The sequence below is a fragment of the Heterocephalus glaber genome, unplaced genomic scaffold, assembly GCF_053883595.1.
Source record: "Heterocephalus glaber isolate CG9 unplaced genomic scaffold, H.glaber_assembly_v1.0 deba00000470, whole genome shotgun sequence".
Classification (NCBI taxonomy): Eukaryota; Metazoa; Chordata; class Mammalia; order Rodentia; family Bathyergidae; genus Heterocephalus; species Heterocephalus glaber.
Window position 1 is genome coordinate 9,788,565 of NW_028258145.1, and position 142,590 is coordinate 9,931,154.

A 142,590-nucleotide genomic window follows, 5' to 3' on the forward strand; every position below is an offset into this window, starting at 1 on the left:
CAGCTGCAGTACTGGGAGTGAATCAGAGCAAGCCCGGGCCAGGAGCACACAAAAGATGAACCATTCTTAAAACAAAAACAAAGAACAACAACAACAGGAAAAAAAAAAAAACCCAAAGTGCACATCAGAATAAAAACAAAGGGGCACATCTGGTTTGGGAATGTTGCTGTCAGAGGCTTGGAAGACAGCTCACCCCTTACAAGGAGGCAGAGAGGGCAGGTCAAAAATGTAAGGGCATCCAAATGAAAGGTCTCAGGTAAATGAAAAGATGGTAGAGTTTAGGACTTAGCAGAAAACTGGGTAGAGTAGGGACTGAGAACTGCCCACTGAGCTGTAGGATGTCATTGGCAACTGTACTGAAAATCAGAACAGGAAGAGAAGTGTGAGAACTATGATTCAAAGGAAGTTTACAAAGCACAGATGTAAAAAACTGGGTCAAAGAAGTTACACATTTGTGTGTGTGTGTGTGTGTGCGCGCGCGTACATATGTGTATGGGTGTGTGGTACTAGGATCGAACTAAGGGCCTTTGAACTGAGCTACACCCCCAGCCCTTTTTATTTTTAATGTTGAGATGGGTCTCACTAAGTCACTGTGCTACCCAGGCAAGGCTCGAACTTGGGATCCTCCTGCCTCAGCCTCCCAGAGTGCTGAGCTCACAGGCATACTCCACCATGCTCAGCTTGTTATACTTCTTTTGAATAAAATAACTTTAAATGGGGCCAGACTATAGATCAGGATCCTGTTTCCTTATTCTAAAGGTAGATATTATGAAGACAGGGTTTACACAAATGGATGAATGGAGGTCGCTTCTTTCCTAAGGTCAAAGTACAGAAGGAGGTGGACACACAGGTCTTCAACACACCCCTTCTCCTGACTCTCCTTCCACTTTCTGAGCCAGGAAGGGCCACCTTTTGCCCGGTGGTGCCAGGTACTTCACATAGGAGGTGGGCAATCAGCATCTCCTCATTTGATAAATTAAAGGAAGGCTGAGACTGTTCAAGGTCGCATGGTTCTGGAAGCCCCTAGCCCAATGCTTCACGGTCTGACTACAAAGCACACTGCGGTTATCCAAGACTTCCTTCGGGAAGCAGGCAGGGAAGAGTAATCCAATTAAGCTCCCTTGTTATCTTGGGTGAATTATTCCTGCCTTAATGATAAGGAGAAGCCAGGAGCCCAAGAAAGAATCTCACTAACAGGGACACAGGCAACCCCACCAGGAAATTAAGAACCATGTGAATATTCGGATTTCCTCTGGGAAACCGCAGGGGAGGAGAGTGAAGAAGAAACATCTGGATTTCTGTCTCTGTGAAAGGGAAAGGCATTTGTCTCCCTCCTCCGGGAGTGGGGGGCTTGGTTTTCCCAGTTAGTTCACAGGTTTGGTTTCTGCAGGCTGCATGCACACAGGGGTCCCATGCACCATCCTCAGGACTCTGAGCCCTCTCAGTCCCCGGGGTGCCAAGAACCCCAAGTCCCCACCCACAAGGCCCAGGAGCCCCCTAGGGCGGAGTCTAAATGTGTCTGGGTGGGAAAGTAAATAGATGCGAGGAAACACATAAAGATGCCCACAGCAGGCCGGGGGAGGAAGTGACATTTCTATGTCAGCCACTTTCCCGACCGACTCGAGGCCCGGGCCGCCGAGGGTGCCGTGGGAAAGCTTCCAGGCGGGGGCGGTCGCCCACGGCCCGAGCATCGCGATCCAAGCAAGCAGTGGGGACACAAAGAGGATGAGCGGGGTCTGGCACGCTGCCGGATGTAGCCGCCTTGTCCCCACCAGGGTCCCCGCCCTAGTCTCCACCCGGGTCCGCTTGCTCAGGTCTGGCGGGACTTCCCCACCGCGCAGGCGTCCCGGGCGCGCCCCCAGGTGGGTGAGGCGAGCACGAGCCCGGACGGGGCGGAGTCACGGGGGGAGGGGGGGCGGTGCCGCGCGGGGCGCAGGGGGAGGAGCCGGGGGGAGGCGCGGGTCGCGCCGCCGTGATCGCCAGGCCCAAGCTCTTCGTGGATCGCGGATCGCCTGGCGGAGCGCGGGGCTCGGGCGCTCGGGCCGGGTCGGCGGCCGAAGCATCCCCAGCGAAGCACCAGCGAGGACAAAGGCGGCGCTGCCCGGACCCGCGCTCCTGGTGTCTCCGCGCGGCCGAGGTGAGTGGGGCGCAAACTCGGGGCGCGCGGCCTGGGGTCCCCGCCAAACACTCGGGGCGGGGGGGCGCCAGTTCCTCCCCAGACCCCGATCCCCCACCCGGTACCTCACCCTAATCCTCTTTCTCGGATCCCCACCCAGGGCGCGGGGAAGCCCGGTGTGCGAGCCATCCGGGAGCTGGGCGGGCAGGCGTAGGGCTCACAGAGCTCGGGCGCGTGGCGAGGCCGGAACCGGAGAACTTGCTGTGCAGATAAAACTATTTACAATCGGGCCGAAGCTGCTGTCACCTCGCCTAAGGGAGGTCCTTGCCTCGGCCCAGACGCTTTTGTGCGGTTCTCAGCCATGTGCCCTGCCCGGATTTCCAAGACTCCAGCAACCGCCGCCGGAAGCAAAGTTTCTCCCTTGTCCCTGCCCTCTCGGTGCACGCAGGGCGACTCCACCGCCTGGTGGTTCTGGAGGAATCGGATGTGACTTTTCAGGCAGCGCCGGTAACTCCCTGGTGAGCGCGGCTCTCTTGGTATTGTGTGGAGGGGCTCTGTTTGCAAAAGCCCTCTTTTGTGGACAGGGAGGACTGGCCCTGAAGGTCTGCGGGGATGCCGACTGATGGACACAGGACACCTGACTTTCACTAGTATTGTCAGCAGCCTCAGGGACAAAGCCAGACCGCGCGTGGAGTTGGCTTCCGTCACTTCAGACCGTCGGGGCTGGTCTCCTTTATTTGGCTTTGTGTATTTTGCCAACAGGTTTGCGGCTCATTCTGCCAAGTTTGTACCCGTAATGGGATGAGTAGGCCCCAGTCTGGGCCAAAGGGGCTTCGGACATCTCAGGGCCTGCTTTTGTGTTGACCCAGAAAGATGGGAACCCAGAAGCCGGTGGGCGGGGCACCTGGGGACCCACAGGTAGGAACTAGTCTCTTCCTGGTCGTAGCCTGTCCGGGTTTCTGGAAAGGATTTTGTGTAGGAAGGAAACTCGATCTGGGTGTTTTCATGCGGCTGTGTTTGATCTGGTTATCAACAGTGGTTTTGAAGTCTTAAAAGTGAAAAAAATTAACCGAGGCTGCTTTAACTTATCAGAACAGATCTCCAGGCTGCCCGGAGCACTCCTGAAACTCACCCAGGCTTCCTAGATGAAATGGTTGAATTAATAGCAGGGGATGCAGGCGTGTGCAGGGTTTTGTGGAGAGAATGGTGGTGAGCACTCATGGGAGAGAGAGCGCTGAACCTAAGGCCGGCTCTAGAGCAGAGCTGAGGAAGCGTGCACGAGGGTGAATTTGGCAGCCATGGTCCTCTTCCTACAGTAGGCTAGATGTGGCTTTGATCAGGGAAGTGGCTGGGTCTGGGAGGCCTGGTAGCTGCCCGTGTCTGAAATTGGTGAACTTTGCACAGGGGCCAGGGAGTGGGGAGGCCCACTTCCTCTCTTCTCAGAGCTCTTGTGCTACATGGCAGTGGGACTGATCGTGACCTGGATGAGACTGGGGGCAGGTTGCAGCCTGGAGAGTTGGCCTCCATCATGCCTCTAACCAACTTGTATGGATGGGTGGCCTGCAGAAGTTGGGCCTAGGAGGGTCGCTGCAGTCTCCTTCTGGCTCTGAGTTTTGCTGTATCAAATGCTGGGGACTTAACACTTCTTCATGCCTGTTCCTCCGGACCATGTCATGTTCCCAGTCCCTGTCATTTGTGTTGGGCTTTACTGAACTTTTCCAGCAAGCAGCAGATCTTGTACACACAGCATTTGAGAACTGTGCTTTCATTCTTATCAAATTCACCAAAAATCTTCCTTGCCGGTGCACAAACTGAGTAAGCTTTTTAAAGATGCGCTGAGACCCCTTGATGGCACAGAATGACCTGGGATCCTTTTTTGATCACTTGTAGCTTAATTTGCCCTGGCTGAAGGCTGTGTGGCCTTCTGGGATGTGCATGTTGCTAGGTGCGCAGCCTGGCTTGCTGTGTCGCTAGTGGTGGCAAAGCCAGTGGAAATGGTATCCTGACATTCAAAAGGAGGCCTAAAGCTGCGGGTGGGGTGGCCTGCTGTGTTTGGGAAAACTGATCAGCTAACTTTTTTCACAAATGAACTGGAAACTCCCAGCAGCTCCCACAGAGGCTGAGAGAATTAGTTTTCCCATTCAGAGCCACTGCAAATGGCGCTTCCAAATTGTTTTTCTTTTCGAAAATGCGAGATGGAAACATTTCACTGTGTGTTTTCTAAGGGCTTGAGCTAAAATATGGTATCTTGTGTGTATTCAGTGCCAGAGTTTAGGCCACCGTGGAGGTCAGGGCGGCCCTTTGACGGCTTATCACAGGTACGCAGCTGCACTAAGTACTTTGTCTTTTCTTTAGGTTTCTGGTAGTGCAATTTAACAAATTAGACTTTTTCTTTTTCTGCATTTCACTTTGAAATATCCCAAGGTACATTTGTATCTGAAGGTAAAGCAACAGGAGCAAGTTACACCCCTTGCCCAGCGCATACACAGACACAAATGCATGGGTGCTCCTATGCATGCACACACACACACCCACACACACACACACTCGTACATTCTTACATCACAATTCACCTTCATTGAAGCCATGGAAATGAAAAGGCTCTTTTGGTTGATGTGGCACTGTCCCAGTGTTGTCCCGTCCCTGGCCAGCCTCTGGGTTTCGTCTGGGCTTCCTCACTCGGCCCCCTGGGTGTCTCAAGTTCTCATCCTTCCTTTTCTTCACCTTATCAACTCTTATGTAGAGGGGGTGACTTTGTCCTTGAACCTCCGCAGTGTTTTGTGTCACTGATTTGGCATTTGGGACACTCTGCCCAATGGCTTGTTTGTGTTGCACTTGCTCTAGTAGATTATACAGTTATTGTGCACCTGGCATTCACTAGATAGGTGGATTCGGTTCTCAGCCCGCAGGTTTTGGGGCACTAGGTTCCCGTGGGTGTCAGAGTAGTAAGAGAGCAGTGGGGTCCCGGGGCACAGCTCTGCCACACCATGGGCAGCCTGGCTCCAGGTGTTCTGACAGCGGGAGGATTTGATCTGAGTTCCTGTCTATTTGGTAACTTCGGTCAAATGGATCATTAGAGGTCTTGAAGCTAAACTTAAAGCAGAGTCACAGAATTCATTTATGTTTCATAGACACTTTATACACAAAGGCTGAAGGTAATTTTATGTCTTTTTTCTGTGCACTTGTGTTTTGACCGGAACGAACCAAAGTCACCTTTTGCATCGCCTCGCTGTGGGTGGGGTGGGGCTTGTACTCAGGGTAGCGGAGGGTGATCCTGTCCACCTCAGGTGGACAGACTGGGTGGGTCTTGCCAGTGGGCAACTTAATGAGCATCACCCGACTTCCTTGTGTTTTTTATTTTTAAAAAGTTTTAATTTTTTTATGGTAATGCTTTTAAGTAAAGAAACCTCAAGCATGCTCAGAATTTAAATACAGGTTGAGGAGCATGAATCTGAAAATCTGAACTGCTCTGAAATCTGAACCTTTCTGAGCAACTGCAGGAGGCCACAAGTGGAAAATTCCGCACCTGCCCTCATGAGGTGGTTGCAGTCACAGTGCAGGTGTGCTGAAAATGCTGTGTACAGTCACCTGCAGGCTGTGTGTGAAGGTGTGTGTGACACAGTGGATTCCTGAGGCTTGATTCTTAACTATGTAACTAAGGTACCAGCAGGATAACCAGAACTTGGCCAGAGTTTCCAGTCTAGGTGGATAGGGACACTTCCCATTATGCATGTACCCATGTACCTGTTCCAGAATCTGAAAAATCTAAAATATGAATCTGAAAAATCTAAAATCTGAAATACTTCTGGTGTCAAACTTTTTGGATAAAGGCTACTCAACATCTGTACCACAGTTTCTTCTTTTAAGTCAGTATTGAAGTTGGATGCAGTGGTGCACACCTGCAACCTAAGCATTCAGAAGGCTTAGGCAGGAGGATTGTGAATTAGAGGTCAGCCTGGACTACATAATGAGACCTGTTTCAAAAACAAATAGAAATAATAACAAATTATTTATTGATTTATAAATGAAAACAACCTAGTATTGGCAAATAGGATGCTTTTGCTGGGCCATTGTTAATGAAGATCTGCAGTGCACGATGAGATGAGAACGATGTGTCCTGACGCTTGTGTGGTGGTTTATAGTTTATAAAGCCCTCTCACAGGTGGCATCATATTCGATACTCTAAACAACATGGTGGAACAGGCTCCAGCCCATGTTCCTGGGGGAGGATGGTGGAGCCCCAGGACATAGAACTCAGTTCAGGGCCTTCCAAGGGGCCCTGTCCTGCTAGGCTGGTGGTGGTGGAAGACATCAGGGTCCTGCTAGGTGAGCAGGTGTAGTGGGCTGGGGGTGGTGTGGGCTGTGCCTGGTGGGTGGCAGCTGTGTCAGAGTCTTCGGGCCTTGGGCTGACCCCAAGGACAGCCATCCGAGGGTAGCTGACAGGGTGGGCTCAGGGCGCTGTTTGGGCCTCGTGGTCGCCCTAGGGAGGAGGAGGCCACAGGCGCCAGAGAGTGGGTTCCTGCTTGCTGCCTGTAGAACGTGGCTCCATGTCTCTTGTGGAGCTCCTTGGCCCAGGTCAAGCAGCAGCATTTACTTTCTCATGGTCCTGGAGACTGAAAGTTACAGGTCAAGTTGCAGCGGTGCTGGTGTCCGTGGGGTCCCTTCTGGGCCTGGTGCACTTCCTGCTTTGCCCTTGGTGGCCTTGCTTCTGTCCACACAGACTGATGTCTCTGGTGCTCTTCCTCTTCTTGTGAGGCCAGCAGTCCCTGTTGGTGGGATCTTGTTACCCACATTCCTGTCCTGTCTCAGGTGCACTCCAGGTGTCATTGGTGGGCTCTGCAGCCAGGGATTCATCAGCTGCAACATCCAAAATATTTGCAATTGTTTTTGTCTGTATGAGGTTTTTTTTGGTTATTATCCCTTCAGCAATACAATGATTCACACATCCTCTACATCTTGTTGTTGCTTACTTTTCTGAGACAGGGTTTCACTATGTAGCCCAGGCTGGCCTCAAACTCACGGTGATCCTCCTGCCTCAGCCCCTTGGGTGCTTGGATTACACGTGTGTGCCACCATACCTGGCTTGTGTGAGGTAATGTGAGTAATCTAGAAATGATCTAGACTATATGTAAGGATGTGTGCAGGCGATGCCAAGTGCTCAGTGCCATTTTACAGAGCGCCTCGAGTGTCTGAGGATGTGGGTCCCCTCGGGGTCCAGGGACCAGCCCAGCAGTCCACCATGGGACCCATGCATTGTCACCTGGGGACTAAGACTCTACATTTGCAGTCTGTGTCTGTGTTCTCAGTGAGGCTGGTGACTTCAGGACCTGGTGCTCCCTCGTCTAGACCTGTGGGCTCTGCCATCCGAGGTCACTGCCTGGGGCAGGTACAGCACAGTGAGAAGTTGAGTGGGATGGTCAGCTTGTTTGGGGCTCCTGGCAGAAGTGGTGTCAGGGAGGTGCCTGGATACTGGCTTCTCCATGCTGCTTGGGCCATGAGTGGAGTGGTTTAGGAGAGAAGTCTGGGATTATTCCACCTACAGATGCTTCCCTCCAGGTAAGCAGGGAGGTAGGCCCTGTGGCTTGTGTTTTCTTTATGGTGACCTCAATAAAATTTCAAAAATATGAGTAACAGCTGGACTCTGTAAGGGAAGGAAAGTGCTTCCCGGTCCAGAAGGTGAGCCAGGGGTGGGGGTGGCCCCCAGCCCTGCTCTGCTGTGACCTGCAGCCTGGGACACGACCAAGCTGGCCTGCTCTTGGGCCATGTGCTGACCCGCATTGGTGCCGTTCAGGGCCACTGCATGAGGCAGGGTGTCCCATCAGGCTGTGCACTCGCCAGCGCCAAATGCGTGTGTGCATCTGGCTTGTTCGTCTGTCCATTCATCCATCCATTCATAGGGGTTAACCAACTTCTCCCTGTTGTTTCCACCTAAACTCTTTGTGTCCCCAGCTGCCCCTTGCCTGCCCTCACTCTCCTTGCTCATCCAGGGCTCGGCTCCTTCGTCCTTGGTGCCTCTTTGCCCTCGCAGATCTGTTTTATCAGCTCTGCTGACTCTGCCTCCAGAAGAGGTCTCACTTCTCAGCCTTGCTCTGCTTCTTTGCTCTTCTGCTTGGACATCCAGGCACTGTTCTGACCATTCCTGGCCATTCATCTGCACCTCGTTGCCTGGCATTCAGTCTGGCCACCACCGCACCTGGCGGCTCTCCCTTGTCCTCAGCTCAAGGTCCCATGTGGCAGATGCAGGCCTGGCTCTACTGTAACTCAGGTCTCTGAATGCTGCACAACAGCCCTGAGCTACCAGGTTATCTGTGGCCACACACTGAGCAGCAGTTTGCTGGAAGTGATAGCAAAACAGCAAGGCTGTGGTCCGCTTGCATTTGCAGATTTTATTCTGTGGGGCTGGCTGAGGGCTGGCCCTTGTCACAGTGGCCTGGCTGCAGAGCTGTACTCGATGTGCACCATGCTGGGTCTCATGGGAGGAGAGATTGCAGGCAGAGAGTTGTGTGTGTGCGTATGTGTGTGCGTGTGTGTGTGTGTGACTTTAATGCAGAGTGTCTCCCCGCAAAAGCCACTTGAATGACCAACTGTCAGGATCAGTGCCCTCCCATCAAAATGCCATGCCAGCCACAAATGCCAGACTCAGTGTCATTTTAAATGTTGTGGTTGCCACATTAAAGATGTAAATAGAGACAAGTGATACTGTTATCATAGATCTCCTTTTCCCCATTATATATAAATATTTTTACTTCTGCATGTAATTAATATAAGAATTAATGGGAAGGTTCACATTCTTTTATTCGTGTGAAGCTTTTGAGTCTGTATGGTTGTGGCAGATCTCTGTTCCCTCCTGCTACATTTGGAGGGGTTGGTGGCCCTGGGCGAGGGGCTGCTGTGTGGGGAGTGGCAGGACCTTCTCGGGGTTCAAGCTTTTTGCATTCCATGGCTCCCGAAGTTGAGGCACTAAAAAGACACAATAGCAACAGTGTAGAGTAACAATAGAGGTAGCTATGGTTATACTTTATTGGGAAAGGTATAGCACATGTAGTTTTCCAAAAACAATGTAATATTTCATAAGTCACTTCTAAGTCAGTTTTAGAGTTCTAATATCAGAGCTGGTAAAAAGTGAACGTATAGGATACCTTGTACATTTTACAAATATTCTCAAATGTGTTTTGAGTTCTAGGAGTTAAATAGCCATTGTGAAACAACAGTTTTCGGAATGAGCAGTTAACGTGTTTCTGACGTGGTGAGTGCTTCACTGGTGAGGACAAAGCTAAAATCATACCTTTCCTCATGATCCCAGCTTCTGTCCTCACACAGACACACACCCTGCAGCCAGACATTGTAATTACCTCTCCAAGCGCTTCACACAGAGAACTCTTTGAGTCCTTGTCAGCATCGAAGATGGTTTATTTGGGGTTCATCTAGGGAAGGAGAGGGAGATCTAGGGGCTGCCTGGCCTTGGGCCCCTCAGCTAGTAAGTGTCATGTGTGGACTTTCACACTCTGACCCCATCACCCTCTGATCTGGGCTACCACCCTTCACCCAGCTGTGTCTGCCAATGCGTGGCACAGAACCATAAACTTTTATGGTGGAAGGAGGCTGGAGAGGCATGGGCCGAGATCACTGGTGGGGCATAGAGGCTGGGCTGGGTGCCCTCTGGGGCCTATTATCGGGCACTGCTGTGCAGGAGGCCCTAGGCGTGGAAGGAGGTGCAGAATAATTAACAGCTTCACAGGGGCTGTGGTGGGTAACTGTGAGAAGTCTCCAAGGGTGTGACTGGGTGCTTTGGTCTGGCTGCTCCTTAGCCCTAGTCCCCTCACTGTGTCTGGGAACCAGGTGGACGTCACAGTGCCCGCTCCAGCTCTGACATTCGTGCCACAGCCCCTTGAGGATGGTTCCTCCTGGAGTGCCCAGTGCCGAGGTCTGGGGTACCCGGGGCGTTTGATGTCTAACCAGTGCTCCAGACCAAGGTGGTGAGTGCTGGGATGGACACCACTGCTAGAGGCCCCACAGGTGCATGGGGCAGGTTTTGTATTGTCACACAGGCCGAGCATCCCCATCCTAGTGCTTGGGACTGGAAGTGCTGCAGATTTTGTATTTTTTGAAGTTTTGAACATTTGCATATATATGGTGGATGTCTTGGGGATGGGACCCAAGACCAACCTAGAGACTCACTGGTGTTTCATACATACCTTATCCAGCAGCCTGAAGGTCATTTTATGCACAGTTTTCCTTGCAGCTGCATTGATTGTGACAGTGACCGGTCGGCTGGCGTCAGGTGTGCAGTTTTCCACTTGTGGTCTCATCATTGCTCCCACAAAGATATCACACTTTGAGATGAGAGCTGCATGCCAACCAAGCTTGGCCTGCGTGTGGGCACCTTCGAGTGGGCTGTGAGATGTTGTTCTTCCTGGTGTACCGTCTCCACCCCCATGGGGACTAAGTGGATAGAGTGGTTTTCTCCTTCGCCCCGTCTGGGACAGTTGTCTTGTGGAGTTGTCGAGCTCCACACTGTCCTCCGGTCTGTATGTGAATATGGGTTGGTAGCTGCTTACTTCAGACACTTTAGCCTAACCCACCAAACCCTCTTCCTCTCCTGTGACACCTGAAGATCGTGAAGAATTTCACAGTGGCTTTGCTGTCCCCTTCTTGGGCCACGACAGGCTGGGTCAAGTCTCAGTCTGGATCTTGGAAGTGGCAGTACAGGGTCCCCAGGGAAGCTGAGGTGCTGGCAGCCTTTCCCAGGGAGTTTTGTGCCTACCAGATCACCCCACACCCACCCATCGAGGTCGGCAGGATCCCTTGGGCCCGCACAGGGCTGGGCAGCCTTCTCCACGAGCAGATGGGACTGAGCTACAGCCACGAACTGGTGACTGTTCGGGGCTGCTCCCTCGCATCCCAGGTCTCAGGAGGGCACAGCTCAGGCAGGGTCTCCCCATCCACAGGCTGACTTGCAGGCAGCCCAGTGCTGCAGGGATGCCTCCATCTGTGGCCCAATCCAGGAGGAGCAGCAGCAAAGATTGGTTTACTACCCAGGCTCAGCAGTTCCCCTGGCATTGTTGCAGTGAGTTAGAGGCCAGTGGGTCCTGGTCAAATGCCTAGAAAGGTGTCTGGGCCAGAGCAGAGTCTGCCCATCCTTTACGACTTTCCTTCATGGTCCTGTCTCAGTTTAATAGAGGATAAATTTGGGCTCGGTCTTTCAGGATGTGTGTAAGTCAAGGAGTGTTTTTTCATCGTGTCACTGAGGAGCCTGGCTCCACAAGAGAAGAGCCATTGCTGTCTTTTCTCTCTCTCTGTTGTCAGCTGTGTCCACTGAGGACAATCACTTTATAACCTGGTGTCCCTGTTTTCTGATGGTGTGGTGAGAATTAGCCATGACTGCTCTGAGTTATGGGAGCCACCTTGGGGACGTCACCGTAAACACCAACAGCTCCTGGAGGTGTTGTTAGACAACAGGAAGTATTCAGGGATTCACCAAGTTATTTTAGGGACAGTTTCCAGAAATTTAATAATGGTGAAGAGTGAATTTTCATCGAATGACTTGTTTTGTTTTAAGAAGCAAACCTAGCAGAATCTGGCAAGATAAAGAAAACCAGATTTTTCAGATAATGATAGTTTCAGAGAAACCACACTGAGTTTTTCTCTAAGAGATCTTCACTGGAGAGAAGTCTTAAGAACTGTACAGCAGGCGGAAAAAAGATGTCGCAAATGTAGAGTCTGAATTAAAAAGGAGTGGTGTATAAAGATAATGCCAACACGTAGGTAAAGCTTCAGCTAAATAAATATTGGTTACATAAATTAAAGCACAAAAGACAATCAGATTTTTCCTGCCATTCATTTCCATTTCTTCCCGTTTCTTTCTTTGCATGCGTTTGGTGTTTCTCCTCCATTTCCCCAATTGCGTTGTGTCGCTGTGGACTCTGTGCCCTGGGCTTGTGCCTTAAAGTTCCCCTATTAGGGTCTGGTCTGATCACCTACACTCAGTGTCTGTCTCTTCCGCATCCCTGACATCTTCTAGGGTGCTGGGCTTGGGTTTGGAAGGTTCCCATACCTGCAGGTTCTCCTCCCTGTCCCTTTCCATCCTTTCCTTAGGAGGTGTGTTGAGCAAGGTTCAGGAGCCCTGGCCCAGTGGTGGCCAAGAAGAAAGGATGACACTATCTTCTGAAAAATGAAGGAGAGGGTGTCACAGACTCTGCAGTTGTAATCTTCATTCTAAAGCTTTCCTGGGTGGAGGTAGAGCTCAGTGGAAGGATTGAGATGTCTCAGCACCTTGCTTCTTAAACCTGACTGTGCTTAATGCATCTCAGCCATCCTGGTCAGAGAACTCGAATTTGTGTTCCACAGAAGGAGACACTCACCTTTCATGAATGTTTGCAGCAGGCCAGGGTTTGTGGAAAACATGTTTTCCCCACACTGCACATTAATATGTGCAACTCCCCATTTATTTTTGGAGCTGATTAGGTGTTAGATTTGGGTTAGGAAAGGGAAGTAGCTCACATTTGCAAATCCACCAACACGTTTCTCAAGGTTAGTATTTTTAAAAACTTAATTGAAACTTGATCCTCCTTCACCCATGTACGTAAGTAATTGCTATTCCTCTACCGTGGTTCTGCCCTAGTGTACATTTGGCAGTGTCTGGAGACACTGTAAATTGTCCTGCCTAGCGGTGCCCCTGGCATTTAGTCGGTGTAGACTAGGGATGTTAGTAAATATCCTGTAGTGCATAAGACAGACCTATGACCAAGAATTAAGCAGCTGAAAATGTTAGTATTTAAGTATTTAAGCAACCTTGAGATAATGAATGCTGGTCTGCTTTGTTTAAATGTTTAAGTCAGTGACACATTGATCTTTCCGAGTTGCCTTTTGGAAATCAATTTCATTCTTCCTTTTCAATCAACACAGTGAAAAGTAATAGATCTAAACACAATGTATCTGTGCGATTAAAATGTAAAGAAGAAACTTGCTTTAGTGTAGTTGATGTAACAGTGGTTTTTCTTCACCTGTGATGATGTTGATGTTAAAGTATGGCACATGGAGAATTTGGAGGATTATTTGAACTTCTGTATTCTGTTGTTTCAAAAATATTTCAATATATATGCTAATTTGTTTCATATACTACTGACTTCTCTCAGTTCATTGAAAAGAAAGTTTTGTGCTATTATCTATTTCTTTTTTGTGAGAGAGTCTTGTTTGTCTGTGACTTGTATGCTGAGTAACATTTTGGCTTTTGTAAGATTATGGTACACAAGTGTATTAACTATTCGTATTCTCTAAATATTTTGTTATGAAATTTTATTTTAGGTTCTTTAAAAAAAATACAGCACAATGCTTTTTAAAAAACTTTCTGATTCATTATATTCATACCACATACATATGAAAAGCTGATTTTTGCAGGAAACATCTTGATGCCTGGCTGAGATGTGATTAAAGCCCATTCCTCTTACGGTGCCCACTGATGTAACCAAGGGGACCTTTGTCAGTTACTTTTAAAGTAATGGACTTGAAAAGTCAAATAATAAAAGACATCTTTTTTTTTCTCAGAAGCCTTACATTAGTAATTGTTTTCTAGAAAAAATGGTTTTATTATCACTAAAGTTCGTAAGATTCTGAGTTCAGCCTGATAGTTTCTGAGCTGGTCATCTAGCTTAGCTTTTGAATGCTTTATTTTCTTCTTTGTGTAGTTCTAAAACTCTTCAGGGGAGACAGAACAAAAATACCACAAATTAGACCTTACGAAGGAAAGGGAGAGGGAAAATTCTAATTTGGCTGTTAGTTGCTGACTCCCAGCATCTACAAAGCTACCTATTAGCTGGCCTAGAGTATGATGTTGCTGTCTGAATTTTTTTTCCTCCTTTATAAATAGACTTACTTGATCAAGTAAGAAAAGCCTAGAAATGCAGAGACCGGCCAATGAGAAGCTTCCTGGCCTTTATTGTCATCTGTTTTGTGTAAATTATTTCCTGTTCTGTTGCTCTTCCTTTTGACTTTGTTGTTTCTTATCGCCTCTTCCTGTTCTGTTACTAGGATAAACAGAGTCAGCACTCTGTAAATTTTTGAACTTCCCTTGGAGTGTAGCATTAAAAGTACAATCCATCTTTTATTTCTTCAATCACCCCATCTCATGTGGACTGAGAAAGATTCCTGAAAAATGAACAGTAATTCTTTGGACAGATTGGAGAGATCTGATTTACACGCTACAAAATGATATATGTATCTCTTTGTTACTTGGCACACTTTGTATCATTTGATTCTTCCAGCGTGGATGGGGGGAGGCCAGGGCTGTGAAGAGACTGTTTTGTAGAGGAGGAAAGCACAGGTCACCGGGATGGTGATGGCCGTGGGGATCCCATCAGAGTGGCTTCTGGGAGCCTTAACAGCACCTCTTGGCTGGGCTCTGGTTGGAATAGGGGGACCCAGCTCTAAGGCTGCAGACCCAGGACCCCATCCTCAATTTGATTGACTATTTCAGCCCCCTCCCTCTGCAATAAAACATCCGCCTTTTTGCGGAGACTTCTTGATTTTTTATTAAAATGGGAGCTGGATAGAAACTGTATCATTCCGAACTTGATTAATAGCTGGTCTAAATGTGAACTTCGAAATCTTGATTCATGAAAGGATCAGAGATACGGTCCTCTTTTTTTTTCTCCAGTACTGATTTGGCTAATGTAGCACAATCTCATTTCATGAGGGGTCGCTCCTAATGTTCTTTGAAACCTTTCGTCGCTCTGCCTGTCTCTCCCTTAAAGTTGAAATGGTACAGCTTCTTGGTTATTAAGATAGTTTTTCGCTTTTGTTTTTGTTTTGCCTTCAAAGGGACACTGGATGAGACAAAGGAACTCAAGTGGCAAGTGTGTGTTGCTGTTGCTTTTGTGTGCCTGTGTCCTGAGGGCTGGAAGAGGGGGTGCTGGAGACCGAGATGACTGCTGCCTTGCTGCTCCTGATCCCTACAGGCACAGAGGGTGCTGTCCACACTGTTTTTGCTGGATCGTGGTCTTATGAGGAACGCTTATCCATCCCCGCTCTGTGTGCAGGACCGTGGGAATCTTTGGGCACCCAGAGACCCGCCCACAGGGTGCCTGTAAACAACACAGAGATTTTACGAGTGGCTGATCAAGTCCCATATAGTTAATGAGTGTATAAAATGATGGTTGGATTCCGCTTGGTCTGAGATGGGGCTCTGGGAAGTCCTCACCCACCCAAGGCCAGGTAGGATGAAGGCCATGGACTTTGGAGGAGGATGGTATTCTCTCCAAGCTCCTCACCCTTTTCAGCGCACAGGCAGACCCTGGAGACTAGAATTGTGCCCTGAGCAGGGACAGTCCCAAGTGCCTGGTGGAAACCCGGTCTCTGCCACAGCTTGACAGCTGCCTGGTTTTCTCATCCCTGCCCCTGCTGCTCTAGCGAAGTCTGTTCACAAGTCATGATCGATGACCCTGGAAGTTTGGGCTGACCTGTCTGTACTTTTCAGATAATGTGAACTTGACTTATACATTATTTATTTGCTTTGAACCTTTAACTCTTAAATATTAGTAAAACTACTTATAAAATGCTCCTTTCAATGGAATGCTGGCATCAAGTAGTGCATTAATTCTTATTTCCTGTTTGATCAATAGTGGGATAAATGCATTTATGCCATCACATTTTAATCTAGAAAAGATTTGTTTAGTCAAATTACTACTTCTAGAGTAGTAAAGAGTATTGCAGATCAGTACTCTTTAGACATTTTGCAAGTTTGTTTTGGGTCCTACTGAGGGCCTGGTTAGGTATGTGTTTCCTTTGAAATTTATCTTAATCCATTGTAGGTGATTTTTGTTATTTAGTTACTTATTTGCTGGGGATTAAACTGAGGGCTGGGGATGTATCTTTTTTTTTTTTAATGAAGTGTTTCAAATGGCTGACTTCCATCAGTCTCATGTGGGGATCATAGGGCCATTTGACAGCAAGGCACTGGGAACCATTTTCCAGAGATGGGTAGATTTCAGGGATTAGCCTTGAGCTCTGATTAGTGTCTGAAAATAAATTAATGCTAGCTTTCAAAGCAAGTAGAATCATAATTATTGATTTCTCCTCTAGTTCATAGTGAACCAGTCTGCGTTTGCTTTAGCTTTTGATGGTGTGGATTAATGTGAAATAGTTTTTGTGAAATACTATAATTAATTAGTGATAGACTGTAATTAATGCTTAAGGTTTCTCATGAACTTAATTCGAAAACAGCAGAAGTTTAATCTGAAATGTAAGTTTGTGATGTGATTTTTAAAGGTAGAGGGAAGGCCTGAATTCCTGGTCTGAGGGGCTTTGGGAAGAGGAAGCTGAATGTGTGAGAAGTGATTAAGTCCGCCTTCATTCCGGGGACTGAAGATTCTGGGGCAGTCACTTTGGGCAGTGATTGGCGGTGGTTGACATCTCTGAGTACATAAAGGGTCGTAGCTAAACAGGCAGCTGCTCCTATTCCTGCCACACCGGCCATGACACCACTTAGCCCCACTCTTCCCAAACTGCAGGTGCAGAGGGAGATCTCACTCCAGTCTGTTCCCCAGGCACCTGCTGTGTGATGCATTTTCCTGTGGCAAATGACCTAACGCAGGCTGTGCGATGGCTTCTTTCACTGTAGTTTCCTTAGTCCATGTCTCTGTCTTACAGTATGGTTTGTGATTTCAATTTTGATCTGCAATTTCTGATGTTTTTAAAAAGAAAAATCTTGTCCTTTTCCAAACTTCCGTGTTGGCCAGGCTGAAGTGTTTTTGGTGGCTTTGGATAGAAGTGTCTCTTGGAGCACAGCTGTCACCACACCTCATTGTCACTGCAAGGCATCCTATGTTCTGAAAGGGGCCCAGTTGCCCCTGCAGCCTGAGTCTGGAGCCCAGGATTAGTTAAACCCCGTGGCCCAGGCTATGATGTAAGTCCTGAGTGGGTCCTTAAAGCCAGGGTCCTACACCCATGGCCTGGGGTTTGGGGCCACCTCACAGCCCAAGGACTTAGGGCAGAAAAGCTTACGCTTGTGTTCTCCCAGGCTTTGACTCACGTATAGCATGTCTTCCCATGTGCCTGTTGTGGCACAGTCATGGCCTCCACAGTCATCAAAGGAATGGCAGTGATTTCCCTGTCCCTCCCATCATGGTAGCCACAGGTGTGTGTAATTAGGGACCACCCTCCATGCCTTTCACACCAGGACTCTGTTTGTTTGGCTTTTAGTGAGACAGAGTCTCACTATGCTGTTCAGCCTAGCCTTGAACTCATTATGTAGTGCAGGCTGGCCTCAAACTCAGGGCAATCCTCTTGCCTCAGCCTCCCGAGCTCTGGGATCACAGGCATGTACCGCCATGTCTGGTGAGATGCTTGGAGTCTTTAAATTGGCTGCTATATCCTCTGGCAGTGTGCTCATAGAGATACACATGGATGATATATCTCAGATGGGTTTTTAAAAATAGTAGATTAATAACTTTTAATATTTAAGTTGCCTAAATGAAAGTCACTTATGAGCACCCTAGGAAGTAGTCCCCAAGTCACCAGTCTGCCTAGGTAGCAGGGATGAGATGCAGGAAGACAGGACCTGGCCAGGGACCAGATGTCATCCTGTCCTCTGATGACAGAGCTTCAAGACTCAGGCCACCGTGCAGGGATGTCCACACAGGCCTAGCGAGAAGTAACTTAATGTTGTGCCTACTAGAATGAAATCGTACCCAAGTAGACAGACTTGGCCTGTAAGAGGAACTCTAGAAAGAATTGTGTTTATATTGGGTAAAAGCCTAGTTATTGTTTCTATAAGTTTTAAATACATACATACATATTCAGTTTATTAGTTAAAAGAAATGCTCATTTAAAAGTGGTTCTGTGGTTATTGATGTTCCAGCAGTTGGGTTGGGTTGGGTTATAGGTCGGGAACTTCCAGCTTTGTAATGACTTCCAGTATCAGGAAAAAACATCAGTGACTTCAAAAAATCTCAAGCATATGAGTTTGACTCTGGTTCTTAGGGATCTTGTGGGAACATGGTCCTTGGAGTTTGGCCCCATGTTTGAAGAGGTATGGTGTAAAATAAATGCAGTCGGGAAAGGGAAAGGGAAGTGGCTCGTGTGTCACCTGGGTCACCTCTTCCCCATGTGTGGAACTGAGTGCGAGGTGTGTGGTGGGTTCCCTTCGACCCTGAGCTGCAGGAAGGTGCAAGCTCAAAGCCTCCCTGTGCAGCCCAGGAGCTTCTGTTTCCTGCTGTCTCCAGTGTGGCTGAGCATTTCATATGTGTAGCCCAGTCTGACTCTCCACAGCCCTCTGAGGCTGCTGTGATGCTGTGTGACTGCTGAAGTGGCTCCATGGGGAACCAAGCAGTTTATCCAAGTGCTGGCCTCAGTGGCTGCACCTAGGAGTGCTTTCACAGGGGTTGCACTTGGACACCTGTTCGGTGATGTCCATGTCAGACCTTCGGCTGGCTTTGCAGGTTAAGGGAAGATGGGCAGGGCAGATGTCTGTACCCTGTCCAGGTGCCCTGTGAGTGCAGCCGCCGCCTCTGTGGCTCCCAGGCCACTCTCACCCCCATCCCTGGGCTGCAGCTCTGCAGGAAATCCAGGGCCAGAGCTTTGGTGTGTTTGGAGTCTGGGGAGAGGGTGAGCCCAAGCTCCAGACCCACAGAGATGAAACAATAAACACCAGCAGCTGTCAGCTGCCACCTCTGTGGTGATTTGTTACCCAGCAGCAGGTGACTGATAGAGTCACCAGGAATACCCTCCTCCTGTCATTCCTTGGTTGGATTCACTTGCTGCTGGTCAGGGCTCCCTGAAATTGCCCTTCTTCTTTATTATGTTTTTATGACATATCTCATCATTGGCTCAAGATAGAGTAGAAATCACTTTGTCATGTTGCCTTTTAAAAGACTTGTAAAGGAAATGGAAGAATCGAGGCTGGATGGCATATTCAGGGACACTGGAAAAGTGGGTATCTTGAGCCACAGTGCCCAAAGCAGGGGCCATAAGGGGTGTGGGTGCCCCTCCCACCTCTGGAGCAACCGGGTGGGGGTGCCTGGTGCCCCTGGACTGGGTGAGAGAAGCTTGACCCATTTCTTTCCCTCTCTGCTTGACTCCAGTTTTCTTTTCTCTGTTCTGTACCCCCTGTTCCATCTACCATGCAGGTCAGTGGGCAGGACCTCTGGGTGCCTAGCCTGCCCAGCTGTGGTCTACCCTCAGTCTTTGTTCTGCTCCCCAGGCATACAGGAGGTTTGCTGGCTTCAAACCGGTTCCCCTTAGTGAGCGATGTTGGATTTGTGAATTTGTATGTTCAGGGTTTCCAGGCTGTATAGTCAAGGCTGGGAGCCTTCTCATCTGTTTTCCTGATGCTCATGTTGGGGAGTGGAGAGAGTTGAGGTGGAGTCCAGAAAGCACCTATGGAATTGGAGTGTAACCCGTCACCTGGGACATCTGTGTCATGCATGTGTATGCTGGCTGTGGTGCTGCTCCGATCCCTTCTTATTTTATTTTTGTCACATACTGTTGAACCAACTGCAATATACCTTTCACCCAACCCCTCCGGTGATAGGACCTGTGTGGCCTGCTTCACCTGATGTCCAGGGAGAGCCCAGAGCCCAGCAGTGAGTTTACTTGCAAAATTTTGCATTCCTCATCCACCCTTGTTAGGATTTTGTAAAAAGTGCCTCTTGTAGATGTCACCGTTTGTGCATGAGTGACAGAATCGTGACTCAGGAAATTGTTTCTCCATCAAGATGGAGAGCAGAGGGCCGGCTGAGGCCTGTGGGTCAGATCTGGCTCGCAGCCTGTTCCTTTGAACCATTTCACTGGAACATAGCAGGCCCATGCTCGCACATGTCAGCCGCAGCTGCTTCTGTGGCACAGTAGCCAAATGGTGGTGACCCTGTGGCCCGAAGGCCCTTGACACTGTGTTTATCAGTGATTTTCGGAAGAAGCCCATTGACCCTGGTGTGCAGGAAAGAGTGGTGTTGGAAGCTGCCAGGCACTCTATGTCCCTGCCAGGTCCCTGTTGGCGTGAGGTCTCTGTGCCCTTTTTTAGGGACAGGAAGAGGAGGATCCCCTTATCTGAGAGGGTCGTTAGGGTGACATTGTGCGAGATCCTGGCTGGTTCCTGGCTCGGAACAAGCACTTAACAAGTATGAAATCCTTCCCCTCTTTATGACTCATTTCCCTAGATTTGCTTGCTCTCTGTGTGTGAATTTTTTTTTCCGGCACCAGGGATTGAACTCAGGAGAAAGGAGTGCCGCCACTGAGCTAAATCCCCAGCCCCTTGTGTGTGACAGTTTTTGTGTGTGTGTGTGAAATTTTGAGATAAAGAAATGGTTTTGGTGCCTACATTTTCTGCAGTGAAAATATCTCCGAACATTATCCAGTAGCAATAGAACCCGGGCTCAAAGGTGAATAGGGTATGTAATTCTCAATTTCCTGGTAACCACATTCAAAAAGGGAAAAAGAAACATTAATTTTAATACTGTCTTCATTAGTCAGTCCAACCAAATGTCACACCGATGCACATTTCATGGTAAAAATTAGATTACCCCCTCTCTCTATTCCCCCTAAGCCTCCAGAGTCCTGTGTCCATGCCCTGTTGTAGGACACCTTGGGCTCCTGGTGTCTCCTGGATTCCGTGGCTGCTGCGGGACAGTCTCTGATCTCCCACACCAGGTAAGTGTCCTGCATTTCCATCCTGTGCAGCCCTTACAAGGGTTGGGGCTCAGTCCCATGAGACTGTCCCCACCAGGTCCTGGGAACCCTGTGTGTTTCTGACCAATCAGCTGTAAACTGGGGGTTCCCACAGCTTCCTTTTTCTGCTTGTAGTCTGCTCTGACAGCTGGGGAACTCAGGAAGCTCATCACTCCCTGATGTGGCTTACTTACAAGGGCTCAGCTTAGGACCAGGAGGATGGCTTGGGAGGGCTGCGGGAGTCTGGGCCTTCCCCAGAGGTGCTTCCCTCCAGCTCATTGCCCCGTTGCACTCTCCAGCCTGGAGACCCCCAGGTCCTTTGGTTTCCTGAGTTTTTATCCCAGTCTCCATTTCCTGCCCTCCTGGTGATGGGCTGGGGCTGAACGTCTCCACTTTATGATGACATGTTGGGACCTCCTGAGGCCTTTGGGACTTGTCTTGTGTCCCCTGGTGAACACAAACACACATATGAGTCACCTAGCCCGTTATGAACAGCAATACTCCTGTTGCTCGCTCAGGAAGTCCCAAAGGTTGTAGGAGCTCAGCACCAGCAACCAAAACCAGAGTCCAAACCCATTCTCGATGAGGAGGGCTCCAGCAGCCTGGGATATGGTAGCCCTGCCCTGCCCCAGCTGGCCGTGTGCTATTTAGAGCAAGGAGCAACTGAGACCCTTCTTATTTTACCTCCTTCTCTGCCCTCGTCTGACTGACTAATCATGACTCTGCCTGTGCTGGTAAAGCCCCAGTTTTTAGGTCCCAGGAAGCAAATGGAGGAAAAATATAGTAACATTTCTAGGGAAGCGCAGAGATACCACTGGTGTAAAGGGAACACACTAAGTGTGACTCTGAAGAACTCACGGAGGCACAGCTGGGCTGTGGGAGATAAGACTCTGCTGCAGGGTTTCTAAGAATTGGGTGTGGAATGAGCCCGCCCCTTTGGCTGCCCTCCGGAAACCCGGGTGGCTCCGCAGTGCTCTGCCTGTGGCCCTGGAGGGACACCCAGCTGTAGTCCAGGGCCACCTGTCCAAGCCTGACCAGTGTGGGCTCAGAGGGGGCCTTGGGAACGGAGTGTGTGCCGGGAGCAGTATTAGTAAGATTAGCGTGGGGGAAGCCAGAAAGACAGCAGGGACTTCCGGTTCTCAAAGCAGTCTTTGGCCTCTATTCCTTCGTTGTGTGAGGTTATGTTGTGTTTTGTTTTTCTTTCGGGGCTGGGATGAAATGCAGGGTCTCATGTGTGCTGGGCAGGTTCTTTACAGCCCAGCTTCAACCCCTGGCCTTGTTGTTTTAATGCTTGCTTTTTAGGTTTCTCTCTGGTTCTGGATCCAGATATCTTCAGCCCGAGCTCCTAGGTTCGGATTCCGGCTTCACCATTCCCTGTGTGACTTGGGTTGATTACATCCCTCTTGGTGCCCCCAGTTGACTTCACTGGAAAATGAGTTATCTGGATTAAAAAGTTAAAACTTGGCTAGGGTTGGGGGTACAGCTTGGGTGGGCGCCCACCTAGCACATGTGAGGCCCTGACTTCATCCCCAGCACTGCAAACAAACTGGGCCAAAACACAACCAAAAGCAAACACTGAGATAGCACCTGGCATGTGGCATTACTTAAGCATTTTTGCTTTTGTTTAATTTCATGGAGTAAAACACTGATAAGCGAAGAAGAGGAATATTTCGAAGTTCAAAGAGAATAGGAAAAAGAACCTTCTTGGAGCCATGTATGTGGGGCATGGGTGGAAGAGTTTCTAAGAATCAGAATCTTTAAAACTTTAATATCTGGATGTGGCTTTGTACAAAATGCTTTAAAGTTTGAGAGCATGATTGATTGGAATTTCCGTTAGAGCATGACTTCATTTAGAGGCATACTTGGTCGCTCTATCTCATGTGAAGATCTGTTTAAAGGCAGGTGTTGGCATCTGGCTTTTATCTTCCTGAGAGCCAAGATGCACATCTCTGAGAGAGTAGCATTTCTCAGTAACTAAGCCTGAAATTTAAGGTAAGATGTCTGTATGCGTGTGTTTGAAGAGATGAACATGTAAAATAGTTTATTTAGAAGGAGAAGGTTGCAGAATCCACCATTTTCAGAGTGTGTAGATTTGCCCTAGGAAGGCTTTTTTTGGTACTGGGAATCGAACTCGGTACCCTGCCCTTGCGAGGCAGGTGGCACCACTGAGCTAAATCCCCAGCTCTATAGGAAGACTTTTGATCTGTCAAGTGATCCCGTGTGATGCAGATGCTGAGTTACATGTGATGTTGTAGTGGGTGGTGGATGGTGCCAGAAGTGTGGACGTTGGTGACCAGTGATCTGAATTCATGTTTATTTTCAACTTGGAAATCTTGTAATGGGTTGAGAAAAACATTATTTTAGAAAGTGTATTTTTAGCCTTTTAAGATACTTTCAGATATCCAAGGAAGTCATTGTGGGTATTAAACTATGTTGTATTAAATAGTTTGGTGCTTTAGATTGCACACTTCAGTTTTTGCCGTTGGCAGTCATGTTAATATCATGATTTCTGATCTCCACATTTTTCATTCTGACTTTCTAGTAGAAAATGTGAGAATTTGAGCAGACATTTCAAGAGTAGTTCCCGTTCTTTTTTTTTTGGTGCCGGGGATCGAACTCGGGTCCTTGTGCTTGCGTCTCATCATGTTCTTACATAGAATCCAATGTGTTTTTTTCTTGGGAGTAAAAGACAATTTTTTTAAAAGCTGTGTTCCTCAAATACAGACTGTTGGGCTTGCTTTGAGACCATAAACCTTTCCCTCTTGTCTCCAGCCCTGCTTTCCTCTCTTCAGCCTGCCTGGTGTTCAGATCTTTGTTTTCCTTGCAGTTGACTGGGCAGCTTCCTGGAGCTGACTTTCCGTTCCCTCCCACCCTGCCCTTGATGAGGCATTGTGGCACTGTTGTCCGGGAGCACACAGCATCCTGGAGAGCTCTGGCTCCTTACCACTCCCTGCCTCCGACCCTGCTGGGGCCGAGCAGGGTCTCCAGGGTGGTGGAGACAGTGCCCTGGAGGGCACTGTGTGAGCAGTTTCAGCTGGTGCCTTCCAGGTGGCCACTCAAGGGTCCTTGGCACACTTAGATGTGGACTCAGCTCCACACTGGGCTTGCTTGGTCTCAAAGGAGACCTCACAGCCTAACAGAGAAGAGCACTGGGGCCCCAGCATGGCCTGTGTTTAGCCAGGATAGAGAGAGAGGAAGACAGAGTCCTTCCTTCCAAGGGAGCAGACGTCCTGGGTCTGGCTTTACCCTCTTGGCTTCCATCCTAGGGACAGCTGCCCAGGTCCCCAAGGGACCGGTCTGTCCTTCATCCACACCTACCCTCCTGGGACCGGCCTTAGGTTGTGGGTGCTCAGTTTACCACTGAGTCTGGACTGTGGGTCACCGTGGCTCACCATGTGGCTGTTATTGTAGGGGACAGGACAGGGGGAGCACGGGGCCTGCCCCAGGATGGTTCCCTTGGGAACTGGCTTCTTCTGTCTACACGTTGAGAATAGCTTCATACACCTTTTGAGCCCGAATCCTCTGCCCTGCTACCTGTCCCGGGCTCCAGTTCTGCATTATAGGCTTCCTGGTGGCCTCCTCGACATCCAGCAGGTCCTTCCCTCGGTCACGGCCCAGGGCTTTCCTCACACTGGCCATCTCCCTCCTTGCATGCTTGGACCCTCACTCGCTGGGGCCACCCCAGCCTCTGGTCTCCACTGTGCACTCTGAGCACCCACACACATGAAGATCCCTCAGCGCCAGCTCCTGCTCCTGCCTCTCCACACCAAGGGTCCCCTCCTTATTCCAGTCCCACCTCCTGGGCTGTGGCATCCATGCTGCACGTGGAGCCCACTGGGCAGGCAATTTCGGGTTAGGTAGAGACCCCCCCCACACACACAGCAGCGCTTCTCCAAACTTCGGAAAGCTGTCCTCTTTCCTCTCTGCATCCTCGACCCCCCCCCCCCCCGCCCCGGGCCTCCATGTCTCCAGAGCCAAAGCCTCTGCCTGTAAGGGTGATGTTGCTGCCACTGAGCCCGCGCTGGCAGTCTGTGCCCAGGAGCACACACAGGTTCTCTCACCCTTCATCTGAACAGCAGCGTAGCAGGTGGACGGAGCATGTACCCAGTGTCGGGTGCTGGGACTTGGGTGGAGGTGACCTCGTGCCTGGAAGGGTGTGTGTGAGTGCTGGGCCAACACTGCACAGCTGTGGGAAGGACTCAGGTGGAGCCCTGGGATCATGCCCCTGTGGGTATGGGGCTGTGTGTGGAGCTGCCTTTCTCTGCAAGTTGTGTGCTTAGTCTCGGGGACTTGCAGCCCCAGCAGGTTTTCCTGGGGCTCAGTTGGAAAAGTGCTTTCTAGGACTGATGCAGCTGAAGCCAGGTCAGCCCTGTTGTCTCAGGCCCTGTTTCTGATGTGAGTTCAGCCCAGTTTTGTGCAAAGTGGTGATAATGGCAGTGGCAGAGAGCAGTGCTCCTGTGATGGTCCTCTGCTAAGAACTGGCACTGTTGGTGGCCCTGGGTGCTGCTTCGAGGGGAATTTGCTTGTTTCCATGTGGAGTTTTAACTTTTTATAACCGAAGTTTCAAAATGCAAAGCATCCCAAGTCTTGGCATCCGTGTCACTGGCCAGCCAGTGCTGAGTCCTCCTGGCCTCCACTGCCTGCCCCTGCTCTGGTCATGTAAAGCAGATTCCAGACATAGGTGTTATGTAATTTCCTGACACTACTTTAAATTGGAATGTGAATCTTAAAGTTTAGTTTCAAATGGGTTTTGTTTGAACTTGATTATGTGTCCTCTGACTTATTCATTTTTTCCATTTGCCTTTGTAGCATTTTGATATGTTTTTTCTTATCTCCTTTTGGGATTAAATATTACATTATTATTATTGTTATTACTATTTTTGGTACTGGAGTTTGAACTCAAAGCCTTTGCGCTACCACTCCCTCTGCCTTTTTAAATTTTTTATTTTGAGACGAGGTCTTGCTAAGTTCTTAAGTTTCCCAGGCTGGGCTTGAACTTATGATCCTCCTTCGTCAGGTTCCCAGAGTGCAGGATTCATTATTTTTTATTTTGTGGCATAACTTTAGTAGCTTCTGCTGTAGAGAGAGGTGCAGTCTCTTCCATGCCGCTTTCCAAAGAAGCAGAATCAGCCAATTACAACAGTTTGGGGATTGGCTACCCCCCATCCCCCAGCCTGGTTTTCCTCCTCCTTCTTCTGTCCCCACAATGCCACAGGACCCCTGCCCGATCCCAGCTGGCTTTCCAGGCTGCCCCGAGTCTCATGGATCCTTCTGATGTGAATTTTTGTTCTCTGTGTACAGGAACCATGCTTAGGGTGCTCTCGTCAGTGAATGAGAGGGCTGGACTGGCTGGTTGTCAGGGTTCCCTTTTGCTTCCCCAAACCCAGTGTAAGGCCATCAGTCACCGAGGGGTCTTGGGAAGCACCTGAGGAACCACACCCCGGGGCTCTGGTTTGGGGCACTTGCATGTGGCAGGGCGCAGGGACAGCAGGTGTGGGCAGCCCAGTTCTGCCCTGCTGGTTCCAGGACACTGTGTTTTGTCCTGGGTGGGGACACTCAGCTTCTGCCCCAGCCTTGGCAGCCATGTACCCTGCATTTTCTAGAGCGTGCCCAGCTTCCTGCCTTCACCTGTCATTTCCACAGCTCCTGCATAGGTCTTGAAATTTCAGTGTCTTCTGGAAGCAGGCAGAGAAGGCTTGGGCAGGGTGAGATGGTGTCCCCAAGCCTGCCACGGCTCGGGGTGGTTGTCTTCCAGCCTGCCCCCTGGCCCCCAGGTGTGGGCTTAGCTGCTGCTTCCTGTGCAGAGCCACCTCCATGCTGGGCTGGGCTGTCCTTGGGCTCACCTGGGACTTCAGTGACAATTTGAACGTGACAAGAAGGAAGAACTTGTGAGTTTCTTCAGGGTCTGGCTGGTGACGGTTGACATGGCTGCCAGCTGCCCTCCTCCCCGGGCCGGCCTGGCTGGTTCCTCCTCTACTCACCCAGCTGCCCCGGCAGGGCTGGCTCTGCCCTGACCTGCAGGTGACTCTGAGGAAGACCACGGCCCTCGAGGCTCTGTTTTGACTCAACTGCAACATATCTTTCCTTTTGGGATGCGCTCTGCTTCCCCTGCCCACCTGTCTTGACCAACAGAAACCCTGGTGTATCATGTGAGGATGGGTCATGGGGCTATGAAGGACAGGAGGGGCAAAGATCAGCAACCAAGAAAGTAGTCACCTTTCCTAGGGCTGGCGATCAGGACCAGGATGTGGGCTTTCCCCTGGCAGGAAGCTGAGTCAGGGCAGTGCCCCTGGAGCCTTTCCTCCTGTAGCCACAGCAGAGATGGTGGGGTACCAGGTTGTCATCCTCCTGCTTTTCTGTGTTGCTCAGGCCTGTGACAAAAATCCTGCCTGCAGGGCCTGGAAAGTGGCTCCCCACTCTCAGCCCCTGGGCAGATGTCAGCCAGCCCTGCCTGGCACCGCCTGGCATGGCAGTATGGTCGAGGTAGCTCTGGGGGGGTGAGTGGAAGTGGGCCATGAAGAATATGCTGAGGCCAAGCCTCCCAGAGCTGCAGACACAGAGCTGAGTGTGACAGGGGAATGTGACAGGGGCACGGGAGCAGCAAGAGGGACCATGTCAGCAGGGAGGGACCCCACTTTACTCTCCCGCCAGGCACTGGGCAGAAGCACTGGGAGCCTCCCCCGCATCCCAGGGGTGCATGCTGTGGGTGGACGATGGGCTCCTCACTCTGTGTGGAGCAGGGAAACTCAGGACCTTGGCCTGCAGAGGTCCGTGTGAAGAGCAGGTTGCCCTGCAGTGCCCTGCAGATCCCAGTGATAGCAGAGCGGGCTCCTTAGGCAACTGCCTCTGCTTGTCCCCATGCTCTAAATGTTGAGTCTCTCCGGTGTCCTGCTTGTCGTCTTCGCCTATTCTCTCTTGTCTTCTCCAGCTGTGCCGCAAGGACCAAGAGTGCAGATTGGTCTTGGAAGCAGGAGTCCCGTCAAGGGGGTGCTGCAGGCCCTGGGCTGGGTCCAGGCTTGGGGATGTTGGGGACCCTCACCTCTCAATGCCCAGTCCTGCTTTGTGAGCTCTCCCCACAAGCAGCAGCCTCTGCACCACTGTGTGCTGTTGCTGGCCTTGGGGAGGGGTCTGTGTTGTGCTCGACCCGGAGCTGGAGCTGGCAGCCCAGTCCAAGAGAGCCATTGGTCTGGTCGGGACTTCTGGCCAAGCAGCTGCCCAGGTGACAGAATGTGGCCACTGTGTTAGTCCCTGAGCTGACCCCTGGGTCCTGCTTGGTCCTCCTCAGACCAGGAAGTTGCCCTCGGGCTGAACTCTATATGCTCGAGACCACAGTTTAAAAAGGCTTTCCGAGTGTACTGTAAGAATGAATTCTTTCAAACTCGAAAATTCAGTTTCCTTAAAGTATTTTCAATGAGAAGGCACTGAGAATAATTTTTATTAAGAACTAATAGTAAGCTGGGCGTGGTAGTGCATGCCTGTGATCCCAGCACTCAGGGAGGCTGAGGCAGGAGGATGGCAAGTTTGCGGCCAGTCTGGTCAACTTAGTGACTTGGTGAGACCTTGTACCGAATATAACATAAAGGGCTGGGGATGAAGCTCAGTGCAAAGACCCTGGGTTCAATCTCTACTACCAAAATAGCAATAACAATAACAGCAACAACAATAATGATTAGTAATAATAAATTGTGTTTATTAGAATTATTCCTGAAGAAAACAAAAAAGACTCAAGCTCAGGGCCCTGAATCTTTTTTGTATTAATATAATTAAATGGTACCTTGGTTGGTGCTCTGTGGCTGGTCACACAGGGTAAGCTATGAAGGAAAGAGGTGTATTCAGGCTCACAGTCCTGGAGGTCTGAGGTCCAGGGGTGGCATCTGCGGTGGGTCCTTGCCAGCCGGGTCCCAGGGGGTGGGAATATCACGAAGTGGTGTGTGACACATGAGAGTGCCTCTCTCTCCTGGTCTTCTTCCTTTTTCTTGTAAAGCCACCGATGCTCTGTCCTGTAGCGCCACCCTGATAACTAATCCCCCTCCTTCCTAAAGCAAGTGTCCACCCCCAGCACCACCCAGCGGAGCCTGAGTTCTACTGAGGAGCCCTTGGGGACCCTCAGACATATCCAGGTCAGAGAGCAGGACTCGCTTTGGGGCAAGGGCATCTGATGACCACTGAGAGATTCTTGTGTAATTTCTCAGTGCCTCACACCATTTGCAAAGCTGTAGCTACTGCATTCACAGGACAAGGCTTCCCAAGGCGTGGTGCGACCCAGGCCCTGGTCGAGGGGCCCCCAATGTGAATTGCACTGAGCTTGGGGTGCAGGTGGAAGGGGGAGCTGCTCCTCTCCTTCTGGTGGGTGTGGGTGGTGGGCAACAGCAAAGAGCACAGCTCCATTCCTGATGGTGTGGGTTGTGGTGGGCTCCCTCTCAGCCAGGCACACTTGTGCACAGCATGGAAATCCCCGAGAGGGCCCTGCTTCGTGCGTTCTGCTTCCTCAAGGATGGGGTTAATCTCCAGAGCTGCAGAAGACCAGGGACTGACCTGGGGAAAACACCAGGAGGGTCCCCCCGGCTACATGGACCTACAAGATGGCTACTCCCCCATGCTGACTCTGTGAACCCACACGCTTTGCAGTGGAGTGCATCTGGACTGTGTGTTTGTGCCCCTTGTTTTTAGTTCAGATCTACTCGTCATAAACCACTAGCTTCCGTCCGGACACTTTGGCCTTCTCCTCATCTCGTGTGATTTTCACCACACACATTTGGGCTGCATTTGAAATCAAGCATGGTTTTATTTTAATATTCTGGTTGCAAGATTCATCAAGAATAATAACTATTGTCGAATATTGGAATTTTATTTTTCTATACCAGGGATCAAACTTGGGACCTTGTGCTTTCAGGGCAGGTGGTGGCTGGAATGGTTAAGTGAATCTTCACTGTCAGAACCTTGACTTTTCATAGTGGCTAGCTGATGGGGCCTACTAGGATTCTTTAGATGCCCATCATGTGTGTTTTATTTCCATAATATGGTTCTCATATGTGTAAATTTATCCAAAGGGAGCACGTTTTCATTTGGTGGCTGGGTTTCAATTTTAATGTTCATCCTTAAATCCCTTTTCTCTTTTAAACTCTATATCATATCTAGCCTTTTTTTTTTTTTAAGAAGTGCTGGAGATTGAACCCAGGGCCCTCCCACTGAACTACATCCTTATCCCTTTTTCTACCTCTTATTTTGAGACAGGGTCTTACTAAATTTCCCAGGTTGGGCTTGGACTAGTGATCCTCCTGTCTCCGCCTCCCAGTGCTGCAATTACAGGTGTGTCCCACCACACCTCACTGTCTTGTGGGTGTTGAATAAGGGTTACCCACATTTTTGTTACCTATACTTGCACAACGCCGAGAACTGATGGGGATTGCACCCCAAAGTGCTGGCCTGAGAGGTGATGAGGTTGATAGTGTGGTGCCCTCATGTGGGTCAATGGCCTTACAAAGGGGCCCCAGGAGAGGCCGTTGCTCCCACCCCATAGGGACTTGGTGAGAAGGGGCTGTCCATGTTGCAGGAAGGGGTCTGTCTTTTCTTGTTCTGGGACGCAGTATCAGTCACTCACAACCGTTGAGGAGAGGTTTATTTTGATTCACAGTTTGCAGAGGTTTCAGCCAATAGTTGGTATAGCAGAACCAGGTGCTGCAGAAGGAAGCTATAGATTCTTCCCAGCCTGTTTGCCTCCTGCAGGAAGGAATGCTGGGAAGCAGGATGAACTTGCTCAGGGTTTGAAGCCTCCACTGTGGTTTTTCCTTAGAACAACCTGTGACTATTTAACAATGGAAAGGCACAGGCAGTGAGGCTTTTCTGTATGCTGTGTGGCCTAGCAGGAACCTCGTATCCCCACCTCCTGGGGAGCCTCTTGGGGTGTTGCTACAGAGGCTTCCTTTCCACCTGTGTGTTTGAAGGATAGGGAAGGTGGGTGGCATCAGTCAGCCCTGTACTACTGACTGGGCTGGGGTGCTTGGGCCACTGCCGGGATTTCCAGCAGGGCCTGTGCTAGTTTGCTTTCTGGCACTGTAACGAAGCAACTGAGGCTCAGTCCCTTGAGATCCTGCGGCTGTGGTGTGGGGCTGTGAGGAGGCCCTGGCGAGGACACAGGTTGGTGGTGCAACAGTAAGTGGGAGGGGCCAGGCTCGCTTTTTTATAACAACTCACTCTTGCGCAATAATCTGGGCATGGTGAAAATTGCTCCATCCCTTCGGAGGGAAGCACCCTCTGTGCCCACTCCCTTCCCCAGGCCACACCCCACCATATGGCCCTGTTGAGAGTGGAGCTTCCGGCACGGACTCCTGGGGATCCACTCAGACCCTAGCCAGGCTGAGGCCAGGTCCTTGGAAGAGTTTTGTGAGCAGAAGCCTGGTCTGGGCTTTCTTTGCAGGCTCAGCATCCTGCAGCATAGCCCCTGCCTTGAGCCCAGTGTTTTCATTCTCCTGCCTCCAGGGTGAGGGTGAGGATGGAGAGGGAGGGACCACACCAACCACACTCTCCTACTCTGGTGGGGCTGGGGCTGTGCAAGGCAGAATACAGCACGAGGGTCAGGACCTGTGGGATGTATTGGTTTTGCTTTAATCCTTACCATCTCTGGGTGGTGCTTGGGCTGTGGAAGATACTCTGTACATCATGTGCTTTCTGTCTGTTATGGGTACAAAGCTATGTGTATTCATCATTGTTACTGACGGTAATGATGTTACTCTTATTTTGACTATGTTGTGGTTTTTTTTTAACTGAAATTTTGGAAGGGTTTCAGACTCAGAAAAGTTGCATGGATAGCAATTCTACTTGCTTACTCCCCACTTCCACTGTCATCAGCATCTGCTATAACTTAAATCTTGAGCATTCCCTGAGACCCATGTATTCCCTGTGTGGACCCAGCTTGGCTCTGTTGGGAGGTGGTGGGCCCTTTAAGAGGCAGGGCCTGGTGGGAGGATGTTAGGTCATGGAGGTCACAAACTTGAAGGGGTGGAGGGACCTCAGGCCCTTCCTCTTCTTGTCACTTTCACTTCCTGGCCATGCTGTGCTCAGTGTCCAAAGAGCTCCGCCAACTGAGGGCTCCAGACTGAGCAGAGGTGGCCTTGTCTGAGTTGGTTGTCTCAGGTGTTTGTCACAGCAATGGGACATCATGTCTCAGGTAACCATGCTGTACCTGTCCTGATTAGGAAACCAGAGATGTTTATGTTTTTATGCACACTCGTCAGAGATGATCTTCTATTGATTTCTCTCTTCTAAAGCTTTCAATTTTATGTAAGTGACTGAGTCGGTTTTCTTATTTCTCCAGAGGACTTTGTTTTGTGGTCACTGAGCCTGTTGATAATTGCAGTCTTTCTTTCCCAGAGATGTAAAAAGCGCTCATCTGAGCGCAGGTGTTTGGATTTTGCGTTTACTCTCCCGGTAGAGACTTTGCCACCCTCCATGTGAGGCCTTGTCATTTTAAAAGCCCCCAAATTGTCAAAGTTTACAGGAAATTGATCCATTGTCCATCCCCAGTTTGGCTTCTGGATGCCTCACAGACCCTGGAAAGCTGCTGGGGGGTGCGGTGACAGCATCGCGGGTCAGAGTCTCCAAGGTTGGTTGCGGTCCTGCTTGGGAAGAGTCCTTGCAGTCCCAGAAGCCAACTGTATTTGTTTCCTAGGGCTGATGAAGCAAAGTGCCACAGCTGATTGGCTGGAGCCACAGACGTGCAGGAGGTTGAGAGGTCCTCCTGGCCTCCCCCAGCCTCTCCTGGCTGCTGTCATCATCCAGGCTTTGGGCTTGCAGCCCCATCACTCAGCTCTACCTTCATCGCCCCCTGGGTGGCTGTGTCCTCATGTGGCATCATCACCTCCTCTCCGTATAGGACTCCGGTCGCGTTGGAGAAGGACCCCTCTACTCCAGTGTGACCTCATCTTCGTAGTTATGTGGCCAGGATCCTGTTTCAAATTAAGGTCCCATTCTGGGGTGTTAGGACTTCGGCCTAGCTTTGTGGGAGGACGCAGTGCAGCCCGTCGCAGTCTGCCCTTGCTCCCCCACCAATTTCATGTCCTTCCCACATGCAAAATACACTTCCCCCACACCAGTGTTCTCCCCACATCTTAGCCCAGTCCAGCAGCAACTCGAAGTATAAAATCTTAACTCAGTCTCCTGTAACTCAGAAACAGGTGGGACTTGGAGTGTGGTCCATCCCTGGGCAGAGTTCCTCTCCATCTGTGAATAGTTTGGGGTGCTGGAAGTCTGAAGTCAGGACATCTTCAGGGCTGTACACACTCTAAGAGCAGGAGGGAGAGTCTTTTCCTTGTTTCTGGTGGTTTGCAGATGATCTTTGGGCTTCTCAGGGTCATCGTGCGTCTGTATTCATGTGGCCACTTCTTACAAAGTTACCAGCTATGTGGGAGCAAGGGACCAGCCATTGTCATCTGGCATTGATGGGCAGTGTTGGGAGGTGAAAAAGAAATGTAAATGTCTTTCTCAGAGGCCATCTTGGCCTGGCCTTGGCTCACCTATGAGGCCAGGTGCGAGTCTGTGGAAGGGGCTAGTTCACGTGCTCTGGGGCCGATAAACTTGGAAGAGGCCAGCGCTGTGCCAGCCGCTCCAGGTGGGCTGTGGGGTCTTGGTGAGGAAGATTAGTTGGTGTCAGAGTAGGTGTCGATTCCTTTACGTAGTGCCTTGTGTCAGCCTGGTCACTGCCACAGCTTTATGTAGACCTTGGTTACTGGCCATGTACTCAGAGGATCACCTATATTTGCATTTGGTCTTTAGAAAGTAACAGAAACAGATGTTCTTGTCCGTGCGTGAAAGAGCTGAAGACGTGTTCGTTACTTACAGTTTCTGAAGAGAGCAATTATGTGCGAGCTAGTGCTTTGGTAATTGATGGGTTGGGAAGAGTCAGACTGCCCTCTTAGAGAAAACATCTCTCAGACACAAGTGACGTCACAAGCTCCTGCCTATGAGGCTAATTGAGTGTGCCTCGGGCACATGTAGGGGCTCTCAGGGCCTTGGCATCAGTTCACTGGCGGCTTAGTATTCATTTTCAATTAGCGAGGGCTGTGTTTCCATTGCAGCAGTCGCCCAGATTGGGGCACAAGCTCCCAGCTAGGACATGGGGCCCCATGATTGTCATCTGCATGGTGCTTTGGCTTGGCTTGGCCTCCTCCTCCGCCTCCACCTGTTACTTCCTGCCTCTGTCCTTCCCCGTCCCTGTACTCTCTCCCTCCTGGCCTTTCTGGTCTACAGCTGACTTGTAGGTAGCTGTCAGTGGGCTGTGCCCTCTCTTCCTGCCACGATGCATGACCCGTCCACTCTACTGGACACGAAGGCATCCCTTGGGTGTCTATCCTTTCTCTTTGGCTGCTCCTGTTGCCCCTACCCTGAGTACCAGGCAGTCAGCCTGGCCAGGGTTTGACCCCAGCACTTGTCCTTTTCCATCAGGGCGACATTGTGGAAATGTCAGGTGCACATCCAAGTCTGCGAGGCCCTGGGAGGGTCTCCTCTCTCTGCTGGTGCAGCCATGATGACCACACTTACTGGGCTCAGGCAGGGTCCCCTTGATGCTCAGGACAGCTCCTGTGGAAGCTGGCCACTAGGCCAGTGATCTGTGACAGCTGGGGACACTGGCTGAGAATGGGTGTCCTCAGTTTGCCAGAGATGCCTGCTTCTCAAAAATGTGGGGTGCAGCTCCTAGATTTCTGAAGGAACAGGGGAGCCAGCAGAGGGTGTCTGCATGTGGGACCTGGTGTGGGCCTCCCTGTCACTGCTGCCACCATCTGCAGGGGCCAGGATTCAGAGGAGGTGTCTGGCTGGACGAGATGTGCAGAACCTCCTGGCTTCAGTGGGTGTCGTGGGCCAAGTGCCCTCCCATGAGAAGAGGGAGAAGGTGAGAGTTTTTGAAAGTCACTCTGGGACATGGGCTCCTGAGCCTGCTGGTGCCTCAGGTCAGCTTCCCCTGGATCTGGGGATAGAAGATGTTCAGCAAAACTTACATCTGCACTGAGCATGGGTGGTTTTCTTCTTAGTAGATGACAGAAGGGGATACCTATGTACACAGCAGTCACACTGTGCCAGGTGTGAGTCCTCTGGTGGGAGGACACCCATGGCTCTATGCAAATGCCACACCCTCATGCAGGGGACTGGGCCTCTGAAGTTCGGAACCTGTTCTCCAGGGTACCAGAGGATGACTGTGCAATCTCGGGGACTGGCTGTGCACACCGGTGGCTGCCATGAGTCCCTTCCCCATGTCTGTCCTGCTGAGGATGCCAGGCTGGGTGTTCTGTGATGCAGCCCCTGTCCAGTGGGGAAACAGTCACAGTGGGTTGGGCAGGGACTAATCAGCATGCTTTCTCAGGAGTGAGGCTTGCGGTCAGTGGGCATTTGGGGAGGATGCAGGGTGGGGAGATGAGAGAACGGCACGGGCGAGGGTGCCAGGCCCAGACTGTTCTCCTGCTGTCCTTGCACCCCGTCTCATGGCACAGCTGCCTCTGTGCTTGTCTTGGGGCTCAGCGATGAGGTAGACTCCAGGAAAGGAGGGGAAGGGTGACCCCAGAGATGTCTAGGAGGGGAGTGGGGATGCTTGGTGATGGGTGGGCAGGGGGCCAGACAGGAGGCAGCCAGGGAGGAAGTGGAGTTCTCCTGGGCTCTCCTGTAGGGACAGGATGGATCTGGGGAATACACCCACAGGGAAAGGCGGAGCTGGGGCCTGGAGCTCACGGGCAGGACAGTGCATATTTAGGGAAAGTCCTGCTTGGCCCAGGAGGCTCAGGCACATCCCTACCCATGCCATCCATGCTCACCTTTGGGGTGAGCTCTGCACCCTTATGCTGGCTGCTGTGTCACTGTGCCCCCATGGGCAGAGTGATGGGGAGGCTGTCTTAGTGGGCATGGTGGAGCCTTCTCTCTAGCTCATTCCCTGGAGGACTGGAAAACACTTTAGTGCCAAGGGACAGGTGACATGCCACAGAAGTATGTCCAGATGACATTTGTTTCTCCAGGAGAGGATTGAAGACCAAGCCCTCCCAGTTGTCAGGAGGGAAGTAGCATGTGGCCTGTTCTCGAACTATCCCACGATGTCCCTTGCTCGAAGCAAGTGGAGGCTCGCTCTTTTCCTGCCATTGTGTCTTGTATTAGGAATCTGCAGGACAGAGTGAAACACCATCTCCTGCAGAAGATAGAGCACCACTCTTTTCGGTTCACTCACATCTGTGCTTGGTGTTTGCCCATGATGCAGTTTGTGTTTCATCAAGAATGCATGAGCCGTGTTATTTTCGATGGAACTTGGCCATCCCTGGTCCACCCCAGTGGCATCCTGAGGGGCTGGGTACCCTCTGTTGAGTGGCCTGGGCATAGGAGGAGCCTGCTGACCAGGGACTGACCCCGCACACGGCCGGCTGTTTAACGTAGGCTCCAGTAGTGCTGGTGCTGGTTTTGTTGAAGCCAAGGGGCATGTTAAATTCTGGAAACATCTGTGCTTCTGGTGCAACTGAGAACTGTGCTTAGGGTGCACAGCGGAGTCCCCGATCACCCCAGCCTCCTTGTCCCTCTAGGGGAGGGCTTCGGGGTATCCGACCTAAAGAGGTGTTCAGGTCTGTGGTGTAGCTGAGACTAGAGGCCTCTTGATCGCTGTTGTTGCACCATGACTGCTGTCCCTGAGAGGGAGCCTGTCTGCAGGCCAGGCAGTTTCGGTGCTCTCCCGGGACTCTGCTCTGGTGGGTTGTGAACGAGGACAACATGTTCCGTCCAGCGCTGCTCCCCATGCGACACCAGGTCACTGTGTTTCTGATGTTTCCCACTTCAGCATTTCTTTTTACGTTTTCATTTTTATGATTCCGCACCCTTGGGACAGAGTGTTCGCATTTCTTGTGAGGAGTTGGTATGCATACAGAACACATCTTCATTCTTTTTAATGTCCCCTTCCCCTCTCTCCCTCCCCACTCCGTATCTTGGTCCCCTTCCCATTTGCAAAAGATCCATTTCCCTGTTTCCTGGTATCTGTCTTTTATTTCACTCTTCGATTTATTTACACTTTTGAGTTTCTCCTGTAAGAGACAAATCGTGTCTTCTGATTTATTTCATTTACAATTATGCTCTTGAGATGCAAGTGTACAGAAGCCGTGTGTCCCACACCTGACCCCAGGGCCCGTGGGCACAGGTAGGTGCAGCCAGGTGGCCTCACACCCAGTGTCTTCCGAAGCAGGCAGTTGTTCTTTGTAGTGTCACCTGGAGCCCGAGGTGGCTGTGGTATTTGTGTGCTTGTGCAGAGAGGACCGGAGGACAGAGGCCCTTGCCCTGCCTGCCTGGAAGGATGGTCGGAAGATGTCTTCCCCCAGACAGCTGAGGATGTGGGAGGGAATAGCTGTGCTGTTGTCCCGAGGGGTCGCCTGGGAGTGTCACTGCTGTCACTCAGGTGAAGCTGAGAGGAGTCCAGAGTGACCCACCTGAAGGGCACCTGGAAAACCACAGTCTCCAAGGCTTGCCAGCCCACACCGGTGTCCCCAGACTGGCTATGCTGCCTGGCACGGCTTGGCAGCTCTGTGACCTCCGAGCCACCAGATGTCTGGTCTGCTCCCTCGGTCCCTGACCCTGCATTTGTCCACACATGTTTGCCTTTCTGCTTTGTAAGCTGAGGACCAGGGCTTCTGTTGTACACAGTGTCGCTCTGAGTGTTTGTGGGAACCTGGCACATTAGCCGAGATTCCCAGTAAATATTGCCTGTTTCTCTGTTCTTATCTGGTGTTCAGATGAAATAAATAGTACAGCTGGCAGGGCGCTGTATTTTTGTTCCAGATGATGCTCGGGGGAGACACAAATAACCGGGCCACAGCTTTCTTTGCCTGTGTGTGTGAATGTGTGAGTGAGTGAGTGTGTGTGTGAGTGTGTGAGTGTGAGTGTGAGTGAGTGTATGTGTGTGAGTGTGTGTGCACGCGTGCTTTGCAGCTCCATGTAGGTGTGTGTGCCTGCTTTTGGCCTGCCTGGCAATTTTGCCATTTGCCTTCTGCCTCGTTTGCCGTGTCTTGCGTCCCTGTCCTGGGCACTGTGGTCTGGAGACTGGGCCTGGAGACAGAGTGGTCAATTGCAAACAGCCCTGGCCCCCAGCAGAGGAAAGGAAACGTGCACGGTGGCCCTGGTGACAGACCCCACCCAAGTCTGTGTGAGGACAGTAGTTGTCCCCGAGTCCTGGATGTTTCGCGGCAGCAGCAGGCGGGGTGGTGGGAAGGCTGGCTGGGCAGTGGGGTCTCTGGGGTGGTGTCAGTCTAGCCTGGAAGTTGAACCAGACTCCTCTGGGGTCTGTGCTGTCCCCACTTTGCCTCCTGCACATGGTGCCAGGCCAGCCCTTCGGCCCAGTTTGTCTGCACCTCCCGGCCACGGAGGGAAGAGGATCGGGTTGGGAGGGAAACAGAGTCCTTTAGGAAGGGCCCTAAGGTGCTGCCCAGGGAGGCTGGTCCGTGCCCAGCTGACCACAGTGCTGTCCCCTCTGCACACACACCCCCCTCCTGCCTCCTGCCCCTCCAGCCCTGTCCTTAGAAAGCTGAGGGCCTGATTCAGAGCCCTCATTCTGGTGGTGGTGGTGCCAGCTCAGTGCCCGTGGGGCTGTTTTCACTCCTGGCATGGTGCCTTCTGGACTATCCTGGCTGGGGACCGGCCCCTCCCTGCTGTCTCCTCCTCAACCCTGCTCCTAGTCCCTCGAGGCAGTGGTCTTGGGCAGCCACCAGCTGCTGCTGTTCTTGCCTCTCCCCTCGAGGTTGGCCCTCAGGCTGGCCCTGTGGTCTCTCTCTTTCTGGCCATCCCTCCTCACTCACATGAAGGAGCTTCAGGTCTGGACAGCAGAAGGGGGATCTGGGTAGGATCGAAGAAATAAAGCTAGGTAGAAGGGAAACCGGGAAAATCAGAATGTTAAAATTGGACTTTTAAGAAAAGCTGTACCTTTAGGACATAAAGTTACTCAAGCCTCTTTCCCTTCCAAGAAACTCACTAAAAAAAAAAGAAAAGAAAATCCTAAGTGTCTTACAGACACAATGAGCCTGTAAACTCAGCTCTGGGCATGTGCTTCCCCTGTAAATTACACTTCCTCCCTCCACCTCTGTCCCCAAGGAAGCAGCAATGAGAGTGGGCAGCAGATCTCAGCTGCAAACACGGATAACAGTTTGCATTCTGACAGCCACCTTGAAGACCCCCAAGCCCCATAAATACATCCGGCTCCAATCGCAGTGCCGTCTGTCTTGAAGGCCTGAACTCTATTTCTGAGTGTACTTTTAAATTTCTCCCTAATGAGTCCCTTTATGCTTCTACTGACATGTCCTGAAAACTCTTTTTCCACGACAGGAGTCAGCGAACCTGCAATTTGACCTCACTGGTCAGGTGGGCCTGGGAACCTCCTTTGCTGTCCAGTGACAGACCAGGCTCAGCTCTGACCCCTCTGCCAGCAAGAAGAGGACTGTGGCTGAGCATGTATGTCCACGTGGCAAAGCCCAGGGTGGCTGTGTTTGGAGCTGGGGTCCCAGAGGAAGAAGCTGGGGTTCGTTGATGGTTGGGCCCTCACAGTGGAGTTGGGCATGGGGAGAGCTCCCCAGACTCTGCGGCACCCAGTCTTGGTTTGAAGCCTCTTGACTGAGATGTCTGTTGTGTGAGCTACCTGGTGGTGGCACGAGTGAGCTGACCAGGGTGTAGGGCCTCACTGCACCCTGGCTGTGGAGGGGACTCTACCTGGCAAGTGTTGGCACTGGTGACCTGCTCTCATCCCCGCTAGGCCAGGCTCCTCAGGGCAGGGCACACGATCTACTCTTCCCTTGGTGACACTGACGCATGCCATCTTGTAAACAGAACTCATCCTGTGAGAACCACACAGGTCCTGGGCCTCTTAGAAGGACCAACTGGGCCTGCAACAAAGTCCTGCTGGTCATTCCTCTCAGTCCCTTCCCCAGCTCTGCCTGCCCCCTGCCTGTGACAAGGATGTGCATCTCTTCGCAGGTCAGACCTGCTGTGTCGGGCTGTGAGAAGGATGGCAGCCACGTTGAGAGAGCCTCCATTTTGACTTTCTTTTTACCTTGGTTTATGTAAATTCCTGGCAATGGTGAAGAGTGGGAGGTTGGGAGGAAAGAAGCCAATTTTAAATAAAGTTGGTCTGTTTGAGCACTTGTGTGAGAGTTGGAGATGAGAGTTAGGAAACCTAGTACCCTTGTTGTCATTGGTTTAAAGGGATCTATTTATCCTGGAGCCTCCCACACCCATACCACACCCTGAGGTGGCGTCACCATTGTGTTGAGGTAAAAGGGCAGGAGTTGTTTTCTTTGTTTTAGTCACCCTGTTCAGATCTGGGCTCCAGTCTTGTCCCTGTGTGCGGGTTTCTTTTTCCTCTGGTCTGTGTACAGATCCTCTTAGGTTTGTGATGGGGGATCATGTCCTGGGGAACTCCTCAAAGACATGGAGAGAGAAGCTGTGACTGGAGATGCTCCTAACTGACTACAGCACCCGGGCCTGAGACTGTCTCCTGCCACTCACAGTGGCGTAGCTGCCAAGATCAGCGGACACAGACTGTTCTGCTATCAAGTGCTGAGGATCCCCTGAGATCTATGACACCACTGCCTTGTGCTGGGGGTGAGATGCTTGTGCTGGGGGCCTGAGCCACTGCAGTATCATCAGAGGGAGTCCTTGCTGCCCTGCTGGCTCTGGGAAAGACCCGACGACAGTTCTGCTCTACACAGTTGCTTTCATGCCTTCCCAAATTAAAAAAAAAAAAGAAAGAAAAGAAAACGTTGAGTTGGTCCATTGTTAAGTTGGGCACCATCTATACTTGTGATCATTTATTTTATTTTTATTGTACATGTTTGCCAAACATAATGACCACACTCATCGTAGGGAGCTGGACATATATGTTACACCCCTTAATTCTTTTTACATCCCTCCTCCACTTCCTTCCCATTCTCCATCTCTTCGTCCCCTTCCCATGTGTAAAGATCTGGCTTCCTATTTTCTCCTATGTAGTTTTTATTTTTCTCTTTATTTATATGCTGGGTTCCTCATATAAGAGGAACCATGTGATATTTAAGCTTGTATGTCTGATTTATTTCACAACATTAGTCTCAGGATGAATCCATTCCTACAGATGACTCCAGATTATCCTTCTTTATGGCAGAGTAGTGCTTCGTTGTGTGTAGACGCCACATTTTCTTTGTCCACACATCTCTTGGTGGACATGTAGGCTGTCTCCCAAGTTTAGCTACTGTGAGTTGTGCTGCCATGAACGTGAGTGTGCATGGATCGCTGTAATGTATTTGTGATCATTAATAGGACAGATATTCTGAAGCGACAGTCACTGCGTCCAGCTCCTGTTGACTCTAATCGAGGTGGTGAAGGTTCTGAGTGGTCCTTTGTCCCACAGCTGCACTCTGCCGAGGTCACTGTGACTGTCCTGTCAGCTGATCTGTCCCCCATCAGACTCACTGTGGTCTTCGGGGCATTTCCTCCTCAGGCCTCCTGTTTTTTTTCTCATTTTTTTCAATGTTCCTTTTCCATGGACTTTTTCTCTAGTTTCCCTCCACTCCTTTTCCTCATTTTTCAGCAGCTTAAATCTACCACAGGGCACAATGGTTCTGTACTCTGCTTCAGCTCTGTTGGGTTTACAACCCAGGGTATGGTGGGCAGGGCAAAGGCAGGTCTGTGGGTCTCTGGCTTGCTGCTTTGAGTTGTTAAGCATCTATTCTAGTCACATACATCTTTTGGGAACTGTAAGTCGATACAGGAAAATTGTTATTTAAAATGCATTGTGACTTATCTGTGGAATTCTCAGTCCCTTCCCTGCACCTGGCTCCCTCCTGCCTCAGCCTGCTGCTGACTCCTGGCGACCTGGGGATGGAGGCCAAGGTCGCAGGTGTGTGTGCCGCTCAAGTGTACCTGCTGACACCTTTTACAGTGAGGAAAAACCTGTTTTTCCTGATCCAAACCAGACGTTCTTTCCAACTGAAGAACTGTTTGCCCGGGAGCCTGAGTGATTCTCTGATAGATAGGGTACTGGCAGGACAGGAGCACGTGCAGGAGTCACCTGCAAAGCTGTAGAGCATTTAAGTCCCTCGCATGTCCCCCATGGCTGCCTGGGATCTGCCCTGTGGTCTGAGATTCTCACACCCAGTTTGCTACAGATCACCAGGGGTGTGTCTGCTTCAGTCCTCATAGATCCAGTGGTTTGCATTTCTAAAACAGCCCTGGTGACAGTGGGGCCCCTGTGGAGTGGAAAGAACTGTTAACAAGCCCATAAGTGGCGTGGACATGGACACATCAGCACGAACCTGTGAGACGCAGTGTCAGTGTCTTGGGCACTTGGTGATGAGCTTAGCCTGACAGGCTCTGCCCTCGCTCCCTGCCTCTGTGGATCCTTCCCTCTGGCTGACACCAAGGGGGTGCTGTGGGGAGGGCCCTGGGCTGCAAGGGCTCAGGCTAGCAGTGCCCTGGTCTTGGTTGTCCTATGCCTTGGCCCTAGGAGAGGTGGCCTGCGTGTGCCCAGTCACCTGCCCTCCCCAGAGGACCACAGCTGCAGTCCCCCTGTCCCAGGTCTCTGAGATCTGCGCTGGGCTCTCTCCATGGCCAATCTGAACACCCTGCTGCCTTTGCCTCTGGTCATGGTCCCCGACATCAGGAACACCGGGGTGGGCTGGAGGCCCTGGCCCCAGCCTCTGTGTTGGCACAACTCGGGGGTGGTGTGCATGGGTGGGGCTCGTTGTCACAGGCTCCGCCTTTCTTCAGGGCCACCAGCAGGGTGTATTGTCTGCAGCCAAGGCATGGGGAACCCTGGGCAGAATGTGTGGCCTCCGAGTGGTGAGTGGTGCAGAGGCTGGGCCTGTCCCCATGGGGCTGTCCATGCGTGCCTTGCCCTGGGGCTGGCAAGACACCGGGCAGAAGCCAGGTGGCATCTTCTGTTCCCCACAGGCAGGACCTCAAGGAGGAGGGTGCTCTTGGTTGTAGAACTTGATAAGCAGGAGTTAGCACCACTTGGGGGCTGTGAGCCCGAGCTCATCAGTCTTCAGGGCCCTGGAAGTGCCCTTGAAGGAGCGGTGGGTACAGGAGGGGCCACCCTGGCACCACAAAGCCCGGGCAGCAGCCGTGTCTGCACCAATCAGTCATCTCATCTCTTGGAGCTGAGGGTTCTTAATCCTTCCCTGCAAGATGTAATTTCCAGTAACTTCTCAGAGAATGTTGATTTCATCTAGAGAAGTCTGGGGTGTGATGTAAAGTATAACCATGAAGATAAGAAACCTGGAGAGTGTTCATCCCTTTGCCCTTCTCTAGAGGAAGACCTGGAGGGAAGGAGGGCAGCCTGCTGGGGCCTGGGGACTGCCTTGCTTGGAGCAGGCAGGGGCCAGAGGCTGGCACAGGATGCGGGGGATTCACCTCACCTCTCCCAATCGTCATGGCCAGGGTATCCAGCCGCCCTGCCTTTGCTTCCTTTTATTCTGTGGTCTGAGTGCCGTTTACTGTGTGTTTGTATAGCACTCATGTGTTACATTGTTTCTTACATACACTTCTGTAGCTCAGGGGCATTTCAGATCAACTCCCTTAGAACCAGTCTCAGGGACCTTGATAAGTGCTTGGTTCGGGGTTTACCTTTTCTGCCTTGATAATTGAGGCAGGAATGACACACATTCTGCTCAGAGCCTGTGAGTGAACAGCTGTCGATGGCAGTGTTTGGGAAGGCCACTAAGCTTTTTCATATATGCCGTATATTTAACATCTGGACACATTCTCAAGACTTCCTGGAGTGATTCGGCATGGTGGTACATGCCTGTAATCCCAGCACTCAGGGAGGCTGAGCCAGGAGAATCGAAAGTTCACACCTAGCCCGGGCAACTTGATGAGTTAGTGAGAACGTATCTGAAAATAAAAAGTAAAAAGAGGACTGAGGATGTAGCTCCCTGCAAGGGCTCTGGGTTGAATCCCTGCTACTAAAAAAAATTAAAGTAAAAAAGACTTTGGAGTGAACTGATTATTATTTTCTGGGTGTGTAGAGTTCAAACTACCCCAAATCCTTTTTCTTCTTTTCTTTACTGGTGGGGGTTATGTCTGAAGGCAGGAGGGAGAGCCTCCGAGTCCTAGCTGGCTGGTTCTGAACTGCAGGCGGATGACTTCTGAATGGATTTGCCTGTGCCCACCCAGGCTCTGCCTGCACTCCATGGCCCCCTGGGGACTGGAGACAGGTGACGCTCCGGAAGCTCTGCTTCCCGCTGTCAGGCTCCTGTGCCCAGGGCGGGCGTTGCTCTCTCGTCCTCACCTAGCTGTTGTTTGTGGCCTGGTGGTTTCTGAAAGCCTCTCTAGCTGCCAGGTTTTACTGTGACCTTGATTCTTATCATAAGATGGAATTTTGGAGTTATCAGGATAATCAGATTTAGTTTTTTAAGAGTAGAATCGTAAAGTGAATCTTATCCTTAGCAGTTGCCAGTTGCCATCCTGTTTCATCTAAGCACCATATGATTATTTTTAAGGGAATCCCACACATCAATTCTTGTCAGCTGAAAATTTTATAGTATTTCAGTAACATAATTTGTTAATATTACCAAATATGCAGTTTTCTCATTTTCTCATCTGACTTCAAAAATGTTTATTTGTGGCTAATTCAAACAAATCCTAGTAAGTTCCATATATTGCAGTTAGATGATCTATTGATCTCCCTCTTTTTTTCTTCCTTTGTTCATTTTTTTTTTTTTTTTTTTTTGAGAAACCATATCTTCTTTCCTTTGAGCTTCTCAGTCTGCAGTTGCTGGCTGGAGTCCCTGCCCTTCCTGTAAGCTGAGCATTGGACCTGGAGCAGATCTAGTTTGATTTTGTGGTGAGACTCCTCCACCTTCCAGGGTGTGTGTCGTCCATGGGAGCAGCTGGGATGGTCTTGGCCACTGTCAGTAATTCACAGGGCTCAGGAACAGCGGTCTTCTGATTCCGCCATTCTCGAACATTCGGCGCCTACCCTAACTGCTGTCTACACAGTGGTCTTCCCTGGGTGTGAAGTTTGCAGAGTGAATAGTTCTGTTCCCCGGAGTCTTTCAAGAGCCTCCAGTGGGTGCATTTGTTGTTAAGGTCTCTACTTAGGATAGCTTGACCCTAGAGATTTTTACCTTAGGATGGTGGAAAGTGGGATGTGTTCAGTAGAAACTGTGCTTTGAATCTGGGATTGCATCTGTCAGGCTGGTGATTTGTAGTTGAGTGCTCTTTCTCTATGCTGGGCAGTGGCAGCCAATGCCGCTCCCACTCAGCCCCAGGATTGTGAGAGGAAACAGCTGGTGCTCTGCAGTGTGCTGGGTTGTGGGCCAAGGGTGTGCGGGAGGTCAGGTGAGTTCAGCCCACTTGTGACTTAGGTATTTTCAACCTCAGGGGGTTATTGGCCCACAACCTACCATAAAACTGGGAAAATCTGTTACTGTGAACTCATGGGCAAAGATACTTTCCATCTGTTTGATCTGTTGCCATCGCTCCCTTGTACCCGCTTAAAATGCCCCCTGAAGTCCCCTCCTTGTGTCACACCTGCGGCCAGGGTCCACATGTCAGGAACCATGGTCCCTTTGGAGCAAAAGAATGTGGGGACTAAAGCATGCATGACTGGTACTGATTGCTCCAGGGAATTTTTAGTGGACTGAGATTTTTTTCTTTTGGTTTGGTTTGTTTTAACATAATATAAATTCACAATTATGTTTCTAATTCAAAATTGGGATTATAAAATATTTACTCTTTTGATTTTTATATTTGTATTCATCTTCTTTTATGCTAGAAACCTTTGTCCCTAGGTATGTGTACGTAATTACTTAATTGCTTGATTATCCTGCTTATACACAACACAGTAATGTTTGAAATAACTCTGCCAGTTTTATTGATACTGAATGCAGCTGCAAATGTTTTGTCTGAGGGGAGGAAAATCCCTAGGGACATGGTCACATTACTGCATTTCAGATCTTCTCTGTGTGTATGCCACCGATTCAATAAGTATTTTAGTTTATTTCATTCTGTTTTTAGTTTTTGGACTTTAAAAAAGTCCAAAAACTAAACCACATGGTTCCAGAGAAGTGAAGTGTATTCACAGTCGCGTTTTGTATTGTTGCGGGCCGAATGTACCCCCTTTCCTGTCCCCAGACCCATCCAACCTCGGAGGGGATGTCACAGCTCAAGGGCCATGACAAGTGTCTGGATGCAGGACACACATGCTTTTCCCTGTCCTGATTGCCTAAGCAGTACAGAGTAAGGGTGATTTCCATAGTGTGTCCTCAGAATCCGGTCTCCTAGGTAACCGAGTGGTTGGTGTCCAGCAAATGGGAGCCTGCACACCATTTATCCGCATATGCTATGGGGACGTGAGCATCCCCTGGCCCCACGTGAAGGATGTGGCCTTGGTCACTGTTCACGGACCCGTGCTGACTGGTGAGTGAGTGTTACCTGCCGTCCATAGTTCATATCAGGGCCTATCCTGGGCCTGGACGTCCCATGGACTTGGACAGGTGTATAATAATATTTATTGCTTCTTAATGCCGGCAAATACACACAGCTATATATTGTTAGTGTTTGTCATTTAAGAAATAACCAGCCGCATGCTCCACACCTTTCTCCCAAGGTGGAGTTCTAAGACTGCCTCCTTATTATGCAGCAGATCGTAACTTAATCCTGACATCGAGTCACCTTGACGGTGCCTTTCCATCAGTTATTTTGGAAGGAGTAACTATAGCAACAGCTGCCTAAATATTTTAATCATATGCCAAAATAGTTAGAAAATGCATAAATATCCCTGCCTGTTTTTGGTGTTTGTGTGATTTAGGTTTGTTCTAGATCAGTGGGTAGTTTCATCCCACGAGGGCTCTCAGGCACTGTCTGGACTTCTGACTGTCCCCACTGGAGGGAGGGTGGGCACTGTGCTGACCTCCTGCAGTGCTGGGGCTCGGCGCCAGCTTGCCCTTGGGGTCCTCCTCCCCCAGCTCTCCCTTCCTCTGCTACTTCCCCTTTCTCAGTGAAGCTAGGTGTTTACATCCAAGACTTTAGGAAGACATCAGATATTAGAACAACGGTGCTCTTCACAAGGCTTGCAGAAAGGGAAGCAATAAAGTAGCACTCGAGCTCTGTGTCCTTCACTCTGTACAAATCCCATGTGCAGCCAGGTCTGTTTTGGAAAGTGAATTCTGCTTTAGTGAGGTCTTGGGAAAGCATCTTGTTGAATGCCCACTCATGGGCCACTGATCACGAGGTCTAGACTAGTGACTGACGTTGGTGGCCTTTCAGGCTGGCAGCCTTTTAAGAATTGGCTTCGGGGTGCCTGGACATCTCCCCATTCTTGGAAAGATGCTGTTGGACCATCCTCTTGGAGTTGCTTTGTTATTGATGGCACACAGGAGAAGGCTGGGTTAGTGTGGGGTTTATCATTGACTTCCAGTTGCTTCTCCTTACTGCCATAAGATACAGCCACCTACCACAGAAGGCCGTTTCAGCCAGCAGTGGACTGCGTGTGAGACGATAAGGCCATGAGATTGTACATCACGGTGCCTTTGGCCCTTTGTGTATGGACACTGTGATTTCACACAGTGATGAGATCACCCAGCTTCTCGTTTCTCAACTCCTGTCCTATGGCTAAGAGGCACATGACTGAACTGGATTTCACTTAAGCCAAAGGGTGACTCATTCGGCCTCTTGCCCTTCAGAGGGTCACGTGTGTAACACAGGTGAATGGGGCGTGTGCCTTTTTCTTGTGGGGGTTGGGTGGGTATTGTTGATGTGTGTGGTTGAAGAGAGAGGACCCTGGAGCATGTGCACCCATTGCAGGTGTCACGAGGGTGTGCCTGCTCTCCTTGGGAATCCAGATGGGAACAGCATGGAGTCCCTCGTGCATCTATCTGGTGAGGAGCAAGTGGACCTAGTAGTTGAGTGTTACCCCAGGGGTTCTCTTCCCCTCTTTCCTTGTACTCCCTGCAAGGAAGTACTTTGTCAGGGGAACTAAATGAACTGGGGGAGCAAAACTGACCTGCATGTCACTTTGACACCAGACAGTGTGATACAGATTTGATCCTACAGAGAGGAAATGCACAGAGTTAGAGGACTGACAGATGCTGATGGTGACAGCACCAGTCTGGCGCCCTCTCAGAGTTGGTTTCATGAATAAATGTATCAAGTGCTCGCCTTGAACCCTGGGCTCTGTGCTCCTCGTGGGGAGGGGATGTGTGCATTTACCTGGGTTACCAGGAATCTTTTGGGAGTAGATTTCGTCACCACAGTCCTCTTTGATTTAACTTTGTGTCTAAGATGCACAGATTTATTATCCTTCTTGAGCCTTCCACTCACAGCCATGCTACCGACCTTTTCCTTTTCCTGCAAGTGTCTTCCCTCATCCACAGGATTCTAGGCCTGATTTTAGGCTTTCCCATCTGGGTCTGGTCAAATTCAGGATGGTGGCAAAGAGTTGGCCCTGTTGTGTACTTTTTGAAGAAGCTTTTAAATATCGGCAGGGTGACTGATTCATCTTTCCTGCTGGAAATAAAAGCAGTTTGTGGGTGGTGAGTGTCCCAGACAAGTAGGGAACAGGGTCTTGCAGGACTCTGCACCCTGGGAAGGACAGCCCTGAATTGGACAGCGCTGTGGGTCCAGGTGCGGAGGGATGGGGCCTGGCCTTGCTGGCCACCCTGGGGCCTGGGAAACAGAGCAACATGGTTACCAGGAAGTTGTGGATTTGCAGAAGCCCTGGCCCAGTGGGACTTGGGATTCCCTGGAGTGAGGCCTGCAGAGCCCAGAAGTCTGCCCTGACCCTCATCAGGTCCGACACAGCACCCACACTGTGGCTGCCAGTCAGCAGTGAGATGGGGCTAGAAAAGAAAGCCAGTCTGGAAATTTCATTCCCAGAAACTCTCTGGGTAATTTGGCCTGCACTCTGTGTATTAATTTATGGCTTCACAACTTTTTTAAGCTCCCAGCACCACTACCTGCAGACATGTAAGCACTTTAATCATCCCAAGCATGGCCTGCTATAGAGTGACGGACGGGCTGTATTAATCTGATCCAGTTCATTTCCTAGGAGAACAAAATTATAACTACATTTTCATTAATCTACCATTTCATCCATCTCTTTCAGAGCCCATATTAAATTATCTCCTACCACCAGAAGATGGGTTTTTGAACAGAAATATCTTTGGGATTTAATATTCTATGAAAGCAGTATCAGCTCATATTTGCTTGTTGCAAGAATTGTGTTCTTCTATCTTCTGTGGTTATTTTGTTGAAAAGTATTTTTATTTGAAAGAGTAATGTATGGTTTTAAAAGAACAAAAGCAACCAAAACCATACTTAAGAGGAAACTCTGCTCCTGTCCCCACACCTGGATGGTCTGAGTAGAGCCAGGGTTGAGGGTTTCTTGTGTGTGTGTCCAGAATGTACTAGAAACATCTAGATATTTGGGTTACCCAAAGTCACTTTGTATTTTTTCAATGTTCTCCCTATTTATTTTTGTAAAAAAGACATATTAGTGCACCAAAGCCTGGCTTTTAAAAATAAGTGTAATTATTGATTTTCAAATGGCACTTTTTCAAATGACAGATGTCTACAGTATGGGAATTATACTTTAGGTTAATAAAATGTAAGCTTAGAGTTTGGGATCTGGTTTAGAGAGAAAAAATATATGTTTAAAATTTTTCATCTTTATCTGATCAGCTATGACTAGTGAGGCTCCCCTAATATCTGTGAGGCTTAGAGTTTAAAAAAAAATACTTGTGGATTAATTAGGGAAGCCTGGAGTGAACTGGGAAGGTTACAGTAATTAAATTTGAATGGGTAGTGAATCTCAGCATAATGAGAATAAACTGTGGGCATATACTTAAAAGCCGCTTACCCATGTAGCAGCATGGTAATGTTTCTTCATGAACAAATGCATTTAGGGAAATAAAACTAAATGTTTTTATCTTATTTTTCTGAATTAATAATATATCTTAGCAATCTCTCCTGCTTAGGGTTTAGGTGAATTCTTCCTGTTTCCTTGTGAATAGTATTTCAGTGTGTGGCTGTCACTTGTCTAACTGTTCACCTGCTTGTGGGCTATTTGGGCTGTTCTTGTTTCTCTCATTGCCCTGCCAGGCAGCTGTGGTTTTCTCTTCTGTCACTGAGTAGGAGACGGGCCTTCCACAGCCTTGACCTGCCACTTAGGACATTTTTTTAACCTTTAATTTTGAAATAAATTTAAACATACCATACTGGCCTTCTGGGTCTGTCTTGTTCTGTGTTCTTGGCTGTGGAGGGAGCATAAGGAAGCCTGGGAGAAACTTTGAAACTTTGAAAATCACTGATGATGTAACATTTTTTTAAAAGAGAGCAAAACACTACCTTTTGGGAACTGTGTAAGAATCCCCTGAGACTGCTTCTTTGGTAAGGTCAGCTTCAGTGGAAACACTGCTTCATGGAACATCCTTAGTTCCTTAGTTCTCTTTGTAGACAGAGTGTGTTGCTCTCCCCCATCGCATGTTCTGGGGACAGCTGTGGGCTGACCATGCTGTGTTTGTCATCTGGGCCTCCTTAGTCTCAGCTAGGCACCCAGGGCAGCAGGTACAAGGTGAGGCTGCAGACTCTTGAGTCTTGAGCTCCAAATTCTGACTTTAGGTTTGTTCTGTCTGCCCTGTGCTCATCACCTAAATTCTCCACCCCAAATAGGGATGATGAGATGCCTTCCTGTGGTAGGGCTGAGTGCCATCATGGGTGCCCCACGCTCAACGTCGTCTGTGACACCGAGGATGTGCTCAGTAAAGTATCCTCATTGCTGTTGATCTCTTTCTTCTCTTTAGTATATGAAACTCAGGATGCACGGTTCCTGAGCTTTGAACTGGAGTGTTGAAAGCAAATTAAAACAGGATATATGGTACAGCCCCTTTCTGCAGGGGATACATTCTAGGACCCTCAGAAGGTGCCCCAAACTGTGGCTAGCACCAAACCCTATGTGTGCTGTTTTTTCCTTTGTGTTCATATCTGTGTGTTCATTGGTAACTAGACACAGTGAGAGATTAAGAATAATAATTAATGGCTGGGGATTTAGCTCAGTGGTTCCACCGCCTCGCAAGCGCAAGGTCCTGAGTTCGATCCCCAGTACTAAAAAAAAGAATAACTAGTGATGAAATAGAGCAGTTATCTCTCTCTTGAAACAATCAAGGCACGTGTTGATGTTTGTTGCTGTGATCAGTCATGGGGAAATGACACAGGGCTGAGCAGGGCCACTGTGTTTAGGGTTCCCTGAGAGAGGGTGGCTGTACGTGAGAGACAGCACCCAGGAGCCCGAAGCCCAGCTGAGGTACAGTGAGCCAGAGGTCTGAGAAACAAAGTTCTTCCTGTTTTTGATCCATCTGAAGCAGATGGTTTGAGACGTGGCTGGGTGCTTGGCTCTGACATGAGCAGCTGCGGGAGGATGGTGGGTCAGCTTTCATGTGCATCTGGGTTTCTGTTGTTTTTGTCAGAAAGAATCATCTTCAAAGCAGAGCATGTAGAACAGACACAGTGAGAAGGAGAGGAAGTTGGCCATGGCAGGGAAGCCAGGAGGAGGGAGTCTGGCTGCTCTGCCACTGTCCCTGATACCCGTGGGGTTTCTTGGAGCAGCCACGAGGGACAGAAACAGAGCCAGAAGCCTGGAGCACTGCACTCGGTCCAGGTCCTCAAAGGAAAAGACAGTGGAGGCAGGAATAGGACCTTGATCGGATTATAAACCAGAGGGAAGCTGGGAGTGTTAAGGCTCAGGTTTCCACAGGGCACTTGGACAGGGCTGCATCCCTTCACAGTGTCCCTTCATCTGTAGAGGGAATGTGCCCACCCCTCCAGTCTGGCCACTTTCAGAGGCCTCCTGGGCCATCATTTCTTTGGGGACAAAGACCACCTGAGACAACCCCCTCTGTAGCTGTTGGAGGTCACTCAGGAAATGTTCCACCAGCCCCAGCTCAATGGCCTGTGCACTAGACTTACTCCTTTATCCATGTCACCGTGTGCATGTTTTTCCTTTTTCAGTTTTTTGTAACGTACTTATTTAAAAAGCAATGTACAGTATTGTTATGGCTTGTATCTAGATGTTCTTCCAAAACCTCATACACTCATAGGTAGGGCTTTTGGGAAGTGATAGGATCTAGGGTGTGTGATGCTGGGATTAAGGGTGTGTAATAACAGTCCTTTGACTAGTTTTAGCATAGTTCTGGGTGTGGATAATAAGAAGCCATACCTTGGGTGTGGGTGGTACCAACCAATAGGTTTATAGCCTGGATGGAATAAAAAGGGAGGCTTGTTGCTGCTGCTGTTGCACTACTTCTTGCCTGCCCTGCCATGGACTGTTTCTCCCCTGCCACCTCCTCTGCTGTGCCACCCTGCTTTGGAGCCAACTGACTATGGACTGAAATCTCTACTACAAACTGTGAGCTAAAATAAACTTCTCCTTCTTTAATTTGTTGGTGTGAGGTATTTTGTCCCAGCAGTAAAAAGTAACAAAGTCAAGCATTAACAGAAAAAGAACAAGACTGAGAGACAAAGCAGGGGAGAGACCTTTGTCACCCTGGCTGTAGCAGAGTAAAGGAAGGATGGTCCATGCTTGGAATGAGAAATGGGGATGGCAGGGATGCCCTGACCTCCACCCTGGGTCCCATTATCTCCCTGTGGTGGCATCCTCAGGGCTGGTGCTTGGCCTTCCTTGGAGGAGGGTGTCTCAGCTCGGTCCTCTGTGTAATGACAGGCATTTCTGTGTCTACTTGAGGAAACAAGGGAATGTATTCTTTGACTACACATCACCACACATGCTGTATTCATACACACAGCAAGTCAGTGAGCTGGGATATCCTTCCGTGTCCTCCATGTGACAGGTGACCTGAGAGTAAGTCACTCAGTGGTAAATGATGAGCTGGCATTTCAGCCCAAGGCTGGTATGCACAGTATCAGGTAGCAAGCAGTAGGATGTTAGGTGGCCTTGCCTGAAGGAGTCCTCCTTTGCTAGTTTGCTCCTCTTTGAAGGGGGTTTCAAGTGTGTCATGACCTTGGCCAAGATCTGAATGGCAGCTTGGGTGAAGGTGTGGAGACCTGTTCATGAGATTTGCAGGGGATGAAGAAGCAGAGAGCCAGGGTTCTCCATGAGAGACCCTGGAACCCGGACCTCTGAGAAACTAGATGAGGGACCAGAGCCAGTAGGTCAAAGTGGAGCCGGAAGGTGTGATACGTACATGCCCACTATTGCACTGGGAAAGTACATGCCTTTGTGTGGCACAGAGCCAGACCTGCCATGCACCCTTGCTCTGTAGGCCTTGAGCATGGCACTTCTGCACTTCAAGGGGGACATCCCCATGTGATTCCAGGTGTCACACAGGTGGTGGATGTGACCCAGAGCATCCCAAATTCTCCAGTTTTGGGTGCTTTGTGGATGTGAGGTGGGCGTCAGCCTTGGCAATCCTGTGTCTGATACCCACCCAAGGCTCGTGTGGGGGCTCAGTATTAATGCTCGCTGGATGAGCAAACTGGAAGTCTGTCTAGAAGAAAAACAGTGTTGGGATGGTGACATTCCATATGCCACTTGTCACATTGGGAAGATTTTGCTTTGGGAAGTAGACCTAGGAGATGTCAGAGTTTCTCTCACTTTGGAGGTCGGTCTCAAGAAAGTGACACCAGACTCTTCCATTCTGCCTTAGTTTAGTTTTTATCTAAAATGATGATTCAGGTATAGTCATTTTGGTTGTTCAGAATATTTTATTCTAAGGCTCATGTTTTGCAGGGCACATATCCCTGAGAAGCTACCATGTTTAGCTGATCTCTTCACAGTCACGTTTTCTTATAATGCATAAACTTGAGAAGCCCGGCGGTGTGTTTTCATACGCCGCTGACCTGTCTCCTTTAAGGGCGTCATCTGTGCTGTATCTTCTGATGCATAGAGCTTGCACTCAGCAAGTTCACAGTCATTTTCATTGAGCCAGGGTGACTTCCACTTAGTTGTGCCAACAGAGTGACTGACGCCAGCCCTGAGGAGACCTGGAAGTCTCCAAGGTTAAGTAGCAGCCTCAACACCACACATCAAGGAAGATGGAAACCGGCCTTTGCCCTGTGTCCTGTGTATCAGGGACAGAAGCAGTCACCTTCCCTGGGTTGGTCTCTGCTCAGGCAGCCTGTGTTGCCATTATGAGAACTTAGAGAACAGTTCCTTGAATTGTCCCCTCTCCATTCTCTGTTCTTTTCTCATGGTTCTTTTTTTTTTGTACTGGGAATCACACTTGGGTCCTTGCGCTTGCGCAGCAGGCAGTGAAACCACTAAGCTAAATCCCTGGCCCTTTCTCGTGGTTCTTAACAGAGATTGAGAGCTTTGGCAACTTGCAGATGCTTTAAATCTGCAGGTCTCAGGTCGAGAGGAACAGAGGGGCTGAGAACCTTTCTGATTTGGATGCTGGCTTTCAACTTGTGGAGTTTCTGCTATTGTCTGTCACCTGAAGATACCATTTTGTGAATCTGTGTCATGATTGCAAGACTGAGGAACAATTTAATGCCTCAGCTGAGTCTGTCCCATCCCTCTCCTTCTGCACGATGAGGTTTAGCCTCTGTGTGCACCTTTTATGGGCCACATTATACATGTGTGCATAGAGGCAGCGGTAAATTCTAAGAGCTACCAATTTTAAGGTTGTCCTCTAAAGCATTGGTTAAAATCATAAATTCAGAAAAGGCTTGAAATCACTTCTTTGAGCCTGTTTCCTTGGTGTCCAAAATCACATCATGGAACTGAACTCAGTTGTTCCCAAATGTGTGTCTGTGAATGGAGCATGCTCTTCACTAGTATGCATGGTGGATGAGGAGTCTCAGAGGCCTGGCTGGAGGAGGAAGTAGGCTTGGCTTCCTGCCCTGTGGCCCCTGAAATGTCATTTCTGTCTTTGTGTCCAGTTAAAATGCACGGCATCTAGATAGATGGTCATGCTCCTGTCTGGTTTTGTCTTTGGAAGTGCTTACACAGCTAATCTGGCATTTATGATTATTTCCACTTTGAGCTCAGTGGGTGGCTCTTTGGGGTTATTCAGACAAAAATGGCTTAATTGGATTTCAGCCCAGACACGGTGTTTGAATGGCTTTATGGATGGCATTAATTGGGCAGCTGCCATAGAGAGTCATATGTATGCTTTCGAGCTTTAGAATATAGAAAGCACTCTTTGATGCTGTCCCTCTAGTTGGCTCAGTGCGAATTTGTTTAATAAATGAAACACTTACGAAAAATAAATATAGAGCCCTGAAGTGAAGAAATATGGTTTGTAAGTGGAACTATCATTTGGTTTTGGCAAAGTTACATTGTTATCTATATTCAAGGCCCCATGTGGCTGTTCACAGGCTGGCTCGAAGCCACAGTTATAGAAGGATTCGAGGTCTCGGATTGGAATTTAGGAGAAAAGGATTTAGGGCTTCATGTGCCACTGACTTCTGTGGGGTATTGGGGAATTAAAACAGATCTTCAGATGTGATTATGGGAGCCATAGTTTATTGACTGCTACGTGTGTGGCCCGGGAGTTGTTCAGTCCGGAGCCTGCCGTGTGCCTGCTCATCTGAGTGCCAGCACAAGGAATGCTAAGGTCCCTTCCCGCAGCTCCTCCTACCTGCAGGGCTGTGTTCATGACAGCATGTGACCTTAAGGAATAGTGATTGCTCAGGAATAGAGGCCCAGCTCCCTAAAGAGAGCAGCTTTGTGCTGACTGGAGCCTGAGGAGTGGGGTGCAGCTGGAGCTTGGCCCAGAGAGGGTGGAGCACCAGCCGTGAAGGGGGCATTTGGGAAGGTGTGGGCAGATACCAGGACCTGCCAGGCTAAATATACTCAAAGTGCACAATGATGTTAAAATTTGGATTCCTTCGGAACAGTTATAAAGCTCTGTAAGTTTTTATAACTTTGAGCCTTTTAAAATTTTATTTTTAACTGAAATTTTGAGCCTTTTAAAATTTCATTTTTAACTGAAATTTTGCACCTGCGGACCCAAATCCCCTCATTTTCCCCACCCCAAGGTTCCCGGAAACCAGCTCTCTTCTCTCTGCACTGGCTTCTCCCCCCCACCCCACCCCTGGGTCCTCTGGTCTGCATCACAGCAGGGCCAGGAGGCCCTTCTTTGTTAGGACTGGGGCAGCTCACCTTGTCCTCATCCATCCATCCAGCCAGCCAGCCATGGACAAGCAGGTTGTCCCTGCATCTTTATCCTTTTTTAGAATGAGAGATTTTAAATTTCTTTTTCATTCTGCATTGTGTGGAACTTCATGGGGTGTCATAATGGGGCATCTCAAGGGCTACCCCTACTCAAGAATGGGCACTAGACCTAGTTGATCTGGTGCTCCTCAGAGGTGGGGGGGCAGTGGGCTGGGGGGGGGTTATTTTTCTAGTGTCTTAGATAGAAGAATATTCATCCTGTGGGAATTTCACAGTTGCCAGAAATTTTCTAAATAAAATTTAAAATATATACACCCTTCAGACAAAATCTCCCTGAGTCTTTGCTCCATAATTGAGTCATTCCCTGCTCCCCAGGGCTTCCCAGGGGCCAAATGCAGGGAGGGCACTGTCTTTTTGAGCCCTGCCTTTGTTGATTGCTATAGAAAACCTTATCTGCCTTCAGGGTGGGAGATCTCCGGTCTCTTGGTCTCTTAAAGACCAGGGTTAAACCAGCTTTCTGTTTCGGTAAAGCGCACTTGGGCCGTCAGCTCAAGAGAAGAGGTTCACATAGGTTCATGGTTTTGGAGATTTCCATCCACGGACAGGTGGCCTGTTGCCATGGGCCCATGGCAGCTCATTGTGGTGGGAGTGTGTGTCTAAGCAGACCAGGATACCAAAGAGGATGAGGCAGGGCCATAGCCCCAGTGACCTGCAGACCCCTGCTAGCTCTGCCTCTTAAAGGTCGTCAGAGCCTCCGTGGGGATTAAGTCCCTTACCCATCGGCCTTGGGAACACACAGGGTCCAGACCACAGCAGGGAGGAGGCGGAGTTGGAACACTCCAGTCCTGGAAACTGGAATCTGCATCAGCCCCTGTTCCTCATGCCAGGGCCTCAGCACCACACCTGGGAGAACCCAGCCCGATCAGATCCAGTCTCTGGATGACTCCTATGGGGTGCACATGTTCCTGAACAGCAGCTCTCACAGAGTGAGCACATCTTGCTGAAGTTAACCCGTGGCTGGAAGTGACACTACGCAGTCCACTTGAAGATGAAGGAAGGGAAGCTTACAAGTGAACCCTCAGATTGGTGAAACACGTGGAGAAAGAGATTCTTTAATGGTATACAGCTTGTGTCTGCTTGTTACTTGATGGAGTATAAAGGGTTGTAGAGCCGTGCTGCTTCCAGTCTGGTCTGATAGGGTTATAAAATGCCATCTTCCTAGGGTGGCTCGAGACCCTCATTTTTCAGTGATGCTCACCTCCCATTGGTCCCTTCACCCAGCAGCCTCTGTGCAGGCTCTTCTGCCCTGTGATGCTCACCCTCTTAAACTGTATTGCTAAACAGAGAGTGATGTGGGTGCGAAGGGTGCAGCTAAAGGGCCCGGTGAGCCAGCTCCTTGCCAAGGGCCCACATCTGAGGACAGAGCACCCTGACTCTTCAACATAGTGTCCTTGAAGTTACTCAGATTTAACACAACTCAGACATACAATAGACTGTAATTTATGGACATGATTTGGATCTGGATTCAAATAAATCAGTTCTAAGAAAGCATTTATGAGACTGCTGAGAAAATGGGGGTACTAACGAGGTACAAGGCTTACACCCAGGAATTAATAATGATTCTGAATGTGACGAGAGCCTCGTTCTCATCTCTGGGGCCTGGCACTGAAGTATTCAGGGCAGACTAGGTCTGTGGTTTGTGTTGAGCAACCTGGTGAGGGCTGGGGCATGTGTGCCCCTGTTGCAGTTGGGTGACAGTCTGTGTGTGGGTGCCATCTGCATTGTGTCTCCCTGTACAAATAGTCAAAGTCGACATTAGAGGGGGCAGGGCCCAGAGTCCGCACTCACACTGGCTTTGGAGGGTATACTGGGTTGCAACCGATTGTGTGTCCGTTCTCGAGTGCAGGAGGAGGGAGCTGGGAGGTCTCTGGTGTGGCTGGTTGCAGGGGTTGTGACATCGTCGTCCCTGACTTACTCATTCTTGTACGTGCTCAGGACAGACTTTAAAGTTCCTATTGCGTGTGCCTTGTGTCAGCAGACTTAGCCATGGTGGACAGTGTTATGAAAGGGTCTCACACAGCACACCTTCATCTGCTCACAGTTTCGAGGTTGGGGGGCTTGGCTGGAGATGAAATCGGGGTTGCTTCTGGTGGGACCTCCTTTGTGTGTGTGTACCTGGCATCTTTGCTTCTGCCTGGCTTAGGGTCCCACCTAACCTAGACACTTAAGCTCCTGTCCCAAATGTTGGAGGTGGTGCTTGCATGTGTGGGATTCAGTGTGGCACAGACTTCTGCACTGTTGAGCCATCTAAGCCACTCAGTGTCTGTCTGTCCATGCGGGCTCGCACTTGAGACAAAGAGGACACCAGGGCTGGACTTAAGCAAGGCGCTGTAGGACCTTGGTCACTTGGCTCAGTGTCTGAAACCTGAGTCTTCTGCTTGCATGGAGCCTCCCTCCATGTGGCTCAGAGCTGGGCCAGAAGTAGCTCTGGGGCGGTGACCCCGATGGCCCTGGCCCTGTGCTGTCCTGTGCAGGCTCTGACTCTCCTGGATTCATGTTGAGCTGGAGAGCCACTTGCAGGCCACTCCTGAGCTGGCCCATGGATGGGTGTTGAGTTGGAGAGGAAGTGGAGGGGTGAGAGGAGGCATTGAACACTAGAGGCCTGTAGTAATCATGCCTTTCCCCACTTTTAAAAGAGAAAAGGTGGTGACTTTAGCTTTACTGACTAGGGGTCTAACTTGAGTGTCCACGGGGACATCACAGGGAAATGTCAGATTTGAGGCTCTGATGGTGCCACACTCTGGAATAGTGATTTCTGCCTTCAAACATTCCTTCTCTGGACATGTTTTACATATACAGGTTGAACATTGCTCATCTGAAACCTGGAGTGTTCTGAAATCCAAAACACTTTGAAGCTGGTGCTCTGAAAGTTTCGGATTTTAGAGTATTTCAAATTTTGGGATCAGGAACGGTAAGCTGGTAAAGTCTATATGCAAATATTTCAAAATCTGAAAACCTCCGAAATCTGGGGCACTTCTAGTCCTAGTCATTTCGGCGCAGGACTGCTTACCCCCTGTATGGCTTGGATTTGGTACCCACCTGGGTCTCCAGGCAGGGGCACCACTTGACTCAGCCAGAGAGTGTTGCCAGACGAGTCTCTGGTGCACTGGCGTCTGAGACATAGAGCACTTTGACAATGCAGGTTGTGTGTGCCTTGTTCTGGGGCTTTTCTGGACAGCCTGTCAGGGCTCCTGCTTGATTTGAGAGGTTGAAGCCTTCCGGGGTGGCAGGTACTCCAGACAGATGGCAGCAACAGATGGTGTTTGCCAGCTCTTTCCCTTTCCTGTCTGTCTTTGCAAGGAGAAAGAGCCTGCGGGCTCTACAGTTGCACAGGCACATGTTCCTGTCTGTGTGGGACACCCTGAGTGGGAAGGGGACAGTTGTCTCCTAGCATTGCTGGGAAGCTCAAGGGGCAGTGGCAGTGAGTGTCGTCGCCCTGTGCATGCTGACCTCTCTGGTACCGCTGGTGTTGGGCAGGAGAAGCAGAGTGGGTCCCCTGGGCTCTGTGTAGAGTGACTTCAGCTGTCTAGACCAATGGGTCAGCTCTGAAGCGGGTAGAGTCATGGTGTTCAGCAGTTCCACACCCACAGGGCACGCATCCTTGGCTGGCAACAGATCAAGGCTCATGGCCCTCTTATTAACCCTGTGGGTTGTGCTGGAGTGAAGCGTGTTATTATGGTTGTCTGAATTGGACACCCATGTCAGACTCAGGCAGCGCAAGGCAGCCCAGGACCGCCCAGAAGGCATAACATAAGTTCCTGGACAGCTAGGCTGACCAGGACATCAGGGGGCTTAGTGATTCCAGCTCTGCATGGGGACAGGTCATGCTGTGGGGTGTGCAGGTGTGGGCTGAGGCCTGCAGGATGGAATTTGCCCTCAGAGATGAGGTCCGCTCCAGAGCCGAGACTGGGAAGCCCCAGGTCATAGCCTGACTGAGAAAAAGGAAATCACAGTGTTACAGAGGTGGAGACAGTCCCTTGGCTTTTGCAGTGGTAAAGCTTTGTATCATTAAGGGCTCAAATTAAAGCAAAGAAAATTACACGTGGTATCTGTGTTGAAATCTCTTTTTTACCTCTAGAAGGAGAAGCACATGGAGCTAGTGCAGAAGTGTGTTCAGAGAAGCACACGCACCCCTTTCATGTATTCCATCTGCTGAAGCCACTGTGCAGAAAATCCTTGAGTTAGTTCGTGGGCTAGAGCCTTCAGCCTGCAAGTGACCTTGTGTGTGATTGCATTTATCTTGCAGGCTGAGGTCTTTTGCATAAAGTACTGAAGGGTTGAGATCATGGTTTGTAATTTGGACCTGATTTGAACAGAAGCTTTGAGTAAGCTGATAGCCCATATTCAGCCCAGCAGTGGCCTGAATTTAAATCCATGGAGAGAGCTTTGACATGTATCTGTTTCCATGTCAGGTGCGTTCCAGTGCAATGCTTTTCTCAAGGAAAACGTTGCAGCCATCCTTTCTCACACTTGAGTCTAGGTGGCCCCTGGCACAGTGGTGTGGATTTTACATGGTTTTCCTTCTGCAGCAGCTGCTCTATTAGCTCAAGTCTTGCTCCAGTTGTGCTCACAGGTGCCATGCCATGACTGGTCTGAATATCAGGACTATATTCCCGCCCAATTTGCTGTTTTTTTGCTTGGGGCTAGTGAATAATCACTGACCTTTGGTTCCCTGTAGAAGCCTGAGCATTTCTTCTATATTCACCTTCAAAGGGATGGGGTGTGAAAAACCTATTGGACTTGGAGTTTTAAAGACCCGAACTTTCAAGCTTATGACAGGAAACCTTGAACCTCCCTGTTATGGTTTGGATCTTAAATGTCCCCAAAGAGCCATGTGCCAAAGACTTGGATGCCAGTCTGTGGTGATGCTGGGAAGTGGTAACCTTAAGAGGTAGGGCCTGCAGGAGAAAGTGACATCACTGGCAACATGCCCTGGGAGGGGACATGGAGACCCCAGCCCCTTTCTACTCCTTTTGCTTCCCTTCCACTGTTCTTGCTCCTCTTATGTGTTCCTTGCTCCTCTTATGCCGTTGTCTTGATGTTCTGCCTTGCCACAGACCAGCTGACCATGGACCAGCACCCTGAAACCCTGAGCCAAAATCTCAGGAATTGTGACACAGTTATAGGAAAGCTCCTTAATACAGTCCCTGAAAAAGTTAACACCATAGCCAGGTTCAGTATGGCAAATGCCTGTAATCTCAACACTGAGGGAAGCTGCAGCAGGAGGATCCCAAGTTCAAATCCTACGTGGGCAACTTAGCTAGACCCTGGCTCAAAACTAAAAATAAAAAGGGCTGGGGACATAGCTCAGTGGTCGAATGCCCCCTGGATTGATCTCTAGTACTATAAAAGAAAAGCAAACCTCTGTAAATGTGAGTATTGAGGTGTATCCTGGAAGGCCATTAGCAAGCTTAGTTGATCTCTCTCCTTTGTGCACAGTGTGGGCAGAAGGAGCTGTGTGTGGAGAATGCAAACAGCCACATGGCTTCTCCCTGGCCTAGGTGTCAGGAAGCCTAACTCCATTCAAAATCCTAAAGATGCCATTTAGTTCTAGAACAGCCCCTGGAAATACAAATGCAGAGGTTTTGAGGATGTGGCTGCATGGTGCATGGCCATGTGTTGGTGACTTTCCTCAGTAAGGGACTCAGGTTAGAAGGTCGTAATGTTAGCCTGAGTCTAGGCTTTGGTGTCTCTGCCTTCAGGGGCCGGCCTGTTACTGGAGATGCTAGGCAGAGAGAAGGGTGTAATCTTCCTCGTTTATATTTAATCATTGTGTTCGGTTATCACTTTTTCCTTGAATTAAATCATATATTTTTTTAAAAATCAAGCAGCTTTTAAAATAATGGTTAAAAGGCCTAAAGAAGGATTAATTTTTAAATCACAATTTATGAACTTGCCTTACAACATTTTTATGATAGCCCTTGTTGAATTATCCTTTTCTATTTGATGAAAATAGAATTCGATTTTTCTGTGGGCCATTTAACATTTTGGGTCATAATCATGCTAGGGATGAATTAATAGATGCCTGAGTGAACTGTCAAGTGGATCCCCTTCAGGTCAAAAATGTAATTAAAAATGCCAGCCAACTTGCTCAGGAGTCTACAGAGGACTTTGGGGTCCCCTTGAGATGTTGGTCAAGGACTGAAGTGTCTGCTCAAGCGTGTGGGACCACAGAAAACTTGCCACCACGAGTCAGTGGCCTCGGCCCCCTTCCATAGGCCCCTCTCCTTTCCCTCTCCTCTCCCTTGCAGTTTTGTGCATTATTCTCATCTTCCTGGGGCCAGGGATGCTTGTAACCCAAGGAGAAATGCGATTCCTCTTTGTTAAGCGTTTGTTTGAGCAAATCAGTGCAGGTGGTTAATTAAAATCCAACAAGCAAACACACCTAACACATGCATCTGTTTCCTTCTAGATCACACATGACACTGCAGACCATGGTTTTTCCTGAGATCTGAGCTGGATTTGCAAGTTTGGAGAATCCTTGGAGCTCTGTAACTTCAGAGGCACTGACTGAAAAGATCACCATTTTCAAGAGTTCCACGCTTTGCCATTCACCTCTCATAACTGTGTGCCAAAGGTAGGTCTGCAGTTTTCTGTTTAAAACAGGTGGAACAGGGCCGGGGATTTAGCTCAGTGGTTCTGCTGCCTGCCTTGCTAGTGCAAGGTCCTGAGTTCGATCCCCGGTACCAAAAAATAAAAATAAAAAAATAAAACAGGCAGAGCAGTTGCTCCTTTTGCTTCAGGTGCTTCATTTGCACTGTAGGTTTTAGACCAGTAATACGACAGTGACGGTGGCTTTGACTTAATTTATTCTTTCAAGGAACCTGGTTCAGAAGTTGGTTTATCCGGCTGGAATGGTAGTAGGTAAGGCGTGAAGTAGGTAGACAAGATGTCTTCAGGAGGATGGACAGCACCTGTGGGCTGGGCTGTGCCCGCCCAGTGGTTCTCAGACATGTTCTGAGGGACTTCCTGTTACACTGTATCGGGACAGAGCACACCAATGATTAAGAACTGTGCTAGGTCTAGGGAGGGTTGATTCTACCTTTAATGCTGAGATGTTGAATCTGTGTCAGAGAAGATGGAAACAATAAAGGTGTCTCAGGAAGGTTCTACCTGTCTGTGTGAGAAGTTTGCTTGGGTGTTACAGTGCAGGCATAACCATAATAGACCCATGTGGGTTCTGGAATCTGGGTCCTAGGATAAATAGATACTGGTAGCCAAAAACATGCAGCAGATGCCAAAAGTCCTTTTTTTTTTGGTTCTCTTTGGTTCTCGCCTCTAACATGCTTGGCAAGAGCTCTACCACTGAGCTTCAGCCCACAAAAATATTTCCTAGCCATAACAAATAGTTTGGGATATTTGACTTAGGATCTCAGCTATTATTTGGGGAGTCAGTTAGTCTGCTGCTCCATCTCTGGCTGAGTGCTAAAAAGTGCTGTCCCCAAGGTACAACTTCACCTTCACAAGGATTGGCACCTATATGTCAGTTTTTGCTTCTATTATTTACAGATTGTTTTGAACTGTTCTTGACTCTAGGATTTTGGACTTTGAAATCTATTGGCATAACAGTTTCTGTGAGTTTACTATGTCAACATTAATTAGAATTTCCTTTTGCTTGGTCTAAATGATTCCTAAAATATTTGATAGATGTGCTTTCTCCTCAACCATTATATATTTTGTTTGTTTTTTTAAAATTCAGAACCTTCTTCATTTCAGTTGTGTTCTTTTGGTGTGCAGCATTCGGAACACCGCAAGATTAGCCAGTAGTATTTTGTAAGGGGAGGATTAAGCATCTGGGGTTTCCACCTTGGTATCCTTTACAATCTCAGTCAGCAAATGTGGCACCCTCCGCTGTTTACTTAGGGTGTTGTTGTGATTTTGGAGGAAGTCCTGGTTGGGAGCTGAGAACCTGACCCTCTCATTTTGGAGCCCGATTCCCAGCCCCTCACTCTCCCTGATGCTGCCTGTAATCTTCAGTGTCATCCCATGTGCCCAGGGCCCTCTGGCCCATCTTCCGGACGCCGTGCAGGACAAACACTTTGGGGTGTTCCCTTCCCAGTCCTTGGAGACTGAGTTACAAAAGAGATCTTCTCAAACTCCGGGTGACTCTATTTTTCATAAACTTGTCACTGGAGTGAAACCGCTTCAGGCTTAGTCCTTTGTGAATGTGGTCACCTAGCATCCATTTGTCAGATTTCAAGAGAACATCAGCTAGAAATTGCAGCTCCTCAGATCTGCCCAGCAGAATTCATTCGTAACTTGTCAGAAGCCGACTCTGATACTGCTTCCTAAGGAAGTTCTTTACCATGGTGGCATTAACAGACTCCTTGGGCCTTGGGCCTCTCTATGAGGTGTGTGACACAAACCATGCGAGATGTGCAGACTGTGTTAGGCTTACTGTGCACAAACACCTATAAAGGATCTGTCCCCCTACACTCTCAAAGGGTGACTTTTATTCCATAGCTTTGTGAGATCTACCCAAAAAACCCTGGTTTCATTATTAAAATACTTCAGTGTTTTAGAGAAATCTGAGAAAATCACGAGCTGTTACTGTTCAGGCAGTAAATCTTTATTGAGAGCAGCAGCCACACTCTGGGCTGTTTTTCTAGTGCTTTTTAGCACTGTGTTTTAGCAGCTATGAAAACATAAAATATAGCTCTGACACCTTTTCTCAAGCCCTTGCAGGTGCCAGCTCTGCAACTGCTGACTGCACAGCACAGGTTGGTGCCAGTCCCTGGTGCCCAGCAGGGTGACAGGTCCGCTGGGACCCTCCCAGAGGTGACCGGCCTCCTTTGGTGGGTGAGGACCCTGGGGAGAGGGAGGTACCCCCATTTTTCACACAGAGATGTTGTACAGACGCATATCCTGCGCTTCATTCCTTCTTCTCTTGGGAGTTGGTTGACTGTGGTCCCTGCTGGGGATCAGGACATGAAGGCTGTGTCTTCCTCCTTCCAAAAATAGAGGCTGTTTCTGTGGAGAGAGGTCCTGATGGGTAGGGTTGTCAGGACCATAGGAAAGATGTGGCGTAGGTGACAAGACTCGATGGCTAGGAGCACCGGCCCTGGGTGTCACAAACCTGCGGCTGCCCAGAGGGACACCCCAAGTATAAGTGTCAGCGGCAGTCCTGCTTCCTTCTGGGCTGTGCAGAAGCAGCAGTAGCTTTGTGTAACTGAACAGCAAGAGATGAGAAGTCAAGCCCGTCGCCTTGCATTACCTTGTGCACTTTCATTGGTTTATGGAAGCTGATCTTCCCATTAACCCTAATTGATGCAGGAGCAGTTTTACCCAGAGTTTAAATCCATTTTGCATTGCTTGACAAAGTGCCCTGAGGCTGGCTACATTTATAAAGAAGTAAGGTTTAGCAGCTCACAGTTCTGGAGGTTCAGGCTTCTTGCTGGTGAGTCCTGAGTGTCCCATAGCAAGGGACAGGGAGCCTGTAGCAGGTCAGCCACCTCTTCCTGTGTCAGTACCTGCTCTGCATATCGGGGTCACCTGGGTTGTGCAAAGTCCACTGCACCCCTCCCTGGAACAGGCAGAGGGGCCTGGGCACTGGTGCTGTTGCAGCAGCCTCCCCTTCTACTCTGAGGGCCTCCACTTGAGAGTTTCTTGCCATTCAGATGGTTCTTGAGACTAAAAAATCCCACTCTGATCCAGGCATTGTGGCTCACATTTGTAATCCCACCACTTGAGAGGCTGAGGCGGGAGGTTAGCTGGCGTTTAAGGTGAGCCTGGACTACAAGGTGAATTCAAGCCTAGCGTGGACTGCATACCAAGACCCTATATCCAAAAACAAACCAACCAACAAATTAAATTAAAAATTCCACTCTAATTAGTGTTTGCTGGCGATTCTGATCTTTGATCCTGATAGGAAAAAAACCCTGAGTGGAGACCTACCTTATGCATCATGTAACAAAACAGACTGAGAAACATGAAGCAGCCTGGCAGTATAGTGCTTCAGAATGCACCAGAAACACCAGCCCCCTCTGTCCTTCCCCACCTGGCCTCTCTGCTTTGGCTATCCTGGCTCGGGGAACTGTGTGTCCTGGACAGGGGCAGCAAAGAGATCCCAAGCCCTGTCTCCTCATGGCCGAGGATGAATGTTTCTCTCCTTGGAGAGATTTTAAAAATTGAGCCCCACTTTTTCCCAATGGGTTCATGATCTGGGTCCACTGCAGGGCACCAAGGGGCAGGAAATCTTTATACTTTGCAGAAAGCAGAATGTATACACCCTGCTCCTCATTTTCCCTGGGCCCCAAGAGCATCTGCCGTGTGTTCTCTTTCCTGACCAGACCCCTGGTCCTTAGGCTTGGAAGCCTTGGTTGTCAGGCCCACTGATCAAGCTTGGTGCTCCTGGCCCATAGGGTCTCAGCGGGGCTCCTGATTAGTTAGAGTGACTGTGCTTCTTGCTCTTTCACAGCTGACCCCACTTGGTCTGGCCCTGTCCCCACAGCAGCTGGTCGGTAGTGTGGACCATGTGTCTGTGGGAGGCGGTCATCGACTCTCAGGAGTGTAAAACCTAGAGGATGGATGATGTGTGAGATACCTGATCAGTTGTTTTCTATAAAAGTAAAACAAACCAGAAATTTCTGATTCCCAAATTAGAACCAAACTCTAGATAGATTACTGGTAAAGGGCTCTGGCCTCTTTGTACAGTACCAGGCCTGGGTCCAGGCCCTTCCTGGCCAGTCTCCACTGTGTTTCTCAGCGAACTCCAAATACTCTCTCAGGCACCTGTCCTCGAGGACCTTCTCTCTCTTCCCTACTTTAGAAAAGTGTGTGTGTGTGTGTGTTTATGTGTGTGTGGTGTGTATGCATGTGTTGAAAGTAAAAGGATGGCTAAAGATGTGCAATACAAATGTTAATCAAATAGAGCAGGAATGGTCATAGTAATGTCAAATAACACTTCCTGGTTGTAGCAGTTATCAGGGAGGAAGAAGGGTGATTGCGCTGAAGAAGCAGCATTCCTGTGCATGCATGCACCAAGCCACAGAGCTACAACATAACAAAACCACCAACCTACAGAGTTTCAAGGAGAAAGAGACAGACCCACAGTTACCTTTGGGGTCTCCTCACCCCTGCCTCTAGGGTTGGTAGAACAACTCCCCAGAAGCCAGCAGGGATCTGGAAGACCTGAACTCCACTCCACCATCAGTCAGCAAGGCTGGCTCCTGCACCACGCCACCCCCAGCAGCAGAGTACATCTCCTTTGCCAACACCCACAGAACATGTGCGGCACTAGACCATATGGTGGGCCAGAATGCAGGCTGCAACAAATTTTAAAAAATTGAAATCATACCATGTATCTTCTCTGTCCTTTTAATAAATTCTCAAAATGACAAATTTGTAGAGATGGAACAGAGTTGGGCATTCCCCAGGGGTAGGGTGGGTGTGGCCACAGCTGGGCTATGTGAGAGAAGTCTGTGGGACACAGTGCTCCTGTGTCCTGGCTGCGGTGGCCCACACAGAACCCTGCCCACAGGCAGCACCAGCCCGGTGTACTGAGCTGTGGTGGTAGAGCATGTAGCTCCTGGAGAAGCCAATTCAGAGGTCATAGGGCCTCTCTGCTACACCTTTGCAACTTCTTATGAATCTCCACTTACCTCAATGGTATAAAGTTTAAAAATTTTTAATAAGGAAAAAAAATGTAAAATGTCAGCTCATTTCCTCTTTTATTATAATAGTCTGCAGTTTGGGATGTCAGAGATTTCCAAGTTTGCATAGCAATTGGTGAGGAAGTCCTGAAAGGAAGATAGAAATCAGATGGGGCTGGGGGAAATTGGGCTTCTTTCCAAGTTGCCATGGAATTGTTTTCCTTATCAGCAGATTTCCCTGCCCTTCACTGGGGCCTAACCATGCCTCTTTACTTTCATATGTGGTTATAATCTACAGTAACTTACACCGTAACTGATGTTGATCACATGAAAATAAAATATAAACCATGTGCACTGACCATAACACTACAGTGAAGGCCCCATGACAACACACACACACACACACACGCACACACACACACACTCACACGCTCATCTTAGCCGATGTGGAATGTGGATTTAAGCTCTGCTTTGACTCTCAAGTCTAAGAAACAAAGCTGACATCAATGACGGGCCCCCGCACACTGTGCCTCTTCTGCAGGCCTACACAGGTGCTTGTCTCTGGGCTCAGTTTATCCACAGTTTTTGGCCTTGGCTTCCTGAGGAGCTCACCAGCATGCACAGCCTTGGGACCCTCGTTTCTGTGTTGGTAGAACCTAGCCATGGAATGCAGTGAGACACTGTGTGTGGGAGTACTAGTGACTCAGCATGCTCTGTGCAGGGATGGGCAGCCTCCTCGGGATGCACAGTGGCCGCTGTCTGAACTGGCATCTGAAGAGACCGCAGCCCCATCTCTCTGAGGCCTGTGCCTTTCCAAAACAGGCTATTTTACCAGTACCCCGGTGAATGTGAATAGGTGGCATGTTTCAACCCCAGCCCTTGGTGGCAGTCATACGCAGGGACTGCACGGTGTAGGGCCACAGCCACACCAAGTGGTGTCTGGAGACCTGTCAGCAAATGCCACCTGGTGACAACTGACTCAGCTCCCCTTTCTGCATGGCCTCTGCCTTCCTTTGTCAGATTCCCTCTGTGATATTTGATAGGTACAATATACTGAGCTGTCATTCAGGTACTGATGGGGGAGCATCAAACATGCATCCATAGACCCATAGACCTATCCCCCCACTTAAAGACCCCAAGTGTCATCAACACTGTGAAAGCTACCACTGTCCATCTCATCCCATCCTGTTCCCCACCCCTGTTACTTTTGAACAGTTCCGGGTTTGCAGAGCATTGCAGGATAGTGCACAGTCCTCCCAGTCCCAGCATGTGGTTTCTCCGAATTTTAACCTCTTCTATGAGTGTTACACTGCTCGCAGCTAAGGAACTGATATTGATGTGTTCTAATTAACTAAAAGCCATTCTTATGTGGATTTTCATTTTATTTTTACCAAAAACGCCCTTTTCTTTTGCCCTTGTTTTGATGTCTGTGACACTTCTGAGGGTCAGGTGTTCAGTAGGAGGTCTCTCTGTGAAGTCACCTGGTGTTTTTCTCCTTGTCAGAGGGCCTTGGGGAGGAAGACCACAGAAGTCAGGTGCAGCCTCACCCCTGAGCATCACAGCCGCATGCTTTCAATGTGACTGCCACCATTGGTGTCCACTGTGGCCGGTCATGTGCCCTCCTCTCCGGTTTCTGCTCTGTGCTCTGTGGAACAAGGTCTCTAAGTGCAGCTCCTGCTTCTGGGTAGGAGGGAGTCCCCCCCTCCCCCTCCCCTTCCCCCGCCCCGAGGGCCGAGCACCTGCCAACTTGTCTAGAATTGCCCTTTCCCATGTTTTTAACTCTCAGGCCTTCATCCCTTGCTTTAACACGTGCATGCACCTGAACCTGAACAGCAGCGGTTGGCTCTGCTCTCCTCAGGGCCTAGTGGAGATGGAGCCAGGTAGCTGTTGCTCGTGGACTGTGCCCCCACCCTGCATCAGGTCCAGGAGCCCTCCTCCTTCTGTGTGATGGGGGCAGTGATCACTGGCTTCTTTCTGCTGTGGGTGCCTTATTAGGTGACTCTGACACCCACCCATTCACCCTCAGTGGTGACTCATCTATAACCTCCCTGTTGCATCGAGAGGGTGGCAGGAGTGTGGGCCTTGGAGGGGATTGTCCTCAGCAGCATTGTACATTCCCGCCACCTCCACTGCCTCAGCTCCCTCCTACCCCCCGCCCCCCATCACCTTTGACACTCTTACCAGCTGCTGCTGGAGCAGGATCTTCCTGTGGTCCCAGGTGTGAACAAGGACTAACATGTTTTTATGCTGTTTCACTGTTCCTGATGCCCGCCTGCCTGTGGAGTGACTTTGCCCACATTTCATGGAAGTCGTTGGTGTCCTTATGGAATTTCGGGAGTTGCTGTGTATACCAGACACCAGTCATTCACTGCCTGTATTGCTTGCAGCAGGTTTTTAGCAAGTATTTTAATCATATTTTGAGGCCTAAAAATCTGTTCTGGGTTATATGGGAATCCACAACTACTCCTTACTTTCTGATTAGCTAGAACACAGTCTCTTGCCTCTACTTGTGCTGAGGGTGGACACCACTATTCGCAAACTTTACTCTTTTCCTGTAAGAAGGGACACAGAGCATCGTAGTTCAATGGCAAGGGCCATGTGCATTTGTGTTGTTTCGGTGATCAGCAGCCTATTTTCAAATAAACCTTTGATAAAGATAAACACAAATTTGTAAATGTTGGAATTTTATCAGAAATGCTCAAATTATTTGTTTTTAAGCAGGCAGATAATGTAGTAGTCTCAGGCTGTGCCTTCTCAGTAAAACACACTTTAGTCCCTCATTGTCAGTTGTTGCAGTAACCATTGGCTGGGATTAGAAGCTCCGCCCTTCATTACTGATCTGGGTTCCATGCATATTTATGCATCTTCCATGTACTTTCACCCTTTTATCCAAAGTATCTGATAAGAATTTAAGTATTTTAGTGGAATCCTTTTATGGCTCCTATCCTATGCAGAAAAAACCCATTATAATGTAGAACAATCCTGAATGTTCTAGTAAGAGGTGGGATTGTTTTGAATGAAACACCTCCAGTTTGGATCCAGGCTCAGAGCGGGGCTTCAGTGTATGACACAGTAGTCTGTGGCCACCTGACAGCCTGGGGACGCATAGTGGCAGCCAGCACCAGCCCCCAGTAGGAGACGCCAAGGGCTGTCCCTCCGCCACTCTGCAGATGCTTTCACATTACGTGCAGGAGTCTGTGCCCTGCTACGTGCTTAGTATGTGACACAGAGCATGCTGGACATCACAGGGAGAGTCTGTTGCAGTGGGGTGGAAGCCTGTGGTGGTGGAGCAGAGGTGAAGCCCTTCCTCTGAGCAGCACCACGCACACTGTCCTCAACAGCCATGAGGCTGGGTGGAGGAGAGGCCTGGACAGCCTACCCGCCCCACTGTCCCAGGGCAGAAGCCCCAGTGCAGCCAGGGAAGGATGCATTCTGGTGGCTGGTGCTGACCTGCAGGGACGACATGGACCACTGATGTGCACTGTGGTCAGGGGAAACCCCGGTGAGGGCGTCTAGGACCAGCTGGTGAGGGATGGATCCGCTGGTGAGAGTGTGGCCCAGAAGGTGAGAGGTGCCCAGCAGAGGAGGGCAGACCTGGGGCTAGGATGCTGCTGCAGGTTCCCTACTACCTGGGATGATTCATGAGGAAAGGCAGCCCAAGCCCAGGCGGAGAGGCCTCAGGCCAGGGAAGCCGGCCCCTGGGGTTCACAGGTACAGGCAGGATGCAGCCTACTGACTGCTTCCTCTCCAGGCTGCAGACAGGGGAGGGGTGTTCCCAGGGGGAGGTGGGTGCTGGAGACCCCTCAGTAGGACAGGAAAGGAAGCTGCCTCTGTGGGATGTGGGAGGGAAGGTGGTATGTGTGTTTTGGCCTTTATTTTTTTTTAAATAAGTCTGATAAATGGAGTAGAAATCCAAAACACCAATGAAAGCTCTTAGCATTCTTTTCTGTATGTGATCAATACTTTCTTCAATGAAAAAAACACAGCTTTTCAAAATATAAGTCTGGGATGTAGTAGACATGTAATTTATAACCTGCCTTCAGCATGCATTTACCTCAGGTCCCCAGAAGGTCTCAGCATCTCCTTGGTACTTCTGCTGGCCATTGGGGACCTTGACCTGCAGCTGCTGAGCTCTTCAGTGCTCCTAGTAGCATGTTACCTGGCACTGGGTTGGGGATAGAAATAATTGTGCTTGGAGCAGCAGGAGATACTTATAGTAAGGTGCTGTGTGTGGGACGGGGAAGAGGCTGGTGGATAGGGGAGAGGTGTGTTGGTGCACAGGGGATAATTTGGTGGGCAGGTGAGCAGTGGCAGGATGAGAAGAAGTCTTTGACGTTGAGGGGATGAGTTTTTGGGACAGTGGACCTGAGGGACTTGTTAGGCAGCCAGGAAGGTGTCACTGAAAAGCATCTGTTGGTGGTAGGGTGACCAAGTGATTGGCAAAACCCATCAGGCTTTCAGCGTAGTTTCTTCACATTCTTCAAGAACAGGTGACCAGGAACCTGCTGGAGTCAGCATGGGAGAAGTCCAGAAGCTCCCTATGTTGTCACATGCCTGCCTCTTCACTTTGCAAAGTATTCGAGTATGCAGTGCGCCCGGTCACTTGAAATCAGCTGTACTGATACAGAGACTGTGTTGTAAAATACAGGATGTGGGCTGGGGAATCTTGTGGGGCCGAAAAGTAAGGTTGAGATCAAAAAGCAAAGCAAGGGCCTGGGGATTTAGCTCAGTGGTTCTGCTGCCTGCCTTGTAACCACAAGGGCCTGAGTTTGATCCCCAGTACCCCCCCCCAAAAAAAGCAAAGCAAAGCAAACACTAATGACAGTGGTGGTGGGTGGGGGACCCAGGCTCCCAGAGCCACCTTGGGGCCTGCAGGAGCCTCCTAGAGGAGTCAGTCGTACTGAAGCATAGCCCAAAGTAAAAAATCAAGGACCATAAATTCATAATGACAGAAATGCTAGAATACATTAATAAGCAAGGGAAGAGGAAAGACTCTCCCATGCAGAAGTTTGAGGAATTTGGGGTGCTGCTGATTTCAAAGAGAAGTGACATTACTGCCCACATAAGTGGCTGGGCATGGTGACTTCCTCCAGAGCACAGCATGGGGCGGGGGTCTTTGCAGTGGAGACCTGCTGGGGTCACGGTCAACACCTGGGTCAAGGTCAGTGCCTATGCCAGTAGTGATGGTCGTGTTGATGGTGCATGTCCTCCATACAGTGTGATGAGGACAGCACTTGACCTCTCTGGTCTTCCTCCACAGACCCATAACCCGGGCTGGAAATGCATACAAAGCCTTGGTGAAGGCCATCCTACAAAATTCCTAACTATACCGTCCCAAAACAAGGAAAGCCTGAGAGCTTCACAGCCAAGAGGCACCGGATGCCTTAGTACAGGATCCTGGGTGGGACATTAGGACAGAAAAGGGTCATTCCAGGGACACTAAAGACTGCCAAGTAGAGGAGGAACTTTAATTAATAGTGAAAGGCATTAGTGCCCTCATTGTATTAATAAATACACTGTTCCCATGTCCAGTGTTCCTAAGAAAGGAGACTAAAACGCTTTTTAAAACAGCATATTAAATCAAGCATGTTTGCTGGAAACCTTTATTTCCTCATTTTGATTTCTTCAGTGACGGAGGATTCTTTAAAAGAACCATACACTTGGAATAGATACTCAGCTGTCTCTCCAGCATCATTTGTAGATGTGTCTGTATTGGTGTCATCTGTGCTGGGTCCCTGTCCCCCGGGCTGGGTCCAAAAGGGTTTTTTGCAGTTCCCACTCTTCTTTGATAGGAAACTCTAACACAGGGATGCAGTATGAGCTGTGCAGGTATAGCAAACAGAAATGACTAGGAACATGGTCAGACCTGAGTAAGGAGGCGGGTGCTGTCTAAATTGCATGCTCTGTCCCAGCCCTGCCTGTTTCAGACCCGGACAAGGAATCATGAATAACAGATGGTAAGGGAAAAGGCCAGGTATTGCTTAAGGTACTGGATTCATTTAAAGGCTTGAAGAAGCTCATGACATTTACACCTCGATGTGTTCATGAGCTAGATGTTTAAGCTAAAGAAGTTATAGCTACTTTTATGGTTGTGACCAAAAGAATAGTGAGATCTAATAAGTCCCATACACGGGGAGTGGTTGTTATTTGTCTGCTTTGGAAGCTGTGAGTATGCAGTATCTGAAAATTCTGGGCATGCTAGCATCTTAAAAGAGGCCTAGTTTCGCCCAGGGCATTGATGTGCGTTTTTATAGCTGAGCATTCCCTATTTCTGGTATTTTCCCCCGCCCATCACTGTGCCATCTTCCACGTTGGCAGAACTCAACATCACTCTAAGTCCAGGGCTGTTATTTGGAACTTCTTGTTCACATTTTATGTTGTGTCATCAGATTAGCTTGTTCAGTTGACAGTGTTAATGTGGACATCCTGACTCCTCCCTAACCGACGTCTCAGATGCCCTCGGGAAGGCACGGGAGGTTAGGAGAGTGTGTGCATTTTCCTGACTAGTCGATTCTGTGTGAATAGCGTATCCCAGATTCGGAGGCAAGCACCAGCAATCCTTAGTCTTAGTACAACCACGGGGTTGGTTGTACTCACTTACCGTTTAGTCTCGGGTTGCTGCCATGTTGGGCATTTCACACAGGAAGGTGAGTTGACTGGTGACGCACTCCAGAAAATTGGCTGATAAAGTCACATTTGAAAGCATTTTTCTTACTTAATGTGCAATTTTGGGGAGGAACCTGGTTTTGGCTACAAAGATGAATTAGTGGTAGAGATTCATTTAAGTGGAAAAAAAAAAAAACAGTTGAGGAAGGGCAGCAGAAAACATTTGTTACTGTTAGCTTGAAAGTTTCTCTTTATTCAGGAATGCTCTTGCTAATAAATCCTGCAGAGAATGGAGACCACACACACACACACACACACACACACACACGGGCGAGTCTGTGTGCTCACACTCAAGATGGCTATTGTCAAAGAACCCAGAGGGACAAGTGTTTGCAGGGACACAGAGGGTTGCTGCTGCCTTGGGCACTTGTGGAGGGCAGTAAGAGTGCCCTGGCCATGAGACACAGTGCACTTCCTTAGAAAATTATATGTGACCCACTGGCCCCACTACTGGGGAGAGAGAAAGGGGACTCAGGGCTCGGAGGTATGTGTCCAGCCATGTGCGGTGCACTGTTCACAGTGGGCAGAAGTGGAAGCCAGCCAAGTGCCCACTGATGGATAAACTGATAGTGAAGCGTGATGTGTATGGAATATTATTCAGGCTTGTGAAAGAAGGAGACCTTGATACACACTCTGTGTAACAAGTGTGGGGACATCACACTGAGCAGAGTCAGCTGGACACAGGACAGGTGTCATGAATCCCCACCTCTGTGAGGTATCAGAAGCGGTCGGGGTCTGACACAGAGAGCAGTGCGGGAGTGGGGGCTGGGGTGGAGCAGTGTTCAGGAGCACAGTGTCCCCCGGAACATGAGAAGAACTCAGGAGAGGGCAGCTGCACAACAGCGCAATGTCCTTAGCTCCTCTGAGCTGCGCCTCACCATGGCAGAGGATGAGCTTTGGGTCACGGCATTTCACCACAGTTCAGGAAATCACCTGGTATTCTGTGTGCTGATCAGGATCACAGTCCCTGTCTATAAGGTGGGCAGGGCTGCCCTGGGTCACAAGTGCATCCAGTGGGCAGGGGTGACGCAGGGTGCTGTGGACCCCACAGTCTTCGGGCGCTTCTAGGTGGGAAGGGCCTGGAGGGGTTGGAAAGACTCTCAGCCACTTCAGGGGAGGAGCAGGTAGCAAGGAGGAGAAAGAGAAGTAGGTGATCACCCCCTTCTGGGGCCTTGGTGTGTCCCCACCCCCACCCCAGCTGGAATCAATGCCAACAAACACTAGAAATCTATGTTTTAGCAGTGACCTTGTCTCACTTCGCTGTCTGTGCAGTGTCTTCTAGCAGGTGCCTTGGGAACATGAAATCCTCCTGGACACAAGCCAGTGTCGTTAGTGCAGGCATTGGAGAAGGGAGCTGGGCAGTCCCCAGGAGCGTTGGCATGTCTCTCAAAGTTTCCACTTCCTTTTGAAATGATATTTACAGTCTAAGGCAAACACATTTTGAATCTTTGTAAACGTTGCACTCAAGTCCAAGGAGCCCTATGATTTTGGCATCATTAGAATGATGTGTATAAAAAGCAATGACTAACACTGGCCGGGACAGACAGGGTATTGGCAACTTCCTGTGTGCTGTCTCCTTTGATCCTTGCAGACTCTGTGACCTTGACCTCATCTGCACACGCAGGAGTGGAGGTCAGTGGTCAGCAGCTTCCTCCCAAGCTCACGAAGCTGGGTGGCTCTCAAGCCCTGACTTTTCCTGCCTGAACAGGAGCATCCTGAGATGTGGGGTCGGTGCCTTCGCAAATGTCAAAGGTGTGGCAACTTTGCTGCCTGTCACCTTTAAACATTGTCCAACAAATCCCAAGATCAAATCCTGATAGGATCCTCTCCAAGATGACCACCAAGCAGAACTCACTGAGGTCTTGCTGGCCTCAGGAAGACAGGAGAAGAGAGGCAAGTCAAGGAGAGTGGCTGTGCTCTGTGCTTTGGAATCCAGAACACTCCACCTTTCCACGGGGCCCTCCCTCTGGCCCCTCCCCAGTAAAGTATTACAGAGCAAACAAATCCCTTCACAAATCATACCTGGAAGATCTGGGTGTCCTACTGTCTGTCCCGTAGTCATTTCACTCACACATTTATCAAAACGGAATTTAAATTCAGCTTTTGTTTATCAGCATTCATCTTCCCCTTGGAATTTGTTTTCTAAGCAATGCAGCAAAATTCTGCTAGCAAGTGAGACCAGCAAGCAGTCAGGAGGAAAGAGAAAGCCTGTGCTTTGTGATAAGATGCTTCTAGAGAGTTTGAATCCCAGCAGGGCGCTTTCTACTTTGTGGATTTCAGCGAATCGCTTAATACCATCTCCGAGCCCTAGCGTCGTCATTCATAAACTCTCTCTGTGACAGTAACCATTGCGCAGGGTCTCCATGCCTTGGCCGACACCCGACACACTGGCTTGCTGGACCCTTGTTCTGTGGGTCCAAGGTGAATGTGCCTTGCACATCCTGTCGCCACACACCCCTCTGTACCTGGTGGCACTGGACACCAGCCCCTCGCTGCTGCATGGGGAAGGTTCTACTATTTATTTCTCCTTTCCATGTAGTGTGTTTTTGTGTCTCCAGGAGATGGTAAGACCTTGACTCTTGTCACAGCATAATTAACTTATTGAAAGCTGGAACAGCCACCGGATTCCATATTGTGTCCTATTGAGAGCCAGAGTGTACTCGATGTAATTAGTGGTCCTGCTTTCAAATGCCACCAGCTGGCCTTTCTCTTCCCCACAGGCGACCACAGGTTCCTGCCAACTCCTGTCACATTAGTTGGCATCTGGCAAACCTTTCATCTACAGCACAACTTGAAATTTTAATCAAGACTTTTAGTGTTGGAGCTGCTTCCAGGACTCTCTCCAGGTCCTCTCCTGAATGCAAATGTGCTGTTAAAATATTTGCACACTGACGCAGTAGTGCAGAGGAAAACACTGTGAGCCATGAGGGAGCAGAAAGGTCCCTTTCTGTGGACCCTGCTTAGCATGGTTACTCCATTCCCCCGCTGCTGCTGGTGGAAATGCTCACAAACTCAAGGGCTTAAAATGACACCCTGGTTTTTCTCTTCCAGTTCTGGGATCACTTGTCTGCCACAGATCTCTGAAGGCTAAAGGCAGGGTGGCTACAGGGCTGTATTCCTTCTGCAGGCTGCAGAGGACTCTTTTGTCTTTTAGCTCCTGGGGGTTCCCCAGCCCTTGGTGGCAGCTCAGCATCTCAAATCTTTCCAGGCTCCCCCTCCTTCCTCCCTCACTAATGAGGACCCCTGTGATACATGGATAATCCAGGATCATCTCTCACAGGGAGCTGATTAGCAGCCTTAATTCTCTGGGCCGTGTAATCCAGGGTAGTCACAGGTGCTGCTTTAGGATCTGGATATCTTTAAGGGGCTTGTACTCTGCCCACGCCATCCACTGTATTAAACTCTGTTTCCATAAATTGCATTGGTCTGTTGCATTTCCCTCCGAAGGCATGAGATAGTACAAAAAAAAATCCTCAAAACCTTAGTGAAACATGTTGTATTATTTAAATAATTCAGCCTATGCTCTGATAATTGAAGCAGGCATGACTTTTTTTTTATATTGTCTCAATTCCTTCTCCCACCTGCTTAATTTCTAAATCAGTTACATGCGCATGGGCAAATAGATTTAGTGTATGCACGCAGTTGTGCACATCTGTGTTTTTCTAACATTTCGAGCCCATACCCTGGAATACGGTGAGGCATGCCTTGTCTCTCTGTGCATGCCTTCCAAATGCATGAGAATTAAGCTCTCTGCTCTCCACTGAAGTCTACACTGCAGAGTGGATCGCCGGGTCTACAAAGCTGTGTGCCTCTGGTTGTCATGTGCTGGCTGAGTGGTCGATTGGTAGAAGAGTAAACAAAGCAGATGTGTGTTAACCTGACTCAGGTTCCCTGGTTGTTCCTTGGGCTGCCATTAAACCATGTGGCTGAGGTCTACACAGCTGTGGGTCAGCACTTCCTGTGGCCTCCCAGACAGATAGCAGTGGACAGGCATCTCAAGGGCACTAAAGGCTCTACAGGAAGTAAACCGAGGGCCAGACAATGATATTGATGTCTGTGGGGAGCTGGGGTGGCTGCTGATTCACAGGCTTGAACCACAAGGCAGTGGACACCAGAGAAATTCAGTCCCCAGAAAACCCACAGGTGAATGAAGGAAGGACTGTACAGAACACAGCCCCCTCGCATGTAAGACTTGCCCTGCCTCCAAACAAAAGACTTGCCCTGTCTCTTGCAGAGTGTCACAGCTGGGACTGTGGTTGCTATCCCTGAGTGTCCTCTGTGTAGGCACCATGCTCAGAGCCTTCTTTGCAAGCTCAGGAGGGAGTAGATTTTCCTACCTATCTTGTGAGACAGGCTGCCCTGCTGGGCGAAGGTGGCTGTCTTAGTCGCTTTCCTAGAGGTGGGACAAAATACTTGACTTAGAAACTTAAAGGAGAAGAGGTTTATTTTGATGCACTTTTCAGAAGCTTCAGTCCTTGCATGGCAGGCCAGAGGCATGGTGGAAGGGTCCAGGTAGAGGAGAGCCACCAAGTGGGCAGCTGGGAAGCAGAGCAAAGGGAGGAGGTGGGGAGGGCATCACCCTTCCAGGTCACGCCCCAGTGCCCGGACCTGGCCCCAACACCTGACAGCACGTTTAGCTGGAGCACCCCCGAGGTCCAGGCACCTTCCACACCTCACTGGCTGTGGACCAGCTCACTAGGTAGTAGTGTGACATCGTGGTGTGTGGAAAGGGACCCGTTGGCCAGCCTCCCCGCTTGACTGCTGCTCTGGAAGAAAAAAGGTTAACAGATGCTTCAGTGACTAGGTCTGGATTGGTCTGGGAGATTGTAGAATTAGGAAGCCTGGTATTCAGTTGGGACATTCTCTGAACCCTGTGCAGTTCCTGCTGTGGCCCTGCCCTTTCTTTAAGTAGGGAAGATCACCTGTGTGGCTTTCAGAAGCCTAACCTGTCGTCAGGGTCAGGTGTGCCATCTGCATGGTGTGGACTGGGGTTTTCTGAGCTTTGATGATGAAATTGTCTCCACTTTTGAGATGGGCTTTATGTGGACTCTGCCTGTCTGGATATTCCATCCACTATGCTTCTCCTTCCCCAAGGGCTTCTTATCTCTAAATTTTGGAAGTTAATTCATGAAGGAGAAAAATATATGCTATTCACAAATGCCTCTAATACATAATAGAAAGTGTCATGTGATTTAAAACGGCACTCGGGTTTCTATGGAGCCAACGCCACAGGACCCCTCTATCGTCCTACACTGATCCCAGAAATACCAAGGACTCTGGAGACCAAAAGAGGTTGGAGTCAAGCATCTTTTCCTTCCTAAGTTGGGGGAAACTCCAAGGCCCTGGAAGGAATGGATATTGAAATTTTTCCACTGGAAGAATGCTGGCCTCTCTTGCCTAAGAAGTCTGGAGTTGTTGAAATAGTTGAGCAAATCATTGTATTTACTTATGTACATGTTTGTCCTTTACTACTTCCTAGATGGACTTTATTGGGTATGTATGTGTAGTTTTAATGCACTTTACTTTGGAGTAATTTGGTGTTCTTTTTTGTTTACTGTTGTACACTTTACACATCTAGACAGAGGTGCAGTGATGTGTGTCCGTTGCTGTGGTGTCTGCAGTTACACCCGAGTTCTCTGTGCTTTGCCTGTGTGTACATCTCTGCCTCCTTGCTCCTGGCAATCACAGATCCTCTTTCTGACTCTGTAGATCTGCCTTTTGCAGAATGCCAGATCATGGGAATTGTTATTCATGACACTCGCTAAAGGACAGTAAGGCAGACTATTTGGGGGCTGCACTGTGGAGTTTTGCAGTAGGGAAGGGAAAGGGACAGCATTCAGCTCTGAGAAGAAGGAACAGGGAGGTGGTGCAGCCAGGCTGGAGGCCTGGTGGAACATCACCGAGAGGAAATGCGGGAGAAGGGGTCTGGCTGAATCAACCCAGTGGGATTCTGAATGATCCAGACAGGAATGAAAAAGCATCACCCATCATCAGGGAGGAGGAGAGGAAGACGGCCAGCTATCAAGGTGGGGATTCTTTCTAGACCTACTTAGCAGAATTCGTGCTAATGCTTGGCTATGCAGAGATGGAAATAGAAAATACCAAGGTAAAGGCCTAACTGGGAGGAGCCTGACCAAGGTTCAGCCACAGGAAGATTCTGCCAGAATTCCACCCCTGCCCTCAGTCGAGTGCATTTGGGCCCCCTGAGTCTTTCCCTGGCTCTTCTTTTCATTTTAGCATTCATGTCACCCCACACATACTGCCTATATGCACTGCCTGTTCATCCTTTCACCTCCCGAAGGACGGCTTGGCTGCTCCCAAGTTTGGGCAGTTACCAATAACTCTGTCACAAATACCCATGTGCAGAGTTTCGTGCGGATCTTGGGTTTCTAAGAGTAGTTTTGTACTTACAGAAATGGCATGAGGATAGTACAGAGCACCCCCTTGCTCCTTTAGCTGGTTTAGCGTGGTGGTGAGGTCTCCCACTGCATTATCAAAGCTAGGAAATCAGCATTGGTGATGACTCCTGCCTGGCCTTCATCTGGACCTCACCAGTGTTTCCACTGAGTTCCCTTTTGTATTTCATGATCCAAACCTGGAAGACACATTGCTTTAGCTCTCTTAATTTCCATTTGAATTTATAGGAGCAGTTGAGGTGTGTTGTACTGATTGAGTGCATCGTAAAGCTGAGCATATGCTGAGAAGATAAATGAGTGCAAACCCATCCGCTGTTGGAAACTGGTGTCCCCTAGTGAGGTGGGCACATGGGTTATGAGCTGGTTAGATTTGCAGTCTGTGACTGGCCTTGGTGGCGTGTGCAGGGTTTGTGCTGCACACTGCAAAAGCTGCTGTTTCGAAGCAGAACATGCACGCTTGCAGAAAGAAGGTCATTCCAAGGGCAAGCCTTCCCTGGCCCTGCAGAGATTGGTGGCAGAGTTGTCATAGGAGCTGTCACTGTCGCATGTCTCATGTTGCTCAAGGATGTGGTGGTCAGGCAGCCATCTAATGAGTGTCTCCAAATGTTTCGCTGGCAGAGGACTCCATGAAAGATGACAGAGGAAGTCATTGTCATAGCCAAGTGGGACTACACTGCCCAGCAGGAACAGGAACTTGACATCAAGAAGAACGAGCGCCTGTGGCTGCTGGACGACTCTAAGACGTGGTGGCGTGTGCGGAACGCAGCCAACAGGACAGGCTATGTGCCGTCCAACTACGTGGAGCGCAAGAACAGCCTGAAGAAGGGCTCACTGGTGAAGAACCTCAAGGACACTCTGGGTGAGTCACACGCAGGGACTGTCTTGGCCCAGCACTTCGGGGTGGGGAGGCTCATCTGGCTAGGGCTTTGCATTTGTGTAAATGTCTGCTTTAAATGTTGTGTGAGAGGTAAGAGATCAAGGTGGGGCAGTACACAGCCGTTCCTTCTCTGGAGACCCACAGGCTGGAGTCTGATGCTACCCCACCCCAGTGTCTTCTCCTCCTGTCACAATGCTAGAGGATCCTGAAATGGACTAACTGCCTGTGAGCATCCAGAGCTCTGCCTGTGTCCTTCCTCAAACTGTTTTCTCCCTCACAAAACCCACTCAGCAGACCTGTGGAGCATGGAGGAGACAGTGTAATGTTTTCTCCCTCCGAGATCAATGACATTCCACACCACAGTCCAGGCACTGCTGGTTAAGCTGGTGGCAGGGGCACCTAGACCTGTGACATCAGGGCCACCCAGCCACTTGTGGAAGGTCCAGTCAGGCACTGCCTTATCTGGCTCTCCCCTTGGGCCTCTCTGCTTTCCTGGTGTCTTAGTCCATTTGTGTCACTATATTGAAATCCCTGAGGCTCAGTCACTTTATAAAGAAGAAAGGTTTAGTTTGGCTTATGGTCATGGTGCAAGGTCAAGAGGTTTCATCTGGTGATGGCTTCTCACTGGCAGGGTCGAGGTGGCACAGAGCATCACATGGAAAGAGACAAGAGCATGTGTACATGTGTGTGTCTGCTGAGCTCTCTCTTCTTATGAAGCTACCAGCATTTGATCGGGGGGTCCAGTCCTAATTCCCTTATCTAATCCCCATGCCTGGTTTGGAGTAGAGAGGTATGAAACCCCTCCCCAAGCTTCTGTCTCCAAGCACAGTACCCACAGCCCTGCCCTCTCTCCTCCTCTCTTAGGCTTATTCACACCACCGAAGTTGTCAACGAACTTGATTTTGTCACAGACGGTACATTGTTAGAGTAACCTGAAGAAAGGGATTCAAAGGCCCCTGAACACCACAGTAGGGCTTCATGTCCATCCTCTCAGTGCCTCAGAGTGGCGATCACATTTCCAAGACTGATCCTTGTGGACCATGCTCAGACCTCATGTAAACCACAGCCACAGTGTCAGGACATGGAGCCGCTACCTTGAGTGTGTGACGTGGATGGTGTCCAGCCCTGCTGCCCTGCACATGGGTTTGCTGCAGCAGTTGCTGCTGCAGATTATCTGAGGAGCTAACCATGTGGCTCCTGAGAAGAGCAGCTCAGACTGACATTTTTACTCTTCCTCCTTATGTGAATAAGAGCTTGTTTATAGCCAACTCTGCCGGGTTATCACTTACAGGGATGCTGTTGCAATAAGTCAGCATTATCACCTGTATGCCATTTATGCCGGCTCTTGTTATTTCTAACAGAAGGATTTGTTTCATTTCAGAAGGGAGGCAAGGGGTGGCCAGGAAAACAGAAAAGAAAATCGTGCATCAGATATGGTGGGCGTTGCACAATGCTCATCTTTCATTTTCTGCAGCTTGGAAAGTGTCAACTCCCTGCTCCAAATCAGCTCAAGCCTACATTTATTGGTTGGGGTTCTCCTGGTGAAAATGAGGTTTTCTCCTGATCTGGAGAGAGAAGTGAGATATGGGGCTTTGGGTGACATGTACAGCTCATGGGCCAGCGTGGATCCGGGCCTGGAGGACAGGTTCCGGTTTTCATAGCTATCTGTTTTTTTTCCACTAAACATGCTCCCTTTATTTTTCTTTTATCTTTTTTCTCCTTTTCAGAAGCATGTCACTTGAAAAAGACACTCTTGTCTTATGCTTCTGGCTCTTAATTAACTGGGTGATGAAATAAGATTTTCTAGAGCTTAATCTTCTTTATTTTTTCCAACTTTAGCTTCTCACCAGAGGACCTACTTTTTAGTTATGCTAAACGTTGCTGAGTTATTTTTTTATTACTTTTTCCCTTCTCTTTCTTTCTTTTTTTAAGAATTTAAGCAAAAAAAAAATTTTTTTAATATTCTCAGGATTCTGGTGAATTGGTAGGTGGTAGACTAAGGCAACACTAGGCCTCTGGGCTACCTAGAAATTCCTTTGATGACTTGTTTTTTTGAGGGTCTTGGAAGGGGAAAAAACAGGGCTACCCATTGAAACTGTGGGCTGCACTCATAGACCGCATGCTGAGATTTTCCTGACAGTGACCAGCTCGAGGTCTCCATGTCCCTGAGGGTCACACTGAGCCTGCCAGCTTGCCCTCAGTCCGGCTGGGCAGCAGGTGTCCTTGGCAGATGTCACCCAGCTCTGCTGGAACGGAGCACTCAGGCTTCTCGAGTCAGCCAATTCCATTTTTGGAAAACACAGATTGTTAGAAAGCTCTTCCTTAAATAGAATCAAGCTTTTGCATTTCCTTAATTTCCTCCTCTCCGTGTGCCCTCTGAGGCTGTGCTCAGCTCATCCTGTCCTGGAGAACCACAGCCCCTGTGGCTTCTGCTCAGGTCAGGTCCCCGTTTCTCAGCCGCATCTGCCCTGAGCCTTAGGTATTGCAAAGCTAGAGTTGAGGCTGTGAGGAGCCTACGTTATGCTGACTTACCTGTCTTACAAGGAGTGGCCTGGGGACTCCATGGCCCATCATCAGTGAGAAGTGGCCCCCTTTTTAATCTTCTGGCCTTGATGCGTGTATTGGGCTCACCTGGAGGCTTGCTGTTTATTAGACAGAGGGACCTTGTTCTCCCAGCGGGAGTTTCCATCACCCTGTTTGAAGTCCAGGGGAGGCACTGCACATGCAGAGGGACCACGAGGGCAGACTTCTTTACCACAGCCTGACTCCATGCAGAGCTCAGAGCCTGGAAGGAAGGCAAGGCAGCCAGGTAGACCCTCCGCCTCACAATGTTCTCTTTGCTACAAGATCAGAGCCAAAGCATTCATGGCTTTCTACTTCATCACATCAGCAGGAGCACCTAGAAAGGCAGAGTGGATTGTAGAGCAATCATGCAGGGAACAGAGATGATCTTGCTGTGTCCTAGGAGTGAAACCTGCAGGTGCCATTGACCCTCTGATAAGTGCTCATGTGTCAACCACACTATCCTTTGTGCTGTTCAGGGACACACCTGACTTGGAAGTTCAGGGGAGAATTTCCCTGGTAGATGCCTGGTTTGGAACAGAGGGGTATGAAACCCCTCCCCAAGCTTCTGTCTCCAAGCACAGTACCCACAGCCCTGCCCCCTCTCCTCCTCTCTTAGGCTCATTCACACCACTGAAGTTGGCAGCGAACTTGATTTTGTCACAGATGGTGCATTGTTAGAGTAACCTGAAGAAAGCTGTACCATTTACAAAAAGCTCTGCCTCCTATGAAAGTGCTGACATTCTTTTCCTTTATTTATAACTGAATAAAACAATATGCGTTCATATGTTCACATGAGGAAACAGTCACACTTGAGACCCCCTCTTACTAACTTATGTTCGTGAATGGCCCAGAGCGCATTCCCACAGACAACAAGGTACAGGTCAAGAGCTGCCTTCGCTGGTGTGGTGGAATCCACTTGATTCTGAAGGACTCTGAGCTCTGTAGTGAGCACCCCTGGCTGCTAGCTGGCCTTGGTGCCAGCCTTGGTACTACTGGCCTTGGTACTACTGGCCTTGGTGCTGGGCTTGACTTCTAAACCCTGCTTGTGGGTGTTGTTAAATGCCATGGGGAATCCTCAGAGGTGGCTTTGCTCTGCTTTTGCTGAGTGTCCACTCAGGGCACCTTCTGGGTGGGGACACCAGGACCTCTTTGCTGTACCATCAAGGAGCCCTAAAGAAGGGCCATGGCCAGGTGGCTGAAGAGGGTCCAGCCAGGTGCAGCCCCCAGGGAGGTATCCATCAAAGGTTTCTCTCAAGCTACTGAAGAGCAGCTTTGGCACCTTTCTGATAACGAGCTTTCACCACCCAGCCTGAGCCTGGTCCTCTTTTCCTGTGCTCACTGGGGTGAGTGGTGACTTGGGTTACCCAGGCAGTTGGGGTCCACTCAGGATAGCACAGCATCCTCCCTATAGTCTGTTCCCAGGTGCCCCTGTCCATGGCTCACTTCCTCCTCGGTGTCTCGAGGCACAGCCTTCACCCTGTGGGTGGCTCCACCAGCATCAGTCCCAGTGTGACCACCCTTATGCCAACCATATGCCGGCCAGAACTGCTGCCTCGGTGACTCTGCTTGACCAGAGCTCAGGGAGGAGGTTGTAAGGATCCCAACGTGGGTGCTCTGTAAGACACTTGGGCCCTGTGTCAGTTGTGCTTTGGGACCAGAAGAAGGGGGCTCACACAGGTGAAACTGACATGGTCCTCAGGCCTACCCTGCCAGTTGAATGGATCAGAGATGCAAAAGAGTCAACCATCTGGTTCCTTATATACAGCCCAAAACCACTTAAAGCAAATCCTTGATATTAGTCACAATTACACAACCTTGAGGGAAGTGCACGACAGAGGTCACAAGGGATTCCGGGTGTGGGTGACACTGCCCTTGGACCAGCAGTGGGTCTATGGGCACCTGCTCTGCCTGGGCACCAGGGCTACACATGTCTCTCTGCAGTTGCTAAACTTTAGTGTTTAAGAAACTCCTTTTAGGAAAGATTCAGGACAGCCACCGTGGCAGTAAGCCAGAACTTGTGGAGTCCCAAGACCTGGCCCCACCTTCAAAGCTGTGTTTTGGTTGGGTAGAAGGTATGGACAGACCCCGATTCCTGTGTCCTCAGTGCACAGCAGGAGGCTGAGAGGAGAGTGTTGTATAGCCAGAGGCAAGGGATCCACACAGAAGGGGGGTCTAAGAGCCAGCCTCCAGGAGCGTGGAGGACCATGCCAGAGAGATGCTGTCCTCCGTAGGGCCACCTTCAGGGATGCCCATCCAGCTTTGCCCTGGAGGTCACACGTGACCCTCAGAGCCCTGCCCTGGCAGCCCCTGTGCTCTGTTGGTTCCAGGGACTCTAGAGGCCTGGTGAGTTGCAGACTGGGGCATGGCTTGGTATTGCTGGGGTTCTTGGCTCACAGGGAGCCAGGAGACAGTCATCATGTCCAGGCTGAGGACCTTGCTGGTGTGTCGGGCAGGAGCTTCCATGGCCAGATGCTTCCTCTTCCTGCCCAACAGCCACTCCCTGTTCTCTGGCCTGTGGCCCACACTGGAGGTCACCATGTTTTCTCGATTTTACTGAGTGTCCACGCAGGGAAGCCTCCAGGTGGGGTCACCAGGGCCCTTCTGCTGCCCTAGGGAGGAACGGGGGTCAAGGAGCCCCAGAGAGGGGCTGTGGCCAGCTGGCTGAGGAGGGTCCACCAGGGTACAGACCTGGCAGGCAGACAGGGTCAGGAGCAGAGGGCACAGGAAATCATCACTTTACAATGAGTCCCCAGGTAGAGGGCCGGCTCCATTCGCCTCTCCTTACAGAGAAGAAACCGTTTGATTTGCATTTTTAGTGACACCTTTATCAAGTCTGACTTTAGAGTTTGAGGGACTAATAAATGAATTCCCTATTTGTGTAAAAAGTAAACACCTGCCTAGTGTTTTTGTTTGTTGGTTTATGTTTTTTTGTGCATGCTGGGCAAGCTATCACCACTGAGCTGCAGCCACAGGCCATACTTGGCTTGGTCCAGCAACAGAGTCTCGAAACATTCCTGGAGCATTCAGGTCGAACATCCTGTTTTGATTTCCTCATTTATTTATTGCAGTACTGGGGATGGAACCCGGGGCTTTCACACTGAGCAACATCCCCAGCCCTTTAAAAAATTCAGACAAGGTCTCACTAATGTGCCCAGGCTGGTCTCACACACGTGTACAGACTTCCTTCTGGTCCTTGTGAAAGGAGGTGTGGCCACAGGTCCTGATCACCTCTGTCAGGGAGGGCACCCACCAGGGGCACAGTGTGCCACACCCAGGGTTCCGAGTGCTTTCTTTCCTGATACAACTGGACCTGAATCTGGTTGGTTGTGAGTACCATCAGGGCCATCTTTGTAAAGACACCTGCTACTCATGAAGGACACATGGTGCTGGAGTCAGATACAGTGCTGGAGTCAGGTGCTGGAGTCAGATACAGTGATTTGTCTTAAGATCAGACTGGCCTGGAAGTGTTTTTGACAGAGTACACTGGCTGTGAGAAGTTGCAGGCAGGAGCCAGGGTGCCAGGCCGTAGGACAGGACAGGAGGGATTCAGCTGTGCCCCAGTCACTGAATGCCTGCAGTGTGACAGTGGAGTACAGGGCAGCTGGCACTGCATTCTACCAAGCAGTTATAAATACTCCAGAATTCCCTGCCAGAAGGGTTCAGGGCCTGGGGCAAGGGAAGGTGTCCTGCACCTGTGAGATGTACTAAGCAAATTGATTTGACTTTGTTTGAAAAGTACAGGTGAGTAGGATAGTTAGGTGAAATATCTTTTGTTACATAGCTCATGGATTTATTAAAACATCACTGTTTATATAAAAGTAGGCAACCCCAGGCCTGACTGAATAATGTCACCAATTCCAGAGGAGAAACTTCTACCAGGGCGTGTCTGTATGGTCACCAGCACAGTCACAGGCCGGGACTCGACGGGACTTAAGCTCTGACCTGGAGTTGCCCATCTGGATTCAGTGTTGACCTCTGTGTGTCTCAGGCGACACTGTCCCAGGTTCAGCGCCTGTGGAAAGTTGGAGGGATCTCAATCTCGGCAATACCAAACTCCTTGTTTTAGAATCCAGGCTATGGCCCACCTAGCCAAACGTGGACAGAGTTGGAGGATTACTTACTGACAGTTCCTTGACATGTGTGCCCTGGGTGTGATGAATGCCCTTCTAGTGGAAATACAAGTCACTGGGGTGATGGACATGGTGGTTGCAGCTCCATCTCAAGTAGCCAGAGAGGTGACCTCTCACTGTCCTGTAACTGCTGTATGGAAACTCGGACACCCTGGGGTTGGCTCAGAGTCCTCCTCAGCCTGCTGGGCAACTTGGGGCCAAGGAGTGGTGACAGTGCCACTCAGCCCCGGGGTGCCCTCAGTGTGACAGGGTCCTGCAGAGGACCATCCAGTGTCTGCTACAATTGGACCCAGGAACTGAGAACGATGCAGAGTCTTCCTCAGAATAGCTCCCTCTGCTGGGTCTGAGACTTCCTCTCATTTCAGCAGGTTCTCTCTGCATTTCTAGCACACAGGGAACGTCCCTGATCCTCACTGGACCCCCAGGCCCTGCAGAGCCCTTTCAGTCTGCACTGTTGGGTTACACTGAGGGACAGAGGATCCCCATGGCCCCAACCTGAAGCTGACAAGAGCCCAAGCCCAGGCCCTAGCTGACCTGCCACTAAGGTGTTTCCCAGGGAAGGGCATGGGGATCTTTCTCCCCAAGTGCCTGATTCATGCTGGACACCACACCAGGGCCACCTGCATCTGGGTCTTCACTGTAACCGTGAGAGGGATGCAGCAGCAGCCTTTTTTTCCGTATGAAAAAGTCCACACTTCCACTCAGTGATAGCTTGGCTTTGATCTCTGCTGTTGTCCCTGTTCTGTCTCAGGCACTGGGGCCTTGTGCTAGGGGAGAGACAGAGGACACCTGCCTGGTGCTGGTGTTGGTGAGCTCAGTGGCTTTTTGGCCCCATCTGCACAGCTATTTCAGTTGCTTCCCTTGCTGCACCTCTGGCAAACAAGTACTCCCCGAGCATCAACCTGGCCTCAGAGGCTTGCTTGCTGGTGACTGGAGTGGAACAAGAGCCCGTCCCTCAGAGGATGTGGAGACTGAGTGTCTGGGGACTGATATGCCTCCTCGAGCGCTGGCTCATGTGCTGGCAGGATCTTGCCAGGTACACACATCCCAGGAGCCATGCATCCTCTCTCAGCCATCATGAAATCCCTGTGTGCTTTCTTTGCCCAACACAGGTTTCTGCAAACAGATACTCCTCAGTGATACAACCTTGATGCCTGTGTGTTCATAAAACTATTAATCACTTGCCCCTAGGCTTAAAGACAGGTAGATGCATGTTTTAAGAATGAAATTCGTGGAAAGCATGGGGAAGACAGTGTGCCCCATGATGTTATCACGCTGAGTGCCTGTCTGCCCAGCGTGTGTAGCATACACCCACAAGGACCTGTTCCACAGTGACTTCCGGCTGTGTGTATCAGGACTGGTGATCACCACACGTCCAGAGAAGGTTGGGGGCTCCACTCTTCACACTGGCTGGGAATGGGATTTACTGAACTATTTTCAGTTTTTGTATTTTCTGATTCCTCAGCAGCTGTGATGCTCAACTCTAGGTTCTCAAGTGTTTGTTTCTATAAATCATGCAAAAGGAGAAGCAGATTCTGGGTGGTGTGTTTGCCCTCGGAGTCCTTCATACTTCTGGATAAAATATTCTTTGGGAGCCAGAGAACTCCTGTTAATCATTGTGCACATCATGGAAACAGGCTTCTAAACAGTCATCCTGGACAGCCACTTCATCATCAAACAGTCCAGGTCAAATTTTGACTTAAAACCCTTCTCCTTAAAAAGTTTGTACTAACATAAATCCAGCCAGATATAGTTCTGCACATCTGTGACACCAGGAGTCAGGCTGGGCAGGAGGGTTGCAAGTTCAAGTCCATCCTGGGCAACTTAGTACCTTAGCGAGACACTATCTCAAAATAAAAAATAAAAAGGACTGGGGATGTAGCTCAGTGTGAAGGCCCTGGATTTAACCCCTACTGCTGAAGAAATAAACCCACACAAAAAAGACATGATATCTCAGTCTTATTTTAAAAGTTCAGCTTCTCCAATACATTGTTCGCCATCTCCTCACTACATGAGACAGGGCCTCTGGGTTCTCAGCATAATCTGTACCACCTTACATTCACTTTGGCTCTGTTGATCATCTGCCATTGTGTGAGCACGAATTAAACAGAGCACATCATAATTTAGAATTTGCTGTGCCTGTCTCTCCAGTGGCTCCCAGTGAAAGCGGCCGTCATGTGCGAGTTGCCCAAACACTATGGAAACTCCAAGGGTGGCTGCGCTCCAGCCCCCCGGAATAAATCCGATTTGTTTCTGTATATCATACGCTCCCAAGCATTCAGAACCCAAATGTAAAACAACTCACAGCAGATTAGTGGGAGGATAATTAGAAAATAGAAACAAACCGTTTTGAAAAGATTACCAGTGGGGCAGAAGCCGAGGGAGCCCAGAAGTGGGGGGACAGTCCGCACCTTAGAAGACCACTCATCCTGGGTGTGCACACTGAGCAGCTGTGTCTGCTAGGCCCCGGAATGACTGCTGTGGTCACGTCCTGAGGAAGGACAAACATCAGGTCCCAGCACAGTGGGCTCTGGTGTGCACAGCTCACACCCATAGTCTCCACTGACGACGCGCAGATGGGAGATCACTGGGAAAAGGTTGTGTCTGTGCTGAGTGTGTGCAGCTCTCTTCTGCCACTGTTCCCAAAGTGTGCACACAGTACTGACATTGGGTTGGGCGCTACAAGTCATCGAAGATGATGTCAGCCCATGGAGGACACACGCAACTTCTCTGTGGCTACAACATCACATTGTGGAAGGGGCTTGAACAGCCCTGGGTTTTGAAGCCGTTCTGCAACCCCGAAAGGTGATGGACTGCAATTCCCAGGACTGGCATCTTGGGTACATCTCACTCAGCTTCAGCTTCCTAAAGGCCACTCCTTCCCTCACTCAAGGAACTCAGTAGGGGAACAGAGGACCAGGAACCACAAATGCCTGGATATGTGTGTGAAGTCTTCTTGAGTATTCTGACAGCATTTCCATGCCACCCGCCCTCATTAGGTCCTGGACATGTGTCTGAAAGGTTCCTTACTCTCTCTGTGTTGGAGTTTGTTCCCAGGAGCAGGTGAGAAGCATAGAGGGCCCTTGTGGGAACTTGGTGCTGCCTGCAGGACCACTTCCCCTGCAGTTCCTGCCCCACGGCCACCACTGCAGAAGCAGGTGGCCAGGGCTCCAGCGGGTCTGGGCAGGGGTCTAGTAGTGACCCTCAGCCAGTGCAGGTGGACAGGGGTGTTCTCGGTGTCACCTTGCATCCAATATCCCTCCTCTGCTGCATTCCCAGATTCTGTGCACCACCAGCAAGGCATCCCATAAGTCTCAGCCATGAGGGCCCCAAGGGCCACTCCTGCTCCATTCAGAGCCGAGACCACCTCTTTCTCTTCCACCAGGCAAGCAACACTGTGGGGGATGTTGGTGAAGACTCCCCCAGTTTTTGTGTTTGGGATTTTTTAGGGACATAGTGATTGATTGGCTAATTTATAAGATGTACAACTGTTTGTGAGCAGATCGTAAAGTAGGGGTGGACCTGCAGTTGTCCTGCTGTTACTTCACATTGAACAGACCTCTAATTGGCAGGAGGGTAGCATGTTCGAGGCCAGCTGGGGCAACCTACTGAAACCCCATTTCAAAATAAAATAGAAAGAGTAGGAGCAGAGCTTGGGAGCAGAGCATTTGCCAAGCATGCATGAAGCCCAGGAATAACGTGAGGTGGTTTGTTTCTCTCAAAGCCAGTAGCATACCCATCAGAGTGTCTAGCTGTCCACTGTGCCTGAGTTGAACCTGGTGCTAAGAAAAACCTGGCCTTGTGATGCCCAGAGGGTCCATTGGACCCCCTGGTGGATCTTATATGGTGGCCCCAACCCCAGTATAAGCAGCTCACTGTTTCCTGTTTGCTGTCTGAATCCTGGAAGGGCCCCGGAGGTCACAGACCCAGGGCTTCTGTACCATCAGGCAGTCGGCTCTGCCAGGCTTGTGCCGTTTCATAGAAACACCAGGAGCAAAGCCCTCGAACCCTTGGTGGGCACTGTGGCCACAGGCCATGGGCTTCGGAGCCCAGGCACCTCCAGGATCCCCTCCCAAGCAAGACAGGTGGGGAGCACCCAGGAGCTCAGAGGATGGACCATCTCCATCTGCCTTGTCCAGAGCCTCGGTGGCCTGCCAAGCCCTTCCTCCACCCTCCTCAGGAAGGAGGCTTCAAAGGCTGGCCGAGCATTCTCTTTCCATGAGTCCCCTCTCCTTGTCACAGCCCCACACACCAGGAGCGTTTAGGGAAAAGACAGGTTCCTTCTCACCCAGTCTGCTCAGTCTGCAGCCTGGCAATTTGTGGATCCAACACCAGTCACAAACACAGCTGTGCCCTCCTTTGTGCTGGTGCTTTGCTTTCCCCAGCTGGCAGGCTCTCATCACAGCCCCATGAATGTCACCTGTATTCTGCATCCCCAGGAAGACAGCTGGATGAGGGAGATGCCATAGGATTCTTGGGGCCTGGGATCAACAGCGAGGCAGGCTGAAAGCTGGGTCTGAGAAATGATGTGGTCTGAGAAATCCACCCTTACCAGCCGCATGGCACTCCCTGCCCCTCGTCTGGCCCTTCTGTCTCATATTAGCTGCCATGGCAGTGTAAGCTTGCGCAGAGGTGCATACATGGAGCCATGGCCAGGGGATTGGCACTTCCTGTCCGGGCAGTGTCTCACAGCCCTTTTGCATATTCAAAACGCTCAAGCTCCTGGACCGGGTATATGTGTCAGGAGGTACTAAATATATATCTTTCATTAAAAATTATGATGAAAAGGGTTTTTAAATTATTTTCACTGGCATCTGTGTTAGCATTTGACTTTCATATTGGTGAGAAAATCCTCTACTTCTAAGCCATTTTTTGTTTGTAGGCTAGAATATGTGTTCCTGTTCCTTCCCTTCCATAGGGAATGGGCTTTCTTATTAGCAGGGATGGGAATTCGGATTCAGAGTCCCACACAGGGACAAGGGACCCGCATGATGTTGGGTTCAGGTGGGCCTGGTGGCCCCACCCCTGAGCTGGGGCCTCTCCTGGTTTGTCTGGCACTGGAGGAGGGACCTAGACAGGGATGTGACGCTTGGTGGCCCTGCCCGCCCAGCCTGTGTGTGTGGTCCTGTCGCTATCACAGTCCCTGCCCTCCATCCCATCCTGCGGCTCCATCTCCCCGGACTGGGGAACTGATGTGGCCCTCTGGGGAGCACTTCATGATGGGGTGCATGTACTAGGCATGATAGAAGTGTCTTTAGATGAACTCTAGCCTGGCACCAGCGTTTGGCACATTGAAGGAGGTAGAGGGAAGGAGAGAGGATGGGAGAAGGGCAGGTTTATTTTTTCACGCTCTTTTCATTGATGTAATAGAAAGTCAGCTCACATATAGCTAAAGAAAAACCAAAGGAAGTTGAAAGCTGGCTCACATCACTGAGAGCACATTGGATCCCCAGCTTCGCTCTTGCTGTGGGGCCACTGCCTGCCTGCCTGTCTGTCTGTCTGTCCCAGACCCCTCCTCCCCACCTCTCCCCCTTCATTCCTCACGTGGATTCTGAAGGTGCAGGTGCCACTGGCATCTTCCAGCTCAGTCCCTGAGGAACAATGTTTCTCGTGCCTGCAGCCTGGTCTCAGAGTGTGCTTAGCCCATGCAGATGTGAGCCTCTGGGTTCCCCAGGCCCAGCAGGCAGGGGGGAGCTTGGGGGGCACTTCAAAGAGAGGAGATGGGATAATGGGCACTGGCAAGGTTGGGACATCAGACCATTACTGTGTTAATTTTCCAAGGTCACCTGATCCCAAATCCTCAGGTTTAGTAAATTTGAGTTTTATCTTTTTACCTATTCTAGTATTTTAATGATAAGTCTTTGTACTTGGACCTTCCCTGAATCAGAAGAAGCTGATCTTACCTGAAAAACTAGACCCAAACTCAGTCAACCTAGAGTGGCCTGGAAAAGCATCAGAGGTTGAGTTCATCCCCTACGTAAAAATGAGCTTGATCACTTTGAACTTCTGCACATCCCCTCGGATCACTGGCATTGAATAACAAAGGCTTTTGTTGTCGTTAGTTGACTTTAATACTAGATCCCCATAATCACTAATTGTAACAGCACAAATAATAGCATTTTAAGTACAAAGAAGTTTTCTGGCTAAATCTGGTTTATGTTATGGATCTGATTAGTAACAAAAAATTTAAATGATTTTGCCTAGAGTTCCTAAGATTTAAGCTTACTGGGTAAATGAATCCACTAGAATAAATCTGGGAACTATCAAATTTGACGTTTTGTCTTCAATCTCCAGAACTCCAGCTGGAAGATGACAGGCGGAGCACGTTTTAAAGGCATCTGTTATAACATCCCTTCATCTTGAGAGGAGTATATAAAAAATTTTGACTTTAAAATTACTAACATTAATAATGTATGACATATTCAAGCTTTTATTAGAACTCAGTCTTTAATGTATGTAATCTTATTCGGGAAAGTTAAAATGTGCTTATTATCATCAATAAAAATGTAACTCAGGATCAGGGATCTAATAGCCTGATGCCAAAAAAGCATCACAAAAGTGCAAGTGTGGTTTACCTCTAAATCCAACTCAGCCATTTGCCACTTAGAACAGCGCCATCTGTCTGCTCAAGAACAAGAACTCTCTGCCCTACAGTGCATATTACTGTTATTTTGTTACTGTTATTGTTAAACACCTGCTTTGTGGCTGGCCTTTCCTGTGATAGCAGCAAGCCGACTCCTTCACAGACCTTGGTCACTTCCCCCATGGCTGCACACCAGGGCCACCCAGGGTGGCTCTTGGCTCAGAAGAACTGGGTCCACACTGTCAGCCTGGCCTGGGATGGCCAGGCGGGAGCCATTCAGAGACCATCACCATCTCACCCTAGGCCCCTGAGCAGAGCACACTGTTGCCACTGCAAGGGGCACTGAAGAGGAAGCCTCAGGGACATAGGATCTCTGTCTCCTCACCCCCAGTTCCCTGGGCAGCACACACAGAAACCCCAGGGCTGCAGCCTGAGAATCCCTGGCTGGGCTGCTGTGGTCTGCCCTCTGTGGCCTCCCCAGTTCCCATGCTGGAACCCAAGTCTCCATGCAATGGCATGAGGAGGTCCTGAGAGTGGAGCCTTCAAGGATGGAGGTTCTGGGCCCTTAAACAGAGGCCCTTGGAGACCCTTTCTCCGCCCACCATGGGGAGGCAGCCAGCAGCCTCCTGGTGTGAGCCAGGATCTGAGACTCCCAGCCTCCAGGTTGGGAAAGAAGTTCCTGATGTTCATAAACCACCCACTCTGGAGTTTGTTGTAGCAGCCAGGACGGATTACATACATGGGAACTCTGAGGTTCCTCCTCCATCTTAAACACTGTGATTTTGGTGCTGGGGATGAATCTGTGACCCATCGAGTGGTAGCTAAATAAATTCAAGGAACCTGAGCTGTCTCTGAGCCCCATCTCTGCTTGAGGTGTTAGAATTCCCATCCCAGAGAAAGCATCTGGGTACATTTTGTTCTGCTTTTTCATGGCAATTTTCCATGCTTTTTCTGTTCTTTTTACATACTGGCTGTGGCAGCTGTACATCATTGAGCACACTGTAGATAAAGTCATTGCTTTGGGGAAGGTGCTCCTTCTGACCTAATGCACTGCCTGCCAGTGATTGGGAAGCTTATGTAGTGGCCACATTCTAGATATTCTTATCTACACCGTGATTTATCCAGAGCACACACAGCTACACCAGCCACCAACATGCTCACACACCACACAAACTCTGTGTAGTAGCATTTTAGGATTGTCTAGAGGACTGAGTGAAGGCTTGGAATTCTTGTCCAAAGCCTGGCTTAAACCCTGTGTGACCTTGCGCCTTGGTAAGTGTGAGCCAGCAGCCTGGGGCCATCTGTGTCCTGCATGAGCATGTCTCAGGTCCTGAGAGGCACGAGCTGTGAATTTCCCCATCCTTGGGGGTCCCCTATTCTGGGCCAGCCTGCACAGTCCGGTCCAGGGCCCCAGGGGTGCAGGCCGTCGAGACAGTGCTGGGGATTGTGGTGTAGACAGGGAGAATAGAAACCCAGGTTACTAGGCTTCTGATCCACCACGTAAGTGGTTGTGGCACTTCTTCGTGGAAGTGCATATGGCCCTAGTGATGGAGATGTGGGCTGAGGTTTCATCTCTCTTGTTGGGAAATATATCAGGTTCTAGGAGGAAACCAGCCACAGCAGCCTGTGAAAATGAAAACCACAAGTTGGGGCTTGGGGTTTCCTGTACACCCAACCGGAATAAGGAGGTGGTGCAGACTTTACAGGAGAAAAGATGAGCAGAGGTGAGGTCCCTTGCTCCCTCTTTTCCATTTTGACCAGTAGTGTGCCTTCTAGAGAGCCCCAGGGCAGTGCTGGTTGGGCTGAAGTCACATGCACAGCAACACTGTTGTCACCTGTGACACAGGTGCTGGCTCTGATCTCATGGTCATCACAAGGCTGGTCCAGTGAGAAGAGAGGTGGGGTGCCAGGTCCCCAGAGCCTGTAAATCATACTGCTACTGCTGGCTTGACCTGGACTTCAGGTGGCAGCCGCATCCTTTTAGACAGAGAATCCACTCTGCTGTTGGGACGTTTGTCTCTCCACAGTCTCTTGTGCCCACTGCCTCTGTGCCCTCCCCAGGCCATGGCCTCAGCCAACTTGCTGCTGCCCAGAATCCACAGCAGTGGGGCGAGGGAAGCCAAGTTCATTTTTGTTTTCCTGACATTCAGGGTCTTTCGTTCCTTCAGTGTCTCAGATGGCCCTGACTCTGGCCATTGGCAGTAATGGGATGAGGAGGAGCATGGAGAAAGAAGAGGAACAAGGGGTCCCTTTGCCCAGCAGCCCCAGCGACTCTGTCCCAGCTCATCCCTGGGCTGCAGTATCGCCCCAGTCCTGGACCTCCTTGGCAGCAGACCGATGCTGCAGAATCAGGGAGCGTTTCTGTGGCTTGGGAGGGAAAGTATCGGGACAGGCTCTACACCCTGCTCAGAGTATGGGCATCTTCTGTGGAAGACAAGCTGTGCTGCACAACGTTGCTCTTGGCCGTTCGTCTTGGCCACTTTGGGTCATGCAGGCTCCCTTGGGCACCCTGCTGGGTGAGCCCTGGTTTCCTCATCTGCAGCAAGAGGGAGGCTGCTGCCATGTGGGCTCAGATGACATGAAAGGCAAGAAATCGGAGTCCCTTGCTGTCCCCAACCTTGAGCTTCACTGCAGCAGCAGCTCCAGGTGGCATTGCTGCAGTGGAGAACATCTACCCCAGGTGCTGGAAGCCCAGAAGGCAGACTGTCCTGGTGGCCATCTGGACTGCCATGGTGGATCCCTGGGATTAGAGCCAAGGGTCTTTGAAGAGGACTGTGGTCCTCTTGGTAAAATAGAGCTCTGAGCAAAAAGAAATCCAAAGCCCCACTCAGTTCCTATGCACAGTAACAGTTATCCCCGGAGCATTTTCTGTACTGCCTGTACCTCCTCTGAACATGGTCGTGGGGCCAAAGCTGTCTCCCCTGAGGTCCAAGTGTTGAAGCCCTCACCCCTGGCATTGCAGAATCTCTTTCAAAGGATGAGGAGTTTAAAGGAGATCACTAAGGCAGGCCCACCCAGCATAATTGGTGTTTTGCAAGAACTGAGGTTGGGACTGGCGTGCCCTGCCAGCCTGGCATGGACTGGCACCAGGCAGGCCGTGTTCAATGCCCAGCACTGCAGAGGCATAGGGAATCAGATACAGACCCCTCACAGGCTAACCTCAGGAGGACACAGGGAGGAGACACAAGATGGGCCACGGAGTGGGCAGGGGGGCGGGGTGCTCAGAAGGAAGTGGCCAGAACTCCGGCCTGGCCTTGGACCTCCCTGTGCTTCCTGGGGGAAGCAGCTCTCTGTGGCTGCCAGGCTATGGTGTTCCGTGACAGGTCAGGAACTGTACATTCAGTCATAGCCGACGAAGTTTGTGGGGCTGAGCTTGCTGTTTATGTTCTGATAGAGTTAGGTGGGGTGGTTTTGCACCAAGGTTCGGTGTGCAGAGGGCCTGGCATTCCTGGGGAGGTGGCTCTCCGGGCCTATACCTCTCCCACTCTTGGCAAAGTCTCTCAGGGTGCCTGGTGTCACGGGAACTCTGTGGCTCCTTGAGTGAACTCACATTTGTTTTGGGAAAAGGTCAATAACATACCATAGTCATGGGTCAGTCCTACAGGGGCACTGGTAACACCCTGTGGTGGCCTCGAGCCACACATCCACTCAGTTGCTGTTGCCGGGCCTGGGGCTCTATGCCCAGCTGAGTACTGAGACTGGCCCTCCAGGACTCTTTCAGGTGCTTTAGTGGCCCACACATTCGATTGGGTCCACCAAATAAATTTCCAGGTGTTCTTTCTTGACATCTTTGTCTCCCTAAAAGCCATGCTCCCTGGTCCAGGCTGCGTGGGCATAGCATAGACCTCAAGAGGAGGGTTTTGTCACCTGCCTAGTGGCTTCAGGCTCCCCTGCCTTCCAAGCAGGAGTTTCAGAGTCCATTCTCTGATCTGGGCATGGTGGCACGTGTCTGTAATCTCAGTGCTCTGGGAGGCTGAAGCAGGAAAACTGGATTGCATGTTCAAGCCCACCTTGGGCAGTATAGCAACTTATCGAAACCATGTCTCATCATTTAAAGGGGTGGGGTGGGGAGCTGGGAGTGTAACTCAGTGCAGTCTGTGATGAGGCCTTGGAAGCTGCTGCTTGATGAATCGGTGCGTGGGTGACTCCCGTTCATCCTGCACACACCTCAGCACCCACACCGAGCTGGGCAGGAGTCCCAGGCTGCAGACCTCAGACCCAGCTATGGGCACTGGGTCAGCAGCTCGTCTGCCCAGGCGAGGATGACCACCTTGCAGCTTCAGTCCTTCCAAGCCCTGCCCAAAAGCAAGGCAGTGGAAGCCCAATCGGCTATGAGGACCAGCCATCTCCCCTCCAGTTTGAGACATAGAAGGAGAGAGCGAGGTAAGGTGCCCCAGAATTCTTTGGTGTCCTTTTGTAGGGAGAAGGACAGCTACAGATCCTCTATGTGGACTGGGCAGAAACCATGCTGGCAGGCCAGTGGCCACCTGTGGGGAGGGCTGCAAGCCAAGACCAGGACATCCTGGCCCTCCCCTCAGGGCCACCCTGCGTCCCTGCCCTGGAGTGCTCCAGAGTGCCGCGGGTCAGAACTGGTTTAAAGCATATGTAAGGCTTTTCATATCCCACCCCTGCAGCACATCCAGCCCATCTGGGACGCGGTAGATCTGGAATTGAAGTCACCATCTGAGCGATGATGCCTTCAATTTGACATAGTGGCTCATGTTTTCTAATACACATCAGTCTGTTGTGGGAGATTTGGCTGCTTTTTGAGAACAAGGGGCAGAAAGGAGGGTCTGGGCTTCCATGGTGGAGGCCTGGGCCTGGGGTGGGAAGGATGGCATGGCCCTGCAGCTGCTGTGGAGAGCTGACTGCTCAGGATGCAGTGTTGTAACCTCCTTTAGCCCACCATCTGCCCAGATCAAGGCTGCAGAGCATGTTAATGCCTTTCTCTGAGAGGTGATTTGAACCCATGGTGAATGTTTAAACTTTAAAAATGTATCACAATAAAAGACCCTATCATGAATCCCCCTCAGAACACTGCCCTCAAATTGAACTCACTGATCCTATCGTCCTTGTCACTTTCTGAAGCAGGTCTGGAGCCCTCTTTCCTGAGAGTCCCTAGTTGGGCTGTCAACTGGCTGCCTCAATGTCCTGAATCGATTCAAAAAGCCTTCCACAGTCATTTTGACTTTGGGGATGAGCCAGAAGTCACACAGTGCCAGATCTGGTGAATAAGGTAAATGAGGACACAGCGTCATGTTCTTCAGAGCCTTCTTTTCTGTTGGTTGGTGCTCAACAGCAGCATTCACTGAATTTTTGGTCACACCTTGTAAAGACATGAAGAAGGACTCTAAAGCTGCTTCTGAGAGTCACAAGAACAATGGGATGAGTGCGTTTGAATGGAAGAGAGGAGTCTTTTGAGAGGGATTCATGGCAGTGTGTCTTTTACTGTAATTTTAAAAAATTTGAACTTTGCTCACCATATCTCTGATTTCCCTGAGGGACCCTGGGATGTGTGTAATGCTGGTGATCCTTCCCTAACTCTGCACAGTTCTAGTCACTTTTGGGTCCCAGGTGACCTGTGTATGAGTGGAGGAGAGCTCAGCTTAGTCTTACCCAGAGTAACTTCTCTACACCACAGGCAACCTCCAGAGGGTGCTTTGACCCAGCCCGCATGTCCCCCGTGCCCGGGTCCCACACAAACTGAGCTCACTGTCTCCCCTCAGGCCTCGGCAGGACTCGCAGGAAGCCCAGCGCGCGGGACGCGTCCCCGACACCCAGCACGGATGCTGAGTTCCCAGCCAATGGTGCAGCCGACCGCATCTACGACCTCAGCATCCCGGCCTTTGTCAAGTTCGCCTATGTGGCCGAGCGTGAGGACGAGCTGTCCCTGGTGAAGGGCTCTCGAGTCACTGTCATGGAGAAGTGCAGCGACGGCTGGTGGCGGGGCAGCTTCAATGGGCAGGTGGGCTGGTTCCCATCCAACTATGTGCTGGAGGAAGTGGACTCGGCAGCCGCCGAACTCCCTGGGATGCCCGGGCCACGCAGGGCCCCCGGCCTGAGCCTTACTCGGGGTACGCTGCACGTGGTGCAGACACTGTACCCGTTTAGCTCGGCCACTGAGGAGGAGCTGAACTTCGACAAAGGCGAGACCATGGAGGTTATCGAGAAGCCCGAGAACGACCCTGAGTGGTGGAAGTGCAAAAACGCTCGGGGCCAGGTGGGCCTGGTCCCCAAGAACTACGTGATGGTGCTGAGCGATGGGCCGGCCCCGCACCCCGTGCCCACCTCCCACCCGGGCTTCTCGGGGCCCTCAGCCAGCGGGCGCTTCGCGGGCCGAGAGTGGTACTATGGCAGTGTGACGCGCCACCAGGCCGAGTGCGTGCTCAACGAGCGGGGCGTGGAGGGCGACTTCCTCGTCAGAGACAGTGAGTCCTCGGTAAGTGCAGGAGGCCACACAGTGGTCCCTGTCATCTGTGAGTCAGTTACCCCATCGGCAAACAGGGAACAGCTTCCCTTGTTAACTTTATCACACTGCATTGTTAGAGTCGTTAGCTACTGTTACTCCCTTCCTGTGCCCAATGCAGGGGGTGGACTCTATTCCTCTCCCCGTGCATGGGAAGGAACGTGGTGCTTGCTGGGCTTCCCTACTTGCTGCAGTTCAGGTGCCCCCCGGGGATCTTGGCACTGCTGTGTGTCCCTTGCAGGGTAGCTCCTGGGTAGCGCCCCCGGCCAGGTGGTGTGAATGTTCTGGAGGTAGTGAAGGGCATCTGGAGCTGATATAAGCTGACTCAATACAACTTGTAGATTTGTGATTCGGTGTGGGTCTGTGTGGGGGTGTTGTGAGCACCTGTCCCTGTTGCCACCTGCTTTCCCTGAGGCAGGAGGGTAAATTGAGTGTTCTAGGCCTTGTGTCCTTGTGCCCCAGGGCTGTCCCAGAGCCCCAAGCGTCCTCTTCTCTCTATAGGAAAGACCCTTGCCCCTGAGTGCTTGCTGCTGCCCTTGTGTGAGGGTCACAGCCTCCAGTGGCAACTGCATTGTCTTTCTCTAACCCATCCCATCCCATCCCATCCCATCCCATCCCATCCCAAGGTCTTCATTGCTGTGGCAGCACCGCCCAACTCAGCTGTAAGCCAAGGCTAAAGCCCCTTCAGGGAGTCTTGGCCTGTCCCATGTGCCCCATGGAGACACGCAGCTGTCCCCAAAGCTGCCTTCTTTATAGTGAGACCCCATACTAGAGTTGTGAATGCAGTGTCCAATGTCATTGTTACTTGAAGCCCTGGTTTCATTTCTCAAAGGCAGAAGGTAGGACATATGCCTGTGCCCAGCTGGCACCACTTTCTCCACAAGCCAGTGCACTCAGGACCTATGGCAGAGAGGAGGAGCTCAAGGCCGTAAAAGGGGGCTGGGTCTGTCCTCAGCATTGTCAGGGTGGTGAGTGGACCCTCTCTGCTGTCAGCACTCTGCAGGGCCAGCACGCCCTGAGATGTCTAGGGCAGGCGCTAGGAGGGGCCCACTTCTGAAACTGGAATACCCAGGCCGCTCATGGAGCTGCTAGAGTTGGTCATGGCTGGCAGGATGTCACCCAGAGCCATTCTCATGCAATATCAGCCTGGCGCCTGGTGCTCTCAGAGCAAGTTGAAGGCAGCAGAGAATTGGGAATTGCACTGTCTCTTTCTGTGGTGTGGACACTATAAGAAAGAGCTGCAAAACCAACTGTAGGATCAAATGTTCTTCCTGGGGAATTCTCTAAATTGGGTGCATAATCCTGGTTAAAGATGATGAGTGTGAAGAGGCTAAGTGTATAGACAGAAAGGCAGGAGACCAGGAAGTGTGGTACCCTCCACCTATTCCTGGTCTCTGTGTAAGGTGTGGGAGACAGGGGTGGTGCCCCGAGAGAAGGTTCATGGAAGCAGTGTCACCTCTGCATGGGACACTGCGGGTGCTCATCACTGTCTGAGTCCAGGGACCACGTCCTTTTGAATGGGGAGTGGCCTGTGTTATTCTGGTTCCAGCTCAGAATGTGAATAGACCGCGCTGTTTTGTCTGTCTTGCATTATTAGATCCACTTTGTAGATGACAGCAATGCCAGTTACTTGCATTTTTAACCATTTTTATGGATCTTTTCTAGGTAGTTTACATTCAGCTTTAACTTAAGAGCCGAGGTGGGATACGGTGGTGTGTGACCACGTGCTTGGGAACCTAGGGCGGGGGTTATGCCTTGCTGGGACTCACAGGCTCCAGGCAGCAGCACAAGCGTGGCCAGGGGCTCCTGAGGCCCCACTGTGTGTAGGTGATCATCCTGCTGACCTCTAGTGACAATGCCATTTGCATCTGTGGGGCTGTAGGCATGTGGCTTCCTTCAGCAGTGGCAGAGCAGGCCAGGCATACTGAGTCCTAACCAGGCCCGATCTCTGGTATCGCCTGATGGACAGGTGGACATATCCTTCACGTAGTCCTTTTCAGCCTTCCACTGACCCTGCCCCGTCTCTTCCTGTTCATTTGCGATCTCTTGGGTCACAGCCTGGCTTTCACAGCCACCACCAAGCCACTGAGAGCCCTTGGGTTTGTGATCTATCATAATCTCGGATCACCGTGTGCTATGAGACGGAGGTTTCTGTGTGGCTCAGCCTCCCCACGGGACTCAAAGGCCGGCTCTTCATGCCATTTCCTTGGTGTCACAGGGCCTGGGACTCCCTGTGATGGAGGGAACCACAGGCAGCCTGGCTTCTGAGCCAGCACAGCCGTTGGGACATGCACCTTCAGGATGTGTGTCACTTAGAAATGTCCCACTGACCGAGATGTAAATGAGCTAGATTCTTTTAATATGGCACTTGGGATTGAACCCAAACCTTCACACTGAGCTATATCCCCAGCCCTTTTTTATTTTTTTATTTTGAGACAAGCTAAGTCCATAAGTTGCCTAGGCTGGTCTCTCAAACTTGCTGATTTCAGAGAGTAGAGTGCCTCAGCCGCCCACAGAGCTGAGAGTAGAGGGTGCACCACCTCATCTGGCTGGTATATTTTGCATTTTAAAAGGCTTGCTATTTTTCTCCTTTGAAGAATAAAAGCATGTCCATCTCTGGGTGCTAGCAAGTCAGGCCCTTTGAGGGGACAGGTGCATATTTCAAGAACAACAACTGAAACCTTTGCCATATCCGGGCCATCCTGTCCAGAAGTGTCTGTTGGACACCTGTTGGATCATTGGGGAGTGGACAGACAGGCTCACCTGTCTGATCTTCCTCCCGGTCTCTCTCCTTCCCTATGTTGTCTCCAGTTGTCCTGGTATCGTTTCTTATCTTCCCTGAGTGCTTCACAGTAGCCCCTTCAGCTGTGAGCCAGTCCTACCCAACCCAGGAGTCAGGGTCCTATCTGTCCTCTGAGCTCACAAGTCCTTACACACATGTACACACAAACTCTGGACTCCGTAGGAAACCAGCTTACAGTTAACTCTGTTTCTGGCCAGACGTGCAAGGTGCCAGCACTTCACTGTCAGTATGTAGCCATATCCCTCATCCTCATAGAGGTGGAGCAGGAGGGGTCAGAGCAGAACCCGGCTGACAGAGGGCTGATGGCTCAGAACTCGTGTCCACGGGTTGTTTCGTCTGGGAGACTTTAGATCTCAGAGTGTTTCCCTTCTACATAGCGAGTCCCACAGCAGCACACTTTTGTCATAGAACACATTTGCTTTGGATAGAGAAAAACTGTCTTCCTAAGGAAAATTTAATATATCTATTGGCCTTACAAAAGGTCGATATGTGCTTTGCTCCTCTTATTTTTAATCTGTTCATATTGCCTGGCCAGAAAATAAAAGAATTAGAAGAGTTCCTTGGTAGATTTTTTAAATTATAAAATTTCTTATGAAAATCTTCTCTAACCACAGTTTCATCAGTCCACCTCGGTAGCCAGGGATTCATGTGGCAGTTCTTACATGAATCCCTTGGGGCCTTGTTAAAAGAGGGGTTTGGGGAACCTACCCACCTACAGTGTTCTGGTCTGGGCCCCAGAATTTGCATTGGCAGCACATTCCTCTGGCAGCATTGCTGCTGGTCCCTCGCACTTATTATGCATTTGTAAATGATTTCATGCATTTTATAACAGTTATTAAAACACCATTTCTGCACAATACTGCATCCCCAGGAACTGTAAAAAATGCTTAAAGATGAAAATTACAGCTCTGCCCTGAAGTTTAATTTTATGTAGCACTGTTGCCTCAAATTCATCTCTTGAAGTGTTTCTGTTCATGTTTTTACTCTTTTTTTTTTTTTGGTACCAGGGATGGAACTCGGGTCCTTGCGCTTTCGAGAAAGGGGACAGAACCACTGAGCTAAAACCCAGGCCCTTGTTTTTACTCTTTTGAGTTTGATTTTACACCTGCCCCTGTGTTCCTGTGTGCATTCTGGAGCTCAAGGAAAGAGCTCCCCGGCAGTTCAGGGGAGCAAAGCCAGCAGTGGACTCACCTAGGGACCTTCAGCTGCCCAGGTCATGAGGTCTCCATGTGACTGGTCTCGTACTGTCTCATTTCTGTGTATTGTGCCCAGTACCAAATGGCAGTTTTAGGCCTGAATCTGTGTAATCTTTCAAACTTGACTTTGGAAGGTTCTATTGTAGGAGACATCCCCGCCCTGTACTAGTGGGGTATAAGTGGCACGTGCTTCTTGCCTTCCTTAATTCGGCTATACTGTTTTATATCAGGAGTCAGACCAAAGCCCTTTGTGACTCAAATGGGCATGTCAGCTAGCAGAGTTGGGCTAGTATTGCTCCTTTGCTAATGGCTGTCACTGAGGCCTAAGTCCTGGTCTGTGAAGTGGCAGGGCCCTGCTAAGTTACATGTAGCTGAGGTCCGTGTGACCCCAGTTAAAATCCTTTCCCCTAAATTATTGCTTCTCACTGACCTTGTGGGTTGCTTGCTAATTGTACTGATTTCTTCTATCCTAGCAAGATAAGCAGTGCCTACTCCCTAACAGCCCTCCCTAGTGCCATCATGCCAGGTGTTTGGCAGTAATTCACTAGATGACTTCAAAGCTCCCTAGCTTCCTTATTCCTTCTTACGATTGTATTTAATAAATAGTGGATGTGCTTGAGGGTCTTTGTCTTTCCTGCCATCAGCAGCACTGACCAGGGCCCAAGATTCAACTTCTTCAGTCGAAGTCTCGTTTCTGTCTGTTCTTGAATTCGCCTTGCGCTATTGTGGCTCACAGGCTAGGACCCAAGGCAGAAGTCCTGGTAATGTCCCCTTTCCTGCTCCCTTTACTCTGTGAGGTCCTCTGTTATGGACTCTTCTGGAGGAGTTCCGTGCTCAGCACTTGCTTCTCAGCTGTGCCAGGACCCTGGCTTGTCCGTTTTTACAACTCAGGTGAGCAGCCACAGGTCACACTGCTGTCTCTGAGAAGGAATGCCACAGTCTGGTTGAATCCTGTTCTAACCGCACAGCCAGGGGACACCAATGACATGTCCTTCCCTAGAGGCTGGGATGCGAGGGCCCACATTACCCTCACACATGGGACCAGAGGTGTCTGTGATGTGCAGGCAGGAAAACTGGCCTCTTGTGATGATGAGTGCTCTGGAGAATATTAGAGCTCAGCCTAAAGCCACTCCATGCTATGAAAAGGTTGGAATGAATTTTATCTCTACCACATTCTTTGTAAAGAAAATGAAGATAGATTGAGCATCCCTGACCCCAAATCCCAAATGCTCTAAAATCTGGAGCTTTCTGAGCAGCAGCAAGACGTCATGGTGGGAGCTCCACCCCATCCTTGTGGACAGTCACAGTCACAGTGAGGCACTGACAGCATTGCACCATGTGACCCCCGGGCTGGGCATCTGAGGCACATATGGGACACAGGACCTGGAACCAGATTGAGTTTTGTGTTTAGATTTGGGGCCCTTCTCCAAGATACTTCATTATTAGGTACAAACCTTCCGAAATCTGGAGATGTTTTTATTTCCCATGAAGGACACCCAACCCGTGGAGCTCATGCATTTTACCTCTCACTGATGGGCCAGGGATTTAGCTAATTGGTTCTGCTGCCTGCCTGGAAAGTGCAAGGACCCGAGTTCCATCCCTGGTACAAAACAAAACAAAACGAAACATACCTCTCACTGGGAGTGTGGCAAAAGGGGAAGCAGAACGGGGCACAGGCTGTCCTGAAACTTGATGACTTCCCATTCTTCGGGAGGTGGTGGGGTTGGCCAGGAGCTGCCCCCGGGCTGTGGTGAGGCTCTGTGTCTCCAGCCCATCATCACCAATGCCATCGTATTCGTGTCCCACTACTGATGGCCCCCAGCACAGTGCTCTGCCACACCCCACATGCAGGCAGTGTTTATCCTTCCTTCCTTCCTTCCCTGCGCTCCTACCACGCTGTGGTCCCCGAGCTTCTGGTGGGCCCTTCCCTCTCCACCCCACCCCACTCCCAAGGCTCAGGCACAACCTTCTGGTGTACAGTACCCTGACCTTTGCTGTGGGCCTGGGCCAGGTTCTGCAGTCACACGCCCACAAGCTGGTGTCCCTCAGGGGTGTGACTGCCTCACCTGGCTGTGTTCCCTTGCTGAGAGTGTGTGTCACCTCTGTCTTGTTTGTTCTCCATAGCACCAGGAAGGACTCTCCATATTACTGAGAAGCTGATTGTGTAGTATTGCATAGGACCATTGTGTATGGCATAGTGTGGGCTTGCTCTGTTGGCTTGGGTTACGTGCGTGGCCTCTAGTATGTCACTGCCACCACGGCCACAGGTGAGAGAAGTGGTCATCATTTACATCCAACTGGAACCAAAGAACAACTTTCCAAACTAACAAAGAAAAAATATCCAAGGAATTTAGCCCTAATAGTGTTCAGAAATATTTTCATTAAAATCCCTTAGGTCATTAGCTCTAAATGTTTATGTAGAAATTGTATATGATCAACAGTGCACATTAGAAATGTTTTCCTCTGAAATATTTAAAGGTGCAATAGCAAAGAAAGACCTGGGTCAAATCAGATCCTGTCACTCCAGTCTGAGACAGGCTTGTTGTGGCTGATGTGTGTGCAGAGCCCGAGGGGCCCTTCTGGGTCTTGTTTGTGACCCTGTTAGTGAGGGCTGCAGAGACTGAGTGTGTCTGTGTGTCCACAGGTCATGTCCTACCTCTGCTTGCAGACCAGGTCCAAGTTTGGCTTGCTCTCCGGCCATCTGATTAAGACTTTAAACTTGCAGTGGGATGGAATGGAGGAAGTGCTGCCAGCCTATTTGATCTGTATTTTTAAAAACCAAACAGAAATGCAGGTGGGGAGGGAGGAGGTGTGGGCTACAGGTCACAGGCACCCCTGGCCTTGCTGGGCGGTGTCTCCTGCCTGGGCGCGTTTGGAGAAAGTGGCTGCACTTCTTGGGAAGTTCAGGTAGGGCACAGGGCCATCGCCAGTCTCCGTGTCACTCTCAGAGGAAAGTGTGGGTGTGGCCCAGCTCGAAGCCAGGACTGTCTCTCTCTGGCAGGTGGCTGGGTACTGGAGGTGACAGAGCACTGCACTGCAGCACAGAGCAGGACCGGGATCTGTGGAAATGTTTCCTTTGCCATTTGCAGGAGAAACCCACAGGAAATATTTACATTTGTGGTAGGACAGTGCATGTGCTCCACAGAGGAGGCCCCTAAAGGATTAATGTCACCTATCCAAAGACGCCCATATGTCAGTGTCAGACAGCACTGCTGTAGTTATTTTTGTTTGTTGGCGACGCTGGGGATTAAACCCAGTACCTTGCACTGAGCTTCATCCCCAGACCTTTTTTTTGCTTTTTATTTTGAGACATTTTCACTAAGTTGCCCAATCTGGGCTAGAACCTGGGATCCTCCTGCCTCCTAGAGTGCTGGGATTACAGGTGCACACCACCATGCCCAGCTGCACACTGTACCTTTTTTGAAAGGCAGAGAAGAGTACTTTGTGGAGAAACTGTTCCTGCATCAGCCATCACAGCCGCAGTGCTGGGGAGGTCGAAATGGCTGCTGCCTATGCAACTGTTCCCCAGTCCCAGACACCATGAGCCAGTGGTGACAAAGACAAGAGCACCTCCCGCCACTGTGGAGCCCCCACAAGGCCAGCTAAACTTAGCTCCTGCATCCAGAGCAGAAGGGGCACAGTTCGCCTATTCCCATTGGAATTCAAGGCGGCACATACCCTTGGAAGTGCTTTATTGTGATAAAACATATTAACATAAAATAGCGTTTTTGCTAAGTGTGTTAAGCACATTCACATTGCTGTGGATCCACTGCCACAGCCCCATGCAGACTCCCCGCTCCTCTCTCCCACGAAGACTCCCCTTCTACTCTATTTTTACAGAGTCTCCCTTGCTATATCTCTGTTTTTACCATTGGAGAGACCCCCCCCGCAACTGCTCTTACCTTCCTTGCTGTCCACAATCCTCTTGAGAAATGCAGATTCCTGGGTCCTCCCAAGCCCTAAGTGATTCTGATGCTGAGATCTGAGGAGCCCTGGGCTGAGGATTAGAAACCAGTTCCAGCCCTTTCAGACATTATGAAATTCTAACTTCAGTTATTACTGAGTCACCCCAGGTAGGACACTGTGAAAAGATCAAGAATGAAAGGACAGTAGCTAAAGGTCTATACATTCAACTCTGAAAAGTACAGGGCGGGTAGGAGGAATAGACACACCGGGCTTGGAGGCTACATCTGTTTAAAGATAAGGTAGACCTATTTTGAAGTTATTCTAGCTGATGGCCAATTTTTCTTTATTTATTTTTGTTTTTTGTTTTTTGGTTTTGGTACCAGAGATTGAACGCAAGACCTTGCGCTTGCAAGGGAGGCGTGGCATCACTGAGCTAAATCCCCAGCCCCTTTTCTTTATTTATTAAAAGAAGTTTCTTTCACACTAATGATCATGTCCTGAGTGGCTTGGCTTTGGGCCCATGGGGTAAACAAGTCAGAGATGTTTGTCGACAGACAGCACCGGTCCTGAAGGTAGGTCACAGCTCCGGGGACAAGGGACAGGCAGAGAGCAGTCAGGGGACCGCTGATCCCTCCAGTGGCCTTGGGTAATGAGTTGACCACAACTAAGAGAAGCCAGGATGAGGCAGAAGTGGGTTCCTGGAGCTGAGACAGGGGAGGTTTGCTGGGTTCGGTGTGGCTTGTGCCCACACACACTTCTTCTTGCTGGGGACAGTGAGCCACTTCTCCAAACAGTGTCTTCCTTAAAGAGGTAAAGGAACAAAACAGCCACTTAGGGACCAGAAGGGAGAGTGACACCTCCCTGTGGGGTGCATGGTGCTGTGGATGGGCACGCTCAGTCGCTCACCTGGGACGGGGTGGCTAGAGATCGGCCCAGAGTCTATGCAAGACCTGGTGAGTTACTTCAGAGGCGTCCCTGCTGTCATCCACAGGAATGGTGTGCAGGAGTGTTAGGAGCCAGGAGGTACAGGAGTGGGGTCCCGCCCTCCCCTCCTATTTCCTCAAAGTACCTTGGCTAGAAGAAAATTGACTTCATGCTAAAGCTCTCGAGGACAAGGGAGAAAGAGAGCATCAAGCATTGTTTGCAGCATTCACTCTCAAATTTGGATCAAGGGAGGATGGGACCTGAGCAGCAGGCTGTCTACTTTAGGAATGCATGGAGGTGCCCTGGAGTCAGTATTTAAGACTCGGGTCCAGAAGGCAAAGCCATAGGCACCAGTTGGTCCTGCAGAAAGTCACTGAGCGAGCTCCCGGTGGTCTCTAAAAACGCTCACTCTTGCAAAACTTGCAGTGAATGAGCTGAGGTGATCAAATTAGGAATTTCTAAGTCATGTGCTCTGACACCAGGAAGTGGAGTTCAATCAGGTTCTTGGACTTTGAGCGGTTATATCCAAGTAGGGAACCTAAAATCTAAACAAAAGCAATAATCATGGGTGCCCCAAAGAAGTCATTTTTTTTTGCCAGTCTGTGAATTGCCTATGGGTTTTTCCTGAAGAGAGAGAGAACCAAGTGCACTTAGTTCTCCCAAGGCATCTATTCAGTAACCATGACAACAGACGACTCATTCCATACCAGGGATGGTCAGAAAAGTGGGTGACAAAGTGTCCAACATCAGAAAATGCAGAATCTGCCCCATGATCAGCAAGAGAAGTGATACTAAGTAAGTCTAGTGGCAGGGTGGGGCTCGGGATTGTGGAGGAGGGGTTGAAAAGGTACAGAGAAGGTGTCATGGCCAGAATCCAGTGGAGCTGGAAGAGTGTGGTATCTGGGGTGACCTGGGAAGATGTCCATGAGGCCTTCAGCACCCTCCACCATGGAGGGGAAGCCCGTCCCATCCATGCTCACTTCATGGACAGGATGTGATCGACAGAAGCAGTGGTGAGTGACTTCCAGGATTAGGGTACAAGAGGCATCGTGGTCCCCTCTTGGCTGTCTCCAGGATCTCTCAGTCTGGGTTGAGCCTGCTTATGTTGTGTAGACACTAAGCAGCTGTGCAGGGTCCCCAGGGGGTCCAGTGCCCTCAGTGTCCACCAGTGTTTTGACTGTACTTCTCGTGAGTGCTAGGGTTCTCAGACAAGCTCTTGTTTCGGACTGTACCTTCAGCAGTCCACAGTCCACTGCTGGGCGTGTGTGGCCTGGCTGTTTGTCCTCTGACTTCTCAGTCTGAATCCCAAGGTCCTGTGTGGCTGGAGCAGAACAGAGAGCTGACCGTGGAGGGGCCTCCGTGGGAACCAGCCCTGCCTTGCGCTGTTGAAGGCTGGAATGTCTGGGGTCTGGTGCAGCTGTGTCTCCAGCAGATGCAGGGATGCTTTGCATTGCTCTACAGTGTGTCCCAGATGTCTTGTTGGGAATTTGCCCACAAGGAGTGTCTGGGCAAAACTAGAAAGGCATGGCAGACTCATTGAAGGTGGGCAAGGTCCCGTTGTGATGCCTGTAAATCACATTGCCATCTTTTCTGGTGGCTCCAACACAGCTGGTGTTCCAACTGGAGTGTATTTTGGTTTTCAGTCTGCATCAGGGTGCCCTGAAGGACTGTGAAACAGTCTGCTGAGGGTCACTCGTAGGTGGCCAGGGCTCACCAGGGCCACTTCCCAGTTCAGGAGGTCCAGGGCTGGGAATTGGCCAGCTTGGGCTCATGCTTGGAGAGACTCCTGGCCTGTTCATCTCAGACTCCAGTGAGAGGTGTTGGTGGCACACATTGGGCACCCTAGCCCAAATTCGAAGTGCTTCAAAGGCTGAAATCTTGTGAGTGCTAGCATGAGGCCACTGGTGGAAAATTCCACACGCATGACACTTTGTCTCATGTACAAAACTATTTAAAATAGCACAAGGACCCGAGTTCGATCCCCGGCACCAAAAATTAAAAAATTATTTTAAAATATTGTATAAAATTATATCATCAGTCTGTGTGTAGAAGTATATATGAGTATATACTCTGGTCCCAAGCATCTTGGGTAAGGGATACTCACCCTAGCACCTAATGGTATGTGAAAGGGCAGAGACCATTTGTTTTCAGATTTCCTGAGGGAAGTCTGCTCCATTTGAAATAAGACACTGAAACTTTCAGCACTCCTGCTTGGCTAAGTTTGTTCTGTGTCCTTAACTTTAAGGTTTCTGCTCAGGAGCCTGTGAAATGAAAAACTACCTTTCGTGCCACGCCAGCTTGGCTGCCGTAACGCATGTATGCACACTCCATGGTGCTAATTTAAGGAACTTAAATTGAGCACAAATTTCTCTGTTCAGAAGGTCATCTGCTGACCATCGGGTTTAATTAACATCGGGTGAACCATGTATTTACCACAACCCACTCCTCTTCAGCCTTCCCTAAACACCAGACTGCTTTATTTGTGGTTGATTAAAGTCCCCCTCACGTCAGCACTGTCCAGGCTCAGGCTAAGCCGTCAGAGCGAGACAGCCCCTCTTGTCCCAAAGGCTCAACTTCTACCATAGAACAAGCTTCTGCAATACTAATTGCACAGAACTCAAAACTAAAATAAAAATTAAAGTAATTGGAAACTTGGAGTTCACAGGGAGAAGGTTGTGTCTTGTGGCTTGTGTATTCCATTACACACAGTGTGTGTGACTGGCCATAGTGACCCTCCTAGTCCACCAGGACAGCGACCCAGGCACAGGATGGTGTCAGGGTGCCCAGCCTTACCCCAGGAAAGTACTCGCTGGCCAGTACCTGTGCTCTTGACTTCCTTTCAGAGCCACACACAACAGCTGACCTAGACAGTCACACGGAGAAGGCTGAGGCTGGCTGTGCTTGGCTCATGCGGTCTGTGAAGGTGGTCACCGGAAGCACTGTGTGGCCGCTGAGAGTTCAAGGCTTTGCTCTTTAGAATGCAGTCATCCCCAGTTCTCAACTTTGCTTTCTTCAGTTTCAGTTACCCACAGTTTGAAAATATTAAGTGGAAAACTCCAGTCCTAAAATGTTCCTAAGTTTTCAGTGGCTTCATGTGCTGAGTAGTGTGATGGAATCCCACGCCTTCCACCTATGAGTGGCTTAGTAGCCACCGGGTTATCAGATGGTCAGGTCACCTGCTGATGTCCGAGTCACCCTTATTTCACTTAAAAATGCCCTGGAAGACACCAGTTGTATTGCAGGGAGGCAGTGCAGTGTCTCCTCGGAGCAAAATGGTGAAGGAAAGTATAAGATATTCTAAAAGAGAGGGAGTCCACGTGTGTATAACTTTTCTTACAGCCTGTGCTTAGAATTGTTCTCTTTTAAAGGGGTTGTTGTTATCTTTCTGTCACTGGGCCTAGTTTGTAAATTCTGCTTTCTCCTGCTTGCAGCTGCAGAAGAAAAGCCCTAGCGATCAGGGTATATGTCCAGGCACTGCAGTTGCAGCCTCGTGGGGTCTGGAAGGTCACCCTGCAGTGCAGGCTGCTGTGACATGTGGATGGGCTGGTTCTCAGCTCCCTGTGAGTGACATCAGAGCTCTGTGACCCTCTGAGGTGTCGGGCTCCCCATCTCCCACCCTCTGCTCCTTGATCCCTAAGCTCGGTAACGTGCAGCCTGACCTGGGTCACCACAGCCTCTTCCTGAAGTCTCTTCCTGAGCTCCTTCTGCTACTCTGGGCAATAAGCCCCCGCTTCACATGGAGAGCTTGGGGCTCTGCGCTCACAGGATTGCTCTCACTTGGCCTGCTCTGGCCAGAGGGACACATAAACATGAACGTTGATGACTCTGTGTCCACCGTTTCTCCACATGGGCAGCTGTGGCCCTGTGCAGTGGGAGATGTCTGGACCCCACCCCCCCAATTGGTATGGGCCAAGATGGAGTCACCCTTGTTTGCTGATTTGTACCCACTTCTCTGATGATGGTGTAGACCTGGAAGGTCCTGCAGAAGGGACGAGGAGCAGTGGTGAGCAGCTGGGCCCCCAGGGACACAGAGGCTGGCACAGGCCCAGGATCTCAGTAGGCACTGTCCAGACTGCAGCCCTGCAGGCTGCCTGGGCCCCATGCAGAGGAGCGGGATTTGGGCTGCCCTGGCCCCAGGCCCCTGAGGCTTTGGTAGGGCACTGTACCCCCAGAGGCTGAAGGCACAGCTGTCCATGGAGGACCAGGGGTCCCAGCATGCTGTGTCCAGCAGCAGAAAGGGGCTGGGGTGGAACGCAGTGTGGGACAGAAGGCAAGGCTGAGGGACAGGTGCCACTCGGCTCATGCCCCTCAGTGGCCCTGGAGGGCAGTTCCTGCTCCTGTCCTTTCCCAGGGCCTCACACACTGCACCACTCCGGGCCACCACTGCTTAGTCTCTGCTCCCATGTCCTCAGGGACCTTGCCTGATTCCACTCCACATGTGTGCACACACATACACACACATTCACACATGCATGCACTCATACACACGCACACACTCATACATGTATGTACATATTCACATACACATGCAGACACATGCACACTCACACACTCATACATATACACAATCATATGTACAAACATGTACATGCACTCATATTGCACACATGCACTCACACACACAGTGATATATATGCTCATGTACACATGTGCAATCATATACATTTATACACATGTGCACACAATACACTCATATACAAGCACACTCATCTATGCGTGCACACTCACACATGTGCACTCATATATAGATGCATATGCAAACATGCACATTATACATGCACACTCACATACATATGTGAACTCGTACACATGCACACAGACATACACACAGTCACACGTACTCATTCACACGCAGTTACATCCCCACACTCATGAGCACTTGCTCCCTCTCTCATACACATTCACACACACAGTCTCCTCCCCACCTGCCCTTGACTCCCCATAAGCTGCCCCCTCTTCATGGACCCCAGCAGTTTGTAGCTGCCCTCTGCCTCCCCCATACTGCTGCCTGCAGAGCCAAGTGCTCTGCATGATGCCAGTGCACCTGCGTGTCCCGGCCAGGCTTCTTGGTGTGGAGTCGGTCTCCAGGAGATGATTGCTGTTTACAGAATTATTTTCACAAAGAGCATTCTTCATTCAATATCCTTCCTGCATGTTTTTCAGTAGTTGAAAGAAAAGGCCAATTTAATACAAATGACATTTCTAAAGTACACTCAAATAAAAGCAGGTACTGACATCATCGCCACACCATACTAAACACTTCTCAGTAACTGTGCTAAGTCCATGCTGCAGGTCCCTTGGGAACATTATGCATTCTGCTGAAAATGCACCCAGAGTTTCCCCCACGCTTTATTGTTAAAAAGCTTAAAATTAGGAAGTATTTGACGGTTTCATTTCTGGTAGTTCAAAGTCGGAGGAAGTGGAATTTTGACCTGCTGTCTCGGGCAGAGCACTGCAGATTATATGAGGTTTTTAAAGAGAATTTGGGGAATGGGCCTCCAATTTCGGGTGTCCCTAGCATGTCTGTTAGCGTGGCTGCCACACCTTATGTTAAGCAACTCTTTGAGGAAGAGTTTGCATGCATTTGGACCTGAATGGTGCTGAGCACCATTTCCTTTGTCTCTCCAGAGCCTGAGGCCTGTGGCTGGCTCCTCAGGGCCACCCAGAGGCTCTGGTGCCACCAGTGACCCTGCTCTGCACAGACTCAGGCCCCCACCCGTGCCTGTCCTAACTTCCTTGTGCTCCCTCTCCAGCCCAGCGACTTCTCCGTGTCTCTCAAAGCGTCAGGGAAGAACAAGCACTTCAAGGTGCAGCTGGTGGACAATGTCTACTGCATCGGGCAGCGGCGCTTCCACAGTATGGATGAGCTGGTGGAGCACTACAAGAAGGCACCCATCTTCACCAGCGAGCATGGCGAGAAGCTCTACCTCGTCCGGGCCCTGCAGTGACAGTGGTGGCTGCACCCCCAGCTCCAGGCTTTCTCGGCCACCTCACCTGCTGCCCAGCCAGCAGCGCTGTCTTTCTGACCAGCTCGGGTAGTCTCTCACCCGCCACCCCAGGCCTCCCAGCCTCTGTCGGGAGCTGTTCCAGGGTGTCCCGGTGCTTGGGCTCACTGTCGCCGCAAGGACATCAGGCAACAGTGAACCAGTGGGCTGCACAGGTTTGGTCGGCGCCGTCCCGGCTTCAGCCTCCCCTGCCACTGGGCAGCAGATGCCAGGCCCGGTGTCTGCAGCCCTCCTGGGCTCCCAGCTCTGCAGGAGGGGACTTGGGGTGATAGCAATACTGGAACCCGGTTAAGTCGGCCGGGGGAAGCTGCCAGTGCCTTCGAGGCTGCGCGTGCAATGAGTTCTCCTGAGAGTCAGTCTGCACGCGCGGAAACCTGTGACGCGGAAAGACATGTTGGTGATTGACCCTAGATGTGCCATCACAGTGCTTCCTCCTCTTGCCCTTTGGCTTGTTTGAATTTCACAATTATGTATTTAATTCTCAAAGTAATATGTATCTGTAGCCGTTTGTTGACACTAATAGCAGATGATTAAGGAAAAGAGCTGATCTTTGGGAAGGGAAGCTATCTGTACTTTATACACACACTATACATACATATATATATATATAATATGTGCATATTATATATATATTATTTGCTTTACAGGGAAATTTTTTCAGGGTTTACAAAAGACTATGTGATTGGTAGGAAAAGACACCCAGAATGTTTATTAAGAAATTGAATTTTCCTTTTTCTTTACATTTGAACTTCTTTATAGTTGAAATATACAATCCTGAGGTGGCACACTCCTACAATTGAAGAAGGGGTCTTGAGATCCCCTAAACTTGCATACCCAGTTTTTTGGATATTGTAATAAAAAAAGTATTACAACAAGACTGCAGGTGTTTATGGGTGGGAAAAATGGACTTGGTCGTGGGCAAGGAGAGGTGGCTGTTTTCTGAAAACTCAATGCCCAGAGGGAGTTGCTTAGCACCTATGCTACTCACGTGTTTTCCTTTCCCACCCCCAGTTTTGCACATTGAAATATAAACTTTAATGGGTACAACTCCAGGAGAGCCCAGGAAGTCGAGCTTGACCTTTACTCTTTGGAGAGTATTGGTTTGAAAAATCCACTTACTAAGCCATCATTAGCTGCAGTTCTCAGTCACTGCCCCCTTACCTGGAACCTGGGGCTCTTGGCCAGTGACCTGGCTTGTGCCAGGCAGGTCTGTGTCCCCATAGCCATGACAGCTCCTGCTGCGTGTAAGAACTCGTGCTGCACCTGGCAAGGTGTCTGCTGCTCCCCATGGCCCTGGGTGAGGATCTGCTGTCACCCACTCTCAGATGAAGACACTGTGAAGCCAGCAAGGCCATGTGGCCACTCTGTGGGATAGCAGGGCCAACCCCAGGTTCTGCTCCAGGCTCAGCGCTGCCCACTCCATCCTGGAAGGAATTCAAGAGGCTGGGGCACTGCAAGCTCGAGTCCAGTTTGGGCAACTTAGTATCTTAGTGAGACCCTGTTTTAAAATAAAAAGTCAAAAAGGTATAGGGATGCAGCTCACTGCAAAGGCCCTGGGTTCAAACCCTAGTACTAAGAAAGAGATTTCTACGAGTTTGTACTTTCCTGAGTTTGTTCTCTTTTTGCTGCTTTCGATGAAGTTGAGTGTCTGATACCTGAGTTTGCCAGCGACGTCCTAGGAGAGATGTCGAAGTAGACAAAGCAGATAGAGATGTTGTCCATTTTACTGTGGAGAAACACAGGTCCTGTGGATGTCAGGGCCCCTGGAGTGTGCAACAGTGACCTGCTGGAATCCCTCTGAATGGCAGTGTGTGCACAGCAGAAAGTGGGGAGGAAATGCAGTATGGTTGGGGCCAGGGCAGTGCACTTTTTGGCCTGAGGAGTTGCTTCTTCTTTTTTTTTTTTTTGGTACCAGGGATCAAACTGGGGTCCTTGAGCTTGCACAGCAGGCAGTGAAACCACTGAGCTAAATCCCCAGCCCTGAGGAGCTTCTTGAAAGCTTGTAGTTGGTGCTGCTGTTTCCAGTTTCACCACAGGCAACCCATGAGAGCCCACTGCTGCCCTGGCCGGATCTAGATGAGTGTTTGTTTATCAAGGAGCCAGCACCCTGGGACATCCTGGAGCTGCCTCTTCTGTCACCTGCTCCCACCGTGATGTCCTGTGTCGCTGCAGGACCAGAGCCACAGGCCAAGCCACCATGGATAGGAGCCTTCAGAACCATGAGCCAAAGTCAGCCTTTTCCTGTGTCTAAGTTGTCTTAGGCATTTTGTCACAGCAGCAGAAAGGTAGCACAGGGTTTGTTCAGGGGGCCAGGTGCATTAACAGGGCCATCTCAGTCCCAGGACCTTGTAGGATGCTAGCCGCTGTCTTGTGATGCTCATGGGCCCCTCTGCAGCACTGGAGATGGCTCAGAGCCATGCGTGGGGAAACCCAGCTGGTTCTTATCAGCCCTGTAACTTCATAGGAACAACCTTGCTTCTCTGAATGTAAAGGTTTGTGAGCGAGACAGGGCTGCTATCCATCTCTGAAACTCAAAGTCATGAGAGCATCAGCCAGGGAAGCCCGAAACCTCAGCCCTACACCAACCTTACCTCCTTACCAGATGTGGTCAACAATTCCCATCCCTAAAAATGGTTGTCCTCAGAGCATGGAGGAGGTGGGCAACACTCAGCCTGCACCTGCCAGCACAGAGGCTATGGGTACTAGGTTGGGGGAGCTGGTCAGGACACTGGGCCCCCAGCATTTGGGGCTCCATGGAAGCTGCCAAGTTACATCAGTTCACTCAGACTCTGGGCTGTGGCTCTAGCCACTAGGGGACCTTCACCTTCCTATAAGATCCTCAGCCACTCAGGTTCCTGATGGCCCAGCTCACTGGTACAGAGCTGCGTGATATAGGCAGCCCTTAAAGATGGCCCTGGAGTACTTAGACCTCTGTATAGGTTTACATAATGTGAAGTGCTCAGAACCCTGTGTAGCTTGTTAAATGCATTTAACAAAAGGGAAACCTGTGAGTTAATGTGCTAACTTGTCTAAATGAAGCTGATGGTGAGTGTTCCAAGATTTGAGACCTCACCAGGCGTCTGTACCTGAAGCACCAGTGAAATGATTTTAACCCCAAACTCTATGCAACCACATACAGAGCTAGCAGAATTTGTTTCCACGCATAGTCAGGGGATCCCGTAAAGGAGCCAGGAGCCAGACAGTACGGAAAGTGAAGTAATGGTGCCAGCCAAGATATCGGCCCAACCAGAATGCAGATGTCTACATAGCATCCAAGCCTCACCAACCCCATCACGGTGGTTGCTCCAGGTGCTGGGGATTCAAGTGCTGTCTTGGCTACAAGTGGTTTGGAAGTGATCTTTGGTGCCAGTCCACCCTTACTGTCCCCATGTCTGGCATCTGTGGTCCATCTTTAAGGTTGCTTTTTCTTTTCCCTCAAGGCTGAGATGGTGATATTGGCTACTCAATAACCTGGAGATCATTTGGCGGAATTAGAGATATTTATACTTTCTTCACACTTTTTAATATAACCCAGATTTTCTACAATGGATATGAATTATCTGAATGAAAAACAAAGACAAAAAATTTCATATATTATGAATCACGTGGATCCAAATTCTTTGAATCCTACAGATGCTCAACTTGATTATACTGATTGTAGAAAAATATTTAGGAGATAGATTTCTGATCTCCACCCTGCTTGGTTTCCCAGAGATAATTAGAAGGTGCTTTTATCTTTAGTCAATATTTTCACCAAAAACACCTGTTAACAATATTTGCCAAATTTAAAAATGGAATGACATCAATTAACAGCACATTGGATGTTGTGGAATATTGAACTCATTCTATATAATCTAGAAAAATTTCTCAAGAACCTTCTCAATAAATCCTACCCTGACTGTCATATTAATACTATGCCCTGCCCCTTTTTTTGCTCATTTCCCCCCATAGTACTTACCAGTTTCTGACGGATGAATAATTTCTTTATTTACTATGGTCATTATTTACTCTGTCCAACACAGGGCCAGAGTGAAGTTCTATGAGGACAGGGTTGTTTTAACTTCTTTCTCAGAAGGAATCTTGTGCCTCTTATGCCCCCAGTCAAAACATGCACTAGTAATAGTTCATTCACCATGGGTGAACACCAGTCACAGCTGATCAGAAATGTTACCACCTGCAGAAACAGGTCTAAGTGTTTCTCCAGGACAGACTGTCAACCCCAGAGGACCCTGGACTGCCCAGCCAACTTTCCTTGTTTTCACACAGTCTCAACTAAATGTCTGCACCTGTTGCCAAGGGACAGAGGGTGACTGTGACCCAGTGACTCACTTGGTTAAAGACATTGCAGTGTCTTGAGACCTACCAGTCTCATTTGGACTTCACACACTCAGGGGTTTCTGTCTGACCTCCACTGAAAATGCCCAACAGTTTCCCACCTAGGACAAACTGTCCTCTCGTCACATCACTTCTGACACCCCCAGGCCCTCAGCACCAGCTGGTGGCAGAGCCTGGCTCTTCTAGTGCCTCTTCATCCTGAACCACCACACCAGACCATGACCCCGGGGCTCCTTCTGCACAGAAGATTTGCACAAAGACTTCTCTCATCACTGTTTCTCTCTGTCTCTGAGGTCCCTGGGCTGAGGCTCTGGGTTGGAACTCAACCCGCAGCTAAGTGCAGCAACACAACTGGGCCATTGTGAGCTGCAGTCAGCAGAAGGGTGGTGCCCAGGGTGACTCACTAGGCCACCTGCTGGGTGGGAGCCAGAGGGCCTTGGGGCCTCTGAGTGGTCCAGTTTCTGGGATGCCCCCCAACTCATCCACATCCCTGATCTGAGCCCCTGCTGGGGACAGCATCCTTCTGCTGACCTGTGCTGCATTTCCTCTGCCTTCACTTCTCTCTACCCAGGCAAAGGTCAAGAGGCCAGACCCTGCCTGCTGCAGCACCAGCCACACCAGTTCTGGAGCCAGAGCCCAGGCCTCGGTCAGCTCCAAGTGTCAGAAGCCTGCAGGCTGTGGCATTTCTGGCTGGATTCAGAGGCCAGCACACTAGGTACCAGGCAGGGGTTCAAGGCCAGAGCAGGACAGTTACAGAACCAGTTCCTTGGGGAAGAAACATAGAGGCAAGGGCCTCTTTGGGACTTAGGTGACACGTGTGTGTGTGTGTGTGTGTGTGTGTGTGTGTGTGTTTACGCATACATGTGCTCTGTATCTACTTCATTTTTAGCACTGAACAGTAAACCTATTGTGTTGACATAAAAATTCACTTGTTCACTCTTGTTTTTTTCTTTTTCTTTTTTTTTTATTCACTCTACTCTTGATGAGTTTTTGCTGATTACTGGAAATGAATAGTATATATTGTTATCTAAATTTCAATGTGCTATTCCCCTCAAAAATTGACTGGTTGAAAAAAAACTAAAGATAAAGCAAAACTATGAAAAGTAGAGAACATTTTGCCAGTTTTACTTCAGGGGGAGCAGCATTAGCTCAGGCTAATATAAGAGTACAAGACACATGGCTAGTACAAGAGACATGGTTTCCAACCCAATGCTGGAGAGACCCAGGGTTCTGGGTCTGTTCTAGCGGGTGTCAGAATCCCCTGACAGCACAATACACAGGAACTGCAGCCCCACCCAAATCTCTGGTTCAGTAGCTCTGGGGAGAGCCTGAGAAAGCAGATTACAGTAGGGATCAAATGCTAAGAACCTTGCCTTGCTGACAATTCCTGCGCAGAAACCGACAGACATCCTGAAAGCAAAGCATTCAGTGAAAAAAAGTAGCATGCTGATTTTTGTATCAGAAAGTCATTTTCAAAACTCCTAACCTCAAAACCTGTGTCCTCACCTGTGTGGAAATGAAAGTACGGGAGAGCTAAACTAGATCTGACTCTAGTGATTAAGTGGCCTCTTGCTCTCGTCTCACAGGTGACATGTGCAAAACACAAGTGCATTCGTTCTTGAGAGTGCAGCAGCTGCTTTCCCAGTGCAGCATATTATCAGGAAAGCCATTGCTGTAATCCTTACTTACAAATGTAATTTGCGACTTTAATGAGGTATAGTTGCAACTGTCTGTGTTCAACTCATTCATTCTAATAGCCTTGTTGCAGACCCCATCAGATTTTCTCCATAGACACTTGTGTGGGCTGGGAACAAAGGGAAGAGACTTTACTAGGACCTGGGGCTGGGGTCACAGTCAAGATTGAGCCCCACTAGCCTCCAAGAAGTGGGGCAGGAGGAAGTGCTTCTGCCCAAGGGCGCTCAACCTCCACCAGTACCCCAGGCCCCATAAGAAAAGAATTATTTTCCCTCTTGTAGGGAGCTGGAGGCATTCTTCCTGGTTAAAGTATAAAAACTGAAGAGTGAGCACCCTTTCTTTTGAAACCCTGGGAAAACCTGAATAACTCCCCAGCCTCACTGTTTCTTTCAGTTACTTCCTTGTTTTTGTCACTGATTTTGGAAGGCATTTAACTTTCCAGCAAAGTAATAGACCTCTCCTGGCCTGACCACAGGTGACGCCTCAGTGGTCACCTTGGCAATGATTAAGTTGTGCATTAGCGATTTGGCATAGACTTACCTGACTCAAACAGGTTGAAGTCTCCAACTCCTCACTGGTCCTGTGCAGGTGTCCCACATACTTTTGACTCCGAACTTCAACCACAGTCCTGCTGACCTGGCCATTTGTGTACGTGGGCTCTGAAGAGAGGAAGAAAGTGTAATGACTTCACCTTCCCCCACCCACCCATCCCTTTCCCCAGGCCTTCTTTCTTTATCCCACGAACACCCTCAAACCCTGTCCTGGGCTGGGGTCTGAGTCTGGCCTCTCCACTTTGCATGGGGCTGCCATGAATCAAAACTCAGTGCTTCACCTCCTTCAGGCAGAGGGCTCAGCTCATCATCCACCCCTTGGGCCTCTGGGGCCAGAGGTAGTGAGAGGCGTGATACCTGGCCCGGGGTGTGGAGATCAGCAGACACGGGGCACAGGGAAGGAGGGTGGAGGCAGAGGGGACGGGGTAGCACATGTCCAGAGGTCTGGAGAGCAGGGCAAAGGAACCTGAGTCCTCCGAGGCCCTGGGCACTAGGGCTGCAGACGCCATGAGGTCCATGTCCAGGGGCCTACAGGCTTGCAAGCATCTGGCCACTGAGCGGGGGATAGGGTCTGCTAGATGGTGGCAGAGGCTGCCAGTGGCTCCTCCTGGAGATGTTTCTTCAGCTTTCCTAAGGACTACTGGGGCCACGGAGCAGCCTGCAATGAATCCTTCTGCCTAAACCAGTGACATGGACACTGTTCCTTGCAGCTGATCCTAGAAGGAGGAAGCTGCCAGGTGGGGATGTCTTGAGGGGAACCAAGGTCCTGGGGTCCACACTGTGGCAGAGCCAGGGGGATGGAATCCAGAGGCCCAGTTCCTGGACATGCTGGGCTTGATCCCTGGGTCGGAGATGTGGCCTGACCCTACTGTTAAACGGGAGCAGTGATGACAGTTATCCAACTTCTGGTTTGCTGTCTGTGGGCAGTGGCTTCTGGGTTATCAGGTCTAGCAGGAACCCAATTCTGTGCTTGGCAGAAGAGGGAAGTAGATGATGCCAGATGCATTTAGAATGATGGGAAATCATACCTTTTCAATACCCTTCCCACTGCTGGAGGCCCCACTGCTCAGGTCCCAGCTCTAAGGCATGGAGCCCCGACTGGTTACAGGGAGGAGCAGCCAGGAAATATCAGGGACCATCATTATAACCTGGGGAGTGCACAGCCTTGAGATCCCACCAAAGGCCGTGGGTGTTTCTCCAGAGTCTGACAAACTCAAGAGCTATCTCCTAAGGACCAAATCTGTTATGGTCTGTGAAGTGCTGTACCCTTTTAGGCCATGAGCGGTATTTAATTACCACAGAGAAGTGGTGTGAGTGACATCAAACATTTGTGTTCCATTTGACAACCCTGGAAATGAAAATTAAGAGTTAGACAGGGAAGCCCTTGCTTGTGCAGGACCAGTGAATCCAAGGGGCCTAGCCATTACTCATCCCCTTTCTAAGATGGGAAGAACAAAGGAATTTCAAGAAAGAAACTGCTGCGTGGAACCCTGGCAAGCTCTCCAGAGAATGAATTGCTCCTTTGTTTCCTGACCTGTGACGTGAGATCTGTGGCCAAAACCTGGCCTCTGAGGGTGTTTCCAAGAAGCCAGGCCTGCTGGAACCTGCAGACCAGAAGTCCTGAGGTGGCTATTCTGGCACAGGGTACCTGGAGGACAGTGAGCAGCAGGGCCTTGAGGGCCAGGGGACCAAGAAAGGCGACTTCTACCAGGAAGGACCAGGACTCTGGTGGCAGCTGGCAGGCATGGTTAGCTGCATGTCAGGGACAGACTTTAATTTAGTTGTTGTGAAGAGAGAGAAATGAAAAGAAAGGGTGAATTCAACCAAATGAGCCCAGAGCTGCATTTTCAAACCCAAATCCTCTGATTTCCTTCGCTTGACAGTCAACCCTGTCTGTGGAGACAACGATCCAGGCCCCCCAGGAACGCCCCAGGCCTGTCTGTGCTGTGTTTTCCTGTGTATATGCACAGCACAGCAGAGGTCCACGGGGCAGGGGGACACAGAGCAGGAAGCCTGAGATCCACCATGATGCTCAGAACAGGCTGCAATTTCAACTCGTGCATTGTTTACTTCTGGAACTTTCCAAGATTATTATCAGATTTTTATCCTGGTTGACCATGGATAACTGAAACCTTGGAAAGGAAAATCTCAGACTAGAGGCTGCTTCATGTGTGGACCTGGTGGGGCCCTGGGAACCCCGATCCTGGCACAGTGAGGGCACATTGATGTCTCCTAATGATGAAAACAATCTCCAGTGCACCATGAGGACGAAGACGCCTGGGGTGGTCAGGCAGAAAAGCCTCCCGCAGGGCACTTGGCTTGTGTTGGTTTGCAAGCTTGGGCATGCATGGGAGGCCAGGCTAGAAGCTGGTGGCAGAACCCTAGTAGTGAAGATTTGGGCAACCAGGAGGGGCAGGCGGGGGAACAGAGTGGTGCAGTGGCTGAGCTGAGGTAGGGACTGAAGTAAATGCAATTCCTGGCCCCTTTCCAGCTGAATCTGCCCTCAGTTTGCTGGCGCCTTACATTTGAAAACCCAAGACGGGCTTTGCATCACTGCCCCACTCTGGAGGCTGGAGACTGGAGACCGGACATGAAATAATACACATGATCCTTGAGCAAGTCCTTCCTCTACCTCCTCACAGCCTTTAAAGCCATCTGTGGAAATGGACTGAGATTTTCCCAAGTTAAATGAATTACATATCAATGAAGGTGCTGTCTCTTACTCCTAGTATGGAAATTGTATATGCACACAACCATGATCATGAAAATCAGAGAACAGTCAAGCTCTTCCACAGAGAAAGAGAGAAGCCAACCTAGGCTGAGGACAGGGGTCTCACCTGGCCAAGTGTTAACAAATCCGTCTGTGTTAATAAATCAAGAGCCATTTGCCAAATGCCAGTGAGCAAAAAGCCAGATCCAGAAGGCCCTGCATTTCCTGTGACGATGCAGCAGTGTGTGCCTTGTGGAGGGGCCAGGGAAAGGGAGACTGACAGGAAGGTGGCCCTCAGCAGAAAAGCCGGTGTCATTGGCATCGAACCCACATGATCACTATCAGCAAATCTACCTTGAGTGCTCAGGAAAGGTAGGAGGGCTCCATCCTCTGGAATCTGGGAAAGTCAGCAAAACACTCTGCTCCAAGGGAGCCATGGTATTAGTCACCATGCACCACTCTGAGGGTCTCACACCCAGGACCCTGTCCTGGCCCAGCCCAGGCTCTGAGCTCAGGGTCCAACTGACAAGGACCGGCCAGAAACAGAGTGAGCTTGTGTTGCTGCTGGGCTAGGACTCCCTGAGTATGCTGCTCCTCTCCAGGATGTCCCAGAAGGCATCTCCACATGTCAGGGTGAGACACACACCTTTGACAGGTGCAGCCTCTGCCTGGGTGGAACCTGACTTGGGGGCCGAAAAGGCCTTAGGGTGGGGTGAGGAGTTCAGGAAAGACGAGGCTGGAGGCTCTGAGTGGTGCCCAAGGGTACTGGTTAGGAGAGGTGGTGAGAAGGGCTCGATGTCTTCCAGAGCAAGCTGAAGGTGGGTTTTAAATTTTCTAGTAGCCACATTCATGTGTGAAGAAATGCCAGAGGACCTTGTCTCAGGAGCCTGAAAGTCCCCACAAGTTCCTTTAGGGAGAAGAAGATCATTGCTCTCCAACTCATGCCGCTGGATTCTTTTCTGTGGTGGAGGAAACAGACTATGCCCTGCAGTTGGGTGGACTGGGCCTGTGTGTGTCCGGGTGTCTGAGTGTGACAAACTCCTTTCCTCCACTTCTCATGTGTTTATTTGGTGGCCTCTGTGCCCCCAAGCCCCTGCTTGTGCTTCAGGCTGAGAGGTCCACTTGGGGGTCATGGGACTGCCCATGCTCCTGCCAGAGCCCACCGTGGGCACCTGGCTTGGGTATCTCTAATGCCACTCGTCACCTGCACCTGCACATTGGGGAGCTGCTGGCGGTTGGGACCCATGTGAGGATGCTTGTGGGCTCAGTGCAGAGTGGTCAGGGCTAGCCTGGAGAGTCCTGGTGTCCTGCTGCCCAGTCTCCTGCCCTCCAGCCTCCCTCTTTGCTCAGCTGGTGGGCTGGAGGCCAGTTTGCAATGGAGTGAGAGGAGCCTCATTACAGCCCTCAGGGACAGGGACAGGGCCATCTAGCACATTTCTCACCTCTGCCAAGGCTTCCTGCCATTGCCCGACATAACCAATGCCAACCCTGCACCCTTGGGAAATGCTACAGACTGAGTTTCTCACTAGCTCCCTCCCAGGTCTCACTACAACGTGTGGTCTGTTCAAGGAGAAGCATGCTGACCATGAGGAGGATGGATGGGAAGCATCCAGATGCCATCCCTGAAAGGGAGCCTGGCCTGAGACCTCTGCCCAGCCCCCTAACCTATGATTCTGGAACAGTCCGCATGGCACCAACTCATAGGCTTGGCCTGCAGGGCCTGAGAATGAGCCCTCCTCCAGGTAACTTCTGGGGGCTGTAGTGATGCAGGAGCCACAGAACTTCCAGCTGCTACCTGGGCACGGAGACCCTGAAAATGGTCCAGGTTCTGGAGGGACTCTGTGCTGGGACTTTGTGCTGGGACCCTTCGCTGTTTGTTCCCATTTCTCCACTTTCCCCTTGCTTTTCCTGCTTTTTAGCTCCTCTCCCAAGTGCAGGAGGGAAAGGGAGGGAGAAGCCCAGGGCTTGCTGCCAGCCCGGCTCGCCTTGTTTCACGCATAAGTCTCTAAACACAGACTTCAGCAAAGTCATCTCAGATGAGCCAGACCAGGAGTGGACCTCGGGAAGGGCACAGCAGGCTCATGTAGGCACATGGGGACACAGCCCTGGGGGAAGACACGGCATTGGGGACATGCGTGGACACTGCTGTTGCCATGGTGAAGGGGCAAGCCTGTTCCCCCATCAGATGAGGCACCTAGTCTACCTTCAGCAGGAAAAACAGCTACATCTTCAGGGAGCCTGTTTTCCTCAAACACAGGACTTGGCATTGTGTGATTTCCTTTTCTCCCGCAGGCAGAGGTTTCCCTTCAGCAGCATTGACTTCTCTCTGAACTAGGCCAGGGACTGAACCCAGGATGACTGGAGACAGCTGTGGGTGTGCAGGCTGCACCTCAAGCAATAGGAGGACTTCATTCAGCTCCGGGAGGGGACTTGCCCAGTAAGACAAAGCCATGACCAAATGCCCAGCTGTGCGGCCAGGGCAGGAAGAGAAGCCTAGGGCTTCCTCCCATGATGGGACAGTCTCACCACCCTTCTGAGCCATCACCCAAGCCACCTCCTCTGTCCACAAGTTGGTATTTTGGAAGAGCGTGTGGTTCCCACCCATGCAGCCACACTGGCTGTTGTCAGCCACACACCCTCTTCCTGCTGCCCCTGGCCTGGCACAGGTCCTTCTCAGAGTGGCTGATGCTCTTACCACTGGGACAGCCCGCAGATGTCCCCCAAGGCAGAGTGTGCTCTGGAAAGCCTCTGGTCTCTGAAGTCCATGGGAATGTCACCCAAGAGCCATACCAAGGTCACAGCCCCTGAAATCAAAGCTGCAACCCAAGACACTGCCTTCTGAAGGCTGATGAGGAGCATCTGCAGAGGGGCTGCTGGGCTAGGGTACAGGCCAGATGTTTCCATATGTTTATCTATTCGAAGCAAACCCAAGGCCTTGGCCCTGGAGGGACCTCGCTTGAGCAGATCCAGTGCACACCCTGTTCAGAGTGGGGAAGGATGGGGTTAGCTCAGAGAGCAGCAAAAAGGACAGACAGGCTTGGATGGTAGGAACCAAAGGGCTGATGGTGTCCTCCTTCCTGGGACATGAGGACATGCTAGGAAGACTAGGAAAGGCGTCTGTGAAAGATGGGTGGTGGCATGAGAATTTTGTTCTTTATTCTGGAGTATCTATGGAGTTCCTGCCATGGGTCAAGTGATGCAACAGGCACTGGGGACACCATGGTTGGAGTGTGGGGCTTGACCCCTGCTGAGCTTACATTCCAGGATGGAGGGGTTGGCAATCACATCAGACACTTCAGCCCAAGAATTTCACAGAAATTGGCTCTTGGGACAAGATGCTCAAATCCCTTTAGGAACTGGAGGAACACTTTGAAACTCCAACATTCCTAATGGTCAGAGAGACAGAAACACGAGGGGTTCATGGTTTCACAGTGTGCACTGACATGAGCTGGCAGTCAATAGCTGGGATTTGGTCCAGACACTGGAACAAGCAAGGAGAGAAAAGAAGCCATGCCATGGACCTCATCTCTAGGGGATTCGGAAGGCTGTGCCCCTAGATTCCCCCCAGGCCGGCCGAACTAGATGAATTCAGGAAGGAGAGACCCAGAGACAAAACCCAAGGGAAAACTAGGAACCCTGAAACAAGCTGCAAATATCCCCGGCTCATCCTACCAGGCAGCTCCTGACCACGTCAGCATCAGCCCCAGGTCCCAGCAGCCAGGGCCCCACTTCGGACTGGTCTTTCCATGTTGCAAAACTGGTCTGGGGAGCACAGCAAGCTATAAAAGATTTTAAAACTCCAGGAGGTGCTGACCACATGTTCTGGAAGGTCACAGTGACACAGACCTCAGGGACAACCTTGAGAGAACAGGTAGTAAAGAGCATGAGAGAAGGTGAACTTAAAAAGTAAGAAGCTGATTGAGAGCCTGCATGAACAATGAGGTGATTATAAAGTTGTTTAGGTAATCATTGATGCAAAGTGATATTCTAAAATGCCCCTGGATCTCTTAGTTTTCAGAAAAAAAAAACTTAGATTAAATCTCGCCTGAATCAGGTTTTCTTCTTGAAGTCCATATGCAGCCTCTTGCTAAGCTAAAAGCAGACAACATTAGAAATGTGCAGGAAGTGACATGAAAAAGGTTAAATATGGCTCAGGCAGCTGTTCCTCTGAACCAAGAGTTCCTTGTTCCACTGTGATCTCTTCACGTTTCTGTGTTGAAAATAGAAAAATAAACTCTTCTTGCCACCAACATACATAATTTGCACTTGTCACACCTTTCAAAATAATTTCTGGGACTTCCCTTGTCTTCCCTGAGGACTCCAGCTGACTGTGATGGCAACCTGGGGCTCAGCCTTGGACACCCACTGCGCCCCCTACAGACCCAAGGGTGCAGAAAGTCAGCTGAGGATCCACATCTGCCCTCCTCGCCCTCCTCATTCATGACAGGGGGAGCTGTGAGTGCTGCAAGTGAGGTAAGTCCTAGAGTCCAGGCTCGGGCTGGGTCCTTCCTTCTTGTGGACAGGAAAGATGAATATTTGGAGTGGAAGGTCCCAGGAAAGGACGTGCTTTTGATATTCAGCTATCAGGCAGCTCAGGGCAGCTCAGAGGTATGCCCTCTGCACACAGCCATGTACCCGCCATGGATGTCAGTGTCCTGCTACACACCCTGCAGCACTGGCCTGCTCACACTCACGCACAGTCACACACATTCACATGCACGCTCACACATATCCACCACACACTCACTCACCCACGCATACATTCCCCTCACATCTTACACACACTGAAGCCTCTTGCATTCTCACACAAACACACTCACACTCCCCCTTCCATCCACCCGGCCCCACCTCTTCTCCCCTGCCCTGAGCTGCACTGATTGTGAGACTCGCCTGGTGGAGGGTTGTGTCTGGGGCTCCATGGGGAACAAGTCCTCCCGGATGTGGGACACAGGCACCTCCTGTGTGCCATCAGCACCACTCCTGCTCCTCGGCCCAGAGCCCCGACTGTTGCCAGCCCTGGCCTCTCACAAGCTGTCCTGCAGTTGTCCTGTGTCCTCCCTGCTGGTGCCCCCATCAGAGTCCAGGACTTTACTAGACAGAAGCTGAGCTGACGACCCTGCCTCAAGCTTCCACTCCCTGAGGTACCACTTCTGCTGTCCCTCCTCACCGAATCATCAATGCCTCCGGGTGCTGGCAGTAGGAGAGTAACTTGCTAAGTTGTTCTGGTATCCAAGGGCTCTCAGAGAAGCTGATGTCCTGCTGAGGGAGGCAGTGGGAATGAGGCTGAACTTTCTAGGCCAGGGTGAGGCTGGTGGGAACCTTAGGAATGTTATTTAATTCCCAAATGTCAGGTTTCTCTCCTGTGAAGTAAAACAGTCACTACTCATTGAGTGTCTCCTAATCCCAGGAAGAGGTGGCTGATATTTGCAGGCTGATCGTCCTCAAGACCACAGCACGTATGGGTTGAGACGCTGCTTTAGTCACCCTCTGAGGTGAGGGTCAGCCATGGTGAGAGTTACACCAAATACCAGCCTCCCTTCTACAAGGGTGCCCATCAATGGGCGGGCAATGTGGGCAGGGGAACACAGGCTTCTTGACTAGCCCTGTGCATGAAGGGGCTCCAGGCAGGCCACTTCACATGTGCCAATGAAAAAAGCAAATTTGTGTCTCTCAGACTGTGGGCCCAGTTTATACCAGACAGGTCATCACCTTGCCTGACTGGCCTAACACAGCTTCCACACTCAGTGAAGCCAGACCTGTGCTTGCCAGAACCAGTCTTGGGAAGATTCACAAAGCTGGAAGGATTCCCCCACAACTAGCACCCACCCCCAACCACGTTTTGGCACCCCCCCTTATGGGGTGGGGGGACCTGTCCCTGTAACTGCTATGGCACCACGCCCTATCCACACGGCACAGAGCTCACCCATCTGTCCACTGCTGGTGCCCAGGCCACTCCTGGGCATAGCTGCTGCTGCACTTCCAGGTCATCATGAAGTGCAGCAAGGGCTGTGACAGTGGGTCTGGTGGCCATGAGGGCTTCTCAGAGGCACTGGGTGGAGAGAGTGGACCCGCTGGGTGGGGCAAAACAGGGTGGGGTGTGATCTCTCCTGGAACGCTTTAGAACAGCGTGCAGTTCATAAATATGAGCTGTTTGTTTCTGGAATTTTCCCTGAATATTTTTGGAGGGTGTTGACCTTGGGTGATGGAAACCACGGAAAGCTCAACAAGGGTGAAGGGGATGCCTGCAGGTGCAGCGCCCTCACCTCTTGTTTCCTCCTGATTCCAGTCCCAGCTTTAAAACTACACCTTTAAACTTTTCCTCCTTCCTTGTGCACTTTTAGTTTTTTTACTACATGGAAGGTCCTTGGTAAAGATCAGCTAAGGGCATAAGTGAGCCCTTATCCTTGGGAATTGGGACCATGTTTTCCCTGACTGAGAAACAGTCTGCAAACACAGGATGTTGGAGTTGGAAGTCACCCTCAAGCTCCTTCATCCACTTCCTGCCTCATAAAGGGGAAAACTTCTCCACTGACAAACACTTCCTGCCACATTACAATTCTGCCCTTTCTTTGCTGTTTTCACTCCCAGCCCCCATAAATAGTTTTTGCCCATCACCTGGAAAAATCTGCTCTGAATAATTTAAGGCACATCCTTGCTTCTTCAGACCCACCCAGAGAGTGGACAGCTTCTGGAAATCTTCCCCTCAGCCAGGGCCCACAGAGGAAGTTTTTCTTCATCCCCAGTGGTGTTCAGAGCTCAACAGATAGGGCAGGGCCTTGGGACCAGGTTTTCACTCTCCAGGGTCCAAGCTACCCAGCACCCCATGTGTCTGCGTCCTGAAGGGATAAAGGTGGAAGGCAGAGATCCTGCTCCCTTAGAACTGGCCACCAGGCAGGTCCCCAGCAGCAGGCTTCTGAAAGGATGGCAAGTGCACTGCTCAGGGGACAAGTCCAGGGCAGTCCCTCCTGGCCCCAACCCAGAGGCCCCACCTGCCCTTTCACAGACAAGACTGGAATCCAGGATCTGAATCCTTGTGCCCCGAGAGCATGTGTCCCTACTGTGTGAGCAGTCACAATGTCTGTCCCCATCAGTACGGCTGGACCACATGTGTGTATGTGCCATGATTGGCTTGTTAGAGGTTTGATTTTAACTCCCTTGTAAGTTGTGTCCTTCTCTAGGCTGGATGGAAAACACATAGAGCTATGCAGCTTCATCTTTAGAGATGGGATCCCTCTGTAACTCCATGTCATCTGCTCATAATGGGACCTTTCTTCCTGCTCTGAGTCTGTTCCATGAAGACATATTTGTAGAACAGTGGACACCTGCACCGGTAGGTCACCTTCCGTTTCTGTACCAAAATACCTGAGGCTGTCACCTTGAAAGGAAGAAAGGTTGGCTTTGGCTCACGGTGTTGCAGTCTCTGTCCATGGTCCACTGGCCCCATTGCTCTTGGGCCTGTAGTGAGGCCACGCTTCATGGTGTGGGCAAAGCTGCTCATCTCATGATGGTTAGGAAACAGAGAGCAAGAGTCTTGAGTTCCACAAAGTCCTCTCCAAAGGTCACCTCCAGGGACCCAAAACCTCTTGCCAGGCCCAGCTCCTAAAGCTTCTACTACCCTCCAATTGTGCCAAGCTGGGCTTTCAACACTTGGACCTTGAGGAACCTTCTAGACCCAAACTAGAGCCATTATGGAGGATCACACCCTGGAAAGAGGATTTCACAACTGACGGGACCATCATGGAATGGTCTCAGAGCTGAACCAATTCCAAATATGGAGGTCACGTTTGCCCTGGTCCTTCCAGAGCTACTCTGAGTCCGAGTAAGAAAAAACATATCTTATAGAACTGTTTACCTGGCATGGAGGCAACCACAGAAAGAAGAGACGGTTGCGCGGAAGACACCAAATCAGCCCGGCTGCAGACAGGCAAGTCTGCGCATACCCTACTGAGGTCCCCAGTTGCACAGAAGACACCGAATCACCCCACTGCAGACAGGCAGCCACCTGGTTCCACACTGCAAAGACGCAGAGGAAACCAAACCACCAGACCACAGTACTGAGTCCCTCAGCTCCCTGCTCAGAGGTAGGGGCTTCTGAGCCACTGTCCCACTTCTCCTGGTCCAGAGGAAGGGGCTTCCCAGTCACCATCCCTCCCACTGCTCCCAGCCCAGAGGAAAGGGCTTTTGGGCCACCTTCTATCCCGCCGCTCCTGGCCCAGAGGAAGGGGCTTCCAGGCCACCATCCCTCCCACTGCTCCTGGACCAGAGGTAGAGGCTTCTGAGCTGCCATCCCACTGCTCCTGGTCCAGAGGAAGGGGCTTCCTGGCTACCATCCCTCCTGCTATTCCCACCCCACAGGAAAGGGCTTATGGGTCACCATCCCTACCGCTGCTCCCGGCCCCTGTCCCACCTCTCCCAGCTCAGAGGAGGTAATCCATGCAGGAGCTAACAGCCCCCCGCCCCAGTCAAAATGAGAAAACACATAAATAAGTCTCAAAACCAGACTTCCAGATCACCTACAGCAACCCCAAAGGGAAATGACATGGAACACTCTGATACTCAACCACCTGGACCCACTGAACTGGCAACAAAAGGGGATCTGGAAAAAATGAAATCAGAAATAATTTCTCAGATAACAGGAGAAATTGTGCCCCTAGTGCAAGACATGATTAATAAATCTAGAGAGGAGCTAAGGAACATGATGGAATCCCAACATAGGAAACAAATGGAATCCATAAAACAGATGCCAATAGATTTCCAGGACATGAAAAACTCCATTGAAAGTCTACACAGCAGAATGAGCCAATGTGAGGACAGAATTTCAGATATAGAAGATAAGATTGCAATTAGTGACTGGGAAAAGAAAAATTGCTTCAAAATTCTAAGGGAACATGAGAAATCAATCCAGCAGCTGCTAGATGATGCAAAGAAGAATAACATAAGACTGATTGGGCTCAATGAAGAAACAGGAGAGAGTGCAGATGACATAAAAAATCTCCTCACAGAAATAATGGCAGAGAACTTCCCAAGCAGGGGAAAAGAGCTGGACATACAGATAAGTGAGGCATATAGGACTCCAAATAGCCTTGATCAAAAAAAATCTACACATAGGCATATCATTGTTAAGATTCCAGAAACACAACAGAAGAACAAAGTTCTCCAAGCAGTCAGAGAAAAGAAACAAATCACATATGAAGGAAAGCCCATCAGAATCACAGCAGACTTCTCAACACAAACCATCAAGGCAAGAAGAGCTTGGAGTGACATATTCCAAGCCCTAAAAGAAAACAGCCTCCAACCCAGATGGATGTACCCTGCAAAATTATCTTTCAGAATGGATGGAGAAATAAGATACTTTCATGACAAAGAGCACCTTAGGAACTTCGTGAATACCAAACCAGCACTCCAAAGAATTTTACACAATATCCTAGGAACAGACATTGAGGATCACAACCCCAGGAAGCAAAACAGAATGTACCCATCTGGCATGACAAGAAATTAAATGTAAAGGGGGAGAACCCAACAAAAAGAAAAAGTCATGGCAATGACAAGTCAATACGTTTCAGTTATAACCATCAACGTTAATGGTCTCAATTCACCAATCAAAAGAAAGAGACTGGCAGAATGGGTCAAGAAGCAAAATCCAACAATATGCTGCATACAAGAAACACACTTCATTCAAAAGGAAACTCATAGACTGAAAGTGAAAGGGTGGAAAACAATACTCCATGTGACAGGAACCCAAAAAAAATCAGGAGTAGCTATCCTCTTGGCAGATCAAGTAGATTTCAAACCAACACTGATTCAGAGAGATGAAGAAGGACTCTACATCCTTGTAAAGGGAACAATCCAAGAGGAAGAGATGACAATCATAAATATCTATGCACCAAACACTAGTGCACCCAACTATATAAAACAAATACTAACGGCCATGAAAAGTCATATATGCACTAATACAATTGTAGTGGGGGACCTCAACACCCCACTGTCACAAATAGATAGATCAACTAGACTAAAAATAAGTAATGAAATACTAGAACTCAATGGAACTCTTGAACAAATGAACTTAACAGATGTTTACAGAGTGTTCCACCCCACAAAATCAGAATACACATTCTTCTCAGCTGCACATGGGTCATTCTCCAAAATAGACCACACACTCACACACAGAACATGTTTAAGTAAGTGCAAAGGAATTGAAGTTATCCCCTGTATATTATCAGACCATAGTGTGATGAAATTGGAGATCCATGGCAAAAGAAACTCAAAAAATTTCATAAACACATGGAAATTGAACAACACATTTCTGAATAACCAATGGGTCACAGAGGAAATTAAAGAAGAAATCAGACAGTTCCTTCAAGTAAATGACAATGACAATACAACATATCGGAATCTATGGGACACAATGAAAGCTGTCTTGTGAGGGAAATTCATAGCAGTGAATGTGTATATTAGGAAAACAGAACAAGCCCAATTAAACAACCTGATGCTGTGCCTCAAGCTTCTAGAAAAAGAAGAGCAGGACAACCCCAAAGCTCATACAAGGGAGGAAATTATAAAGATCAGAGGAGAAATCAATGCAATGGAGACTAAGAGAATGATACAAAAAATCAATGAAGTCAAGAGTTGGTTCTTCAAAAGAATCAACAAAATTGACAAACCTTTAGCCAACCTTGTCAGAAAAAGGAAAGAAAAGGCCCAAATCCATGCAATTAGAAATGAAAAGGGTGAAATGACAACAGACCCAGCAGAAATCCAGAGGATCATCAATACCTACTTCCAGAACCTATACACCAATAAGATGGACAACACAGAAGAAATGGACAGATTCCTAGATAAGTATGAATTACCAAAGTTGAGTGAAGAAGACCTAAAAATTCTGAACAACCCAATATCAACTAATGAAATTGAAAATGTAATTAAAAACTTAACAACTAAGAAAAACTCGGGCCCTGATGCTTCACTGATGAATTCTACAAGACATTTTAGAGAGAAACTGCTGCCACTACTGTTTAAACTCTTCAGTGAAATTGAAAGGGAAGCAATACTCCCAAATTCATTCCTGGAAGCAAGCATCACCTTGATCCCCAAAGCAGAGAAAGACCCAACTGAAAAGGAGAACCATAGGCCAATCTCACTAATGAACATAGGTGCAAAAATCCTTAATAAGATAATGGCAAACAGAATGCAGAGGATCATCAAGAAGATCATACACCCTGATCAAGTGGGATTCATCCCAGGGATGCAGGGATGGTTCAATATATGCAAATCAATCAATGTAATACACTATATCAATAGAGCCAAGGACAAAAACCATATGATTATCTCCATAGATGCAGAAAAAGCATTTGACAAAATCCAACATGCATTTATGATAAAAACCCTACAAAAAATTGGAATAGATGGTCTCTACCTGAAACTCATAGAAGCCATCTATGAAAACCTAACAGCTAATATCATACTAAATGGTCAAAAATTGAAATCCTTCACACTAAAATCAGGAACAAGACAAGGATGTCCACTATCACCACTCTTGTTCAATATAGTTCTGGAAACATTAGCCACAGCAATTAGACAAGAGAAAGAAATAAAAGGAATAAAGACAGGTAATGAAGAAGTCCAATTGTCATTATTTGCAGATGACATGATACTGTATATAGAAGACCCCAAGAACTCCACCAAAAGTCTTCTAGACTTAATAACCAAATTCAGTCAAGTAGCTGGTTACAAGGTCAACACACAAAAATCAATAGCTTTCCTCTACACCAATGACAGACTCACTGAGAGAGAAATAGGGCAAATAATTCCTTTCACAATAGCATCCAAAAAACTGAAATACCTAGGAATCAACCTAACAAAAGAAATCAAAGACCTCTTCTCTGAAAACTATGGCATTCTGAAAAGAGAGATTGAAGATGATATCAGAAAATGGACAGACATCCCCTGCTCTTGGGTAAGAAGGATTAATATAGTGAAAATGGCCATACTTCCAAAACTGCTATATAGATTTAATGCAATTCCAATTGAGATCCCAGCAGTATACTTCGTAGACCTCGAGAAAACAATCCAAAAATTCATTTGGAGCAAGAAGAGACCCAGAATAGCAAAAGCAATTCTAGGTAACAGAGACATGGCAGGGGGTATCACAATCCCCAACCTGCCACTCTACTACAAAGCTACTGTGATAAAAACAGCATGGTACTGGCAAGGAAACAGACTTGAGGACCAGTGGAACAGATTAGAAGATGCAGAAACAACACCAGACACACTCAGCCATCTCATCTTCGACAAGGGAGCCAAACACCCTCACTGGAGGAAAGATAGCCTCTTTAATAAATGGTGCTGGATAAATTGGGCTTCAACTTGCCAAAGATTAAAGCTAGACCTATATCTCTCACCATGTACTAAACTAAAATCAAAATGGATTAAAGATCTAAATATTAAAATAGAAACTCTGAACCAGTTGGAACAGAGGTTAGGTAGAACCCTTGAAGGCATCAGTGTAGGAAAGGATTTTATGAACAAAACCTCAGTTGCCCGTGAACTACCACACACAATCAACAAATGGGATCTCTTCTTATTAAAAAGCTTCTGCATAGCAAGAGAAACCACCAGCAGTGTGAAGAGACAACCCACAATGTGGGAAAAAATCTTCACCAGCTCTTCCTCAGACAAAGGTCTACTATCTCGAATCTATAAAGAACTTAAAAAGATCAGACCTCCTAAATTTAAAGACCCAATCCAAAAATGGGCATCTGAAATGAACAGACACTTCTCACACAAAGAAGTAGAAATAGCAAAGAAATACATGAAAAAATGTTCAACATCACTGGTCATTCGAGAGATGCAAATGAAAACAACGCTGAGATTCCACTTCACTCCAGAAAGAATGGCTGCTGTCATGAAATCAACCAATAACCAATGCTGGCGGGGCTGTGGGGAAAGAGGAACCCTGCTCCACTGCTGGTGGGAGTGTAGACTGGTGCAACCACTGTGGAAATCAGTATGGAGATACCTCAAAGAACTAGGACTGAAGTCCCATTTGACCCCGCTATTCCACTGCTGGGGATCTTCCCCAAAGAATTAAAAGAATCATACCACAGTGATATATGTGCACCCATGTTCATAGCAACGCAGTTTGTAATAGCTAAAACTTGGAAACAGCCCAAATGCCCATCAACTGGAGACTGGATAAAGAAAATGTGGGGTTTTTTTTATAAAATGGAGTACTACTCAGCCATAAAAAATGAGAGATTAGAGACATTTATAGCTAAGTGGATGCACATTGAGGTGATACTCTTAAATGAAATAAATAAGACACACATGTATAAATACCGAATAGTTTCTCTGGTGTGAGAAACTGAAAGTGTAAATAAGGACTAAATGCATAATAGGTAATGTGAAATAGGAAGAAAAGGGGCAAAGGGGAAGGAAGTGGGAGGGCTAGGGGAAAGGATAGAAGGGAATGGGATTAATATGAGAAAATGGAAAAATAGCAACAAAATCTTTGTAAATAGGGAGGAATGGAGGGGTTGAAGGGAGGGCTGGGCAAGGGTGAAAAATAAGAACCAAGAGAGAGTATGTAAAGGTGCAAATTTCCCATGATGAATGTCATTATATTGTACGCCTAAAATGTACCAATGATTAGAATGAATAATCGATAATGCAAAATAGGAAGAAAAGGTCCAAAGGGGTAGGGGTAGTGGGAGGGGCAGGGGAAAGGAAAGAAGGGAAAGGAAAAATGATGAGAAATGGAAAAAATGGAAATAAAGTCTTTGTAAATAGGGAAAGGTGGAGGGCGTGAAGGGAGGGCTAGGAATGGGGAAAAAATAAGAACCAAGATGCATTATGTAAAGGTACAATTCCCAATGAAAAATGTAATTGTGTTGTATGCCTACAATGTACCAATAAAAGAATTTAATAATAAAAAAAAAGAAAATAGAGACAAGTGTTCTGTTTGCAGGGGAGAGACTGCAGTCATGTACGACATTATGGGATGTAGGGCTACAGAGGGATTTTTCTTATGTTTGGACATTTAAAAATTCATACAGTCAACACATAAAATGCAACACTTTAAAGTAAATACGTTGTAAGAGTCAAGCAACATTACAGAAGGGCATGGAGGTTTACTAAGGACAAGACAATTGAGAGGGTAATTGTGTGCTGTTACATGTTGTTTGACTGGCTCCTAAGGAGGACTCCTTGGTGTTTTTAAAATTGGAACGTTTTGTTTTGTCATCTATTTGGCCACAGCAACAGCCCCTGCTGAAAGATGACGAGAGAAACACAGTGTTTCTCAGTCAGGCTGAGGGATGGGGGTGGGCGCTCAGTTCCCCACCCTGCTGGTGCTGGGGAGCTGAAGGACTGTGTGTCTGCAGGGACCTCTGAGGGCAGGCCAGCATCCTGCAGGTGACACTGCAGACTCTGCACCCGGGCACCATGATGACACAGGAGCCTGTTGAAGCCTCCCGGAAAGAAGAAATCAGCAGGACTCTACCTTGGATCAAAGGCGACCACACCTAACAATTGATAGGAAACTGTACGCCACCCTGACAGACACCATAACTCAGACCAGGAGAATGATCCCACTGTCCCGGCTTGGCAAGGCTAAGTATGCATGGTCCTCTGCTTGGGAAAGCCAAGTGGAATCTGAGAAGATAAGGGCTTTGACTAAATCTTTTTCTTTTTTGCTATGCCATGAGATTGTAATTTAAAACAAAAGCACTTTATGGCTCTCCAAAGTCCATATCCTGTCACCCACAGCTTAGAAACAATGTGACTCAGGGCCAGTGAGTTAGCTCAGTGGTTCTGCCGCCTGCCTCGCAAGTGCAAGGTACCAAGTTTGATGCCCGTACCAAAAAAAAAAAAAATTAAAAAAAAAGAAACAACATGACTCATTGTTTCTAATCAGGCACCAGGAGCACGTTAGAGATGCAGGACCTTGGGCCTCACCTCAAACCCACGAAATCAGAACCTGTGTCTTCATAAGGTTACCAAGTGGCATGTATTAAAATGTGGGAAGCCCCTCTTTTTGGAAAACAATTGCAAATTTAGGAAAAGTAAAGAGGGTGGTTTGGAAGTTTTCACCCCATTTGCCCCATGCACTAATTCACCTTTACCCTGGCTCCTTCTTGCAGTTGTGCAGGGCAGTGGGTATCATTCATGTCCCCTCATCGGCATCTTTCCATGCTCACTTCCTTTCTTCACAGACATTTCCAATCAGTGCATGACAGCCCCCAACAGATGTGCTCCACTTAATTCCATGTAATTACTTCTAATAGGACACTAGTGTGCTTTAATTTTTTTATATTGTAAGTAATTTAGCAATAAATTTTTTGTGCCTAGTTATTTACATATTTAGGATTTTTTTTCTTTCTGAGAGATTCCCAGAAGAGTTATAAGAAAAACTTCCTTCTTTATTAGAAACAAATATATTATTGTTCAAAAATTTTAAATATGAGAACACAAATCTTCGTATGTGCTAGAATTTGATGGACCCACACACGTGTGTGCACACACACACACACATGGCCCTGTGCACACACACACTCAGCTGTCGGTGGCTGTGGTTAATTAATGTCCCTGTTCCTAATGGGAACACTTCAGTTACGAGTGCTGGAGAACATTGGAGTTCCCTTCTGTGCCAACCCACCTGTGGCAAGCCAGGTGCCTTCCTTAAAAGTTCTTGCTAAGTGGCTAAATTCCCCAGGCTGGCTTAAACATGTGATCTTCCTGCCACAGCCTCCCAGAGTGCTGGAATTACAGTTGTACCCCACCTCACCCACAGATGTCTTCTTGTCTTCCCTTTGAGAACAGCTCTGTTAGGTACATAGAGCTGCACCTCGGTACAGGTCGACAGCTGAACCGTTGGCTTCCTCAGGAGAGCTGTGGGCTTTGCTCAGGGCCTGATAGTTATCCCCTCCTCCCCTGGCCCAGGAAGAAAAAAGAAGATGAGACAGAGGGAGCAACCCTCAGCCTGCAGAGCAGGAGCTTGGTCGTTCCTCTTGGCGAGACTAAATGGCATTTGTATATTTGCCAGCATGGAAAAGTTTCCAGTACAATGCAGAGAAAAAATACTTAGGAAAAAATTTCTTACATTTAAGGAATAAGCATTAAACACTAGATGAACGCAAAGTGTAATGCCATTCCCAGACCAGCCGGGAGGCCTCACCAAAGCACAGCCAAACCACTATACTTGGCACAATCTCTGCCAGGAGAAGAGAGTAAATCACAGGACCCTGAGAGGAAACGAGAGTGCATCTTCGACAGTCCAGACCTTACCTCCCTGACCTGTAAATCAGCAGCCTTTGTTTTATTTTTAACACAATGTTTATCATTTTAAAAATTCTTAGGATGCAGTTCCATTATATGTATGTTTATTTAGAAAGTATATGCATGTGCTACTGCATGAATCCCTGCACACACTGGAAAAACGTACAAAAGGAAGAAGTAAGAGCCACGTAACTGTAGCTCTGTCACCTGACTTCCTTTCCCCACCTCAGGGGTAGCCTGCCATTCCCAAGGGCAGCCCCTCGCCCCGAGACCCCAGCCAGTCCAGCCACCCTTGCTCATGGCTGCTGGTAATGTATGACACACAAATGCAGGATGTCCCTAGGTAAAAGAGCAGGCTGGCTCCAGTTCTGCCAACACCAGAACTCAGAACTTGGACTCACTGAGCACCCAGGCCGGCCCAGAATTTCCCAGCCTGGTGTAGCAGGGGCAGGTCACCATGGCACCCAGGGAGGGAGAGGGAAGCTCTGGTCACCTACAGGAGCTGGATAGCCTTGGTCCTGCTTCCCAGGCAGCAGGAACCTTGGATCCAGGGTGCAGGGAGGGCCTCTTGCCCCACTTCCAGCCAAACTCGAGAGGTGAATAAGCCTTCATCGTACAATGCCGGGGAGCCATGAGGAATTCACTGATACTGTCACACAGCTCTGCCTATTCGGACAAATATGAAGTCTGATCAAAATATGGTGAATATTTACATTTAAAAATTTTATTACAGTAAAAGACACATTGCCATGAATCCCCCTCAAAGTCCTCTTCCTTGCCACAAACACATTTAACCTATTGTTCTTGCCACTTTCTGAGGCAGCTCTGAAAGTTCTCTTTTGTGATGTCTTTAGGAGGTGTGATCAAAAACACAGTGAATGCTGCTGTTGAGTGCCATCCAGTGGAAAGGAAGGCTCCTAAAAACATGTTGCTGTGTCCTCTTTTGCCTTATTTGTCGGATC

At 49.7% G+C, this 142,590-nt stretch overlaps 1 protein-coding gene across 3 annotated transcripts; it reads left to right on the forward strand.

The window, feature by feature from the left end:
- Positions 1-1,932: 1,932 nt before the first annotated feature.
- On the forward strand, positions 1,933-116,940 carry Nck2 (NCK adaptor protein 2). 3 transcript variants are annotated; one of them, XM_004844491.3, is made up of 5 exons: positions 1,933-2,137; positions 62,350-62,514; positions 81,229-81,469; positions 100,492-101,204; positions 115,814-116,940. In XM_004844491.3, exons 3-5 carry the CDS (start codon positions 81,244-81,246, stop codon positions 116,006-116,008), a joined length of 1,134 nt encoding a protein of 377 aa, XP_004844548.1. In that variant the 5' UTR covers positions 1,933-2,137; positions 62,350-62,514; positions 81,229-81,243; the 3' UTR covers positions 116,009-116,940. The 3 variants fall into 3 exon arrangements, with proteins under 3 accessions (XP_004844548.1, XP_021113804.1, XP_021113805.1); XM_021258145.2 differs by lacking the exon at positions 1,933-2,137 and adding an exon at positions 2,168-2,634; XM_021258146.2 differs by lacking the exon at positions 1,933-2,137 and adding an exon at positions 15,754-20,755.
- The last annotated feature ends 25,650 nt before the right edge of the window (positions 116,941-142,590 follow it).

Excerpts from the sequence above, each read along its gene's own strand:
- Nck2 (XM_004844491.3), top strand. The coding sequence starts at position 81,244 with ATGACAGAGGAAGTCATTGTCATAGCCAAGTGGGACTACACTGCCCAG. Across the intron at positions 81,470-100,491 it reads GAACCTCAAGGACACTCTGG|GCCTCGGCAGGACTCGCAGG; the intron begins GTGAGTCACACG and ends GTCTCCCCTCAG. Across the intron at positions 101,205-115,813 it reads TCAGAGACAGTGAGTCCTCG|CCCAGCGACTTCTCCGTGTC; the intron begins GTAAGTGCAGGA and ends CTCCCTCTCCAG.